This window comes from Chiloscyllium plagiosum, unplaced genomic scaffold (assembly GCF_037043375.1).
Source record: "Chiloscyllium plagiosum isolate Xiang-an unplaced genomic scaffold, Cpla_swu_hap1 HiC_scaffold_3, whole genome shotgun sequence".
In the NCBI taxonomy this organism is placed as follows: domain Eukaryota; kingdom Metazoa; phylum Chordata; class Chondrichthyes; order Orectolobiformes; family Hemiscylliidae; genus Chiloscyllium; species Chiloscyllium plagiosum.
The window spans coordinates 105,540,226-105,662,121 of record NW_028270141.1 but is presented as its reverse complement, the minus strand read 5'-3'; the positions used below and the strand labels follow the sequence as shown (position 1 = coordinate 105,662,121).

Below are 121,896 nucleotides of genomic sequence, written 5' to 3'. Positions count from 1 at the left end.
TACTGAACATTACATTCTGAAAGGGAAAGGTGAACAGCCAGCAGATGTGGTACATGTCGGTTACCAATGCCATGGGTAAAAAAAGAAAGGAAGTAATGCAGCAGCAGTTTAACGAGGTGGTAAATTAAAGAGGAGGACTATTAAGGTTATAATCTCCGGATTACTTCCAGGTCACGTGCTACTGAGTATAGGAATAGGGAGATTGGTCAGATGAACGCATGGCTAAAGGAACGATGGGAAGAAGTGCTTTAGATTTTTGGATCATTGGGGCAGTTTCTGGGGTAAGTGGGAACTATGCAAGCTGGATGGGCGCACCTGACCAGGAATGGCGGGACGTTTGTCCATGCTGTTGGGGAGATTTTAAACTGATTTGATAAGGGTATGTGGCAATCAGCAGATGATAAGTTAGGAGGAAGACCCAATCAGAAGGAATGCCAGGAACAGACATGGGCATGATAAGACACATGGGAGGACTGGAAAGCTAAATTGCATCTATTTTAAGGCAAGGACTATAAAGTGGGTGAACTTAGAGTATTGATCAACACATGGGAATATGACATTGTTGCAATTGCTGAGATATGGTTGAAGGAAGGACAGGACTGGCAGCTCAACATACCAGGGTATAGAGATTTCAGGTGGGATGGAGGCATGGAAGTAAGAGGTGGGGCATTGCTTTATTAATAAAGCAAACCATCACTGCAGTTACAGAATGGTATTTAAATGAGGCTATCTGAGTAGAGTTTAGGAATAAAATAAGGCGTGATTACCTTGCTGGGATTAAACTAGATTCCAACAGACGGAGGGAGATAGAGGAGCAGATATGCAGGCAAATCACAAAAAGATGTGAGAAACAAGGTTATAGTTGTAGGAATCAACTTTCCTAACATTAACTGGGATTGCTTTTGTGTGAAGGGATCAGATGGGATGGAATTTTTAAAGTGCATCCAGAAGAGCTTTTTGTGTCATTGCATTTACAGTCTGACTGAAGATGGGCAGTGCTAGACATAATCCTAGGGAACCGGAAGCTGGTCAAGTTGTTGAAGTTTCAATGGGCAAGCTTTTTGTGGATAGTACCATAACTTAAGTTTCAAAGTCATTATTGCAAAGGATAAGGATATTGCAAAGTTGTGTCTAAACTGGAGCAAAGCTGATTTCAATATCATTAGACAGGATCTGGCAAATATAGACTGAGTGCAACGACTTGCAGGTAAGTCTACATTTGTCCAGTTGGAATCTTTTAAAAGCAATACAGTGAGAATTCAGGGCCAGCATATCGCTGTAAGAGTGAAGGGCAAGGGCAGCAGGTCTGATGAACCCTGGATGTCAAGGGATATTGAACTTTTGGTAAAGTAAAGGAAGGAAGCATATGTAGGTAACTTGCATTAAAAACAGTGAAAGACCTTCAAAAGTGTAGGAAGTGTAGGTGATTACGTCAAAAGGAAATCAGAAGGGTAAAGAGGGGCTATGAAACATCTTTGGCATCTTTTGGATTACTGAGGAAAGGGTGGGACCTATAAGATATCAAAGGGGCAACTTGTGCATAGAGCCAGGGCATGGTCTCAGGCTACAATCTGATATTGATCAACTGGTAAAATGAACAGAGCATTGGCAGATGGAATTTAATCTCAATAAATGTGAAGATGTATTTTGGGATGGGCAATAAGAAGGATAATAAAAATGAATGGTAGATCCCTAAGGAGTACTGAGGAACAAAGGGACCTTGGTGTACAAGTCCATTGAACCCGGAAGATGTCAGATAGGATGCTTGCCTTCATTAGCCAGGATGCAGAATGTATGAGCAAGGAAATTTTACTACAACTTTATAAAACATTTGTTGGGCCACTGGTGGAATACTGTGTGCAGTACTTGTCACCACACAATCTGAAGGACTCAATTACACTGAAGAGGGTGCAAAGGAGATTTACCTGGATGTTGACTGGGATGAAAGGCCTCAATTTAAGGAGAGACTGGTTGGGTTGGTATTATGTTCCTTGGAGTGAGGGAGCTGAGGGAATATCTGTATGAGATGTATAAAATTATGAGAGGCATAAACAGAGTAGATCATGTGAATCTCTTCCCCATGACAGATTTGTCTAAAACCAGAGGGCATATATTTAAGGTGAGAACCAAATGGTTTAGAGGAGATCTGAGAAAGAATTTTTTTCGCCCAGGGGATCATAGAAATATGGAACATGATGCCTGAGAGGGTGGTGGAGGCAGATACTCTCACATCATTTAAGAAGCATTTGGATGAGTACTTAAAATACCAGGCCATCTTAGTCAATGAACCAAATGGGATTGGAGTAGTTTGGTGTTTGTTGGTCAGAAGAGACATAGTAGGCCGAAGGGCCTGTTTTGATGCAATATTTCTCTATGGTATTAGAAGCAGGTTCACTAGGTTAATGCTGGTTAGTGAGGGACTCGTTTATGAGGAGAATTGAGTAGATTTGGTCTATAGCTGTCTAGAGAACCTGATAAGGTAGATGTGGAATGATGGTTTCCTCCTGAAGGAGAGTCTAGGGCCAGAGGACATAATCTCAGAAGAAGGGCTTGCACATTTGAGGCAGAGGTTTGGAGGAATTTCCTCACTCAGGGTGTAATGAATCTGTGGAATTCATTATTTAAGGGGGCTGTTGAGCTAATTCATTAAGTATATTCAAGGCTGAGAAAGACAGATTTTTAATTAATAAGGAAATCAAGGGTTAAAGGGAAAAAGGCGGGTAAATGGAGTTGGGGCTCATTGGGTCAGCTGTGATCTCATTCAATGTCAGATCAGATTTGATGTCCAGAAAGGCTGAACTCTGCTTCTATGTCTTATGTCTGATGGTCTTACCATTTTATTTATGAATAAGAATTTTACTTGGGACCATGACCAGGTAACTTATGTAATTTGTAACTATGAATGATATTACATTGAATTTTTGTTATATTTTCTGAAAAGGGAGTCATCTAGTGAAATACAATTGTTCCTTTAGTATACAGGCTGGCTTGCTGTTGTCATGTGGTTTTGGTATCTCTGTTTTAAGTGCTTCTCTGTGAAATCTGTGGGAACCATTAAACACACATTAGTTGAAACAATTTCCAGACCATTATGCCATTAATTCTATCAATTGAAGTTGGAACTGACTGGTTCTGTGTATTACTTTTGAAGCTAAAGGACATTAATGGGACAAAGAAAGATGGAAAACTTGATGGAAGCAATGAAAAAGTGATGTGTTACTATGTTAGAATTACATTTCACAACTCCTCATTCACCATTAATTCAGGAAATGGTTAATTGCAGCATCAATGCGATGATACCATTTCTTCCTTGTTTTCTTCCCTATGTTAGGATATACAACACAGTGCCCACTACGTTCATGCCAACCATGATGCCATTCTGAATTAATCCCATCTGCCTGTGCAGGTCTGCATTCCTCTATTCCCTGGCTGTTCACGTTTCTATCTAAATGACTTTTAAAAGCTGCTCTATTATCTGCTTCTGCCATCGTCTCTGGCAGCCCTCTCCAGAGTCTGTCTCCGAGTATGTAAAAGACTTGCCTTGCACATTTCCTTTAAATCTTTTCCTTCTCGCGCTAAACCTGTGAACCCCTAGCATTTGCAATTTCCATCCTGGGAAAAAAACTCTGACATATGCTGTAATGAAAACAATCCAAGTTTGTCCAAAACAAAAACAGAAATTGTTGGAAAAGCTCAGCAGCATCTGCGGAGAAAAATCAGAGTTAAAGATTTGGGTCTAGTGACCCTTCTTCTGAACTGACCTTCAAGTTCTCCTTGTAGTTGATGCTCTAAAGCATAAAGTTTCCTCTATAATTCTGAGGTCTAAGAGAAGCCTGTTGAATTTTGGTTATAATGAATAAATTGAACTACAAAAAACAATTGGTATGTACATAGATTGGTACCCAGCCAATATCAATGCCACAAAATTCAGAGTCATCTTTGCAACAAATTTATAACTCTGACCCGTAACTCTGTACTCCAACCTCACCTTTCCATTTAGCCCAATAAGCAGGAAGTATGGGGTGGTGATAACATGGGAGGGAAGGTGGTTTGTTCCATGGCTGATACCTTGCAATTTACATTCTTAAGAACCCATTCTCTTATCAAGTATACACAAACAGCTCTCTTTATCATTACATCACGACAAAAAACTTTTTTACAGCCAACAATCCTTATAATCTAATTGTATACGAGCACCAAAGAACCTTTACCTCCACTATTGTCCAAAAACACATTTTACAAATAGCAATCCAACTTATCCAAATTATCTGTAGTATGTATTATTCGTTTGCATAAGGGGAGAGTTAAGGACAGTTGCACTGAATGAAAGAAAAAGATATGTCCACTTCAATTATACAAGGTACTTTTAACCCGTACCTGGTGGGTGTGGGTTACATTCTCCATTACGGTTGTTAACGTTTAAAATCCAAACCCAGGTCTCCTCAAATTCACTCAGAGTTTTTAATGCAAATAGGAAGATTCATGAGTGACCAATCAGCTCTCAGGATAGATCAACCATGACAACTTTTCCAAGATGGCTGTATGCCTCAATTTTAATACATCAACAACTTACGTTGGAATGAAATCATGTATCGAATTGCACCACTGTTCTGTGAAATGTAACATTCAGAGCTCACTGGGTTCCAAGAGTTGTTGGGTGGCAACATTCAATTCTGCCCTGCAATAGGGGCAGGAGATTTTGCCATATTTTCAATGGGTGCATGAAGTGGAGTTCAAATGAAACAGAGACCTAAGGGCAGTTAGTTGAAGACAAAGATGGGGCAGACTGTATTTTAGGATTCCTCAGAGTTAGGTGTACTGATGGGAACCACACAGATTGTATTTCTTTGGGGAGTCAAAGAGCACTTGATTAGCTCTGTGTAATCAGGGCTCAGGTCTTTGGCTCTGTGCTATGGGTAGCTGTGAAGATCTCTGAAATAATCCCACAGAGGCCAGTGTCCTATCACCAAGTCGCCCTTTATTTACATGAGGAGAATCCTTGACAGTGATCCAACTCTCTCAGAGCCAGCTCTCAGAGTGAACAGGAAGTCTGACACTCTTATCCTTATCTGTCAGCCAGGGCTCCCTGTTTGGACCAAATTAACAGTCCCAATCAGGGAGCTCATACTCTATGAGGTCCTCCTGGCTGACCTTGTTACAATCATTACAGGCTCAATAGGAAGCCTGTGAGCCATTAGTGGCTTTTGGTTGAAACTTTATTGCTGGAACAGCACAGCAGGTCAGGCAGCATCCAGGGAACAGGAGATTCGACGTTTCGGGCACAGGCCCTTCTTCTTAGTGGCTTTTGGTGCAGCTTAGAGATGAGGCCATAAATAATATTGTTTCATACAATGCAGAAAGTTCAGAGGTCAAGGAAATCCCAGGGCATATGTGGCTCAGTGAAGCTAGTTTTGGTGGAGAGCTGCTTATGAACATGTACTAGATTGCAGTTTTGGAGTCCAAATTTACATAGACCCAGGAAAGGATCAGAAAGGAGTAGTCACTGAGCTAGCCTATAACAGGGTTTGGGGGAATGAGAGGTGAGGGGTGTTTGGGCAGGAATGACGGAGGGGCGGGGTGGGGGGGAGGGTAAATATTCTCAAGACCACATCAGAAAAAGATGTAGTATTATTATCCCTTGTGAAGTGTAATGAGATTTTATGACCTACCATGTCATTAGTGTCAGGGAGGAGTTGCTAAGAAATCCATGTAACCTCGATTACATTTGCTATTTGATATGTGGTGTGGAGATTTCAATCGCCCAATATTCCCCATGTTTCCCATATATTAATTCTGGAGCTAGAAATAGGTTGTACATTCATTGTAGACTGTAGCTTGTTTGGTACTGAAGTTTGTTCACAATCATGTAATCTTATTAGATTTAGATTAGATTACATTACAGTGTGGAAGCAGGCCCTTCGGCCCAACAAGTTCACACCGACCCACAGAAGCGCAACCCACAACCGTGTTGCAGGTTGTTGTTTTTAATTATTGACTGGGTTTTTGTTAGTTGAGAGTGTGTTGCTGGAAAAGCACAGCAGGTCAGGCAGCATCCAAGGAGCAGGAAAATCAACGTTTTGGGCCAGAGCCCTTCATCAGGAATGATCAGGTTTTCTTTACACCAAGAAGATGGAGTGGAAATTAAAAATGAGAAATGCTGAATATCCATAAATTAAGTGTCTTTATAACACTGGCTGGGGACCAGAAAGAGCAGGAGTCCATCTTCGAGGGCTAGCAGCTTTCGCTTTAAACAAACACTCCCCAATTTGAAATTCCTGAGCTCCTCCTATAAAGTTTTCCCACAATCAGTCATTTATTTTGTTCTTTTGTGGGATATGGGCAGTAGGGCAGGCCAATATTTATTGTCCATCCCTAACTGCTCTTGATCTGCTGCAGTCCATCTGGTGTGGGAACAACATAGATGGCAGAAAGGGTGTCCTTCCTATCCTCGAACCCTGACATTACACATTAATAACATCCACCCTGCTCCTGTGGAATTCCCTTGTGGAATTCACAAGGGGAGCATACAGGACACTGTCAATAAACTTCACTTCATTGTTAATCATGCCCTCTAACACTGTTCATGTTTCCCTCACCATCTTTCTTGCCACCTTCACAAATGTTTCTGTTATCCCCCACCCCTTGATTCCTCAGCCTTGATTCCTCCATTTTGGCAGTGATCTCACTCTCACTGTTGTTACACGCCCCCACCTTGCACCTTAACAATCAACAGATGGATAACCAGGCCAGGATTCACTTCAGACCTCTGATCAACTTCAATAAGCTGCCCCTAGATGTGACTGACTAGAAGTCCATGAGTGTTGTTTCAGTCCCTTGATTCCTTGTGCTGGACCATATATGACACTCCGCTGCCCACTCCCCAGAGTGCTATTGGAGAGACCCCCTGATGGTGAGCCTTCCAAATGGACAACTGACCGTGTTGAAGCTCTCAGACTGTTTGCTGACTGTTCGCCTACGCTTGTTCTCGGTAATCAAGGGGGTGTGTTGCTGCCAGCCTAGCCCCACCAGTTTCTGACATGATGGTTCACTTGAGTACACTTGCAGTGCGTTTGTCATGCAGGCAGTTGGCACAGATTTTATGTTTTCGTTTTGGTGTGCCTGACAGCAAGATGTCCCTACGACCTGACACATTGCTACTGGCAAGCAGCATGTCTATGTGTGTGCACAAAGGAGCATGTCAATACAGCAGTACAGATATATTAGATTAGATTACTTACAGTGTGGAAACAGGCCCTTCGGCCCAACAAGTCCACACTGACCCTCTGAAGAGCAACCTACCCAGACACATTTCTCCACATTTGTCTCTGCACCTAACACTATGGGCAATTTAGCATGGCCAATTTTTGAACTGTGGGAGGAAACCGGAGCACCCTGAGGAAACCCATGCAGACACGCGGAGAATGTGCAAACTCCACACAGACAGTTGCCTGAGGTGGGGACTGAACCCGGGTCTCTGGCACTGTGAGGCAGCAGTGCTAACCACTGTGCCACCGTGCTAGCCTTTGGATCTGGCTGAAGTGCCAACATGATAACTGTCATGGCAAGGCAAGTAGATGCTAAACGAGCCAGCGGGCAACCTGTTCCAATCTGTGAATTGGGTGTTTGACCCTGAGTGCAAAGTGTCCCTTTCAATGCTAGAGCATGGTATTCCTGAAATTCCTGTAAGTCTGTGTTTGCGCAATGGCCTGCTAGTGCATCTGAGAGGAGCCATGATGGTTGTGAGGGGTTGACAAGCTTCAGATGCCAATGTCTGTGGATGAAGGGTGCATGCGCCCATTACCTGTGGATCATGCTCCTGAGATGCTGTTTCATGGTGAGAAACCGAAGGCTTTCTGCAACCTGTAGCAACCTGATGGTGCCAGGTACTCTTGTTTCTACGTCAAGGCTTATCAATGGCTAGCCTCTTTAGCACATTTTGTAAAATTGCTGTTAAACAAGGTATAATCTCCCTTAATTGATAACTCGCCATGCCAAGTGATAAACTCACCTCCCCATTCCGCAAAATCATTAAAGATGGAACAAGAAGATGCTCCTGACGTTGAGATCAGCCTTGCTAGACATCTCAGCTGATTCTGCCACAAATCTCACCATTGCTTGTGTCATTCAGACCTCTATAAGACTCCACCTTCGGCTTTTTTCCTCTCTTAGTTTATAAATTATCAGACTTATTGAACTCACCCATCACAAGTTAACATACTGGGATTGGATTCCACAAATGTCTGGGTTTTAAAGTCTAGCAATAAACCACTGAGCTAGAATGTTTGCAGCACAAAACAAAATGAGCTTTCCAAATAGATGCCAAGCCAAAAATGAAAAAAAAAGGGAAAAATTTATAATTAGAACTGTTTGAAGCACAATTCAAAATAGCTATTCTTGATTCATTTAATAACAAATATAATGAATCATATGGCAAATGTTATGAAAAGGTGAGGGGTCATCAAGACCCAGAAAGCACCTTTGGCTCCCCACATGCTCTGCAATTCTCAGCCACGTAGGTCATAAAACCTCCTAGATCCTTCACTATAGTCTTATGAATGTGGTCTCTATAGTAACTCAGATCCTGACATCAGGTTATATTGTGATGTGGCTCTGTCTCCGTGGCAATTTAAGAATCTATTTTCATGGTCTCCGTGGTAATCTTGGTTTTTTTTTATCATTTCATTTGGTAACTTTTCCTACCACATACTGCAGAAATGGCAATATACAGAGTGTGACCACCTCATTGCCACACCTCCAGTACATTCATGGTTCACCCTTTCAGGCAATGTCACTAAATTATAAAATTATTTTGAGTGGTCTTTTATTATTTTTGCTCTCCCATGGTCTGACTGGTCATGCAAAGGAACTGGAGTTTGATCATAATTTTAACAGAGGAAAGAAGTCACGTTTAAGTAAGTACATTTTCTTCGATGCTACAAATGTTTCTTCTTTGAACCAAAAAGTTTCATTTGTTTAGTGCCTTTCATATTCTCATAACATTCTATCACAATTGGCCACCAATTAACTGCTTGTGAAGTACAGTCAATATTGTAGTATGGGCAAACGTGAGAACCAATTCATACAAAGTATGAATGCACTACTGACTGTGATACTAAATAATATGTTATTATTGAGGGATGTTCGCTGAGGGATAATTGTTGGCTACGCCCTGGAAACCTTGATTTAGCGTCCATCCAAAAGATGATAAAGTGTAATCTCAACCTGCATTGTATGACCATGTCAGGACTGAAACTTGAGCCACTGGCTGAGAGTTGTCAATATTTTTGTAAGTCCTAAGTGATATGTTGCCTCAAAAGTGAGTGACTGCAAGCCACCAAAGAATATATATGTCTCTCAGATGGTACATTTGATAGGGGTCTTGATGGGGGAGTTCATGTTCATACTGGAGCATGTGGAAGAATTGTATTCAGATCCTGATAAAATGTTGCAGGAATTATTGTCTAGTTTGAGAAAAAAAGATCTCTAGAGGGCATTGTGGCCATTTCTGGAAGATTAGTGGAGTGTATCAGTGTACCAGATGATTTCTGGAGCCAATATCATCTAGGGCAGAGGAACTGGTGCGAAGTGAAGTGGTAAAGTTTTTTGCTGTTTATGAAAGAAGGGGTTAGAAGGATTGAAAGAGATTAAAGTTGGAATCATAGAACTGTCTCAGGACAGTAGGAGACCATTCAGCCCATCATGCCCATGCCATCCCTCTGAGAGGGAGTTACTCAGCTAGTCCTACCTCCCTGCTTTTCCATGTAATCTTGCAATATTTTCACTATAAGAGACCGTCAAATTCCCCTTTGAACACCAGGATTAAACCAATGTCAGCCACACTTTCCACATCGCAAATGATAACTGTATAAAAGTTTATTCATCATGTCATTATTTCTTCTTTTAAGTTTTGAATGAATGAATCAAGTAACGATAATTATTAAGTGTCTACATGTAATGGCCAACATAGATTTCCGAAATGGAGGTTATGTTTGAAGATCTAGAATAGAATAGAAGTTTATTGTCATGTATACTTTTAAGTGAAAAATACAGCTACAAGTTTTATAAGTCGCCCTACCACAGCACCTATATTAATGACAGAAGTCAAACATAATTAAAAAAAGTAAAATTAAGACAAAGTTCATCACAGTTAATAGCTCCTGGGCTCAGGGAAAGCCAATTAAGGAACAATGGAATTGAATATTTAAAGATAATGGCCAGGATCTCGTGAGGTGAGACTGAACGCAGAGACATCCAAAGGGGTGAGCAGCTGAAATACACAATTAAAGGCCCCTATCGGAATCATTTTATATTATCGTTCATATTTTGGCAACAATGGGACAACCTCAACCGACCACCTCACTCTGCATGAGGAGGTTGCCAGCTAAACAGGAATAATCTCTCAGGAGCTGCTCAAGGATGATGTGACAAAGGCCAGGGATCACAGGCAGGGAAATCCCAACCACTTCCATTGAGGGCTTTACCTTCTAACACTCAGTTCTGTAAATTTTTAAAATTCACGGCTAACTTACCCAGCCTAGTTGGTGAGGTCTCCTATATATCTCTGCAGTGAGCACCTTTCCCCATGGTAGTGCTCAGGCTTCAGAGCTGTTGGGTTGAGGGTGGTCTGGCAGCATTAGGAGCATGCCAATGTCCTTCATTGGCATCTTCCAGGGCATGAATGATAACCACTACCACACCCCAGCTCTATGTAGAGGAATTTTGTTTGCTGGATTATATAATCCAGTTGCTATTGCAATTCTGCACCTTCAGGTGCTGTTCCTGTGTTTAAGGTCTTTTCCACATTTGTTGAATTTCATTTTTCCTCAGGGAGCAGCCTGGCTGATGTGAAGTAGCTGCTTCAATTACTTGTGACATTGAGCATGACTGAGGGAATTAGGCAGACATTACGCCGAGGAGGATAAGTTGCTAGAAGAAAATGGAGGAGAAGACTCTTCACTGAAGGTCTTCAGGGAGAATATTGCTTTGAGAGCATTTGCTGGAACGCAGGCATTCAGAGCCGAGAATTCTGAACTTTCTTGCCTGCCACCTGGTATTGCATGATTACAATCTGAGTTTCCAACGCAGCATTCAGACTTTGAATTGAAGTTGTTGGTGCTGCAATGGAAGCTGTAACAGCAATGATCAAATGTTGCATCTTGGTTGGGTCCACATGTATGCTGCTAGCAGTAACTCCCCCATTCCACGCTGCCAAGGGTGGTTTCCAAGCTCAGTGTATATTCCTATGCCAAGACAGTGCTGATTCATCCACGTTCCTTGCCATTTACTTCATGCTTTCTAGTAGGCTTCCCACTGAAACAAGTATTTGGATGTGTACACCCATCAGCCTTCTTCTGTCAACAGGCCCAGCAATGCCATCATTTAAGACCTCCAGCAAAAACTATATGCAACATCATGGCAATGTGTGTGCCTATACACACCTTTACTTGCTGTGCTGGCTGCAGTGCTCACGCCTAAATCCTATCCTCTCATTTATATGCAATGTCAGTATCTGACTGCAAATGAGAAACTGGATGATGATGTTTCTGCATTGCCTTCTTGCTCCTCATCCACCACCCAGTCTGTTTTCAGTTCTTGTGTATTGGAAATGAGAAAGGGGGGAGGTTTGTAGCAAGGGGAGAGGAGAGTATAGAAAGCCTGACTTTACACCATCCAGAGGTTTTCAGTCAGAAAAGATTGCGAGATGTGAGAAGGCGGATGCTGTCACCTTCAAAGGTTTTAGTCTGCCTTGGGTCACAGTATTAGATTAGATTACATTACATTACAGTGTGGAAACAGGCCCTTCGACCCAACAAGTCCACACCGACCCGCCGAAGTGCAACCCACCCATACCCCTTACCTAACATTACGGGCAATTTAGCATGGCCAATTCACCTGACCTGCACATCTTTGGACGGTGGGAGGAAACCCACGCAGACACGGGGAGAACGTGCAAACTCCATACAGTCAGTTGCCTGAGGCGGGAATTGAACCTGGGTCTCAGGTGCTGTGAGGCAGCAGTGCTAACCACCGTGCCGCCCACTATTAGCAACAACTCTTTCTGTAAAGACAAACAGTGTCTCTTCCGTAGAGATTAAAACAAGCAGTCAAGCCCCTTCCTGGTTAACACCTGCTGCCTCAGAACCTGAACCTTTTCAAGGAGAGAGGGGCTTTTGTCAGTAAACACCATACAGTCTGTTCAGATGATGTGGCTGTTGTGGTTGAATAACAACCATAGTGCACAAACTATGTGGTGCAAATGTGAAGCTTGCAGGAGTGCTATCTCTATCAGTATGGGATTAAGTATCAGAATGTTAGCTATGACTTCTTAAACTTTTGGAGTAGATGAGTTAGTTCCACTCTATCCCAATAACTTCCTATGTTTATTTCCTTCGAGCACTCATCTAATTTCTAAATGATAAGCACCAAACCACAGCTAACACATCTGGTAGCATAAATATTGGACAATCTTTTAGCTTCCTAATTTTCTCTCACAGGCATGGTCATTTCAGGATCAAGAATTATGCTGCCTACTTTATATGGTCGCTGTATAGTATATATTTATATCATCCACTGGATGCTCTGTTAGATTTTTCTGTGTGGAGAAAGGTAAAGTTGCCATCGCCTTACCAGACCACAGAGAGAAGACTAGTGGTGGTTTAACTTGAGGGTCATCATGTCTCAGGCAAGTTTGAGAAGGCAGAATGTTTGTGATAACCGCAGCTGGTGGAGGAATTGAATCCATGCCGCTTGGCATCACAGGGCCATTGCCAATCCATCCAGCCAACTGAGCCCTCGGGTGTTGCATTGTTGGGAAGAACACAACATCATGGATAACATGCAGGGTTTGCAAATATGTTATTGCAATGAGCTCGTCTAACTCATTTTAGACAACTGCATGGCAAATTTTCAAATATCATTTTGATAACACTGGAGAATGTTATTCTTCTTAAATGGTTCATTTATGGTTATGTTGCTTGAATGAAATTGACAGCTTGAAATTTGTTTGACCCTCTCAGCTTTGCCCCCAGCACAAACAGTCAGGGTCTTATGAGAGTTTAGCAGCTGCCATAAAATGGAACATCTGGACTGTGATGGCAGTGTACACTGATGCTCCATTTTTAATTACTATGAGATCTCCCATAGTACTGGTCACATTGTTAAAGGATCTTTGTTCTAAAAGGGAAGAACATTATACAAGTATAAAAACAAGCTACAAAAGTAGGCTGCTCAGTCCTTCAAGTCTGCTCCACCATTCAATAAGATCATGGCTGATTTAATTTTAACTTCAAATCCACATTCCTCCATGTCCCGGATAATTTTTCATCCCCATTGTAATCACAGTTTATCTATCTCTGCTGTAAAAATGTTTAAAGCTTCTGCATTGATTGCCATTCCAAATGGAGTTCCAAAGAATGGAGTTTCAAAGATTAACAACACTCAGCAATTTCTTTGCCTTATTTCTGTGTTAAATGGGCGTCCCCTTATTTTGAAACTATGACCCTTAGTTCGAGGTTTTCCCACAAGTGGAAACATCCTTCACCAATTCATTCAGTCAAGTCTCCTTTGGATCTTATCACAGAGTTGTTCTGATGGAGAAGGAGGCCAATTCAATCCATCATCTGTGTACCAGTTATATAACCCAGTGCCAATCACCAGCTGTTTCCTCATATCCCTGCATTATATTTCTATTTATATAATTATCAAATGCTCTCTTGAACGTTTCAATTCAACCTGCTTCCATCACATTTCCAGGCAGTATATGTCATTTCCTAGCTTTTTCCCACATCACCCTTGCTCCACTTGATAAGTAGGAATGGCTTCTCCCTATCTACTAGTGGATTTTGTAAACCTCCAACAAATCTCCTGTCAGCCTTCTACTCTCCAAGAAGAAAAATCCCAACTTCTTCAATCTATCCTCATAACTGAAATGTCTCCTTCCTGGAACCATTCTTGTAAATCACTTTCACATACTCTCTCTCCAATGCATTCACAGCTTTCCTATTATGTAGTACCCACAACTTTACACGATACTCTCGTTGAGGTCTAGCCAGTGCCTTATACAAATTCAACACACTTCCTTGTTCTTGTACTCCATGCTCTTATGAATAAAGCTGAGAACACTGTATGTTTTATTCACTAGTCCTGCCACCTTCAATAATTTATGCATATATACAGCCATGTCCTTCTGCTCCTATCCCCGTTTTAGAATTATATCCCCTCATTTTGTACTATCTTTCTATGATCTTCCAACTAAAGTGTATCGGCTCACATCTCGCTGCATTGAACCTCATCTGCCACCTATCCTGCCACTTCTCAAAATGTCCTTTTGGAGTTCCACACCGCCATCCTCACAGTTTGTATTCCTTCCAATTACAAGTCCCATTATTTCTTCTTTGATATCCTCTCCAACCATGTGATTACTATTATAGGGCCTGAACACAAATCCCACAAGTGAGCTCTTACCTTTATCATTCTCTATCTCTAGCTGGCCTGTGTCTATATCCTTGTTTCTTGGATTTGGAACATCCCTCTCTATTGTGCTAATATCATCTTTAAATAGCAGAGCTACTCCTCCACATTTTCCTAGCTCCTAGTCCTTCAAAATGTCAGATAGCCTTCAATATTCAATTCTCAATCTAGGTCATCATGCAGCCATGTCTCAGTAACGGTCACCAGGTAGTACTTATTTAACTCTTTGTACTACAAGTTCAGCTGTTTGTTTGAAATCCAATATGCATTCAGTACAAGGCTTTTTTATAACCTCTGGTCTTACTCACTGATTTACTCCTCGATCTGCATTCTCTGTCCTTTCCAGACATTATCTGTTTATCATTTCCCACATTAATTCCTTCCTTTGTTGCCTTTCCCCCATTCTTTGGTTCACCACATCTTCCCAAATTTGAGCTCTTCCATACACTATTTGGTTTAAAATCTGCTTTACTTCCGTCGTTATGTGGTTCCTAAGAAAACATCAGTCTCAGTATAGTTCAGGTGTAGACAATCCCAATGGTATAGATCCCATTTTCCCCAGTATTGGTGACAGTGCCCCACAACTGGAACCCACTTCTCCCTTACCCTTAAGTCACGCATTCATCTGTCTAACCTTCTGCCAATTTCTATGTGGCTCAAGTAATAATCCAATGATTCTTACCTTTGACGTTCTTCTTAATTTGGTGCCTGGCTTTTTATACCGACTATGCTAGTTCTCTCTGTATTACTTGTACCTACCCCGGACCACAACAATGGGACCTGTCCCTTCCAACTTCAAATTCTTCTCTAGCCCCGAGCAGATATTCTGAACCCTGGTACCAGGGGTCTGGACTCAGGGGCTTTGCTACGGAGACCCGCATCAATTCCCCTGACTATGCTGTCCCCTACTATCACTACATTCCTTTGTCTCCCAACACTTGATTGTCCTCCTGTACCATGGTGCCATGACCATTTAACCCATCCATCCCACAGCCCCCGGTCTCAACCTGACAAGCTGAGGGCACATCAATCCTGTTGGACATTTGCAGAGGCTGACACTCCACTCCTTTCCTCTGACTGCCCTTAGCTACTTCATTTGCAGTCACACCCTCCTGTCTCTGACCACTGGCAGCATCAGAACACTCTTTTCTTAAGAGGTGCGACAGTCTCCTGGTACAAAGTATTCAGGTAACTTTCCTCCCTCCCAGATGCATCGCATTATCTGTAGTTCAACCTCCAGCCAATAAGATAAACTTGCCATAGTCCCAGAGGGCTGCTGTCTCATCAGAGAGAGAGACAAAGGTGGTTTTGCTTGAGGGCCACCACGTCTCAAAAGTAAGGAGAGAGGTTGAGAAGAAGAGTTCTTCATGGTAACATCAGCTGGTCAGGAATCAAACTCATGCTGTTGGCATCACTGTACATTGCAAACCAACCATCTGTCCAATTGAGCTAACCGACTTTGAAACTCTGTGCTGCAATTGTTTCAATATCAAACACTGTAGATAAATTTGCCCTAGGGCTCTCATATACTACAGCTTTGAGACAGAACCTTTCCTACCATTCTTCATGAGTTTTTAATTATTTAGTTATTCTATTAACTAATGTTGCCTTTTATGTATGATATTGATAAATACATTGGTGATAAAGTTATGTTAAAACTTCAGAATTAAACAAGTTTAAACCAATTAATAGATTGGTGTCGGTCAGATTGTGGTCTGATATTTGGTTTGCCTGCAAGTTCTGTCTTTCCAATACCAGCCAATGAACTCATAGACTTTTTAATCTTTCACACGTCTTGTTTCTTTCAACAAGATCTGACTGCAGGGTACTCTTCTCAGATTATTTTAAAACAACATATAGATGCTAAAATGTAGGTGTGTGTTTTTTTTGATGGATATCAAATCTAATTGAAATGAAATAAACATCAGGTGAATTCATATAGAAGTCATCTTAGTTTGGATTTTGTTCTTATTCTCTAGACTAGCTCTCAATATACTTCTCTCTGGTACATTTTTGATGCACAGTGTTTGTAGTTGTAAAATTATGCATTATAATCAAATGTAAGGAATATTGTTTCACCAGAATAAGGATAAGGATGTTATGTCATGTAGTTCACATATTTTAAAAATCAGGGCTACTGATTTTGGTTATTAAGTAAATCAAATTAGGAATAATGTAATTTTTTTATCACCACAAACTCTGTTTTTGCCTCTGAAACTCAGAAGCGAATGCAAAATTGATTTTCAAACTTTCTTGGTCTCGTCGTCACCAGTTCTACCTGTTGCAGATGCACTTGGCCATGACAGTATTAGTAGGAATGAGCAACTATTGAAGTTCTGTGGATACCCTCAGACATGTTTTGTGGAACTACCACCACACTTAATAGAATAAATTCAGCACAGATCTAGCTGCTCAAAGCTGGGTAATAATGAGGAGTTGCGTGCTACCAGCAACAGCCAAATTATCTTCCACCACAGTTTGCCATTACAATCAAGTCAAATGACAGCAGGAAATATTGAGACCAGGTGTAACTAAAACCAAGATATCACAATGTTGAAGCTACAATGCAGGACTATATGCATGCTAAAAAATGGAATCAGAAACAGAGCTTAGCAATCCAACAACCAATGCATCGAATTAATGCGCTGCAGGGCTACCATGCCAGTTGTGAATGGTAGTGGGAAATTGAGTAATATTTGTGCCACACAGTTACAGGAAATGACTGTGTAAGTTCACCTTGCTCCATTACCATTGCAGTGGTGTGTATCATTTATAAAGGAAAATACAAAAACTCCATAAAACAAATTCCGCAGTACATGGATAAGGAATTACATCTACAGAGCTGAACTGGAGGAACTGGAGTTTCTTCCTTGAGAGAAGATTAAAATGAAATTTGTTAGTAGTGGTCAAAATTATGTCTGGTTTTAAAAGAATAACTACATTGAAGTTGTTTCCAATAGCTGAAGGCTTGATAACCAAAGGGCACAGATGTCAGATGGTTGACCAAAAATAATAAGAGGCAACATAATCAAAGTGGTGGGCGGCACAGTGGCACAGTGGTTAGCACTGCTGCCTCGCAGTGCCAGAGACCCAGGTTCAGTTCCCACCTCAGGCAACTCTCTGTGTGGAGTTTGCACATTCTCCCCGTGTCTGCGTGGGTTTCCTCCCACAGTCCAAAAATGTGCAGGTTAGGTGAATTGGCCATGCTAAATTGCCCGTAGTGTTAGGTGTAGGGGTAAATGTTGGAGAATGGGTCTGGGTGGGTTACGCTTTGGCGGGTCGGTGTGAACTTGTTGGGCCGAAGGGCCTGTTTTCACACTGTAAGTAATCTAATCTACTCATCTATCTAGACATTTTTTTAATGTAATAAGTGGTTAAAGTTTTGAAATGCACTGCCTATTGGGTAGTGAATGCTTCTTCAACTGCCTTAGGACGTGAATTGGGTAAGTGCTTGAAAGAAAAGTAATGTAATCATATCAGGAAAAGGTGCGTATGAGCATGTACGCAATGTGTGTCTGATGTTTTACTTATTGAATGGCCTTTTTCTGGGCGAAATACTCAACTGATTTTTATACTTCTAATTCCTTTTCCTTGTTTTCCCTTACTGAGACACTTGCATCATTAGAATTCTTTGGACCTAAAGGAATGTAAACAGAGCACATTTTGACTTTTGGTGTAAGGTTTAAAACTTTAAAAACTGAAACTTTTCAGATCATCCAAGGACAACTGCCTTAATGAGCCAATATTTTTCAAACATTTCTCTGTACCAGACGTCCCATTCATATTGATTACACTCCAGAACTTCCTCTGGAAGCAATCTTGAGAACTGCAGTTCCAATCCTCAAAAGACAAAGAAAAATTGAACCATCTTAGTTAAAAAGAAATTATTTAATAAACAACAGGAAAAAGAATTGCACCCTGTAAGTAAACAGATACAGATACACTGCCAGAAGATTTTTAAAGCAATTGATATTTGCTTATAATCCCATTATAATAATGGTCAGTGAACTCCAATCTGAATAACATTTCTACAAATTGAACACCAGTTGTCTAAGAGGAGAAAGTGAGGTCTGCAGATGCTGGAGATCAGAGATGGAAATGTGTTGCTGGAAAAGCTCAGCAGGTCAGGCAGCATCTAGGGAACAGGAGAATCGACGTTTCGGGCATTAGCCCTGAAGAAGGGCTAATGCCCGAAATGTCGATTCTCCTGTTCCCTAGATGCTGCCTGACCTGCTGCGCTTTTCCAGCAACACATTTCCACCAGTTGTCTAAGCTTTGCGAATGGATTCATTGTACTTAGAGCAGTGTAACAATAATAACTGGAAACTGCAATGACCTCAAAAGTTAATCTGTGAAGGAAGATGAAGGGTAAGCAAGACATGTGGTCTACATCTGTTTGTTTGCATGACACTTTATATTGAACTTTTTTTTTTCATTTCAGATGCTACAGATATCTTCAGTGCTGAAGAATATGAGGAGACTGGACCCTGTTCAGTAACATGTGGTAAATATTACTTTGCACGCCTTCATTTTTGATGATTATGATGGTAATTAGGATTTGTTTGGATTCTACATTCAGATATAATCTTACAATCCAATAGCCTCCTTTGCCTTATCTTGAATCACAATGCACCATTTATCTTAGGAGAAAAAGCTAATAATGCTACCATGAAACAATTACACCCATCACTAGAGATATCGTCATTGTGTATCCCTTGTGCTCATGTGACAGATCTTTCACTACGTTTGACAGCAGTGTTTCCATATTTCCTGCAAAGCCTCAATGCAAGTTTCAACTGGTCTCTTCTCATGTTCTCTTAGCTATTACCAGTGAGCATCCTGGCAGGCAAACCATTACACAACATGTTTCTTTGCATGTTTATCGACTTTCTTCAGAACTCTGGGCTCTCAATATCAACATCCGACCCTTTGACAGATGTCCAATGATAATATGGCAACCATGTAACCATTATCAACTGATGCAAAAACCCATCTGGTTCAGTAATGTCTTTTAGGGAAGGAAATCTTCCATCTTTACTTGGTCTGGCCTACACATCACTCCAGATCCACTACAATGTGGCTACTCTTAACTGCCCTCTGAAGCAGTCTGAACAAGCCACTTAGATCAAGAGGCTATTAGGCATGTGCAATAAGTTCTGGCCCAGCTAGCAACGCCCACATCCCATGAGAGAATACTAAAAAAAGTTCTACCTCCACTTGCTGTTTTCCTTAGGGAAACCTGTACCTAACTCACCCTCGGGTTAAACAGCCCTGCTCCACCTCCCCTGCACATTGGTGCTTGGTGATTTATCATGAAGATACCCCCTCTAGTCTGGGGTCTACACTAGATATGTGTATGTGTTTGTGTTGTAAATCTGTGTGTGAGTCTACGTGTATTTAACCTGGGAGCATAGATTTCAGTGAGATTTTACAGTTTAGAGGCAATTCAAGGTGAGACATTTTTGCTCAGCCGATTGTGAGATGATATTTGTGTGGGTAGATTGATGCTCTCTCTTTGAATGGGTCTGAGAGGTTATTTAGTTTATAGTGGGACAGGAACAACTGCTTATGAGTCTTAATAAGGAAGAGTTCTTGTCTCAATAAAGTTTGATTTATTGCCTATAGTAATTAGATACATTAGCTAGTTAGACATTGTTACTGAGACTAGTGGGAGGTATGGATGACATGTTGGTCCCTTTTGAGCTATTGTCCCCATTTCCCCACTCAAGACTGTGTGGCATCTTCAGTTCGGGGGTCTTCAATAGTCTCTAGCGTTATCCTTTTCAGAACTATTACTGCTTATATACTCTTCCATGTTTTTTAACCCAAAGTTAGTATCTATAGATTTATATATGTAATCATCACATTTTCCACTATTCTATTTCTCCTCCCCAAGTCTCTGACTTCACAAACTCTGACAGTTTGGAGGTTTCACGATTCTTGAAAAACATATTCTCTTTGGACTGGGAAGATTCATAGAGCTTTGAGCTGAAGTCTCTTGATCTTGCATGGTCTGCAATGGAGGGCTTTATCATCATCTCTTAGATGCTCTCCCTGGAGGACACTGTTCTTACTAATCCAAATGGTTGGGTCCAGTAACGTACCTGGAGGACCTTCATCTCGGAATCTCTTTTGCAGAGGAACTCTTCCCTGCTGACCGAAGTAGTTGCTCCTAAACAATCAGCTTTAAATCTCATGAATTTCAATCATGGAAACTGGCTGCTTGGTGTCAGCACAGAATGGCTCAAACAGCAGCATCTTTGATTTCTGAGCCAGGTAATTTCTGCTTTTTTGTACCGTGTCCTAGATCTGTGGAAGTTGGTGTGGGTCAATGGATTCATGTGCAACTCATCTTCATCTTGTCTAAGCCTGGCTTTGTTCTCAATCTACTAATATATCCGTGTTGAAGTGTGAAAACTCTGTACTTCAACTAGTTAATGAGGTGTGATGCCTTCATTCACCCTTCTAAGTTGTTGTTCAGGTGAACCAGATATTTCCCAACCTCAGTCATGATATTGGAGGATTAATGCTTCCTGAAGCATTGCATTCATCACTGGTACTGATAATTCTGCTTTGGAAGAAGGGATTGAAATGTTTCTTTTGAATTTGTGTTGCCTCATCCTTTAACATTAAATTCAGATTTATAATAACTATTTGTCATGTAGAGCATTTTGTAGTCTGAATGATTTCTGAGGTGGAATTATAAAGGAGTTCAAATAACATGGACTAAGACATGATCTGTGAAAGAATAACATGAGAAGCTTCAAGCCCCATCTCGAAGTTTGGAACAATTTGCAACATCAAGTATGTATATGCTGAGCTGTGTTACAAATTCCTCACTTAGCAGTGGCAAATTGCCAATTAAAGGATTTAAAGAATTGTGGTATTGGGGAGAAGATGGTGGCATTGAGACTGGCATTATACTGGTTCCTGATCTTCTTGTCACATCAAAGTATATTCTACTCAACAGCCAAGACTACAGTGACCCAGGTGGCAACCACAGACCAGGCTGGTATTGTCTGGTGTCACAGACTCTGCTGGCCTTGGGAGAGACAGAAAGTCTGGCCTCTGCATCACCTCATCCAGCACGCCCTCCAGGCCCCTGCCTGCAAAGTGGGATGTTAATATTCCCTCTGTCTACAATGTCCGGGGCAAGTGTCAGCAACTGTACGGGGAAGCTCTAGATTAGCAGGTGCATAATAGCTTTTCAAAAATGGTGCCAGTGCTGGGGTACCTGTCAGTTCCCTGGTATCCCAGCAGTGGCGAGTTGCTGCAGGAATAGTGTGTGGTGTGATGGGAATGGAATCCGATAAGAGGGATGCAATGGCAAGAACACTCATGAAGTCTCATGAGAAATATCCTCTAAAAAACTGGATGCAACAGGCACTCAGCCAAAAAACACAAGATTTAGCCTGTTTAAAATTCCTCATTGTTGAACAGGTTGTACTGCTCATTCTTGTTGCTACTTTTCACATACTCACTGATATCTGTCATCTGAAGCTTCATCAGTGACAATAGGAGTGGATAATATTTCCACCACTTATGTTTAGTTGTAGGCTTCCTTCCTGTTGAGCATATGAAACAATTTTCTTATGCCAACCTAAGTCACACGAATGGATTCAAACATATCAACGGTGAAAGTTGAGCAAAGGTTAGAGTGAGGCCCATAGTGAACAAACAGGGTAAACTGCTCACTGAAGCAAAGGGGTATGACTAAATGAACACTTTGCTTCTGTCTTTACCAAATTAGAAGATGGTGACAATGGCCCAGTTGAAAACGTGGATGATGAGCAACTGAACAGTAGAGTGATAGATAAAGAAGAGGTGCTAAAAAAGCTGGCAGCCCTCCAGGTACAGAATTTGCCAGGCCTGGATGGTAACCATCCTAGATTGCTGAGAGAGGTGAAGGAGTAAATTGTGGAGCCGTTGAGTGACATTTTCCAGGATTAGTCCTGGGGTTCTGGAGGATTGCAAATGTGATGCTGTTGTTTAAGAAACGGGCAAAGGATAATCCAGGAAACTACAGACCTGTCAGCTTGACAGCAATAGTGGGAAAACTGGTGCTGGGCATGGTATGGGATAAGACTATTATACTCATAGAGAAAAAGAAGTTAATATTAGACTGTCAACATAGCTTTGTCAAGGGCACTTCATGTCTGACAAATTTAATTGAGTTCTTTGACCCTTTGATGAGGTAGTTCTGCGGTTGTTGTATATTTGGACTTTAAGAGAGCATTTTATCTGGTGTCACATAGCGGATTGGTTAGCAGATTAGAAATGATTGCTGAACGCCGTCCTTCTGCACTGTAATTGACTGATGGCTCCTTTGCAGCATGGATTAGAAGTTAGCTAAAAGATAGCAAACAGAGGATAAGAACACTGCAGACAATTTTAAAGTGGTGCTCCCCAGGGATCAGTGTTGGGACGCTTGGTTTTTCTGATTTATATAAATTAATTTGGAAATAGGTATTGAGATTTACTAGAATGATACCAGGAATGATGGATATGTGATACAAAGAATTGAGCCTATTCTCCTCACATTAAGGATTAAGAAGGGACCTTAGTAAGGCATTCAAAATTATGAACAATTTTGACAGGTTAAAGAAGGATATTCCTTTTCCACTGATTGGAATGTCAGTAACAAGGGGGTCACAATTTCAAGATTGCCAGCAAGAGAGCTGGGACTGAGATGAGACACTTTCCATTAGGATTTGGAATGTGCTGCCTTGAAGAGTGATGGAGGTGAATTCCATAGAAGGTTTCAAAAAAGGAGCTGGATATTTACTGGGAAGTGGTTAAATTAGAGGGCTGCAGAGATAGCTGAAAAATGTGTTGCTGGAAAAGCACAGCAGGTCAGGCAGCATCCAAGGAGCAGGAGAATCGACGTTTTGGGCATAAGCCCTTCTTCAGGAATGAGGGAGGTGTGCCAAGCAGGCTAAGATAAAAGGTAGGGAGGAGGGACTTGGGGGAGGAGCGTTGGGTATGCGATAGGTGGAAGGAGGTTAAGGTGAGGGTAATAGGCTGGAGAGGGGGTGGGAGCGGAGCGGTCGGGAAGAAGATTGCAGGTCAAGAAGGCAGTGCTGAGTCCGAGGGTTGGGACTGAGATAAGGTGGGGGGAGGGGAAATGAGAAAGCTGGAGAAATCTGCATTCATCCCTTGTGGTTGGAGGGTTCTGAGGTGGAAGATGAGGCGCTCTTCCTCCAGGTGTCGTGTTGCCATGGTCTGGCGATGGAGGAGGCCAAGGACCTGCATGTCTTTGGCGGAGTGGGACGGGGAGTTAAAGTGTTCAGCCACGGGGTGATTAGGTTGTATATTTGGACTGTAAGAGAGCATTTTATCTGGTGTCACATAGCGGGTTGGTTAGCAGATTAGAAATGATTGCTGAACGCCGTCCTTCTGCACTGTAATTGACTGATGGCTCCTTTGCAGCATGGATTAGAAGTTAGCTAAAAGATAGCAAACAGAGGACACACATCTCCTCTCTCTTCTCTCCCCCTCCCCTCTCTCTTCTCTCCCCCCCGCCCTCTCTTCTCTCCCCCCCCCCCTCTCTTCTCTCCCCCCCCCCCCCTCTCTTCTCTCCATGGACCAGTTGTTTTTTCATTGGCTTTTCTATTTTCACAGTCTTGACAGAACTTGGCTTCTCTTGACGATAATTATCTCTTGGAAATATTTGAACACTATCGGCTACCTCAAGCATTTTGAGGCCAAGCTAAACTGATAGATTTTGATTATAACTTGTGTGTGTTCTCAAATCTCTTACACTCTTATGTTGGAAGTTTGCTTGTAGGATATCTTTAATCTTAACAGTTCTGGCCCTGGAACATGTAGTGTAATCTCTGTAGGATTTTGTTTGTTGAGCCATAGTATTTCATTGAATAAGACAGTGACATTTACTCATGTATCAATTTTAAAATTAATGAGATGTCCATTGACAAACACTTTTGTCAAACTGGAGTCATTTGTATCACCAGTTTCCCCTAGGCATGCATTGACTATCTTTCTTTGTGCTGATGATTCTATGTTTTTATGATAGACATTTCACTTTTTGCCTGCACTTTATTTCTGCACATCCTCTGGAAGTGGCCTATAGCTTGATTGATGTAACATTATTTTGCTATATTTAGGTATTGCCTGTTCTTGTGAAGCTATTTGTTTCACAGCTCTGGAGGCTATGGTGACACAAGTGAATATCTAAGTACTGCTGAAATCTTCTGGAGTTTCTGACTAAAAATCCCTTTCAGGCAGTATTCCAAACTCCTATCCCCCTCTTGGGATTGTTCTCCTCAACTTCCCTATTAGCTTTCTACCTCTTATCTCTCATCTATGCTTCAAGTTATTGACTGCTCTACTAATTGAAAAAGGACTCCATCTATACTCCTAATAATCTTGTACACCTTTATCAGGTCTTCTCTCAACCTTTACTGCTCTGAAGGAAATAACCTCAGCCTATCCAATCTTTCCTCACATCTCAGATGTCTAGCCCATGCAGCATCTGACAAATTTTATCTGCACTATCTCGAGTGCATCATTCTAATAATGTGCTGACTAGAATTGTACCTGGTATTCCACTTTTGGACTATCGAACATTTTATGTAGTACCAACATGACCTCATATCTCTTGTGTTATATGCTTTGGCAAATAAAGGCAAGTATCACATACTTTCTCAGGTCTACCCTTCATAGTGTTAGCCCTCTTGAGTTGTTAGCCCTCTTGAGTTGTTAGCCCTCCCAAAGTGAACCTCACACTTTTGCAAGTTGAATTCCATTTGCCATCACTCTGCCCACCTACTCTATCCATTGGTATCCTCCTGTAGTTCACAACTATCCTTCTCACTAATTATAACCCTACAAATGTTTTTGTGTGTTCTGTGAATGTCTTGATCACGTATGATCATATTTAAGTGCAAATCATGAATATACAACACAAACAACACAGCACTGACCCAATGGGAAATAAACATCCAGTCACAGAAAGATTTCTCAACCCTATGGTCCTGTCTCTCAAACCACTTTGCCTTGCTCCCACTTTACCCTCTTCACCATTAGAGACCTTGTCAAAAGATTTGCTAAAATACATGTAGACCATATCAAACTGGAGACCATACCAACTTTCTGAGGACTCTTTGAAACTTACAAAATACTGAGAGGCCTGGATAGAATGGATGTGGAAAAGATGTTTCCACTAGTAATAGAGACTAGTACATGAGGGCACAGGCTCAGAGTGATGGGCTAACCCTTTAGCACAGAGATGAGGAGGAATTTCTTCAGCCAAATGGTGGTGAATCTGTGGAACCCATGGCCTCCACAGTTTTCTGGGGCAAAGTTATTGAGTGTATTTAAGACAGAGACAGATAGGTTCTTGATTAATAAGAATATCAAAAGTTATGGGGAGAAGTCAGAAGAATGTGATACAGAAACAGATGAGCCATGATCAAATCACATCCCTCAGTAGATTTGATGGACTGAATGACTTAAGTCTGCTTCTATACCTTCTGGCTTTCCTACATTTTTGTGGTGAAATGAAGGTTTCAAATCTGCTGTAGGCAAAATGAAAGTTTCCCATTTTCTTCAAGTCAAAGCGGACAATTTTCTGCCTTGCGTGACATAATGCACAATGCATATTCTTTTCCAATATTGATCTATTAAGTCTTGTGCCTGTGACCACAGTAAAGTCTTCTCTCCAAAACCACGTTTAGTTATGGATCCCCTGCTTTCAATGCAGCCTCAAATATCTTGTAACTATTCTCTTCTGTTAGAGTCTGTCTGCTCTTGCTTTTAAATTGCCCTTTTTATTTCTTTAATTCTGCCCCACATAGTTCCCAGTGCCATGACTTTGCTATAAAGTATTTTTATGACTCGATTTCCCTATTGTACAATGTTCCTTGTAGCACATTGTGAATATGAGGTACTCCTTTTGTTAATTCTATCCTTCCCAGCTTTTTTTCCGCACCATCAGTTTAAAGTTTTCATACTTGTCAACAGGGATTTATAAACTTTATTCAAGGAGCTCCAACACATTTGCATTCGAGCTGAACAACTAATTAGGAAAGGTCCTAAAGATCCTCACTTCCTGGTGGAATCTATGATCATCAGATGTGGCCAGTCTTTAAACTCTTTCTGTTCCACGCTGCTTTGAATGCTCTCCTTACCAGGTGTGAAGTAAAAGCTTTAGCCCTGGAGTGCTCATTCTCCCTTGTTGGTCTTTCCATAATTCCTGCTGACTGCTTGCATGCTCAAAAACTTGCAACTGCTAACTGTCTGTGTGGGTAAAATGGCGACTTCTTTGTAACTTATTCATTTGGAACTCTCTTCACCTGGGTCCAGTGCATTTTGTTTACTGTTGTATATTGCAGTATTTAGCAATCATGGCCACCATTGATCACCATGTGGCATTTTGCCACCCGTCCTCAGGTTGAAGGGCCAATTGGGTTTAATGTGGGAGAGGAACAATCACTAATGAATATTAACAAGAAGAGGTTGTTGTCTTAACAACATGTCGTGACATCATGATTGTAATCAGATACTAGTTACATTAGCTAGTTAAATATTCTTAGCAAAGCTATTGGGTGATATAAATGATACACCTGTCCCCTTCAAGTTGTGACAATGCTGCTCCGTTAGCAAGGTTCTGTTGTCCTTGGTCCTTTTTTCAGAGAGGTTGTAAAAGACATAGACTCTGAGAAGTCTAAGTTGAAGGGTTTTAGAGCCAGTTTGATTATAGCTAACAGATACTGCCTCAGTCAACAGGTTTTCAAGTTTTTGGAAAAAAAACTTGTACAGTGAAAGGGGAGTGGCCAGTTCTCCCCGCTCAGCTTTTCTCTGGTTTGGTTTGGGTTTTAGCAGTAGTGTTTAGAAGCTGCTGGACCCAAAGAAGCTGGTCCAGGTGGGTACTCTCTCTCCCTGACTTCTCTCCTGTAAGAAGCTGTGCCAAGGGGTGTTTATGGGAATTGTTGCAAGTATTGGAACAGCAACATTAAGTTGGTAATCATAGATTCCCTACAGTGTGGAAACAGGCCGTTTGGCCCAACAAGTCCACACTGACCCTCCGAAGAGTATCACACCCAGACTCATTCCCCTATCCTATGACTCTACATTTCCCCGATGCACCTCACCTACACATCCCTGAGCACTATGGGCAATTTTGCATGGAAAATTCACCTAATCTGTACATCATTGGATTGTGGGAGGAAACTGGAGCACCCAGAGGAAACCCACACTGACACGGGGAGAATGTGCAAACTCCACACAGACAGTCACCTGAGGCTGGAATTGAACCCAGGCCCTTGGCGCTGTGAGGCAGCAGTGCTAACCACTAAGCCACCCATATTTGAAGGGCAAAAATCTGCAGGACTGGAGAAAAGAACAGGGTGGTAGGATATGTTGAAGAGTTCTATCAACGAGCTACCACACACATGATGGGTAAAGCGATCATATCCTATTCTTGTAAATAAATTCTGTTTTGTTTGAAACTAGATGGTTTGACCAGTAGCATCCCTCCTGGAATGCCCACATTACACCTGCTTAAAACAACGAGAAAAGTTAAGGTCTGGGCTACCTTCTTGAAATGTTTTGAGGGGTCTGGCCTGGTCCATAACAGAGTTCCGGAATGGTTCTCCCTATTTTCTTACCCAAGACTGTGGACATCATCAGATTTGCTCGAACTTAATGCAGTCTCAAACATTAACCCCTTCAGAACTATTCCCTCTTAGAGCAGTAGGGATCTGGAGCTCACTGCCTGAAAGGGTGGTAGAGTTTGAAACACTCTCAATAATTTTTAAAACCTGCATATACACATAAAGTGCTGTGATGTATTATGCTCCTCATAAAGAGCTGGAATGTGGAATTCAATCTTTTGGCACCTTGTTTGTTTTACAGACACAATGGGATGAAGGATTTACCTCAGGGCTGCAACTTTCTATGGCTCATCTCAAATTCAGGGCCAGTAATATATTACTCAAATAATTTCTGCTCATATCCCCTCAGGATATTTTTTTTCATATTTTCCTTAAACCGTGTCCTTTTGAATACTAAATGTGTTGTCTTTAATCCTTTCTGCTTTAAGCAGAATGTACTCAGCTTCCAACATCTCTGCCACAGTTTCTCACCCCTGGTTCAAATTTCTCAAATCCCTTTTGCATTGTCTCTCCTTCTGAAGCTGTGTGCCCAGAATTGAACATAATATTCCAGTTAATGCCCAACACTAATCAGTGAGTTATAAAGGTTTAGCTTAACTTCCTTGCTTTCGTACTTCTCTGTTTACAAGGCCCAAGATTTGAAATGTTTGTTTCAGCATGCTTATCAACTTGCCCTGGAACCTTCAAATTTTTTTAAAATATTCTAATATTCTGTTTCACACCTGTTTAAATGTCTACAGTCTCTTTTATATTGTCTCTCCTTATTCCCCCTACCAAAAGGCATTCTATCACCTGCCCCTTGTCTTACTATGCTATCAGTTGATGTTCATTCTTATGTCCACCCTAACAGTTCAGGGCCTATGACAAGAAAATTGGCAGGAGAAAGCAAACAGTGGAAGCCATTTTCTTTGATTTCTGGCAACAGTGGCATTTATAAAACTGTTTTTGCGCTGTCTGAAGTCTCTGTGCAGCTTCCAACACCATCCACCTTTAATGGTGTCCAAACATTGACTTGCATTGTCAAAGAGCATTCACTGACTAAACTTGAAGATGGTGGACTTAAAGAATTCCATCTGGCCATTGATAAGACAATTGCTTCACTCTGCGACTATGCACACACAAAATAATGAGTCATTAATGCAGACGTCAGTAAAGCAGTTCCTTATATCAGTTGCTGGGGAACACCATTATACATTTCCTTCCAGTCTAAAAGCTAACTGGTCACCACTATATTCTGTTATCATCTACTTCCTGCCACTCTCTGCTTTTTGCCTCAGAGTTAGTTTCATATTAACTCCTCCACTGTTCCATTAATCCCACAGATTGTAATTGTGCTCAGAGCCCTGGTGTGGCCACAGATCAAGAAGGCATGGTGGCTCAGTGGTTAGCACTTCTGCCTCACAGTACAAAGACCTGGGTTCAATTCCAGCCTCCAGTGACTGTGTGGAGTTTGCACATTCTCCCAGTGCCTGCGCGGGTTTCCTCCCACAGTCCAATGATGTGCAGGTTAGGTAAATTGGCCATGCTAAATTGCCCATAGTGTTCAGGATGTGTAGGTTAGGTGCATTGGTCAGGAGAAATGTAGAGTAATACGATAGGGGAATAGGTCTGGGTAGGAAAGCCTTTGGAGGGTCAGTATGGACTTGTTTGGCCAAATGGCTAGTTTCCACACTGTAGGTGTTCTGTGTAACCTTTTTCAGAATTCTGAACAATGTGAAAGAACCAACTGTATTCAAAGCTGGTTGAAATTATACTGTAACAGAAATAATCTTTATCTCAAGGGGTTAATTTTGACCCTGTTTCTGTGTAGGTATTGGATCGAGAGAGGTCTTACTGACTAAAGGATGTCCAGGCGAAGAAAAAAAATGTGTGATACGAGTTGAAGAATGCAGAGGACCTGTAAGATGTGGCTGTGAGTACCTCCTGTGGTGAACACATGGGATTTTTGCATCTTAATGTTTTCATAATCTCTGCTGAAAGAGATTATATGCCATTCCTGAAGAACTCTTAATTTAGTTTTCAAAAGAACCTTCGCAATCGAGGTGGATAGAATTAATTTCTAAACCTGACAATTTAACCCTTCTGCTACTACTGATGAAAGCATCTTTTAGTTTAAACAGAAAGCACTATTTTGTTTCAAAAAACACATTTGTTTCTGTTTTGAATTGTGTAACATAGCAAACAAATAGTTGGATAGGGGAATTCTATTTGTGGACATTATGGGATTGCAGCATTGACTATCGGCCTGGCTAAACACCACCCATTTTCCTGTTTAGCAGCCAATTCCAAATCATGACAAGTTCCCAGTGGGACATTCCGGTAGGTGGCCTGTCATGGCTAGAGAGAAGAATCAATGCAGATCCGCTGGTGTGAAAGAAGTTTCTAAAAGATAAAGGGGTAGAAGAGGGAAGAATAGACAGAAATTCACTTCTGTGGCACAACGCAAATGGTAGTACAGAGGCCTTGCATCTTTTTCTGGCGACACTTGGTTGGTGTGATGCTGGGATCTGAAATTTGGGCAGTACCTTGTTGTGGAAATAAAGGTACATGCCAGTCTGCAAAGATTTGCCATGAGGCTGCAAGAGACACTGTTCATTAGTGCTGCTAAAAGACCAGGGACGCACATCACAACTAAGGTTTCTTTTGACATCACGAGGTACCCTTCAATATTTCCTGAGGTCACGTATGTTGCGTCCTGGGCTTTGCAATGAAATGTTGCTTCATCCTCACCACAAGGAAGGCAGAGGAGGAGGTCACCTGTCCACACAAAGACTGCATCAGGCAGAGAGGCAACAGTGATATGGCAGGGAGACGGAGCAAAGACTGAGGAGACAGTAAGCTCCATGCTGCACCTTATACCAACTTAGAGCCAGATAAACCACCCAGCCTGAATGTGTATGTGCCCACTAATGCTCTCTTGTTCCCATACCTTGACTTTCTCATCTTTGAGTTTTTTGCAGCAGAATTAGTCCATAATCCCGCTCTCCAGGTGCTAGCAAACAAACCATCCTTAAACCCTCACCTGGATGCAGTGCACTCCTGTCCGTTGATTTGCCTCGGATTGATCCCCCTCTACCAATCTCCAAGGTGCTTAAAGCTGCCCATACATGTCTGTGAGTGTCAGCAGAAGGGAAAGTGACTGCCTAGTGGTATTCTGGCTGGAATATCAATCCAGAAACCAGGGTAAAGTTCAGGGGACTCAACTTTGAAATAAGGCAAATTATGGGAATTGAATTCAATAAAACTCCAGAATTGCAAGTCTAATGATGACCATGAATTCTTTGTTGATTGTTGGAAAAACCCATTTGGTTCAGTAATGCTCTTTATGGAAGGAAATCTGCCATTCTTACCTGGTCTGGGCTACATGTGATTCCACACACACAGCAATGTGGTTGACTCTTAACTGCCCTCTGAACAATTAGAGATGGGCAACAAATGCTGGCCTAGCCAGAGATGCCCTCATCCTGTGAATGAATTTTAAAAAAGAAATAATGGGACCCCTCCACCAGTTGCTGAGTTGCTGTTTTCTCTCTCTCTGCTTGTACTGTGGCTGGGCAGGTAGCTGTTCATGGGTCTGATCCATATCCAAGGAAAAGTTGTTGTGAAGGGAGGATTGGTGGGGTTGCAAAGCCATGATTCATGCTCACTCTATTGGCTCAATCACGATGTCAGAAAAGTAAATTGATGGTCTGCTGGGGACTGAGAATGAGAACAAAGTAGGAACGCCTTCTGTGTTCAGCCATGCCAGTGTTATGGCTGCTGTCACCTTTGGTGCCAGGAGGTAGAGTTCCATCTTCTCTGAAGGCTCAAGAGATTCATCCCTGCTTCCTTCTAATATGTGTTATATGACACAGAACAACAGAGAGCAGAAGGTCAATGATTGTCTTTGGTTGATTATCTGAAGATGGTGAGAGTTATGCAGAAGTCATGCTGCATTGATGTGTTATTTTAGTAGTCTGCTTCTTGTGATGACAATGCTGTTACAGTGCTCAGATTGTTGCTCGGTTGACAAAGAAATCAAACATAGAACATTACAGTACATTACATGCCCTTTGGCCCTTGATGTTGCGCTGCCCTGTGAAACCAATCCGAAGCCTATCTAGCCTACACTATTCCATTCTCATCCATATGTCTATCTAATGACCTTTAAATGCCCTTAAAGTTGGAGAGTTTACTGTTGTTGCAGGCAGTGCATTCCACGCCCCTATTACTCTCTGAGTAAAGAAACTACCTCTGACATTTGTCCTCTATCTATCACCCCTCAATTTAAAGCTAAGCCCCCTCGTACTAGCCAATACCATCCAAGGAAAAAGGCTCTCACTGTCCACTCAATCTAACCCTCTAATTATCTTATATGTGTCAAATAAGTCACCTATCAACCTCCTTCTCTCTAAAGAAAATAACTTCAAGAAGTCCCTCAACCTTTCCTGATAAGACCGTCCCTCCATACCAGACAACATCCTAGTAAATCTCCTCTGAACCTTTTCCAAAGCTTCCACATACCTCCTATAATGCGTTGACCAGAACTGCACACAATACTCCTAGTGCGAGTGATTTGTGCGCCAGAGTTTTGTACAGCTGCAGCATGACCTCATGGTTCCGAAAATCAATCCCTCGGTATAAAAGCTAATACTCCGTATGCCTTCTTAACAACCCAATCAATCTAGGTGGGCAACTTTGAGGGATCTATGTACATGGACACTGAGATCTCTCTGCTCATCTATATTACCAAGAAAGTTACCATTTGCCCAGAACTCTGCATTCCTGTTACTCCTTCCAAAGTGAATCACCTCACACTTTTCCACATTAAACTCCATTTGCCACCTCTCAGTTCAGCTCTGCAGCTTATCTATGTCCCTCTCTAACCTACAATATACTTCCGCACTATCCACAACTCCACCGACCTTAATGTCGTTCGCAAATTTATTAACCCATCCTTCAATGCCCTCATCCAGGTTGTTTATAAAAATGACAAACAACAGTGGACCCAAAACAGCAATATCTGTATACCAGGATGAACATTTCCCATCAACCACCACCCTCTGTCTGCTTTCAGCTAACCAATTTCTGATCCAAACCGCTAAATCGCCCTCAATCCCATCCCTCCTTCACAAAATCGTGCTGACTATCCTTAATCGATTTATTTCTGTCGAGATGATTATAAATCCTATCTCTTATTACCTTTTCCAATACTTTACCCACAACTGAAGTAAGGTTCACGAGTCTATAATTACCAGGGTTGTCTAACCCCCTTCCTTGAACAAGGGGACATCCTCCGATCTTCTGTTAGTCTTCCTGTAGACAATGATGACATAAAGATCAAAGTCAAAGGCTCAGCAATCTCCTCCCTGGCTTCTCATCTGGCCCAGGAGATATATCTATTTTCACACTTTGCAGAATTTCTAACACCTCCTCCTTGTGAACCTCAATCCCATCTAGTCTAGTAGCAGGTTTCTCAGTATTCTCCTCAACAATATTGTCTTTTTCCAGTGTGAATACTGACGAAAAATATTCATTTAGCACTTCCCCTATCTCCTCTGACTCCATGCACATTTTCCCACTATTGTCCTTGACTGGCCCTAATCTTACTCTAGTCATTCTTTTATCCCTTATATACCTATAGAAAGCTTTAGGTTTTTCCCTGATCCCATCTGCCAACAACTTCTCATATCCCCTTTTTGCTCATCTTAGTTCTCTCTTTAGGTCTTTCCTGACTACCTTGTAACTCTCAATCACCCTAACTGAGCCTTTACATCTCACTCTAACATAAGTATTCTTCTTCTTCTTGACAAGAAACTCAACTTCTTGAGTAAACCATGGCTCCTGTGCTCGACAACTTCCTCCTGTCTGACAGGTACATACTTATCAAGGACGCACTGTAGCTGTTCCTCGAATAAGCTCCACCTTTGAATTGTGCCCATCCCCTGCAGTTTCCTTCCCCAACCTATGCATCCTAAATCTTTCTAATCGCATTGTAATTGCCTTTCCCCCAGCTGTAGCTCTTGCTGTCCAGTGTATACTATCCCTTTCCATCGCTAAAGTAAACATAACCGAATTGTGGTCACTATAACCAAAATGCTCACCTACCTCCAAATCTAACACCTGGCCAGATTCATTACTCAGTACCAAATCCAATGTGACCTTGCCCCTTGTTGGCCTGTCTACATACTGTATCAGAAAACCCTCCTGCACACATTGGACAAAAACTGACCCATCTAAACTACTTGAACTATAGTATTCCCAGTCAATATTTGGAAAGTTAAAGCCCACCATAACAACTACCCTGTCACTCTCACTCCTATCAAGAATCATCTTTGCTATCCTTTCTTCTAAATCTCTGGAACTATTTGGAGGCCTATCGAAAACTCCCAACACGGTGACTACTTATTTTCTGTTTCTAACCTCAGCCCATACTACCTCAGTAGATGAGTCCTCAAATGCCCTTTCTGCCTCCGTAATACTGTCCTTGACTAATAATGCCACACCCCCACCTTTTTTACCATTTTCTCTGTTCTTACTGAAACATCTAAATCCCGGAACCTGCAGCAACCATTCCTGTCCCTGCTCTACGCGTGTCTCCGAAATGGCCACAACATCGAAATCCCAGGTACCAACCCATGCTGCAAGTTCACCCACCTTATTCCGGATGCTCCTGGCTTTGAAATAGACACACTTCAAACCAACTTCTTGCTTACCGGTGCCATCTTGCGACCCTGAAACTTTACTTCGGACCTCCTTACCCTCAACCTCCTCTATACTCGATCTACAATTTGGGTTCCCTCACCCCCTGCTGAATTAATTTAAACCCACCCGAAGGCCATTAGCAAATCTCCCCCACGGGATATTGGTACCGCTTTGGTTCAGGTGAAGACCATCCTGTTTGTAGAGGTCCCACCTACCCCAGAAACAGCCCCACTTATCCAGGAATCCAAAACCCTCCCTCCTGCACCATCCCTGTAGCCAGGTGTTCAACTCCTCTCTCTCCCTATTCCTCGCCACGCTAGCACATGGCATGGGCCACAAACCAGAGGTAACAACTCTGTTTGTCCTAGCTCTAAGCCTCCACCCTAGCTCCCTGAATTTCTGTCTTAAATCCCCATCTGATATTCCCACCAATGTCATTGGTGCCTAGTGGACCACAACTTGGGGCTGCTCCCCCTCTGCGTCAAGGATCCTGAAAACATGATCAGAGACATCACGAACCCTGGCACCTGGGAGGCAGCACACCAACTGCGAGTCTCTGTCATTCCCACATGGTTTTGTAGTTAATAGTGGGGAAAAAAGGTGTAGACTGCAACAAGATATCACTGATTAGAGATAATTTGGAGATTTTTAACTGATTAGAGAAACCTCCATGGATCTGGCAGGTTCCCACACTAGTGCTAATATCTCTGCCTACCAGCTCCGACTTCCAGGCCCTCTTTGCTCCTTTCCCATCCTTTATGGCTGAAATTTCATCTTCCAAAGAAAAGCATGCTGGCCAAAAAGAAACTGTCCTCATTAGATGATGATAGAAAGACCAGGGCAAACAGATTATGGGGAAAAAGCTACAGGAGGGATGTGAAGAAGACTCTTCTCATTAGAGCAAGTGGCAATGATCTGGCAGTCACTGACCACAAGGACGTTGGAAATGGAAACAATCAATGATTTCAAATTGAAAATGTATGGGTACTTGAAGGAAATAACCCTGCAGGGGATAGTGAGGGCAAATGAGATCACTAGATTGGTTTACAGAGGAATAGCCAGGGCATTATGGACTGAATAGCTTCCATCTTTGCTGTAGTGACTCTATGTGACTCATTATAGGGAGCCAAACTGCTTCTCTGACATGAAACCCTCCTTTGACCCCTCCACCATGGAACCAAGAAATGTCCTTTTTTGTGGATGGTAAAGCTAATATGACTGGAATACCAGGCCTCAGTGCTGGATACCATTGTGGTTAGGGAAGTGGGAACAGTCCAATTGGAGTTCCAACCCCAGTCTGCCTTCATTGTGCTGTGTCCTCTGTCTCTGTAGGCTTTAACCTTTTCCAGGCTGAGTGGGAAACTCAGCAGGGGCTGCAGCACGGCTTGTTTCCATTATGCTCCCTCAGAACTTCTGCATTAGTCTTCTGGAACCATGCAGCAAGTAAACCTCCAAAGAATCTACGTTCCCTTCATTTGCAAATTTTTCAGCTCTATTTCTATCTCCTAACTAAGATAAGGAAGACATGTTTTCCTCTTTAGGTGGTTTAGCTTTGTTTTTCAGAAATTCAATCTAAAGTTAAGTCTTGGCAAGAAAAGAAATTCTCTTGCTGTGGAACTAAGTGCATTCCGAAGTCATTGAGGCCCGTGAACTGGTTGGTGGTGGTCAATATCTGAACTTTGCTGCAGTCCCTTCCTACAGTATCGCCAGAACTCCACCATCAAATGTGGCTTTGCTTTAAGCCAAACAGCTGTGTTCACTGTTGGAAACATTGGAGCGATGTAGCTACATGTCAGTACTTCCAAATAGGGTAAATTAATTAACAGGAGCAGTTAACCAACATTTGCTGAGTTACCTTTGCTGGTGAAGGAGCTTGTGCATTTGGGTTCTTGATGCAGATTTCTCAGATCTCTCTGTACATCAGCTTTGCATGTACTGATTTTTAATCATGTTTGTTTTCAGCTGTTTGGTCACCCAACATGTAAATACAATTATGAAGTATAATCTTTAGCCAGGTTCTTTATTTGGAATTCTGAAAAGAAAAGGTTTAGTCCTATATTAACAACATTAACTTACCCTTCTTTAGCAGATTCTAAACTTTTCTTTATTCTATACGATTGATGATGAAGATGGCCAAGCAAATTGAAGCAATTGTCAAGGAAGAAGGATTATGGGATCCGTGGGTTTATAAATAGAGGCATAGAGTATAGAAGCAAGGAAGTGATGCTACCTCTCTGTAAATCATTGATTTGACCACATTTGGAGTATTGTTTTCTGTTCAGGGAACCTTATTTAAGAAAAGATGTTAAAGCTCTGGAGACAATGCAAAGGAAATTTACTAGGAAGATACTGGGAATGGGGGATTTTAGATACAAGGAAAGGCTGGCAAGATTGGGTGTATTCTCCTTGGAGCAGGGAAGATTAAGAGTGACCTTATGAGGTGTTCAAAATTATGAACAATTTTGAAAAGGTAGAGAAAAATATTCTGTTTCCATTAGTGGATATGTTAATAACTAAGGTCTACAATTTCAAGATTGAGATTAGATTAGATTCCCTACAGTGTGGAAACAGGCCCTTCAGCCCAACAAGTCCACACCGATCCTCCGAAGACTAACCCACCCAGACCCATTCCCCTCTGACTAATGCACCGAATAACTATGGACAATTTAGCATGGCCAATTCACCTGAATTGCACATCATTGGAATGTGGGAGGAAAATGGAGTACCCGGAGGAAACCCATGCAGACACGGGGAGAATGTGCAAACTCCACACAGGCAGTCGCCCGAGGCTGGGATTGAACCTGGGACCCTAGCGCTGTGAGGCAGCAGTGCTAACCACTGACCCACTGTGCCAGCAAGAGACCGAGGAATGAGATGACGATAAACTTTCTAGAGAGAGAGTTGTTAGGATTTGGAATGTGCTGTCTGGGAGAGTGGTGGAGGTGGATTCCATAAGAGGTTTCAAAAAAGAGCTGGATGTATATTTGAAAGTGATGAATTTAGAGCTGGAGAGGATCAGAGGGACCTTGGTATGCTTGTTGAAGGCAGATAAATAAGGTGAGTAGGAAGGCATATGGAATACTTACCTTTATTAGTCAAGGTATTGATTATAAGAGCAAGGACTGTATGATGGAGCAACAGCTGGAGTACTATAGGAAGGATGATATTACACTGGAGAGGGTGCAGAAGAGATTCACCAGGATGTTGCTTGGACTGGAATGATTCATCTATGTAGAGAGACGGGATTGGCCGGAGTTGTTTTCCTTGGAGCAAAGAAGATTGAGGAGAGTCTCGTTGAAGTGTATAAAGTTCTGAGCGGCATGGACAGGGCAGATAGGGATGATCTTTCCCCTTAGCAGTGGAATTAATAACCAAAGAGCATAGGTTTTAAGGCAAGGAGAAAGCAGTTTAGAGGGGATTTGAGGAAAATAGTTTTCCTCCAGTGTGTTGTGCGTATGTGGAACTTATAGCAGGAGCCCTCAAAACATTTGACAACTATTTAAATGAGCACAGGACATGCCATTCCACGCAAGGTCATGGGCCAACTGCTGGGAAATGGGATTTGAATAGATGGATGTTTGATGGGCAGTGTAGGCGAAAGAGCCTCTTCTGTGCTGTAAAAACTCTATGACTGTCCATGACTAGATAAGGAGTGTCCCAGATTTCATCCCAAGTGATATTTCTATCAGTTTTCAGCCAGGTTGGCATTAAGGATTCTTTTATTCACCTCAATACCTTAGATTCAGGAAAGGTTCCCTGCTTCTAAGCACTGTCTGCTTCAGGTAATGTGTTAAATGGTTGGTGCAAAATAAAGTGAAAGGAAGTTACAGTACAGGCAACAATCATATGGCTACTGTTAGCTAGCTAGCATATAATATGCTGAAAATAAGCCCTTCTTCAGGCTTATGCCTGAAACATCGATTCTCCTGTTCCCTGGATGCTGCCTGACCTGCTGCGCTTTTCCAGCAACACATTTTCAGCTCTGATCTCCAGCATCTGCAGACCTCACTTTCTCCCCTAGCATATAATATGCACCTACATTTCTCCAAACATCCCATTTTCATTAAAAAAAACAAAAAATAGATTCTTGCATTACTATTTGCAGATGCAAGTCACCCAAGTTACCTAATGTCCGATATTTATTATTAAAATTTTATGTTAATTCTGGTCAATGCTGGTTTCATCGGTCTCTGAACATTGCATACATAATCTTTAAATAATGTAGATCTTGTAATGGTGCATGCATGCATTATCTTTGGCTGAACTTCTCGTATCTGGCTATTCCTGGGATGATGCTCTATCTCTGTGGAAAGTTGGTCCATGGTGAGTGCTTGATTAGAGCAAGATCCTAGTCTTTCAGATTCAATGTCTCTGGTGGGTTAACAACTTAAAGAGCTGAAAATGTGTTGCTGGAAAAGCACAGCAGGTCAGGCAGCATCCAGGGAACAGGAGAATCGACGTTTCGGGCATAAGCCCTTCTTCAGGAATGAGGAAAGTTTGTCCAGCAGGCTAAGATAAAAGGTAGGGAGGAGGGACTTGGGGGAGGGGCGTCGGAAATGTGATAGGTGGAAAGAGGTCAAGGTGAGGATGATAGGTCAGACTGGGGTGGGGGCAGAGAGGTCAGGAAGAAGATTGCAGGTTAGGAAGGCGGTGCTGAATTCGATGGATTTGACTGAGACAAGGTGGGGGGAGGGAGAATGAGGAAACTGGTGAAATCCGAGTTCATCCCTTGTGGTTGGAGGGTTCCTAGGCGGAAGATGAGGCGCTCTTCCTCCAGCCGTTGTTTTGTTGTGGTCTGGCGATGGAGGAGTCCAAAGACCTGCATATCCTTGGTGGAGTGGGAGGGGGAGTTGAAGTGTTGAGCCACAGGGTGGTTGGGTTGGTTGGTCCGGGTGTCCCAGAGGTGTTCTCTGAAACGCTCCGCAAGTAGCCGGCCTGTCTCCCCAATATAGAGGAGGCCACATCGGGTGCAGAGGATGCAATAGATGATGTGTGTGGAGGTGCAGGTAAATCTGTGGTGGATATGGAAGTTTCCTTTGGGGCCTTGGAGGGAGGTGAGGGGGGAGGTGTGGGCGCAAGTCTTGCACCTCCTGCGGTTGCAGGGGAAGGTGCCGGGAGTGGAGGTTGGATTGGTGGGGGGTGTGGATCTGATGAGGGAGTCACGGAGGGAGTGGTCTTTACGGAATGCTGATAGGAGAGGGGAGGGAAATATATTCTTGGTGGTGGGGTCCGTTTGGAGGTGGCGGAAATGACGGCGGATGATGCACTGTACATGGAGATTGGTGGGGTGGTAGGTGAGGACCAGTGGGGTTCTGTCCTGGTGGCGGTTGTAGGGGCGGGGCTCAAGGACGGAGGAGCAGGAAGTGGAAGAGATGTGGTGGAGGGCATCGTCGACCACGTCGGGGGGAAATTGCGGTCCTTGAAGAAGGAGGCCATCTGGGTTGTATGTTTTTGGAACTGGTTCTCCTGGGAGCAGACGCGGCAGAGTCGAAGGAATTGGGAGAATGGGATGGCGTTTTTACAGGGGGCAGGGTGGGAGGAGGTGTAGTCCAGGTAGCTGTGGGAGTCGGTCGGTTTGTAGTAGATGTCCGTGTTGATTTGGTCGCCTGAGATAGAAATAGAAAGGTCGAGGAAGGGGAGGGAGGAATCTGAGACTGTCCAGGTGAATTTGAGGTCGGGGTGGAAGGTGTTGGTGAAGTGGATGAACTGTTCAACCTCCTCATAGGAGCACGAGGTGGCGCCGATACAGTCATCGATGTAGCGGAGGAAACGGTGGGGGGTGGGGCTAGTGTAGTTTCGGAAGATGGACTGTTCAGCCTCTCCCTATACCTCAAATCCTCTAACCCTGGCAACATCTTTGTAATTCGTTTCTGAACTCTTTCAAGTTTCACAACATCTTTCCGATGGAAAGGAGACCAGAATTGCATGCAATATTGCAACAGTGGCCTAACCAATGTCCTGTACAGCCGCAACATGACCTCCCAACTCTGACCGATGAAGGAGAGCATACCAAATGCCTTCTTCACTATCCTATCTACTTGTGACTCCACTTTCAAGGAGCTATGAACCTGCACTCCAAGGTCTCTTTGTTCAGCAACGTTCCCTAGAACCTTACCATTAAGTGTATAAGATTTGCTTTCCCAAAACGTAGCACCTCACATTTATCTGAATTAAATTCCATCTGCCAGTTCTCAACCCATTGGCCCATCCGATCAAGATCCTGTTGTAATCGGAGGTAACCCTCTTCGCTGTCCACTACACCTCCAATTTTGATGTAATCTGCAAACTTACTAACTGTACCTCTTATGCTCACATCCAAAACATTTATATAAATGATGCAAAAGTAGTGGACCCAGCAACGATTCTTGTGGCACACCACTGGTCACAGGCCTCCAGTCTGAAAAACAACCCTCCACCACCACCCTCTGTCTTCTACCTTTGAGCCAGTTCTGTATCCAAATGGCTAGTTCTCCCTGTATCCTGTGAGATCTAACTTTGGTCACCAGTCTCCCATGGGGAACCTTGTTGAAAGTCTTACTGAAATTCATATAGATCACATCTACCACTCTGCCCTCATCAATCCTCTTGGTTACTTCTTCAAAAAACTCAATCAAGTTTGTGAGACATGATTTCCCATACACAAAGCCATATTGACTATCCTTAATCAGTCCTTGCCTTTCCAAATACATGTACATCCTGTCCTTCAGAAATCCCTCCAACAACTTGCCCACCACCGACGTCAGGCTCACTGATCTATAGTTCCCTGGCTTGTCCTTACCACCTTTCTTAAGCAGTGGCACCATGTTAGCCGACCTCCAATCTTCCAGCACCTCACCTGTGAGTATCGATGATACATATATCTTAGCAAAAGGCCCAGAAATCACTTCTCTAGCTTCCCACAGAGTTCAAGGTACACCTGATCAGGTCCTGGGGATTTATCCACCTTCATGTGTTTCAAGACATCCAGCACTTCTGTATTACACATCTGTAATATGGACATTTTTCAAGATGTTACTATTTATTTCCCTACTGTCTATATCTTCCATGTCCTTTCCCACAGTAAATACTGATGTAAAATACTCGTTTAGTATCTCCCCCATTTTCTACGGCTCCACACAGAGGCTGCCTTGCTGATCTTTGAGGGGCCCTATTCTCTCCCTAGTTGCCCTTTTGTCCTTAATGTATTTGTAAAAACCCTTTGGATTCTCCTTAATTCTATTTGCCAAAGCTATCTCATGTCCCCTTTTTGCCCTCCTGATTTCCCTCTTAAGTATACTCCTACTGCCTTTATACTCTTCTAAGGATTCACTTGATCTATCCTATCTATACCTGACATATGCTTCCTTCTTTTTCTTAACCGAACAGTCAATTTCTTTAGTCATCACTTGAGTTGTTTCTTGTTCTGTACCTTAATACTACCGCACACTGTTAGCCATGAGCATGCATAGAGGTTCAAACTCTAATGACAAATTAGAAAATAACTTTTTTAGGTAGATTACAAATTCAACAAACCATTGACTGCTTTCACATCTGTTGGTCCCTGCCATGTACTTGACTTTAGGCATCTTAATTACATTTTTTTTCATTTTCTTACCACTCTTTTTCTTCTGCGTTCTCTGATGACTGCTTCTTGGCTTTCTGTTGTTTACCATTTGCCATTAACTCCTCAACAAAGGATTTCTTGGTCTGGAATTCTCCATGGTGGATGCTGTGTTTGTTCACATTTTCATCTAATAGGAGATGATGTTCACCAAGAAGAGATTCAAGACCTGGAAAATAATTTTTATAATCTTTCAGGATCTGTACAGCAGTGAAGGGTTTCATGAAACATGTGACATGCTGCGATCTCTTCTGGCATGAGTTCTTGGTACAAGCTATAGATGTGGTCTAGCTGAGATGAGTGGATTTTGCGTATCTCCATATCTTCATTCTTCCCATTCCATGGGTTCTCCACTTCATTTGTCCTCATAGGATGCACACCTCACCTTGAAGGGCCATCATCTTCAGCCACTTCGGAAAACTCATGATGTCGCATGAAACATCAGTGTCTATCCGCCGCTTCACATTCACTTAATGTTCTCCTTCTGTATTCCAATATTCACAAATCAGTTATCACCTTTAGACCTCATAATTCCAACCCACTGGTTAATGCAGAGTGATTTGTCAGATGTTTTAGCTGACACCTTTTCACCTTTCTGGGCTCGATGTGCTTCTTTAGGAATGTAGGGACAAGAATAGGCCAATCAGCCCAACAAACTTTCCCCTTCATTCAGTATGAATATGTCTGATCATATTGGATAAACTAAAAGAAATCTAAATCCCAGAGTGTTGAAAGGGACACTTACAGAAATAATGGATGTGCACGTCCGTAGTCACCTTTCAAATTCTGTGCATTCTAGAATGTTGCCTGGTGGTCCCAAGGTTGAAAATATCACCTCAATATTTAAGAGGGAGGGAGGGAGAAAACAAGGAACTGCAGACCTAACAGCATGACATCAGAAGTAGCAAAAATACTGTTATCAATTCCAAAGGAAGTAGCAACTAGAGAGTTAGAAAACAATGATCTGCTTGGGTCGAGTCAACATAGATCTATGCAAGGGAAATCATATTTGACAAACTTGCTACAGCATTTCTGAGGATGTTACAAGCAGAGCAAAAAAAAGGGGAACCAGTGAATGTAGTGTGTTTGGATTTTCAGAAAATCTTTGAACAAGTTCCGCACAGGAGGTTATTAAACACAATTACAGCACATGGGATGGGGTGGGGGGAGGCGGTAAAATACTGGCCTGGATTTAGGATTGACTAATGGAAAGAAAACAGGGAGTAGCAGTAAGTAGGTCATTCTGAGGTTGGGAGGCTGTGACTAGTGGTGTACTGCAAAGGATCAATGCTTAGAACTAACCATTCACAATGTATATCAATGATTTGGATGTGAAAACAAAAGTAATACTCCAAGCTTCAGGTGAAAAAAACTAGGTGGGAATTTATGTTGTGAGAGTGATGCAAAGAGACTTCGGTTGGATCCAGACAAACTAAATAAATGGGCAATGACATGGCATGTGCAATATAAAGTGGATAACTGTGGTAGGAGGAACTGAGGTGTGGAATGTATCTGAAATAGTGAGTAATTGGGAAGTGTTATGTCCAAAAGGACCAAGGTGACTTTGTTCATCTATCACTGAAAGTTACCCTGAAGGTGCAGCAAATAATTAAAGAGGCAAACAGAAGATTTAAATACATAAAAATCAGAAGCAGAAGTTGGCCATTTGGCCCTTCGAGACTGCTCTGTCATTCAGTAAGATAATTATTAATCTGTTCGTGTTTCGAATTCTGTCCTTTCATCAATAATTCCCTTCCCTAACAAAAATCAATGTACCTCCATCTTTAGAATATTCAATGACCCTGTCTCCAATGCCTTCAGAAGGAGAGAGTTCCAAAGTTGCACAACTCTCTGAGAGAAAGGAATTCTCCTCATCTTTAAAAGGTGACCCCTAATTGTGTAAGTGTCCTCTAGATAGGCTGAGCTCAGACATCAGACAAAACATCCTTTCCATGCTATCCTTGATAAGACCTTTCGGCATCGTATGTGCCAAGTCATATATCAAGTTACCCCTCACTCTCCTAAACTCCAGTGAAACGAAGCTCAGCCTGTCCAACTGTTCTCCATTAAACAATCTGCTACTTCATGTATCAATCTAGTGAATCTTCTCTGCAGTGCGTCCAAAGGATTTAAATCTTTCCTTAAGTAAGCACAAAATCACACCCAGTATTTTACAAGAGGAGTAAAGAAATCTTTGTAATAAACACTGTTGAGAGTGCACCTGGAGTAAAGAGTGCAGTTTTGATCCCTTTAACTAAGAAAGGAGATACGTGCCATAGGGAGAGTGCACTGGATGTTTACAAGACTAATTTCTGGAACAGTGGGATTGATCTTTGAGGAGAGATTGAGGAAACCGGGCCTGTGTGCTTCAGAAGAATGAAAGGTAACCTTATAAAGACTCACAACATTCTTAAAGGATGAGAGAGGTTAGATATAAAAAACCATGCTTCCCCTATCTGGGACTATAGAACCATCAGGGACAGTCAGAATAAAAGGCAAGCCATATAGGTCTGAGAATTCCTAGAGGAGAGTGAATCTTTGGAATTCTCTATCCCTGAGGGCTGTGGAAGCTCAGACATTGATTATGTTCAACACTGAGATATGTGGATAATGTGGGAAATGGCTTTGAATTAGATGATCAGCCATGCTCTATAACAGTGAAGCAGGCTCAATGTGGTGAACCTCCTGTCCCACCTCTGTGTTCCTATGTTTCCTCCAGCAGAGATGGGTAGTTCAATGGTCCTCAGTAGGTTTGTGGACTTGAATATCTTCTATAGATAGACATGGTTCATGACATCTCAGTGGAGTTGTAAATTACAGGGAGACACCAGTACTAGCTATTTTTGAGATGATTTGTAGCTCAGGTTGATGATATGTATGTAAGTTAGCTCACTGAGCTTGAAAGTTTGTTTTCAGATGTTTTGTCACCATACTAGATAACATCATCAGTGAGAGTCTCTGGTGAAGCACTGGTGGTATGTCCCACCTCTCTATTTATAGGTCCTGGTTTCTTAAAGTGGGTGATGTCATTTCCAGTTCTTTTTTTTCAAGGGAAGGTAGATAGGGTCTAAACCAATGTGTTTATTGATGGAGTTCTGATTAGAATGCCATGCCTCGAAGAATTCTCGTTCATGTCTTTGTTTCGCCTGTCTGAGGATGTGTGTGTTGTCCCAGTCAAAGTGATGTCCTTCTTTGTCTGTATGTATAGAAACTAGTGATAGTGGGTCGTGTCTTTTGGTGGCCAGTTGGTGTTCATATATCCTGGTGGCAAGTTTCCTGCTAGTTTGTCCGATGTAGTGTTTTTTACAATTCTTGCATGGTATCTTGTAAATGACGTTAGTTTTGCTGGTGGTATCTAATAGATCCTTTAGGTTCATTGTGTTAGTCATTGTGTTTACGTGTGTTAGTAGGTTTGTGGACTACCATGACACCAAAGGGTCTGAGTAGTCTGGAAGTACTGCAAGACACCAGTACTAATTGAGGGGCTAAAAAAAAATCTGTTTCTAGAATTGTTTACTTGACAGGCCACTTGCTTTGAGTTACATAAAAAAAAATGTTATTTCAGTTTCAAAAGCCTTCATTGGCACTATGGTATATTTAGTTCCCAATTCTGACCATCTTGCAACCATGTTTCAGCAATGGCTAATATATAACAATCTTCAATTCAAATTTGTGCCTGCAGCTCAATTAATTTATTCCTTACACACTGTGCATTCATTCATAGAATCGTTATTTGGGCCAGTGCAGAACAATAGACTTGTGAGAAAAGTTATTGTTCATGGCATAAAAAGATCAGTAGAAATGTGGACACAAGAATTGGCTGAGTGATAGCAAACAGAGAGTACTGGTCAATGAATATTTTTCAGGCTGGAAGAAGGTTTGGAGTGGAGTTCCCCAGGAGTCAGTATTGGGACCCATGCTTTCCCTGCTATAAATTAATGATCTTCATATCTTTATAGTACACTTGAAAGTGTGGTGGAGGCAGGTTCGATTGAAGCATTCATAAGGATATTACTTGAATAGAAGTAAATCTAGAAGGGATAGATGGAAATGCAGGAGAATGGCACTAAATCATAATGCTCATTTGGGGAACTACTGCAGACAGGATGGGCCAGATGACACCTTTCTACTGCATAATAATTTTATGATTCTGTGATAAGTTTTATTTGTTTATTATTTAAAATTTATAAGTAGATTCTTCATTTTGACCCAGCTTCAGTTTCAGTTAAGAGCTTCATTCCTTCCTCTAAATTTTGTAAATCGGTGAGTTCAGTTGAATCTATCAAGATTAGATCAAGGATTATAGATGGTCCATTGCCACGATGAAGCAAAGAATTAGGCGGACAAATAGATCTGAGGCATCCCTTGAGTAAATCCCAATGTTGTTTGATAAATTGTTCTGGCCAACTGGGCCCTTCGCAATTTTGTTGTTCACAAAGGCCTGAAATTGAAATTGCCAAGAAAACCGTGTCAGATGATAAATGCCTTAGAGTGAAAAACTGAAACATAAGTGGGGTCATAGGTAGCTGCTAGAAGAAATTTGTGGAGAGAATGTCAGAGGGACAAGCAGTAGTGTCTATTTGTCAATGTACACATGTATGATAACCAAGCGATGCTGGTTCATTTCCATTTTATACCTTTTCCAAACACCTCTTTCATCAGTAAATGCAGAATTTGCATGAGGGTTCTGTGCTCATCAACATTTTAATAAAATCTGGAGCAATTTTATATTTCCAATACAAAAACTATGAACATCGTACATAACAACATGAATTAAGAGTAGGAATAAGCCATTTAGTCCCTCAAGCTTGCTCAATCATTCAATAGTCTATACTCGATGGAGTTTAGAAGGATGAGGGAGGCTCTAGTTGAAACTTATAGAATACTGAATGGCCTAGACAGAGTGGATGTTGGGAAGATGTTTCCATTGGTAGGAGAGACTAAGACCCAAGGCCTTAGAGTAAAGGGAAGGCCTTTTAGAATGGAGATAAGGAGAAACTTCTTCAGCCAACGAGTAGTGAATCTGTGGAATTCACTGTCACAGAAGTCTGTGGAAGTTAGGTCATTGAGTATATTTAAGACAGAGATAGATAGGTTCTTGTGTATCAAGGGAATCAAGGGTTATGGGGAGAAAGCAGGAGAATGGGGTTGAGAAACTTCTCAGCCATGACTGAATGGCAGGCCAGACTCAATGGGCTGAATGGCCTAATTTCTGCTCCTGTGTCTTATGGTCTAATACAATCTGGGTTGATCTGATGGTGGTCTTAACTTTACATTTTTGGCTACCCCTGACAATGTTTGACTCCCTTGTTAATCAAGGACCTATCTTCTTTAGAAGTATGAAATGGTTCCACTTCCACCTGTTTCTGAGTAACAAAGACTTTTGAGAGAGAAAGAAAAATAATTTCCATCTTAAATAGCAATTCTATTATTTTTAAACTGGTTCCCTTCATTCCAGCATCTCTCAAGAGAGGAAATATCCTTTCAGCATTCAAATTATCAAATTCCTTTGGGATCTTAGAGAAACAGAAAAGATCATGTCTTATTATTCTAAACTCATCCTTATAAATTGGCCCAGCCAGTCTAGCCTTTCTTCATATGGTAACTATGCTACAGCCCATCCCGGGTGTCAGCCTTGCTGAAGTGATGCCAGCACATGTACATTGTTTTTAAATAAGGAGATGAAAACTGTGGATCGTACTCCTGGTGCGGTTTCCCCAACAACTAACAAAACATCCGATATTCCACAACAAAAACAGAAGTTGCTGGCAAAACTAATCTGTGGGGAGAAAGCAACAAACCTGCTGAGTTTTTCCAGTAATTTTTGTTTTTGTTCCAGATCTCCAGCATCCAGAGTACTCTGTTTCATGTTTCTGTTTATATTCCATTTTCCTTGCAGTAAATGACAGTATTTCTGTCAAAAATATCACACGAAGGTTCTGATGCTTTATATCTGAGAGGTTATTAAGAATCATCACAGTCTAATCTCTTTGTGAATCATTTTTCTTTCTCATTTCTATTCTACCATTTTTCGCCAAAATGTCACTTGAGACTTGAGATGTGGACGGATGCTGTTTTATGTTAGCCCCGAAGGAGAAAGGAGACTTTTCCCTCAGTGATGGAAGGTGTCATCAACAGGGCTATTAAGCAGCACCTGCTCAGCAGTTACCTGCTCAGTGATGCCCAGTTTGGGTTCTGCCAGAGCTACTCAGCTCCTGACCTCATTTCAGCCTTGGTTCAAACATGGATAAAAGAGGTAAATCCTGGAAGTGAGATGAGAGTGACAGCCCTTTAACCGAGTGTGGCATCACGGATCCCTACCAAAACTGGAATCAGTGGGTATAGGTGGAAAACTCTCAAATGGTTGGAGACATACCTGACACATAGGAAGATGATTGTGATTATTGGAGGTCAGTTGTCTCAGCTCGAGGATATCTCTGCAGGAGTTCCTCAAGGTCATGTCCTAGGCCCAACCATCTTCAGCTGCTTCATCAATGACCTTCCTTCCATCATTAGGTCAGAAGTAGGAATGTTCACCAATGATTGCACAATGTTCAGCACCATGCACAACTCCTCAAACACTGAAGCAGTCTATGCCCAAATGCAACAAGATCTGGATAATATCCAGGCCTGGGCTGACAAGTAGCAAGTAACATTTGTACCATGCAAATGCCAGGCTCTGACCATCACCAATAAGAGACAATCTAACCACTGCCCCTTGACATTCAATAGAGTTACCATCATTGTAATCCCTCACTAACAATACCCTTGGGTTATCATTGACCAGAAAGTCAACTGGACTCACCACATAAACACAGTGGCTACAAGAGCAGGTCAGAAGCTAGAAATACTGTGGCGAGTAACTTCCTCCTGACTCCCCAAAGCCTGTCCACCATCTACAAGGCACAAGTCAGGAGTGTGATGGAATACTCCCCACTTGCCAGGATGAGTGCAACTCCAACAACACTCAAAAAGCTTGACACAATTCAGGACAGGGAGCCCATTTGATTGGCACCAAATCCACAAGCATTCAATCCCTTTAGATTAGATTAGATTACTAGATTACTTTACAGTGTGGAAACAGGCCCTTCGGCCCAACAAGTCCACACCGACCCGCCGAAGCGTAACCCACCCATACCCCTACATTTACCCCTTACCCAACACTATGGGCAATTTAGCATGGCCAATTCACCTGACCTGCACATCTTTGGACTGTGGGAGGAAACCGGAGCACCCGGAGGAAACCCACGCAGACACGGGGAGAACGTGCAAACTCCACACATTCAGTCGCCTGAGGTGGGAATTGAACCCGGATCTCTGGCGCTGCGAGGCAGCAGTGCTAACCACTGTGCCACCGTGCCGCTTACCACTACTTTACCACTACTCAGTAGCAGCAGTGTGTACTATCTACAAGATATGCTGCAGAAAATCACCAAAGATCCTCAGATGGCACCTTCCAAACCCACGACCACTTCCATCTAGAAGGACAAGGGTAGCAGAAACATGGGAACATCACTACCTTCATTTACTCCTCCAAGCCACTCACCATCCTGACTTGGAAATATATCGCCATTTCTTCACTGTCGCTGGGTCAAAATCCTGGAATTCCCTCCATAATGGCATTGTGGGTCAACCCACATCAGGTGGACTGCAGCAGTTATAGAAAGTAGCTCAGCACCACCTTCACAAGACCAACTGAGGATGGGCAATAAATGCTGGCCAGCCAGCGACACTCACATTCCACAAAATTAACTTTAACAAAAGGACAGTGGGATGTGAGAAAGGATCAACAATGGACTTCTTCTCTGGGCTTGAAATTTCCACAGTCTTGACTTGTGACTTTCTTTCAACTGAGAAAATACCTGAAGGGACTGCAGGGATGGGTCTTTGTAGCACTGACTGGAGTCAAGGCAGAAACCACACTACCATCTCTTTCTCCAGGCAAGGGATGGAGCATCGTTTGGCAATTTCAATATCCCATCAGAAATATCTTGCGAAATCTCTGAAAAACTGACCTGAACATTTCACGCCTGGTCAAGGTATTGCTGCCTTCTTTCTCACTGCCTCAAGGCCACCAGTCAAAGTCTCCACCTTTGAAATGACGATTTTGATCCAGGCTTCTGTGCTGTGTGGAATGTAAACAGAGGCTCATACAGCTCACATCAGGCTGCTCCACATTCTGTTCTAACATTTCCTCAGTGATTTTCTATGCCTTCATACAAGCTGGGTTCTTTGGTTATCTTCCTTCTTTTAGTCCTTTATGTACTATTTACCAGGTATGTTTTCAATAGCCTATGAAAACTAAAGCTGGGAAAGTTGGAGCAGGTACAAAGAACAATTGGTTGAACTATAAAGCCTGCATTGATCTCATCAGACTAAAGGAGTATGATATGAATATCCAAATTAAGAAGGCTCAGGTGTTATTTGTGTTGTTGCAAGTAAAATATGCTTGTTTCATCTGCTCACCCAAATTGTGCAATTTATTTGGATTGTTCAGATCTTTTTAAAGACAACATTGGAAATAGAGAGAAGTATCTTGCTTATCCTATCTTGTGATTGTCCTATGTTGCAACTGAGTTTGTCCATGGTGTCCAGAGGTGTGCAGGCTAGGTGGGTTAGCCATGGGAAATGCGGGGTTACAGAGATAGGGTAGGGAGTGGGTTTAGTCAGGATGCTCTTCAGAAGGTTTGTGTAAACTCAGTGGGCTCAATGTCCTGCTTCCACATAGCAGGGAGTCTACGAATCGAGATAGAAATTGCTAATTGTCATTTATAGTTTGGTGGTTAGTACTGCTGCCTCACAGCGCCAGGGACCCAGGTTCAATTCCACCCTCAGGTGACTGTGTGGGGCTTGCATGTTCTCCCCATGTCTGCGTGTGTTTCTGCTGGGTGCTCCGGTTTCCTCCTACAGTCTAAGGATGTGCAAGTTATGTGAATTAGCCATGCTAAATTGCCCATAGTATTCAGGGATATATAGGTTAGCAGGAAATACAGGGTTACAGGGATAGGGTAGAGGAATGTTGTCTGGGTGGGGTGATCTTCAGAAGGTCGGAGTGGACTTGTTGGGTCGAATCGCCTGATTCCACACTGTAGGGATTCTATTCTATTCTGAATGGGAAGTGTGTAAAAGCACAGATTGACTATTGGAAGGATTAGATTAGATTACAATACAGCGTGGAAACAGGCCCTTCAGCCCAACAAGTCCACACCGACCCGCCGAAGCGCAACCCACCCATGCCCCTACATTTACCCCTTACCTAACACTACGGGCAATTTAGCATGGCCAATTCACCTGACCTGCACATCTTTGGACTGTGGGAGGAAACCGGAGCACCCAGAGGAAACCCACGCAGACACGGGGAGAACGTGCAAACTCCACACAGTCAGTCGCCTGAGGCGGGAATTGAGCCCGGGTCTCAGGCGCTGTGAGGCAGCAGTGCTAACCACTGTGCCACCGTGCCGCCCACAAAGGATGTTGTGAAATTTGAAAGGGTTCAGAAAAGATTTACAAGAATGTTGCCAGGGTTGGAGGGTTTGAGCAAAGGGAGAGGCTGAATAGGCTGGGGCTGTTTTCCCTGGAGCATCAGAGGCTGAGGGGTGACCTAATAGAGATTTATAAAATCATGGGGTGCATGGATAGGATAAATAGACAAGGTCTTTTCCTTGGGGTGGGGGAGTCCAGAACTAGAGGGCACAGGTTTAGAATGAGAGGGGAAAAATTTAAAAGGGACCTAAAGGGCAACTTTTTCACGCAGAGGGTGGTGCGTCTATGGAATGAGCGGCCAGAGGAAGTGGTGAAGGCAGTTACATCATTCAAAATGCATCTGGATAGGTATATGAATAGGAAGGGTTTGGAGGGATATGGGCCAAATACTGGCAAATGGGACTAGGTTAATTTAGGATATTTGGTCGGCATGGATGAGTTGAACTGAAGGGTCTGTTTCCGTGCTGTATGTCTCTATGACTCTATGACTTAAGGCAGCTTCTCATCTGCCAATTTGTCTGACTGAAATAAATACTAGGCTCCCCAGTAGAAATCCTCCACCAGTCATACAAATTCAATGTGAAATTCAAATACAAGTGGGATAAGCCCATGGCACACACGGTGTGCTGAGTTCCAACAGGCAGACATCAAGCAGACAGATTAATGTTCCAGTGTGGGAAAGTGTGAGAAATTATGCAATTTGGTAGGATGAATAGAGGACTTCGATTATTTTTGAAATGGGGCAAGTCTTCGGAAATCTGAAGCCCAAAAGAACTTAGGAGTTCTAGTTCAAGGTGAACATGCAGGTTCAGTTGGCAGTTAGGAAAGAAAATGCAATGTTATCATTCATTTCAAGAGGGCTTGAATACAACAGCAGGGATGTACTACAGTATATAAAGTCTAGTCAGAACACATGTAGAATATTGTGCAGTTTTGGGCCCCATATCAAAGGAAGGATATGTGCTGCTGGAGTAGTTCAGAGAAGGTTCACAAAAGTGATCCCAGGAATGTCAAATGTTGAGCAGTTGAGGACTCGGTCTGTACTCAATGGAGCTTAGAAGGAAATTGGGTGGGGGGAGGGGTAGGTGTGGGGGGAGTGGTCTCATTGAAACTTACAAAATACTGAGAGACCTGGATAGGGTGGACATGGAGAAGATGTTTCCACTAGTAGCAGAGACAAGGGCCCAAGGGCACAGTCTCAGAGTGAAGGGATAACCCTTTAGGACTGAGATGAGGAGCAATTTCTTCAGCCAGAGGGTGGTTAATCTGTGGAACTTATTGGCATAGAATGCTGTTGAGGCTAAGTCATCGAGTATTTTTAAGTCAGTATAGTGTATCTCAGATGTACTGTAACGAACTATTAAGCATTGTATAATAGATGTATTCAGTTTCTCAAACCGGACCCTTTTTTCTGTTGTGTGGGCATATTTCTGCATTTGGCATCATAAACATATAGTGATACCAATAAGAAGGATTGGTAGCAATGAAGCTAGACATCAATAAATGTGACTCGTGTTAAGGGAATAAAATTGCTGTTTTCAGAATACAGCCTAAGGATAGTGAGTTAGTTACACTGCTATTTCATATTGACTGTTGTTATGTGCAGCTTGTGTAAAAGACTGCCTGTGCTGAAAATGTGTTGCTGGAAAAGCACAGCAGGTCAGGCAGCATCCAAGGAGCAGGAGAATCGACGTTTCGGGCATAAGCCCTTCTTCAGGAATTCCTGAACAAGGGCTGATCCCCGAAACGTCGATTCTCCTGTTCCTTGGATCCTGCCTGACCTGCTGCGCTTTTCCAGCAACACATTTTCAGCGCTGATCTCCAGCATCTGCAGTCCTCACTTGCTCCTAAAAGACTGCCTGTGACATCCTGACGAGAGCATGAACCGTGGATAGTGATGACATGCTGTTGTCTCATTATATCATCACCAAAGTTTGTCGTAGCAACAAAGTTACTGATCCTGGGGATGGGAGAGAAATGACAGAGCAAAGGGGGAAAAATTGGGCTCCCTGATTTTTTTGTACAATCTTGAGTGAAACTCTAGCTTATTTTGCAGTTTTATTGTGTTATTAGAGGAATACTAGAAATATATAAGACCCCCTAAGAAAACGCCAAGGCTGCTAAAAGGTCATTGATCTCGCTGAATCTTATTCTGTTAGTAACTCTGAATCAAGGAGCTGAAATGTTTATCAGCTCTTCGCGAAAAGTCTTTTTTTCAACAATCTATTTAAAATTCATTTTTCACTAATTTAGAACTTTCATGTTCTCTTATCATACTCACTTATTCAACTTCAATTAAGATTTTATCATGAAACCACAATTGTTTAAACATTGACTTGTAACAACAAAGGAAAAGTTTGTGAATATCTTTAATTTCTCAATGATTATTTGTTTCTCCACTTTTTACCATATGTTTGTCTTGTTGTCACAAATTCATTTTCCATCTCACTGCTCAACCGCTCAAAAATTGCTGCAAAAATATAGTTTGTTCTTATATTTCACAGTCTGGCTCCATTGTCATTCCAATTCAAACTGCCACAGGCAACGTGTATACTTATCACATAATAGTGAATTAAAAGAGAAGATGCAAGTTTCTTGGCTGTGACTCAAATGCCTTGGTTTAATATCTTTAGACAAAATGGTTATTTCAGTGCAGATAGTTTCATTTATTCCACTTGGATCTCCTGGACTGAACTCAATCTCTGTACAGGCAATTTAAATCAGTATTTGTACATTTTTAAAACCACTCCAGTCTGGTAAAAGTTCTCAGGTCTAAAAATCAGATGATGAAAGTTAAATTTTAAATATTCCATATTTATCTTTGCTGTAACATTGTAACTATAGGGCCCAAAATTGGATCTTAGCTACTTCTTCGGTGGAACTGCATCATAGGGGTTGAAAAATAGTCCTCAGCTTGTTACCATTAAATTCTGTCTCATAGAGAGAAAATCAGAAAACCCCAGTGTTGGGAAAGTGAGCGAATACTCTACGTTCCAAATATCAAAATATCTGGTGGAGTTTTCTAGTCAATAATTTGTTCCTTCATTGAAATGTCTATTTGGCTCAGCTGATAGCACTGTCACCTCTTTCCAAGATTTGGGCAGATTATCAAGCCCAGAATTTCAGTGAAGAGTTGTTGAAAGTGGTGTCCTTAGGGCATATTTGGTGATCTAATCATCTATCAAGTTTCTTTCATCTCATTGCTGTTAGTGGCATCTTCTTGTGCTATTGTCTTTCTTTCCCACATAGCAACAACGTTTCTATACTGAAGAAATTAATTCAATGTGTTTAGAAAGCTTTGAAAGTCCTCTGATAGAGATGTGGGAAGGTGTTAGATAAATGTAAGTTATTGACTTTGTATTTTCAGGCCAGTGTTAACTGTTGAGGGCATCAAACCTAATCCAGAAATGTTGAACTTCTCATGATTATAAGAAATTCTGAAATTTAAACTGTATGAAAACCTGTTATTTCTTTACTGATTTGGCTTCAAACACTGAAATACACAGAAACTGTAACTTCCAGAGGCTGACTGACTTAGGGGCGGTGGAAGAGGCAGCTCAGTTGAACAAAGAGGACTCAGAGAAAACAGAGACCAGAGAATTGTGCACCTTCTCAACCCAAAATCTTTCTTCAGTCCAGATGTGGCAGAGGCTGCCATCACCAAAGTTGGCTACACTTGGCAATGCCAAACAGAGTGGGCAACCAAGGTGCAAATGCTCATCTCCTGAAACAGAAGGCTCCCAACAATAATGGCCCTGTGAGTGTTTTCATACCTACAAAGAGCTGCAAAGTGCTTCACAGTCAATTAATTATCTGTAAAGTGTGGCCATTTGTTGTTCTACATGGAATTCCATGGAATACACAGCAAGAAACAAGCCCACTTACTCTCTGACATTCTTTACACTGAACCTAAGCAAATTACAAGCAAATTATGTGTGCAGAGAGATTGAGGTGAATGTATGTTGTCGATTGAATGATGAGGCTAGATTGTAGATTGAAATGTAGATTGGAAATGATCACTGTTGTAACTTGGTAACATTTCACCTTTTGAGTTAAAAGCTTGTGTTGTCATGAGTCTTCATTACTCAAGTACAAATGGGTAATGGAAATGCTAAATGTGTGGAAGTCTGAGTAATGCATCCCTGGTCATCCTTTCAATTAGTTGCATTCATTATTGCAAAACTAATTGGTAGATTTACAAATGTCTCCAAGGGAGAATGAGAAAACTGCAAAGACATTGGAATTGAACGTTATGGACCAGGTTGAACTGAAATGAGAGACTGAGGATAAGACTTAGGTGACTCCAGAGCTAACAGAGTGGGACTAAGAATAGTGATCACTTTGCTAGTGATCTTCTGGCTATGATAGAATAGATATGAATTGCACTGAGCAAGTGCAGTCCCATCCAACCAGATGACAGAGACAAGGTAATGGAGGAGGATGGTGTGGCAAATCATCTTAAATGCTACAGTCAGATTAAAAAGGACAAAAATTGATTTTTTTTAGTCATAGTCACTAAAGATGCCAATTTGATTATGGAGAAATATATGTAACCGATGGTTGATGTATTTGAATCTGATTTATTGTTGCCCCATTTACCAAGATGCCATGTAAAGTGTTGTTTTGCATATTATACAAGTAGATCGTACCATGCATCAGGGTAGCAGAACAGAGGGCAGAATACAGTGTTACAGCCAGGTTCAGAGTGAGAGGTCAGAATTAACATTTGAGAGGTCTGTTCAAAAGTCTAATAACAGTGGGGAAGAAGCTGTTCTTGAATCTGTTCATATGTGCATTCAAACTTATGTATCTTCTGCCCAATGGAAGAGGATGGCAGAGAGTATAGCTGGGGTGGGTGGGATCTTTGATTATGTTGGTTGGTGTCCTGAGGCAGCAGCAAGTATGGAAAGATGTTTTGAATTGGAGCCACAAGAAAATAAATACATGTAGAAATGCTGGAAATGCTCAGCAGGTCAAGTAGCATCTGAGGAACGAGAGAGAACAGAAGTTAGCATTTTAGCATTGTGACATTTCATCAAAATTGGGGAGGTTAAAAATGTTTTGAGCAAGTGAAAGGGGAAAGGTGGGGTAGAAGAACAAAGTGGAAGGTCTCTAGAGGACAAGAGAGATTAAATGACAATTTTTTATTGCTAAAAGAAACAAAGTGAATGGTAATGGATAAAGTAAGGACTCAGAAGGTATCAGGTTAGAGAGCTGATTATATAGCTCTAGGATTGATGTGGGAGAAGTGAGTTCTGGTTGTGGGGCACTGGGAAAATGGGTTCCATATGGATATGACAGTCTCCACCTAAGCTTTGCAGGACCCGACATAAATGCCAACCACATAACTAGAGAAGTAGAGAGGATTTGAAATTGAATAGTGGGGACTAGGAATTAAATTTGGAAAGATGAAGTAAATTAATGAGTAAGGTCAAGGCTGAAGCGAAAGTGATTAATACAGGAAATGATAAAGAGACTCTGAGAGGAAGGGATAGAAAGTACAAATCTAAGAATGAATGACCCAATAAAATAAGGATTTACCAAAAGAAGCATAAAACTCCAGACTGCTTCTGAATGCACATTGCATTTGAAACAGAACAGATGAGCTGAGATCATCAAAATAAATAAATAAGTATGATCTAGCAGTTTTTACAGAGACATGGTTGCAGGATGATATGAATTAGGACTTGAATCTTGAGGTGTACAAAATATTTGGGAAGGATAGAAAGCAAGGGAAAAAGGTAGAGGGGTGGCTCTCTTAGCTAACTATGGTATTAGCACAATATAAAGAGATGACCTGAGTTCGGGATACCAGGATATGGTAACAGTTGCGAGAAGGATGAGAAATGATAAAGGTAAAAAGTCACTTGTGGGAGTGGTGTACAGGTTTCATAAGAGTAGCCACATAATAGAGTTGATTATAAAGGAATTATAAATGAGACCTTGTCAGAAAGGCACAGCGATAACCATGGGAGATTTTAGTCTTTTTATGAATTGGAAATCAGATGGGCAAAGGTAGCCTAGACAAGTTCATAGAATGTTTTCATGATAGTTGCTGAGAAAAGCATGTTTGGAGTTGACAAGAGAGCAAACTATACAAACCTAGCATTATTCAACAGGACAGGATTGCTTAATCATCTTATAGTGAAGGTACCTCTAGGTACCAGTGAATGTAATGTAATTGAGTTTTACAATTTGTTTGAGGGAGAGAGGAGTGAGTATGAGACTATTTCATTAAATTTAAATAAGAGCAATTATAATCGAATGAAAGCAGAGCTAGAAAAAGTGAAATAGGAAATTAGGATGAGAGAGAAGTCAATAGAGATATGACAGACATTTAAGGGAATATTCCGCTCATAATATATAGAATAGTTACGTTCTAAAGAGTGAGAAAAATTCTAAGGGAAGGACAGGCCTTGGTTAACTAGAAATGTTAAAGATGTTAAAAAAACAATATAGTTGTGAAAAGACAGGTGGCAGGTTAGAATCATAGAATCCCTACAGTGCAGAAAGAGGCTATTTAGCCCATCGAGTCTGCATGACCCTGCGAAGAGCAATTTACCCAGATTACCTTCCTTCCCTACTAACCCCTTAACCCCTCATTTCCTATGGCTAATTCACCTCGCCCACACATCCGTGGTCACTAACAGACATTTTAGCATGGCCAATCCACCTGATCTGCACATCTTTGGACTGGATAGCTGACAGAAGATTCGGTACTTGCTCCTGCCATCTGATTGGATAGATTATATAAAAAAGTAAAGAATAGCCAAAAAAATCATGAGGGAAAAAATTGGCATACAAGACTTTTAGTTATTTTATTTCTCCTGTTCTTCACAGGCCTCTCCTTTTGTTCTGCTATCACCACCCCACACCACTTTCTCAAAAACTATTGCATTTCTAACTTTCCTCACTTGGTATTGTAGATAACAAAACCTGAGACACTGGAGGTGGATTTAATGCTTCTAGTCCATAGGTTTCAAATGAGGGGTGGGCATTAAATTTAAGAGGTGGGTGGGCCACCACAATTATACCAGCGATGGGGGTGGTATTGTGTGAACCAAGTATTAGTGGACCAATATTGCCTTCTTAATTGCCTCATCCAAGGGCTACTGGCTTATAACTGCTGGCTAGGGAGGTTCACTCTAAGTAACTAGCCTGGCAGATTTCTCTTTGGTTTGTGTTTTTAGAATTACAGCCTTTAATGATCCCAAATCATCGACTGAAGCTGGACTCCAAGACACTAGACCATGGATGAAATCTCCAACTGATTGTACCAGTGCAGTTTACTCTCACTTACTGAATTTACGCTGAATTGTTTCCACCACTATGCCAATTGAGAGTGAGCAAACTGCCATCTGAAGTCACAGTGCAAGAGACACAGACTTCTGGGCACAAACAGGTGAAGGGTTCAGTGATGTTTCTTGTTGGACACATTGGACACTTACTCAGTCCCCAACACTTGCTGTGAAACTGGTATTTATTATTCGTTAATTCAAAATTGGTCTATGTTTGTTACATTCATCTCAAGGACTGCAGAACTGCGCAGAAACCAATACGATGACATTGATTGTGAACCGTGATATTGTTGAATGCCAAGGTTATCTCTAAGTTTTCTTACATGTAAGAAAATAGAGCCAGTTAAGTCTTTATGAGCCAGCTAATCTCTTAATCTATCATAATAGGTGAAGTGCTGCTGCTACAGTGTGCTACAGTGCATTTTATATGCTTTCTCTGACAGAGAACATTAGCGTTGTATTGATTATGAAATTTCTGTTGTTATCCAACAATACAGAAACAATGGATAGAGAGGGATGTGTTTGAGTCAATCTGTATAAGGGTGAGACAGCATCCCAAAGAGTTCAGCACTGTTTTTTCTGTTCTCCAATGGAGCTTCAAAGCAGTCAGGGCAAGAGGTTCCAGGGTCAAGTACCTTTGGAAGGGAAATTTAATATTTTTGAAAAAGTGTTCTCCCAACATCAAAGTTAGCGAGGCTGTGATCATTAGTTATCTGCTTAAATTTGCATTTGTTACCATGCAGTGTGTATTCTGGATTGAATATGTGATTATCTCAGACTATGAATTCCTGCTGCGTGCTTTTTTGTTAGGTGAGACAGTGTAACTGCTGTGTAGAGATAGAAAGCTGTTAAAGGATACCAGCGTTACGTTCATACTGAGTATCAAAATCAGAGGGCTGGACAGTGCTGATTGCTTCTGTTTATCTCCTAGTGATGTATAGTGTTGTTGAAGTATGGGTTCAGCCCTCAGTTTGTCCCCTTACTGAAAGTATGAAGTACAATGGAATTACAAACTGAGTTTAGGAGTTCAAACGACTCAGGCCTTGCTGCATGGGGTTGAATCCCCTGGTCACATGGTTATGCAAACGCAGCTGACCCGAACTAAAAAGAAATAACCATTTTAAATGTGCAATTGAGGAAAGAGCAGATTTGAGCTTCTGGGTACCAATTGATTAACTCACACCAGCACGGGAAAATTCCAGCAAATATTTCAATTCATCGTTCTTCTCACTAAAATATTTTTCTTGCTTGGAGGTTGTTATAAGTGAGTGGTGGAGAAGGATCAATGGACTGAATGGCTGTCTCGCATTCTTGTGCCAATAAACAGCATGTGAGAGCAGTAATTTTCCTAAGCTCCCTCGACAGCGTAGTGTTCTTTTTCTTCAATCTGATGCCTCCTGTAGATTGTCTGGAAAGCAGCAGGAACTCACCATGTGGGAAGTTTAGCTTCTAGGCTGGCAGTCTGCTCTCTCTGGCAAGCAAGGCCAAAAAAATATTAAAATGATTTTAGGACAGATTACCTTGACCTATTTTTTTTACTCTGGTCTTTCATTTTATTTTACTTTCGTCCAACATTAAAGCTGTTCAATCCACAAGTATGTCTATATGAAGCACCAGAAATATAAGAAAATAATATTTTAATATGACCATAGCTTTTGATAATAGGATAATATTGTCATATCAATTGTTGGCCTGAGGTAACTGCATTAAATGTCACTTCAACTGTGCTGGACTCATTACCCCAGTTCCACACCATTTACTCTCAGTGAAACTTGAAGGATTATTATAGTTCAGATACATATGTACACTATCATGCATCAGAACGCGGAGCAACTTATAGTTATAGAGCATTTTTAACATACCATAAATTGCAGCATTTGATGTCTCAGTTTTTCTAGCCCGAGAAATCATACATTTGCATTTGCTTGACAAATAAGTTGAGTCCCCTCTCCCTCCATACCAGCAACAACATACTATTCTCTGACTGGTACAGTCTATTTTAACTTAACTCCACAATAACAGATCCAAGTCAGCTCCTAGTTGCTCCTGTATCTGATGAGTAATCAGTCGCAATTTTTCTCCCACTAGTGCAAGTTTGATTTACGGGTATCTTAAAACTGGGCACACAGGATCATGCAAGTGATTCTGACTGTGTTGTGAAGATGGACAAGGACTTTAGGCCTTGCCCACTCTCTGCATCAGAAACTGTTTTAACATGGCAACCACCCACACCCATGCTGGGTGTTCGAGGAATAATCAACTCAAGGCACGGATCAACCCATTTTTCTGTGTGTGGGGGGGGTGCTTTTTAGGGCTTCAGGGTTAAACCCATATGCTGACATTCACTGTAATAAAATGAAGGAGCATTATAAAATAGCACAACACCAGAGTATAGTCCAAAAGGTTTATTTGGAAGCACTAGCTTTCGGAGCGCTACTCCTTCATCAAATGGTTGTGGAGAATAAGACCATGATCACAGAATTTATAGCCAAAGGAATCCAGTGTCACAGAGATGTGATACATTAAACAATTTCAGATTAAATCTTCATCTTTTATAATGGTATATGCTGGTTTCTGTTCTTTATGTTTCTAGATTAGATTACTTAGATTACTTACAATGTGGAAACAGGCCCTTCGGCCCAACAAGTCCACACCAACCTTCTGAAGAGAAACCCACCCCCCCCTATATTTACCCCTGACTAATCCGCCTAACACTACGGGCAATTTAACTTGGCCAACTCACCTAACCTGCACATCTTTGGATTGTGGGAGGAAACCAGAGCACCCGGAGGAAACCCACACAGACACGGGGAGAATGTGCAAACTCCACACAGGCAGTTGCCCGAGGTGGGAATTGAACCCGGGTCCCTGGCGCTGTGAGGCAGCAGTGCTAACCACTGAGCCACCAGATGAAAAATTTAATCTAAGGTTGTTTACTGTATTACATCTCCATGACACTGGACCCCTTTGGCTATAAATTCTGTGCCTTATGATCTTATTCTCCACAACCACCTGATGAAGGGATGGCGCTCCGAAAGCTAGTGCTTCCAAATAAATCGAGTTAAAAATCATGCAACACCAGGTTACAGTACAACAGGTTTATTGTTAAAGTTCACTTGAGAATCTAACTTTGAAAAAAGGTTTTGCGATTTACATATGAAAGAACTGAAACCAACATAGTCATTCTAAAAGATGAGAGACTTAACAAACAATCCAGGTCTTTTTCAATATATAATTTCAGTTACATCACACTGTAAACTTTTGCAATAAATTCTGCATCTTACAATCTTATTCTCTACAACCATCCGACGAAGGAGCAGTGCTCCGAAAGCTAGTGCTTCCAAATAAACTTGTTGGACTATAATCTGGTGCTGTGGGATTTTTAACTTTGTCCACCCCAGTCCAACACTGGCACCTCTAAGTTACTATAAAGTAAATTTAGACACTGTAGCACTTGAGGAGGGATTGAGTGGATTTTCAGCTTGGGTTGGGAAGCTGGCTCCCAGATGGATTCCAGGGCCCAATCCCTGAGCTAGATTACTCTTATACTTCTATTTCTAAAAGGAAATGGGCTGATTGGGCAGGAGGCACACTTGGCAACCAATTGGAGGTTTTCTTCAAATTCACTTGTGGAACGTGGTTGCCACTGGCTGGGTCAGCACCTATTGCCTGTCCCTAGCTGTACTTGAGAAGGTGGTGGTAAGCTGCGTTCTTGAACTGCAGCAGGACATGTGCAGTAGATTGACCCACAATGCCCTTTGGGAGGGAATTCCAAGATTTTGACCCACTGACCAGGAAAGAAAGGCGATATATTTCCAAGTCAGGATAGTGAGTGGCTTGGAGGGGAACTTGCAAGTGGTGGTGTTGCCATTTATCTGCTGCCCTTGTCCTTCTAGATGAAAATGGTTGTGGATTTGGAAGGTGCTGTCTAAACATCTTTGGCGAATTTCTGCAGTGCATGGTACACACTACGTGTAAGTGGTAGGGGGAGTGGATGTTTGCAGATCTGGTGCCAATTGAGTGGCCTGGATGGTGTCAAGCTGCTTGAGTGTTGTTGGGGCTGCACCCATCCAGGCAAGTGGGGAGTATTCCATCTTACACCTGACTTGTGCCTTGAAGAAGATTGGCAGGCTTTGGGGAATCGGGAGGTGAGATGCTACGAATCTCCAGGAGGTCAGAGCTGTCTGTCCGGTGCCAGCTGCAGAGGCAGGCAGCAGCCATGTTGGGGGCTTTTGAAGGACACCAAGGAGCTTGTGAAAGGGCCTGGAGAATAAAATTGTAGTGAAGAAGATCTTGGATGCCAAGTTAAGGTATAATGCTCAACCCCAGCATGAGCTTCACCCTCAAGTAAACACAGATGGAAACAAACTCCCTATTGAACAGTGGCAACCCCACCAATTGTGCACTGAGGTGCACCAGGCTGGCTTCATTTGGAAAAAAAAGATTGACAATCCCATTCTGTTCTGGATAGATCCTCATAAAATCTCCTTAAAGAAGTTAATGGTCTGGTAATTGGCCAGAATACATTTCCTGAGCCATTTCCTGGCAGGTCCTTTGACAATTGACAACTGTCCCAGGAATAGTGGCAATTAGTGCTGCCATACACGAATCGAAGTTTCAAATTCTAGCACATTCACTCAGGTGACCAAAAGATTGGTCAAAGAGGTAGTTTTAAAGGAGTGCGTTAAAGGAGGAAAACATCTTAGAGAAGTGGAGAGACCAATAAAAGAGATTCCAGAGCTTGTGGTCAAGGCAGCCGAAGACACGGCCGCTGAAAGTGGAGTGATTAAATCGAGGAAGCCACTATTGGATGAGGGGCAGATATATCAGAAGTTTGTGGGCCTGAAGGAGTTTGTAGAGATAGGAAGCAGTCAAAGGCTGCAGATAGGTCATGAAGGGTGAGGAAGGAAAGATTCCTTTGTCGTCAATACCTGGGATGTCATTTGTGAACTCCTGCTCCATCTCTAACCTCCCTTTCCTCTCCAATGCATGTTGTGTCATCTCCCAAATCCTCTCTCATCTTTCCTGGAACTCTATCTTGAAACCCTCTGCCCTAAACTGGATGTTCTTAAAGTCACAAACGACATAAAACCAGAGAGTATCGAAGAGCACTTCAGGCAATCGAATCTGTACTGCCAAAAATGCCCTACTAACAACGCAGCTCTCATGTTTCCACGTTGGACCGATAGCCTTAAAACTAATGGTGCTTCAAGCACTCATCCAATTCTTTTTAAATGTTGTGATGTTTCCTGCCTCATCTGTCTTCTGAGACAGTGCATTCCAGACCCACCACCCTCTGAATGAACAATTTTTCCCTCAAATCCCCTCCTGCATTTCACTTTAAAATTATGTCCCCTTGTATTGACCCTTCATCTAAGGGGAACAGCTGCTTTCTATTTACCCTGTCCATGTCCCTCATAATCTTATACCCCTCTATCAGGCCCTCTTTGAACCTCCTCTGCTCCAAGTATCCTTATAACTCTTCTATTATCATGTAATCTGCCTTCTTGGGATGTCAATTCATCGTTACATGACCAAATGCTGTTGTGATAACAGGAGTGTTCTTGATGCTTTCAGGCCGTACTTGGACAGTGGCATAAAATGGATTGTTTGCTTGATTTGATCAAGGAGCCTGTTTGTTAGACTGAATACCTCTGTTGTGTTGTTCACTCCTGGAGCACATTGAGGCTGCTACTTCACATTGAATCTGGAAGATTTCACACTCTGTCATAGCATCCTCTGCTTCCTTTACAAAGCTACTGCTCTTGATAGCATGCAGCGATCTGCATTTACATCCCTCGCCTGAAAGTTACATCCAGATGGTATCTCTGTAACCGGAGTAACATGTTTTGCAGGCACTTTGGAGCTGATGCAACTGGCATGAGGAAAATGCTTTGGAGTGGCTTGTGATTGGAGTTGACTGTCACTTTGTCTCTTCCAACTGGGTACTGATTAATCTGTTAGACAAGGATCAGCTACGTCTGTGCGATTTGAACACAGCACCATGCCATGTGTTTGGTTGTCATTACTGCATTATGATTGTTCCAAGTCCTGTCTTGATGCAGGGTGACTTCATCATTTACATCATAGCATTTCAGAACTGGCATTGCCATCGCTTGTTGCTTAATTTTAGAGAAAGCTTCTTCTTGTTCCCTGCGTTATTACCGCTGCAGGTCTCTGGCAGTGAGTTAGTGTAATCAGAGAATCTGCACAGTATGGAATCAGGCCATTTAGCCCATTGCGTCCACAGCGACTGTCCAAACTGCATCCCACCCTATTCATGTAACCCTGTATTTCCTATAACTTATACACCCAGGGTGGAATCGAACCCGGGTCCCTGGCACTGAGAGGCAGCAGATCTAACCGCTGAGCCACTGTGCCAGTTGATTGGTTGCGTGGTTAAAATATGTTTTGAAATTGAGTACGAGAGCAGGGATGCCTTGCTGTAATTGTACAGAGCCTTGGTGAGACCACACCTAGAGTATTCTGTGCAGTTTTGGTCTCTTTACCTGAGGAAGGACAATATGGCTATGAAGGGAGTGCAATGAAGATTCACCAGACTGATTCCTGAGATAGCAGGACTACCATATGAAGAGAGACTAGATGGGTTAGGACTATATTTACTGGAATACAGAAAAATAAGGCGTGATCTCCTAGAAACCAACAAAATTCTAACATTACTAGATAGCGTAAACACACGAAGGGTGTTTACACTCAGACAAAGAATGATGGACCTGTGGAATTCTCTACTAAAGAGAGTGGTTGGCATCAAAACAATGAATGTTTCAAGAAGGAGGTAGATGCAGTTCTTCAGGCTAAAGGAATCAAAACGTATGGGCCGAGTGGGAACATAGTACTGAGCTGAATGATCAGCTATGATCATACTGAATGGTAGAGTAGGCTTGAGGGGCCAAATGGCCTCTTCCTGCTCCTGTTTTTGTATGTTTCAACATTTCTATCCATCTCCAGCAATGATAAGTGTGTAACTATTTGCAGCTGCTCTGTCAGCTGAATCCGTCAGAATTTTAAAATTTTGTCATTGTGCGTAGAAAAGTGACCAGTTCCTTTTCATATTGGCTTTCACTTCAACTGGTGCAGAAGAGGAAATGTTGCAGTTACTGTTTCAGCTGTAGCGTGCTTCTTATTTCCTGTACAGTGGCTTTTCCAGCGATCAGCAGCTCTGAACATTCCTGTGTCCCTTTTCTCATAATTGTGCTTTTTTACAGCTCCACAACACTCAGTTTCAGCTCCACTTTGACACGTGTGACAAGCTCACTGTGCAAACAAGCTTGGCTTCGACTCTGTCTTCATTGAATTGGCTGTAAGATCAATGTTCCAGGAAGTGCTTCACAATAGAAACCACATGATATCGCAGGACAGGAGTCACACAAGTACTGTATTGTATTTCTATTCCAAACAGAGTGTGAGGGTTAGATTTTCCAGATCATCATCCCCAGCTGTCTTCTGGACCACAACAGTGAAACTGAAGTGACCACTGTTTCCTCTCCACGCCATGCCCTAATCTATTGTACAGGAGGTGAGAGGTCAGCAATGCTCCCTGTCACCTTATTTCCGTCAACGTGTTATGTTTCTGTCGCATGTCTATCCTGCAGGAAAGCTCTGAAATTGTCAATGGAATCTGCTTTCACCCTGTTAATAGTGACCTGGAAATGTTGTGGGGCTAATGTGAACTCCAGGTGGGATGATGTGGGGGATGGATTACATAGAAAAATACAGCGCAGTACAGGCCCTTTGGCCCTCGATGTTGCGCGATGATTCTATCTGCCAACACCAAGAGAAGGCTGCAGACACTTCAATCCCGAGACAGTTATTGTCAGAGGCTCAGGTCTGTAGTGCATTCCTGCAAAGGAAGGATCTGAAACTTACATTGGAAGACCACACTAATCTCCTTTGTCCTTTCATACCACATAGACATCAATGACAAGGCCTTTATGAACTGGCCTTGAATGGTGTGGTTTGCTTGGCCATTTCTGAGGCAATTAAGAGTAAGCCACATTGCAATGTGTCAGGAGTCAAATGTAGAACAGACCAGGTAAAGAAGACAAATTTCCTTCCCTAAAGGGGAAGGTTGTGAATCTAATAGGACTTTTTTGCAGCATCCAATAATAGTTTCGTGGTCAACATTACCGAATCCAGCTTTCAATTCTAGATTTATTAATTTCAAATAATCAACTACTGTGGTGGATACAAGCTTACATCCGTAGCAAATTAACCTGGGCTTCTCGCTCACTAACCACTGACATTACCACTATTCCACTGATATCTTTATCAGGCAGGATAGACCTGGCTCTTTAGGTACAAGCTGACCGAAGTGACTTAAGACAACTTTGCATTTAGTAATGAGGCTCATAGAACATAGAACATTACAGCGTAGTACAGGCTCTTCGGCCTTCGATGCTGCGCCAACCTGTGGAACCAATCTGAAGCCTGTCTATCCTACACTATTCCATTTTTATCCATATGTTTATCCAATGACCATTTAAATGCCGTTAGAGTTGGCAAGTCTATTATTGTTGCAGGCATTGTGTTCCATGCCCCTAATACTCTCTGAGTAAAGAAACTACCTCTGACATCTGTCCTATAGTTATCACAAATCGCTCCTGGTAGGGACTTCCAACAAAACCAGAGACATTATAATGGGAAACTAATGGAGAGGGAACAGGAACTTGAGGCTCATTTCTCATCAGTCGTGGAGGGCTAAGATTCCCTCTTCGTATAGATGTGGGGAGACATTTCCCACTGGTCTGCAGTGCTGCATTCAACCACCAGGTGTCACAAAAGACCACTGCACAAATTTGATGAAGACAGTGCAATGTCAAAATCTGAAAGGAATCTTAAATTGCCTGGCTGGTGCTTGTTGTTAAAATTGTGTCTGCTAAATGAGTCGTGTTTCATATCTTACACAGCCCATATAGAAAAAGACAGATTCGATTCAATGCGCAGATTAGCTGATGTCAGCTGGGGATGGAAGTAAGATTGAGTTAGTTCATTTTTCTGGATTCATAATCAATTCCCAATATTTCTGTGCTTAAAGAGATGCACGTGGATGTTGGTTCCAGATGGCATGGAATTCTGATAAGACCACATGTTGTCTTTTACTGTTTGGACTTACATATGGAGAATAGCCATTTGACAAACAAAAATGAAAGAACTTGCATTTATATAGCATCGTTTTTGTCCTCAGGCCACCTGAACATGTTTAACAACTAATCAAGTACTATTGCATTGTTGTCACTGATGTAATATATTAAATGTTACAGTCAGTTTGGACACAGGAAACTCCCACAAACTGCAGTGCAATAATGAACAGATACAGTCCCTGATTTCTGAACCGCTGACTTACAAACGTTCACACTTAACCATGAGATGCCATATTATTATTAATTTTAAGCATGCGAACATTCAGTCATGCTTATGAACAGCCATTTTATATTGTACTGTGTTGTGTTACCGACCTGTTTACAAACTGACTTGCAAATGTACTCAGGCCATAACCTGTCCTAAACCTGGGGACTGCCTGTAATCTGTTTTAGTAACGCTAATTGCCCTTCTCAGGAGAAGAATGTATAAGGGACTTGAAGAAAGGGGGAACATCAATAAAGCTGCCATAAACCCCAAGCAGTGGAGATTGTGGTAATAGGTGTCCCTGCAAGTTAATGGTCTCAGCAAGTTAATGGCCAACTTGCTATTGGGAGTGAGGGAGGAATAACTAATTGAGGTGGAGGAGATGAGCTCCTCACCTCTCTGACACACACTCTCCAGCTTACAAAGGAGCACTAGCAGATCCCAATTTTATCCCCATCATCCAGGAACCAGGATTGACACAGTATCCAAGACTTGCAGACAGAAGAGGAAAAGAAATAATAGTTTGTAAACAAAGAGAAAAACACGTCAAAAAAAAACTGTTAAATGAAAGCATACAACAAACCTTCTTTGACATTAATTGATGCTCCAGTCTGTCACATTAATTACATTTTTCTTTCATTATATAGCCTACTATTTAGACTAGCCTCTTCTGTCTAATATTAATGCTTTGACTTTGGTTGGATAAATTTCAGTCATAATCTGCATTTTATGATATGGAATCCGTTTCTTTATTGATTTTCACACATTCAAAAGTCCTTTTCTCAAATAAAAATAGGTCCAAACAAGATAAATAATTATACTAATGAAAAAGAGAGAAAGGCGTGTCATTTTAAGGATAACTGGAATGATCATCTTAAGGAACTATCCAACTCATATGTAGTAACATCTCCAGTAGAAAGTTGTCCACTCGGCATGAATTGGTATGCAAGCACTTGCAGATGGATGTAAGATCACTATAATAACTAGGAGAAACTGCTTATAAGGCTCATTCTGATCAACCACAGCAAGTGTGAATGCCCAGCAGTATACACAAATGGATCATCAATTTTAGAAGTTTTTTTTTATCCTTAAACACCAACTGCCAATGTTCATCTTTCAAGGTTGGCTGATGCTTGGCTTCGGATCTCTGCAGTTGGAGCCTTAGGCCATGTTAAAGTCATGACATTCAAATGGTTATTGATTTTTACAAGCAGACAGTGAACAGGGATGAAGTCTAATCAGAACATTTTACACAGCCTGTCTTTTAGAGGGAATAATAAACAGGGAGCTGTGTGCACTAAGGTTTTATCATTACTGGAGAAACCTAGGTACTAAAATATTGACTGGGGTGGTAAAACCCCTGATATATGTGCTTGATTATTAGCAGCAGATCAGTAGAAAAAAGGCAAAGCTCATACTGATCACACTCTCTGTGCAAAACCATTAGTGATGTACACATCTGGTTACTGACTGATAGGAAGACTCTAACAGGTGAATACAATTCTCTGAGGTTATCATTACTCTTACAACAGAGGCCAAATAAACAGTCAGAAAGACAGCAACGGTCCAGATTATTGACCTATTAATTTTCCACAATTAAAATCATTTTATTTTCTGGTGCAAATTTTGCAAGGTTACAGGTGGAAAGTCCCATCTCTCGCCTATTACCTATCCTGCTTGTTGCCTCCTCAAAGAATTCTAATAGAACTTGTTCAGCATGATTTCAGCACGGTGAAGCCACGCTGACTTTTTTTGGTTGTATCATGTATTTCTAAATGCTCTATAACTATATCCTTTATTATGGACCCTTGACATTTTTCAAATTGCAGATGTCTTATAGTTACCTGTTTTCTGTCTCCCTCCCTTTTGAATAAGGCTGTCACAGGTTTCCAGTGCTCTGGGACTTGTCCAGCATTTAAGGATTCTTGCAATTTTACCACCACTGTATCCACTATCTCTGTAATTACTTCCTTTGAAATCCTATAATGCAACCCACTTCACTTTTATTTTGGAGCTGGGGAACATGTACGATGTGTATGCCTCTGCCAGGTCATCTTGTGTGCAGGGACACATATGCATCTGCACAGGATGCATCTTGTGGCCCTTCGCCTGTTTTCTGAGCAGCCAATCACTCACTCAGCAGGGATTAATGGCTGGCAGCCTCTCATGTGGCTCACACTGCTTTCTCAGAGCACAGGGTTTCTAGAGCTCAAACCAACCTCTACAGGCTGCCTTGTCTGTTAGCGCAGATGGAGAGGCAGACTGCTTGTGATGGCGGGAAGCATTGAACAGTAAACCTTTCAGTCCAATAGAGGGTGGACATGTCCATTTGTGGCACTGTGCGTATTAGACCCTCAACACATTCCAGGAGCTTACTTGGTGAATATACTGCCTGGGCTTCAAGCCAGATGGCCATGTGTGAAAGCCCTCGGTGGTGTCTAAGTCAGTCAGAGGGTGCTGTTACACTCCGCCTACTTGCGGAGCGTTTCAGAGAACACCTCTGGGACACCCGGACCAACCAACCCAACCACCCTGTAGCTCAACATTTCAATTCCCCCTCCCACTCCACCAAGGATATGCAGGTCTTTGGACTCCTCCATCGTCAGACCACAGCGAAACGACGGTTGGAGGAAGAACGCCTCATCTTCCGGCTAGGAACCCTCCAACCACAAGGGATGAACTCGGATTTCACCAGTTTCCTCATTTCCCCTCCCCCCAGCCTGTCTCAGTCAAATCCATCAAATTCAGCACCGCCTTCCTAACCTGCAATCTTCTTCCCGACCTCTCCGCCCCCACCCCAGTCTGACCTATCACCCTCACCTTGACCTCTTTCCACCTATCACATTTCCGACGCCCCTCCCCCAAGTCCCTCCTCCCTATCTTTTATCTTAGCCTGCTGGACCAACTTTCCTCATTCCTGAAGAAGGGCTAATGCCCGAAACGTCGATTCTCCTGTTCCCTAGATGCTGCCTGACCTGCTGCGCTTTTCCAGCAACACATTTCCATCTACTGTTACACTCAGTCAAGGGGCTTATCCAATTCCAGTCAGGGGGCTGGACCATGATCAGTCCGGTATTTGTTCCTACCAGACTTATTGTTTTTATTCTCTCATGGGATGTGGGTCTCGCTGGCTGCCTGTTCCTAGTTGCTCTTGAGAAGGTGGTGCTGAGCTGCCTTCTTGAGCTGCTGCAGTCCTCGTGCTGTAGGTTGACCCACAATGCCATTAGGGAAGGATTTTGGCCCAAGGAATGGCAATATATTTCCCAAGTCAGGATTAGATTCCCCACAGTGTGAAAACAGGCCCTTCAGGCCAACTAGTCCACACTGACCCTCCCAAGAGTAACCCACCCAGACCCATTCCCCATATTTACTCCTGACTAATGCACCTAACTCTATGGGCAATTTAGCATGACCAATTCACCTGACCTGCACATCTTTGGACTGTGGGAGGAAACCAGAGTGCCCAGAGGAAACCCACGCAGACATGGGGAGAATGTGCCAACTCCACACAGACAGTTGCCCGAGGCTGGAATGGAAGCTGGGTCCCTGGTGCTGTGAGGCAACAGTGCTAACCCATGGAGACTAGCTTGGGAAGTCTGAGGACCCATAACCTTGCAGCCCTGCAAGTCAAGTGCAGTCAGTCCAGGGAGTACAACCAGGTCAGTCGGGATGTTTCATGACCAATTTTGGATTGCTCTCCTCCCCCAGGTCTGGGGGTGGGGCCAAGGTAACTCCTGAGGATTTGCTCAATAACAGTAATGAGATGAATCATGGGTTATTCCATGGAATGCTGGGGCAAATGGGCAAGTTAAGTCTGGGTATGGACTTCATTGTTAAGGGTTACTGAGGGAGTAATGACAGTGCTTGGCGATGGAACCTTATTTTCAAGAGGAGAGGGCTGGGAGCCATGGAAAAACGTGTTCAAACAGGTTATAGTGATTAAGGCCTTTCACTGGGCAATTTGTAGAGTGGACGAGGGAATGGGAATTTCCAAAGTCATGGTCTCTGAGTGTAAAGTGAGGACATTTGCAGTCATGGAGGACATTTAGAGTTATGCAAAGGGGTCAATGGAAATAGGGTGAGGCTGAAAGGTCATAAGGACCACAACACAAAACGAGAGCATGATCAGTTTGGGAGACTTGTGCCTCACAAGTGGAGCTTGTAACATAGATAGAACCTCTCCATGTCAGATCAAAAACAGTAACCACACAAAATGACTGACTGCGTAATGCGCAGTGGGTAGAGTAAGTTACTGATTTTGTTTCCTTCCGGGCAGTGTAAATCTCTGCGAGGGGCAATTGCAGTAATTGTGCCTCTATGGATTTAGTCATGCCACCCACATGTTTTCAATTTACACTTCACCGGCAGCTCATCCATGCTCCAAGAATACATATTTAAAATGCTGACCTCGAGCAATCATGGAGATTATGTTGTGTTCACTAATTGCTTCCTTGTCATTTCAGCTAAACAAAAGTAATCAGTCAAAGATACTTAAAAAAAACTGAAACTAAAGTTTCTCGAGCAAGCTCTGGAATGCAATGTCTCACCGCAGCCAGATCCCACACACTGAACTGTAAGTTTGCAAGGAAGCAATGTGTGGCCTGGAAGGAAGACCTTTTTGTAGGGAGGTCGCTTATGGCAGAATTCTACTCCCAATGTGGTGTGAAAACATTGGTTGTGGACAATATGGCAGGTTTCAGAGCTCATTGTGAGGGCACAAGATGAGGCTTTATTGTGGTGGGTGTGAGGCGTCAAGGGTTCCTTCAATAACACTACATTTTCATCCTAAATATCTGCTGCAGATTATCTGCTCACCTATGTATAATGCCATCATTGGAGTCATTGTAGCCTTGATGCTATTCTGAAGACACATTAGAAGGAGACAGCAACTGCATCTTCATTAACAAGCCCAGCAAAAGCAGCAAACTCATGGTGGGGGGGGTGAAACAGAGGAAGTGGAACAAAGTGATGAAAAACAACAAACCTCACTCTCATTTCCTTCCTCTGCCTGAGAGACCAGGTCGGTGTTGATGAGGAATGTCCTAGTCTACTGTCACTGAGCCTACATCACCTGCAGGAGTAGGATTTGTACTAACAGGTGTCCATTCCGTTCTGGTGGCCACCGGAATTGTTATGTCAGCAGCTCATTCCACGGAGCAACTGGGGACCAATGTAACACCCCTCAGTAACATGGGGTCCCACAGCCCAAGCACTGGAACTCTTCACTGTTGCTGGCTACTCCCTGGTGCAGGCCACTCTCAGCTGCACCCATGAGAGCACCCCATCACCAAGCTGCAGAGTTTGTCACTCTCACTCCATCAATGTTCAAATTGCATGTGACCGTCAATGTTAAATTCTGGAAGTCTTCCCCATGCATCCTGGGATATGCCATGCTTCTGACATACTGAAGAGCTCCTTCCAAGGTCCTCAGGCCATTGAGAAATGGTTAGTGGGTGACATTGCTGATGACACCTTCACAAACCCCTCAGACTGATGCAGAATGAAGATAAAACACTGCTCGTTTTTCAACCAGGGGGTCAGAGGAGAACAGAGCATTAGCCTCCTGAAGGTGAGGTTTAGAAACCGGGTCTGCTCTTCTTTCTGAAGTCCAGAAAATGTGTCCCACATCATGTGCTCAACATAACGTGACAGAGTAATGCATCATCAAGTGTGAGAAGCCAGACAATTCCTCATTGAATGAGATGGGTTTGGACTTTGTTTTAATTGCTCAATGTTCAGTTGGCAGTATGACAAGCAGCGTTGAGAGTTCTGGAAAAGCACAGCAGGTCAGGCAACATTCAAGGAACAGGAGAGTCAACATTTTGGACTGTCAACATTTTGAAATGTCAATTCTCCTGCTCCTCAGATGCTGTCTGACCTGCTGTGCTTTGCCAGCACCACACTTTCAACTCTGATCTCCAGGATCTGCAGTCCTCACTTTCTCCAATATGACAAGCAGCTCCCACTTAGCGCAAAAGTGACGTGGACCTTGTTACTTTTGCAGTGCTTGATCTTTTGTTTTGCTGAATAAATGTTTCTTTTCCATATGATTGTTCACTTGACATTTTTGGGTGATTCACTTGAAAAGTACAATCCATCACATGTCTTACTGACCTCAAGGGGAAAAGCAGTGGTCAGTGTAACTGGGCACTGACTTTGCATTGTAATTAGGTTAGGTAACCCATAAAGCTTCAGTCAGGATGTAATATCTGAGAGTTGTACAGTGAAGTCTGTCTTGATAAGCAGCAGATTGAGATGAATCCTGAGGAACTTCCTTTTGATCATTTCATCATCCGTAACTCTTCAATGTTAGAGTGTGTGTAGAAATGCTCTCGGTCAGTTTGGAACCTGCAAGAGGCAGCACTTCGTGCACTCACTCAGCTTTGAGGGAGAGTGAATGTGGGAGCTGCCCATTGCACATTCCTCAGGTTCAAATGGCAATACACTCCCTTACAAACCTGATATGGAGAATGAAGCTCACCCTTCAGGCACAAGTCGGGTTGTCACTGATTCCATATTCTCGATCCTAAACTAGATATGCTAGGACTGGCCCTACCATGTGTCCCTCCACATTGTGTTTAGCTGCAGTGTATTCCTCAGGGTTCGAGGATCCCTGATGTCTGATGCTACCTACAGCCATTCAGCCCCTCGTGCTTGCTCCATCATCTGATAAGATCATGGCTGATTTGATTTTAACCTCAAATCCTTGTTCCCATCTTCCAGACAACCATTTGTTCCTTGCTTAACAAGAAACTATCCAACTTGGCCTTAAACGTATCTATCATCACCCACCGAAGAGCTCCATATCCATCATCCCCCACTGAGGAGCCTCATATCCAACATCCGCACCGAAGATCACCATATCCATCATCCCCCATTGAGGAGCCCCATATCTGCACCGAAGATCACCATATCCATCATCCCCACCAAGGAGCCCCATTTCTATCAACCCCCACTAAGGATCCCCATATCCATCATCCCTCACCGAGGAGCCCCAAATCCATCATCTCTCACCAAGGAGCCCTATATCCATCATCCCCCACCAAGGAGCCCCATATCCATCATCGCCACTGAGGAACCCCATATCCATCATCCCCCACCAAGGAGCCCCATATTCATCACCCCCACAGAGGAGCCCCATATCCATCATCACTCACCGAGGAGCCCAATATCCATCATCCCCCATAAAGGAGCCCCATATCCACCATCCCCCACCAAGGAGCCCCAAATCCATCATCTCTCACCAAGGAGCCCTATATCCATCATCCCCCACCAAGGAGCCCCATATCCATCATCGCCACTGAGGAACCCCATATCCATCATCCCCCACCAAGGAGCCCCATATCCATCATCCCCCACCAAGGAGCCCCATATTCATCACCCCCACAGAGGAGCCCCATATCCATCATCCCTCACCAAGGAGCTCCAAATCCATCAACCCCCACCAAGGAGCCCCATAACCATCATCCCTCACCGAGGAGCCCCATATCTATCATCCCCCACCAAGGAGCCCCATACCCATCATCCCCCACCGAGGAGCCCCATATACATTATCCCCCACCAAGGGGGATTATCCCCCACCAAGGAGCCCCATATTCATCACACCCACTAAGGAGCCCCATATACAGCACCTGCACCGAGGAGACCCATATACAACACCCACACTGAGGAGACCCATACCCGCCATTCTCCACCGAGGAGCCCCATATTCATCATCCTTCACCAAGGAGCCCCAAATCCATCATCACTCACCAAGGAGCTCCATATCCATCATCCCCCACCAAGGAATCCCATATCCATCATCCCCCACAGAGGAGCCCCATATCCATCATCCCTCACCAAAGAGCCCCATATCCATCATCCCTCACCAAGGAGCCTCATATCCATCATCCCCCACCAAGGAGCCCCATATTGATCACCCGCACCGAGGAGCCCCATATCCATCATCCCTCACCAAAGAGTCCCATATCCATCATCCCTCACCAAGGAGCCTCATATCCATCATCCCCCACCAAGGAGCCCCATATTGATCATCCCCACCAAGGAGCCCCATAATCATCATCCCTCACCGAGGAGCCCCATATCCATCATCCCCCACCAAGGAGCCCCATATCCATCATCCTCCACCGAGGAGCCCCATATACATTATCCCCCACCAAGGGGGATTATCCCCCACCAAGGCGCCCCATATTCATCACCCCCACTAAGGAGCCCCATATACAGCACCTGCACCGAGGAGACCCATATACAACTTCCACACTGAGGAGCCCCATACCCGTCATTCTCCACCAAGGAACCACATATCCATCATCCCCCACTAAGGAGCCCCATATCCATCGTCCCCACCGAGGAGCCCCATATCCATCATCCCCCACTGAGGAGCCCCATTTCTATCATCCCCCACTAAGGAGCCCTATATCCATCATCCCTACTGAGGAACCCCATATCTATCATCTCCCACCGAGGAGCCCCATATCCATCATCTCCCACCAAGGAGCCCCATATCCATTATCCTCCACCAAGGAGCCCGATATCCATCATCCTCCACCGAGGAGCCTCATATCCATCATCCCCCATCAAGGAGCCCCATATTGATCACCCGCACCGAGGAGCCCCATATCCATCATCCCTCACCAAGGAGCCCCATATCCATCATCCCCCACCGAGGAGCCCCATATCCATCACCTCCCCCACCGAGGAGCCCCATATCTATCATCCCCCACCAAGGAGCCCCATATCCATCATCCCCCACCAAGGAGCCCCATATCCATTATCCTCCACCAAGGAGCCCCATATCCATCATCCCTCACCAAGGAGCCCCATATCAATTATCCCCCACAAAGGAGCCCCATATCCATCATCCCTCACTGAGGAGCCCCATATTCATCACCCCCACTAAGGAGCCCCATATACAGCACCTGCACCGAGGAGCCCCAAATACAACACCCGCACTGAGGAGCCCCATACCCGTCATTCTCCACCAAGGAACCACATATCCATCATCCCCCACTAAGGAGCCCCATATCCATCATCCCCACCGAGGAGCCCCATATCCATCATCCCCCACGGAGGAGACCCATATCCATTATCCCCCACCAAGGAGCCCCATATCCATCATCTCCCACTAAGGAGCCCCATATCCATTATGCCCCACCAAGGAGCCCCATATCCATCACCCCCACCAAGGAGCCCCATATCCTCTGCTGCCTGTAAGCAGGTGTTTTTTAAAAAAAATCTTTCTACCCCTTTCAAAATAGGCTATGGTGTATTGTGCAAAACCACATTGATTTGAAGTCTAATTTTTAAATGATGTACAACAAACTGTCTTTAGGGTTTAGCACAGAAGTATCGTTTATTCACACATTCACACCTGGGGCATGATTGACATATACACACGCGCACACATGCTCGCACATACATACATACATACACACATGCATACCCATACATACATACGCACACGCATACACATGCGCACCCATACACACACATACACAATACACATACAAGCAGATACATACACATAAATACGTACATACACACATACACAAACATAAATAAACACATACACACCCACTTATACACACATACATGTATATATACACACATATGCACACACACATGCAAGTAAGAAAAAAAGATAACAAAGAGGTTGCAATTAAAATGAATTTAAATTAATATTTAATAAATTAAATATATGAATATGTTATTTTTGTCTGAGTCCAGAAATGTAGAGTCCAGGGAAGAGGTTCAGATTCAGGTGAGGGCAGTGGGGTGGTGTTACAAATTTCCTTGTGAAGCTGAAAAAGATGATGTTGATGCATAGACTTGGTCTATTCTGCCGAAGAATTTATGACTCTTTTCCAGAGACTAGGTTTTGAAGACATTTAGACTGGAGGAATCTGGTTTTCGAGAGAGCGACCTGTAAGTAGATTAGATGTTAACAAGTAAGACTGGATGTTGCAGGAAGCTAGACTCTTACCAGACAGATGCAGTGTTTTCTCGGGACTACAATTAACCTCTCCAGACGTAAAATGGTTTTTGGTCAAGTAATATTCCCAGGTGAGTCACTTTCCAATTTAGCAATGAATTTCTGTGCCTCTGGTCAAAGACCATTATTTGTTCCATAAGGTAAATATTGAGCCATTAGCACACTTTAAGCATAATCAAATTCAACTGCTCCCCTTTATTCTCAGTCCCTCCTGGGGACACATACTATTTACTTGTCTGTTGTACTGGTTGATTGCAAGACACGAATAATACAATTATGTTGAGTTCCAGAAGTTGGTCTAAACTCTGTCTAGGTTGATACTTACTAAAATTATCATCGATTTGCCTCGTGATCAGCAGATGTTCTTCTTTTAAGCCCAGAAGAGTCTATTTTATAAACTAAACATACAACTTTTATAACAAAAATTTATTTCTCTGTATGTCTTGTAGACATAGTATTGTTCAATCATTGAGTGTACCAAGACCACTATTGTACAATGTACACCTTGCTAACACATTTCCACTGAACTCTTTTCTGGCAGATGAACATGCAATGTTTATTGTTCAGTGACCCTGCTCTCGGGAAGTCTGGTCCCTGCTTGTGCAATTTTGTCTATGGTCAGCCTACCAGATTGGCTGTCAGTCAGAGCTATCTCCCATGCACTGTTAACCAGCTGTAGGTTGTCTGTTGATCCTGCGCACATGGAGATCTCAGGCTGCCCAATGTCAGAGTCTGCCCCAGTCCAAAGGAATGCAAATCACTTTGAACAGCATGTCACCTGCACACTATAGATGCATCAAAATAACCCATTGAACACACTTGGACGTGTAGTCCCTATTGTAACATAGAAAACGTGATGATTAATTTGTGTTTCCTTTTTTATGTCTGTTTAGGGATAAAATAGTGGAACACACTAGATATAACTCCCCAACTAGTTTTCATTTTTGTGTTGTAGAATCTCTTAGATGCACCAGAACTGGCAGATAATGCTTTGATTTCATGTCTGAAAGACAGCACCTCTGAAGTGCAGTGCTCACTTAGTACTGAAATGGGGGTAAATTTTCCTTTCTTCTGTGTAAGGGAACTGTGCAAAATGACATCGAACACAAGATACAGTGAAGAATGGACCAGCTCTGTGCTGTCTAGTATTTCCAGCATTAGGTGTTTATCTGGAAACAATGAAACAGCTTGATTTAATTGGAAAGGTAAACCTAAATTTTCCTGAAGTGGACATTCCTTATAGGACCAAGGCTGAGTTTTCCCAATGAGTTGTGCAGAAAATGTGAAGCTGAAGATTGTAGAGGTAGAAGTAGTATGAAGCCATTTGAAGTTGAAACTGAAGGATTGAGTTCAATACATTGCACAAAGAGTGTGCACAAAAAAGAGAGATAGAGTTAACCCAGACAAGAAAGGACTCATGTATATCGCCTACTGAATGACAAGATATATATATATAGGCTTTGGACATGCCACTCAAGATGGAAGGCTAGAATGGGAGTGCAGAGACACTCAAAGCATAGGGAAATTTTGCTCCGTTGTCACATTAATAAGCCTGAGTCACAAACATCAACAATGATGGGCCTCATGCCAGAATTCACTTTCCACAACACAGGGGATGTATGCTGTACTCTGGACTGACGCCAAGAGGCTGCCAGCCTCCACTCTTGTGTCAAGAACTCCGGGACAGCTGCAGCTGCCTCATTCCAAAAAGGCCAGTGTGGAATATCAGTGGGAGAGCAAGGGCTTCAACAATGCATCTCCTGTCGGCACTCAGATACAGCCAATACTGTTACCTGCAACTTTGTCTCTTGTATGCAGCCATTCAAAGACTACATTGTTAATTGGGGAATGGGGCTGCTAGAAGATAAATTGAGTTGTGGGTAACCTATGGCTTGCTCATTAGCACCCCATGGCAATTACTCATAGTCTTCCTGTGCTTTCAACACCACAGCAGGGGGTCGTATTCAAAAGACATTTGCTGTCATTACCGTCGCTGTTGGCTGGACTCTGTTATGCCACCTGCTACATAGGAAAAGCTGCAAACTATTTCATTAATCAGTAATAACAAATATATTCCAGTGTTAAGGAAGATCTCATAACGAATGGGAGGTGTTTAGAAATGAGTTATTAATGTCCTTCTTGTACACTGAATTAATTCTGTGTTCCACGTTGCCCATTGAAAATTCCATTCATGCATAATACATTAAACAAAAGTTCTTGATTTTTGCATTAATAAGGATTGCTACAAATGCGGAGGGGATTTTAACACTACTCAGTATGTCATGAGAATCATATCTGTCTTGATCTTCTCTGCTTTTGTGCCTCTTGGAAATTGTCTTCCAGAGAATACATTCGCATCTCTGTTTTGTTGTAAATTAGAATGTATTAAGGTACTGAGATGTTCTTTCCAGTTGCTATGGCTGATCGACTGTCAGTTGACGACAGAAACAAGGGCTGGGAATTGACAGAAAAACTTGGCTGAGGTTCATTTGGCATGTCATTTTACCACTGTGTACGATCTTCAGCCTTGCCTTTTATATCGGAGGCTTCACTGAAAATGAGCCATAGCTAATTTAAATATTACAATACAATTACATTGAAGTCAGGATTTGTTTTCCTGTCTGGTCAATGTTTGAGTTCTCTCTTAGTTCATCTGGGGTGAGCTTAAGGCAAGCTTAATTTTCCACATTATGCCATTACTAATTCCTCTCATAAAAGTTATTTTTTGTACGTTAAAAACTTGGTTTCCTCCTAAGAACAAAATGTTTAAGTGGAGTCAGACACTGGCCAAATATTGTGTTCCAATCCACCACAAAGCTGACTACCATACAAAAACCACAAATTGTCAAAGGCAGCATCCCCTTCAATGTGTCTTAATTTCAGTTTACCCTCCCGCACACCCCCACTCACCATCAGCATCATTTCAATCCAGGCGAACGTGGGAATCATTTACTGTGTCAGAACTCTGATCACACAGAAATCAAACAGGAGAGTGGCACAGCAGTCCATGGTTACAGCACTGCCACATTTTCTAACAGTAAATAATCATTGATGGCTGCAACGTGTGTCCGGGACGGAGATTGCGTTGCCAAGAGGTTGTGTGTCTAATCTTCTGAAAATATGCATGTGCCAAGTTGCCTCTCCTCCACAACGAACAAACAAGTTAACCAATAGATAGGCTTTAAGGTTCGCTTGGGACTTTCCATTGAAAGTAAATATTTAGCAGTTTGATGGGCAATAACTTGTGTGCTGTGTACTTGGGTCAGCTACCTGGTAGAGGGTGGTTTGGATAATATCTTTTAAGTCTTTCGGTATTGTATACAATTTTGAGCCTGGCTTCCATCCCCTATCAGGCATTCTTCACTGTGTTCCTGTGGTGCGAAGGGTCGACTGTAGTAAAATCATTCATACAGTACTTTGACAGCCATCAAATATAAGCTTCCGTGTGTGTCATTGCATTATAGTTTGCTCATAAACTTTGTTCCATGCCTTCATATCTCATAGGCTTTCCTTCGAGCTGTGCCAGGCGCCTTTTATATCCTAGCATTTGGAAAGAATGAAAAGCACATTTCAATATGACCAATGAGCAAGTGGTCAATCAATGGAACAGGCTCCCTTTGGGAGCAGTCTAAGCAGATAATATTGATTCAATCAAGTGCAAGATAGAGATATTTCTGTCAGGAAATAACATTTTGGTATCGGGTATCTTGGTAATTTGAGACATGTCACTGGTAAGTGAAGCGTGCTGAGAGGAGCAGGTGACTTTGGATCTACACTTCCCAAACCTTGCTATCCTTTGGGACTTCCTCACTCAGTGCCTGTGTCTGCTGCAGTCTAATTGATTGGGATTGATCGCTATGGTCAGTCAACATTATTATCATGTGACTAGTGGGATGTAGAAGCTGAATGAGGTGAACTTTGGTCCCTTCTTGTCTGTCAATTCTATATGCTTCCGTATTCCAGTGTTTTTAAAAGTGGAAAAGCATTTCAGAACAATCTCAGAATAAGGGGTTGCATATTTAAGGCAGAGATGAGGAGGAATTCCTTGTCTCAGCTGGTTACGAATTAGTGGAATTCTTTACCGTAGAGGACTGCCAAAGCTAGGTCCTTAAGTATATTCAAGGCTGAGAGAGGCAGATATTTAATCAATAAGAGAATCAAAGGTTATGGGGGAAAGGCAGGAAAGTGGAGTTAAGGATTATCAGGTCAGCTATGATCTCATTGAGTGGCAGCGCAGACTCAATGGGCTGAATGGCCTTCCTCTGCCCCTAAGCATTTTGATCTTATTCTGTTTGCCTCGCCATTTCCTTTGAGGGGTCCTTTTCCTTTAAATAAGGGTAACTAAAGTGTACAGTTTCCTGCCACACCCCTTTGGCAAGGTGCTGGTATCACCAAACTCAATACCATATGGAAGTTCATCATCAATAAATCAGAGAATCTCGTTAAACTCACTGGCCATTCATGTTGCTGCTTCAACATCAGAAATACAATTAGAGAACAGGAAACAATGGTAATTTGTTCACAAAAAACGGGGAGCGGAGACTGAATAGTGTGGGCAAAGATGGGAGTTGTGACAGAATTGTGTGAAAAGCCCAATGAGGCCTATCTCGACATCAGCAGTAACCAGTTAATAATTTAAGGGCATTATAGCTTATTAAATATCTTATCAATGGAACAGGCCACTTCATTAATATTCAGCTTCCTATTTTAGCAAATGTGCCAAACAAACCAGATACTGAGAATTCTCAACATGGAAGTCAGAGTGGGTAGCTGTGGACTCCTGCTCACCACTGGGCGTGAGGAACAACCAATGGACACTATCCAAGAGTGCCAACCACACTTACCCCTTGTCCATGGATCTTGTCACAGTAAATCAAGGAGAACCTCTGAGACCAGTCCGGCGGTTTGGCCATGATCAAGCGTCCGGATATGGTATTCTTGCTCAGGGCTCCATGCCCCTGATATTCACATGGTGATCACGTCGTTCCATGGCGGTCCCTCCAGGGAGCTGGAGGAGGAGGGGTTAAATCTATAGCATCAAGTAAGTAGTCTGAGAACTTCTTATCTGACGCCTGATTGGTTCGGCCACTCAAGGAGGTGGGTTTCATCTGCAGAAACTAAAAACCTTGAAGAGGGAATGGGGTTGGGGGCAAGGGATCTGCTGCTCTGGGCAGGAGACTCAGGAACCTATCCATTGAGGATGCAGGTTGTGGAGGAAATGGGGGATGATGATTGGGAACGTGTTGGCGGCAACTGTATTTATGACCATACCTGCATGGTCATCTCATAGGCCAGGGGCTGAGGGGGCAAGGTGGGCAAGTGAAGCCTTATGTAGATGGGTTGGGTGGACCTCTGGGGAGGTGTAACATCAATAGTTAGACTATCAGGGAGGGCATCTAGATGTTTGGGTGCTCACTGACAATGTGGAGGCAGAGTCTGGAAGCCACTGGCTGAAGGGCATTCCCAGTCACATGCCATAGTGCTGGAATTTGAAGTAAATGTTGAAATAAATGGCTGGAATGGACAAGTTCATTGTCTTGATTTCTGAGGGAGTGGGCTACAAAGCCCATCAATGTGAGGCCCCTTAAGGGAAACAGTGTTACGCATGAAGCCATGAGCTGTACAGGACACAGGGCTGGGGGCTCCCTAATCCCTGATAAATTGTAGTGCATCATCTCCCTGCACCAGACATTGATGACCACCTCCTGCAGCCCCTGGGTCATACAGCCCATTGCCTCTCACATACGGGTCAGCCTCTTCCTGTTCCTCCCTGTGTGTGTGGATGAAGCCCCTGGTTACTGACACCATTGGGTCCTCTTGTAGCTGAGGGGGGAATGGGGTGGCTGAGCCAGTGCCTGGTCTCTGGGAGTCCTCCAAGTGTCAGTGACCTTGCCTGTTTCTTCCTCAGCCAGCTGTAGAGCTGTCACAGCAATGTTCACACCAGATTGTGAAGTCAAGCTTTCTAAGGCTACCATTTCCATGATATGGGATGGTGGGGTGTGCGAGATACAGCCTTGCCATTACCCATCATGCTCATCCTTGATGGTTGAGGTAGCAGCTTCTGAAGGAAAGGCCATTTCTTCACTGAATGCATGGACGTGCAACTGGTACCAGCAAGACATGAGAAAGAAGATAGCCTCACCAATGGTTCGGAGGGTTGTGCAATGAATTAGACTGATAGTGGGATTGCAGCAAAATGAAGAGTGGTGACTTCCTCATTTGACAGGACTAGGGATCTCAGTATCCTTACAGGAATGCTGCTGGTCTTCCCCTTTGAGAGATAGAATTCTCTTCCCATGGTAGGTGAGAGGTTTGATGTAGGTCACCTCTGCTCCCATCTTTTGGTCCTATTGTGGGCTGACTTCTTCTGGAATCGGAGAAAGGGAATACAGAGTGAGGTGAAAATGGGCGGTGATAGAAAGACGGTGAGGTGTTCTGAAGGACTGAGTAAGCGGTATAGGTTTCCAAGGCTAATGGTGGTGATTGCTCGTGAGTGTTTGAAGGTGTTGCAGACCAAAGTGAGAATGGCAGAGCATGAGCCTTGTTGGGAGGTCTGTGTGCAGTCGCAGAAATAGAGTGAGTGTGAGGCAGCAGAGACACCAATGTGTCACTTCCCTAACAGAACACTGCTACCCATTCCTCAGCATTGTGGAAATGGTACTGATCCAGGTTCTCACCTCAGGCATGGTGCTGGGAAGAGATGTCTCTCTTCTGGACTCTCCATCCACCAGGACCCTGTTCAGGTCCCTGTTGGAGAAATGTAGCATCAGTCTCCTCTGACGTGACACAGTTTACATCGGGCACTGAGCAGGGCAGCTTCACTATACCAGGGATCGTCTGGATAGACTGCAGCCTCTTACAAATTGCATGGGCACCAGTGATGTCGATGTTCTAGCTGATATCCGCTTAGTGCCGAGTTGTTCCAGGAACACCATGTCCTAAGAGCTGGATTGAATTGGACAAGTGGGCTGCCACAGGGCAGAAAGGTAGTGAATGAGGTGAGTTTGGTAAGATGTGGCTGAGAAATCTCATTACTTCTTGCAATGAGAAACCCTCCAAATACCTTGACGCAACTGATATTTCGCCAAAAAATGTCAGATATAGCCTGTGGTTACTGTGTGAAAGTGAAATTTATTGCATCCACAGTTGTATATGTGTCTTACCTCCAGATATAAAAGCTATTTTCTACTTTTATTGATTTACACCAAGTTGCAGAGCTAAAAGCTATTCCCAGTCCATGACTCATTGAGGCACTGTATCGTGTTTCAGGGAGAAGTCTAGTTAAAAAAAAATGCTCTTCACAATTATTAAGGAGATTTCACGTTTGGGGCAGTCAAAGATACTTGTACTAAAATTTTAACTTAGAATGCAAATTGGCCAGGCAGATTGGGATAATGTTGTTTGATTAAAATAAAAGCTCAATATTTGATAAGTTCCACAAGTGACTCATCTCCAAATGTAAAACCTTTCTTAATGTTGTGTCGCCTTATTTCAATGGCAGCATTTTAATCTTCTGTCAGGTGGGTTGTGAGATCAAACACAAATTCAGGGATTCAGCACATCATCCAGCCTTACACTTCAGTGCAGGAGAGTTCTCACTCTATCTTGGATGACATTTATCCTTCAATTAATACAACCAAAAAACGCATTCGCTAATTGTTTATTTCATTGATGTTTTGCTATTTTGTGGCATCTTGTCAAGCACAAGTTGGCTGTCATGTTTGCCTTCACAACAACGGTGAGTATGCTTCAAAAGTAATGCATTGTCTGTGAGGCATTTTGGGATCTCCACAGGATGCAGGCAACACTTTATGAAGGCAAATTCTTTCTTTCTTCGTTTCAAATTAGACTCCAAGTGGCTTGCAAATCAAGTTTGTCTTCTGTGTTTTTAAAGTTCACATATTAAACCTCAAAGTGGATTCCTAGTTTTAAGAGGAATTCGTTCAGGGTGACCTTTCCCCTTCCCTGTAACACTCCATCATGTCAGCAGGTACTTCTCTAAAGGGTTCCACTAGTGTCATCTGTGAAACTAGTAATCAAGAAATTTCTTTTTCTTCTTTCATGAGATACAAACATCAATAGCATTCATCCTTGGTCGATCTTCACGTGAGACAGTGAGTCACCTTCTTAACAATCGCATTCAATCTCCTGCAGGTCCACCCACTGGTCTGTGGGAAGTGAATTCCATGAATTCAGTGCCATGACAGTGAAAGAATTGTCATATAGTTTCAGACTAGGATGGTGTGAGGTTTGGGGGCGAATGGACGTGGTGGTGTTCTTGAGTTTCTGTTGCCAATGTCCTTCTCTGTGGTACATGTCATGAGTTTGGAAGTTGCTGTTGAAGAGGCCTTGCTCCAGTGCATGTTGTAGATAGCACATACAGCTGCCACGATGCCACTTTGGTGGAGGGAATGTTTACAATGGTGGATACAGTGCCAGTCACTGGGGCTGCTTTGTCCTGGATGGGGCTGAATTTCTTGAGTGCATTTGCAGCACCCATGTATTACCCTCCTGATTTATGCCTTTGGATGGTTGTCAGGGTGTGGGAAGTCAGGAGGTGAGTTACTCATCCAGAATTTCCAGATTCTGATCTGCTCTTGTAGCCACAGTATTTACACAATTGATTCACTTCACTTTCTGATTAATGGTGATCTTCAGCATGTTAATTTTTTGCAGCAACTAGTCAACAGGAGACTTCTTTGCAGGAACATCTTATCTTTACTAACAGCTCTTGCTACTAGTCTAAAATTTATAAAGTTGTTATTTTTGGAACAATGTTTTTAATTTAGTGTAAAATGGAAGAATGAAAGGGGCCACCTGACCTGTTCTGGATTCTACCCACCAACATTCTTGGGTGACTTGGTTGTTAAAAGTTAAAGGAGGCCTGTGTTGTTTATTGAGAAGAAAGTGCAGACTGTTCATATCTGTGGATAATGGTAGTGCATTATTCATGACTGTGGGCAAACTGTTTGTCACTAAGGTGTTAGGAATGTCAGATTTTATAAATGCTTACACTTTAGACTACCTTTTTAATTTCAATATAGAATTGAAGTTGAAATTTAGAGATAGCTAATTAGCATTTCTACCTGGATACAAGGCCTATGTGATTCACATTGCATGGAGATAGATTTTGATGGGTGAATCCATTGAAGACATTCTGATATTGGCTTATATAAGGATATAAGGTTTTTCGAGATATCATTGAACCTGTTGGAAACAGAATCATTCTGCAAGGGTTGAAGAGAGAGAGAGAGGGCAGTGAGTTAGTAGTAGGCAGTCTCCAATATACATCACATAACTTGTTGATGGGGTTTCATTCTCTGGTTGAAGAGATTTAAAGAGGGAGAAATCTTTATGGTAATACGCACTGTTAAACTTAATTTGGGGATTCAAAATTATCTATTCAGAAAAGGAAAATGGAAGGACTTGAGGATAGATTGAAGCATCCAATTAAAGGACACATAAGGAATAAAGGATGGATGCTGAGGGGGAATATATGGTCATTGGGAATCTTTTCTGGACTTTGGGTTACTGATAATGTTTTCACAATTTTGCTTTTGGTTTGATTAATACAATAAAAGTCTTAAAAAATATGAAATTTTGACATATGATTCACTGACAATTCAAATGTCTATTTAAAAGATATCACTTTCTAAAGGAATTGTAAAATTCTGAACTTGAGTGTGATTCAGTCATTGCATAAGCCTATGTGTTTCTTCACTGCGCCTCAGGGTCCATATACACTGCTCAACAGTGTTGATTTTAATATTCAGGGTAAATACTTGCAATTCATATTGCTTACACATATTGCTACTCTGGCAATGCTTGCCTGTGGGTTCACCATGTAGACAGCCCAATGGCAATGACTTTAAATACCCTTAATCTGATGTAACCTCCATACGTATGCAAGAAAATGCAAACATGCAATTGGTAATGCAAAAAGATACTTAATTCTTAAATTGATTTAAGGGGAAATTAGATAAGTACAGGAGGCAGGAAGAGAAGTAATACCAACAGCAAGGTGGGAAGAGGTTCAAACGGTGAACAAACACTGGCAAAAAGCAATGTGGCTCAATGGCCTATTTCTATACTGTGTGTTCTGTATAGTCACTTGTAATTCTGTGTAAAAATAGTTGACAAAATGATAAGATAGGTAACACCAAAGTAAATGACTTTGAGGAAGTTGAGAGGTCTTGAAACATCAATGCTATTTCAGTGTCTGTGCCATCTGTTGACTCAGAAACAAGCTGTTTGTGCTTTAGCTGCAGGGTAGTCTTGTACAATATCTGAGTTGTGGAACGAAACTTGCAGTTCATCAGAGCTGAATTGCACCTTCTTCTTCCATCTCAGCCAGAACTCAGTCAACTCTGTCACTATGTCTCAACTCAAACAATCAACACTTTACTCCTTGCAAATTACTCTACCATCTTCAAATTCCCTTTCATCTTCAAAGCTCTTGAACGTGTTGTTACATCTCAAATCTGTCCAAATTATTTGCAGAACGCCATTTTTAAATCCTTCCAATCAGGTTTTTGCCCGACACAGTACAAAACAGTCACGTCCAAGTCATAAATAACATCCTTTGTAACTGAGGCAGCAGTAAACTTTAGCTCCTTATGCTCATTGACCTGTCTGCAACTTCTGACACGGTTGATCACACTTCCTCCATAACATCTGCACTGTTATTTAGCAGGTTTGGGCCGAACTCTCCTGCTTCCATTTTGGCTCAGTAGTCAGCACTACTGCCTCACAGTGCCAGGGACCCACGTTCGATTCCAGCCTCGGGCGACTGACTGTATGGAGTTTGCCCATTCTCCTTGTGTCTGCATGGGTTTCCTCTAGTTTCCTCCCACAATCCAAAGATGTGCAGGTTAGGTGAATTGGTTGTGCTAAATTGCCTGTAGTGTAGGTTTTTAGTCAGGGGTGAATATAGGGTATGGGAATGGGTCTGGGTGGGTTACTCTTCGGAGGGTCGCTGTGGATGTTTGGGCCGAAAGGCCTGTTTCCACGCTGAAGGGATTCTAGTTCTAGTTCTAATTCTAATATCTATCTAATTGTGGCCAGAAAATGACTTGCATTGGGTTCTCTTCCTTCCTCATTATTCTACTTCTGGTATCCCAACAAGGATCTATTCTTCACCAACTCATCTCCGTACGGCATCTTAGCAACCTCTTCTGAAAACAGGTCACACGCAGGCTGACAAATCCTAAATCACACTGCCAGCTTTCACAATCTCTTCACTGGCTTTGAAATATCAGGCTGCTTTATTTATCTTTTGATACTGGATTAGCAGAAATTTTCTCCAACTAAACATTGAGAAAATAAAGCAGTTGTCGTCTGTCCCTATTCTAAACCCTGTTCCCTAGCGACTGACTCCACCCCGTCGCCTAGAAACCCTCCGATTTAGCTGTGCTCTTCCAATTATGGTGCCTGCCTGATTTTATTACTGCATTGGTCACCCTGCCTTCAGGAATTCCCTCCCTAAACCTCTTTCCTTCTTTAAGATACTTTCCATAATCTACCTTGTTTACCAAGCTGTCAACAATTATCTCCTTATGTGACTTGTTGTAAGATTCTGTGTGATAATGGTCCTGCATAATTGGAAGGTGTTGTTTTATTAAATGTCGGAGGGGAGTGGGCGAGGCGAGAAGGTGAATGCTAATGTCAGAGTCCATTGAATATTCCGATTTCTAGGGAATTCAAATTCTCAATCATCTCTTTTTCTTCTCTCAAGTTTGATTCGGTACAAGTTTGCTTCATTTTCACCCAATACTAAAGGAACCACACTGCTGTCACCTTCCTGTATTGGGTGTTTTCAGCTGCCAGTGTTAGATGTGCTCTGGGCTTTAAATGGAATGATTTTTAAATCTACCTCAACATATGTCTCCCATATTCTTTGACTTGCCCTTGAGAAGGTGCTGGTGAGCTGCCTTTTAAAATAATGCAGTCGAAGTGGTGTAGGTATATGCACAGTGTGGTTAGGGAGGGTGTTCTAAGTGGTGTAGGTATATGCACAGTGTGGTTAGATTAGATTAGATTACTTACAGTGTGGAAACAGGCCCTTCAGCCCAACAAGTCCACAGCGCTCCGCCGAAGCGCAACCCACCCATACCCCTACATTTACCCCTTACCTAACACTACGGGCAATTTAGCATGGTCAATTCACCTAACCTGCACATCTTTGGACTGTGGGAGGAAACCGGATCACCCGGAGGAAACCCACGCAGACACGGGGAGAACGTGCAAAATCCACACAGTCAGTCGCCTGAGGTGGGAATTGAACCCAGGTCTCTGGCGCTGTGAGGCAGCAGTGCTAACCACTGTGCCACCGTGCCGCCCTAGGTTAGAGAGGGTGTTCTAAGTGGTGTAGGTATATGCACAGTGTGGTTAGGGAGGGTGTTCTAAGTGGTGTAGGTATATGCACAGTGTGGTTAGGGAGGGTGTTCTAAGTGGTGTAGGTATATGCACAGTGTGGTTAGGGAGGGTGTTCTAAGTGGTGTAGGTATATGCACAGTGTGGTTAGGGAGGGTGTTCTAAGAGTTTCACCCACTGCAATGGTTCAAGAAGGCAGCTTGTCATCACCTTCTCCAGGGTGGTTAAAAGTCACACAACACCAGGTTACAGTCCAAAAGGTTTATTTGGAAGCACTAGTTGTGGAGTAAGGCACAGAATTTGTAGCAAAAGTTTACAATGTGATGCAACTGAAGTGATATATTGAAAAAGACCTGGATTGTTTGTTAAATCTCTCATCTTTTAGAATGTTGGTTTCAGTTCTTTCATATGTAAATCCCAGAACATTTTGAAGTTACATTCTCAAGTAAACTTTAACAATAGGTGTCATGTCGGCCCAGATAAAGCATTGAAGGTGTGAGGTGCCCTGTGTGAGGCCCTCTGTGCCCCAATGTTGAGACTGATTCCAATCTAGAAAAACGATTTACATAATCTTACATGGATTCATGCAGTTTTTGAGCAAAATAAAATGTGTATTCTGCAAGTACAAATTCACCCCATAAACTTATAATGTGTGTGTGTGCAGGTGGGGTGGGGGGGAAGGTTATGAGTGTCTATAAGAGTGTGTGTATATGTGTGTGAGCGTGAGTGTAAAGGGGTATCAGTCTGTGAGAGAGTGCGTGTGTGTGTGTGTGAGAGAGAGAGAGAGAGAGAAAGAGAAAGCATAGTGTAGTGGGGTCACCTATCGTGTGACATGAACCAAGGTCCCAGCTGAGGCCATCCCCATGGCAACCGAACTTGACTGTCGGCCTCTGCTCAGCCAGATAGTTCTCTAAGAAAGTTAGAAATATGTGTGAAATGTTGGCCATATCAGTGAAGTCAACATCCCTCAGGGTGCAAGGACACCCACAGTGCTGTTACGAAGGAAATCATAAGATTTTGATTCAATGGCAGTGAAGGACTGCAGAGATATTTCCAAGTCAGGATGGTGTATGAGTTGAATAGGAACTGAAAGAAGGTGGTGCTGCCATGGACCTGATCTGCTTGTCCTACTGGATGGTAGAGGTGGCCTGTTTGTAAGATGCAGCCAGAGGAACCTCAATGAGTTATTGCAGTGTATCTTGTAGATAAAGTCATAGAGTCATAGAGATGTACAGCAAGGAAACAGACCCTTCGGTCCAACTCATCCATGCCAACCAGGTATCCTAAATATATCTAGTCCCATTTGCCAGCATTTGGCCCATATCCATCTAAACCCTTCCTATTCATGTATCCATCCAGATGCCTTTTAAATGGTGCAATTGTACCAGCCTCCACCACTTCCTCTGGTAGCTCATTCCACACACACACCACCCTCTGCATGAAACAGTTGCCCCTCAGGTCCCTTTTAAATTAAACCTTAAACCAATGCCCTCTAATTTTGGACTCTGCTAACCTGGGGAAAAGATCTTGGCTATTCACCCTATCCATGCCCCTCATGATTTTATAAACTTGTATAAGGTCACCCCTCAGCCTCCAACTCTCCAGGGTAAAATACCCCCAGCTTGTTCAGCCTCTCCCCATTGTCCAAACCCTCCAACCCTGGCAACATCCTTGTAAATCTTTCATAACATCCTTTGTAGGCAGGGAGACCAGAATTGCATGCAGTATTCCAAAGTGGCCTAACCAATGTCCTGTACAGCCACAACATGATCTCCCAACTCCTATATTCAATGCACTGACCAATAAAGGCAAGCATACCAAACACCTTCTTCACTATCCTATCTACCTATGACTCTGCTTTCAAGGAACTATGAACGTGCACTCCAAGGTCTCTTTGTTCAGCAACATTCCCCAGGACCTTACCATTAAGTATATAAGTCCTACCCTAATTTGCCTTTCCAAAATACAGCGCCTCACATCTATTTAAATTAAACGCCATCTGCCATTCTTTAGCCCAATCTGATTGAGGTTCCGTTACACTCAGAGGTAGCCTTCTTTACCATTCACTAAACCTCCAATTTTGGTCTCATCTGCAAGCTTACTAACCATACCTACTATGTTCACATCCAATTCATTTATATAAATGACAAAAAGCAGTGAACCCAGCACAATCCTTATAGCACACCACTGGTCACAGGTCTCCAGTCTGAAAAGCAACCCTCCACCACCACCTTCTGACTCCTACCTTCAAGCCAGTTCTGTATCTAAATGGCTAGTTCTCCCTGTATTCCATGTGATGTAACCTTGCTAACCAGTCTCCAATGTGGAATCTTGTTGAATGCCCTACTGAAGTCCATATAGATCACGTCCACCACTTTGCCTTCATCAATCCTCTTTCTTACATCTTTAAAAAACTCAATTAAGTTAGTGTGACATGATTTTACACGCACAAAGCCATGATACACAATGTTGCTAATTTCCAGTGGTGGTAAAGTTAGTCAGTGTTGAAGGTGGGGAATGTTGTACCAAACCTTTGGGCTGCTTTGTGTTTGATAGTGACAAGTTTCTTGATTGCTGTTGGGCCTCAACTCATCCAGGCAAGTGGGTAGTATTCCATTACCCTTCTGACCAAAGTTCCGTCTAAGCTGCATAGCTGTCCATGCATGAACCTTGAATGTCTGCGCATTGGAAAAAATAATTAGACAGAATTTTGGTTCAGACCTGCGCTTTGTAACAGTGACAAGCATTGGGAGCTACTCACCGCAGAATTTCTTGTTTCGTGTTCATGAAATTCCACCATCTTGTATCCAGCATAATACTATCTAGCATAACAACCCTGCTTTTGTAGTCAATACTTTACCCAATGAAGAAAAGCATCTCATAGATCACCTTATCTACCTGTCTTGCCCACTTTTAGGGATTTGGGGATATACATATCAAGGTATCTCACTTCCTTTACCTCCCTTTCTTGTGTACTTCCATGCTATGTTTGCTCTCCCAAAATGCATATCCTTCTCCTCCTCTGGAATGAATTCTGTTTCTGCCCACTCAGCCAAAACATTTATATCATCCTACAGTCAACAGTCGTCCTCCGCACTCTCAACTACTCAGCCAAGTTTTCTGAAATTTGCTAATTTCCCAATCATTCCACTCACATTTATATCCCAATCATTAAAGTATACCACAAACAGAAAGGGACCTAATACTGAGCCCTGTGGAACACCACTGGAAATCACATGCCATTCTCAAAAATGTCCATCAACCTATATCCTTAGCTTCCTGTCATTCAGCCAATTTTGGATCCAATTTGTCACATTCCTCTGTAAATGACTTTTCTGACCAGTCTGCCATGTGGAACCTTATCAAATGCCTTCTTACTAAAACCATGCGGGACAACATCCACTCCACGATCTTCATCGATTCTCCTTGTTGCTTCCTCAAAATTCAGTTGTTAGTAAGATATAAATTTCCCTTAATAAAGCCATACTGACTATTCTTGATTAAATTGGGCCACTCATTGTGATCAACATTGAAGCCCCCCAGCCAGAGTACATTCTGTGCCCTTATCACCCTCAGTACTTCCTCCAAGCGGTGTTCAATATGGAATAGAACTGATTCGTCTGTTAAGGAGTGTTGGTGGGGAGGGTGTGGAGGTGGAGATCTGTAGGAAGATTCTTTGCCAATGTTTGACCTGATGCTATGAGATTTCATGGGTCTAGAGTCAATATTGAGGACTGCCAAGGTAACTCCTTCTTGACTGTGCTGCCAAATCAGGTTGCTCTGTTCTGCCAGTGGGACTGAATGTACCAGGGGATAGTGATGGTAGTGTCTGGGACAATGTCTGTGAAGTATGATTCCATGAATCTGATGTTCAGGCCAAATCTTGACTAATCTGTGTGACAGCTCTTCCAATTTTGGCGTAAACTCCCAGAAGTTAAGAAGGAGGACTTTTCATTGTCGGCAGGGTGGCAATGACTGATGTTATTTCTGGTGCCTGAGTGTCTTTCAATCTTTTGTTTAATTTTTGTAGCAGTATATTTGAGTATCATGCTAGTCTATTTCAGAGGGTAGTTAAGAGACAATTACATTGCTGTGGATCTGGAGTCACATGTATGCCAGACTAGGTAAAGATGGCTGATTGCTTTCTGTAAAAGGCATTATGAACCAGATGGGTTTTCATGACAGTCAAAAATGAAAAATTTCTAAAACAATTTTCATGGTTGCAATTAGGCCAGCTTTTAATTTCAGATTTTACTGAATTCAAATTTCTCTCAAATATCATGGGATTCAAACCTACATCACCAGAATATTAACCTGGCATTGTGGAATACTGGTCTGGTGACATTAAAGCTGCCCCATCACCTCCATCTTACGTTACTCATGTCGGGCAGTTCTTCTCCCAGTGCAAGGCCAACTCTTGAATTGAACTTGTGCATAAAACAGTAGCAGTGAAACCCCCATAGACAGTTACTCTGGTAGGTTTTTTTTATCCCCATAGGGGTGAGATTTTAATTTAAAAATACTATTGTGTGCCACAATGGATCTGAAATAAGATTTATTAGGAACCACAATGATATCAGCAGTCTGGGATCATACTGTTGTATCATTTGTAATGTAACTTGTTTTGGAAACTTTTCATTTTTAGTTGGAAAGCACATTAGATTAATGTGACCATATGGCAGTAGTAAATTTTACAATATGCCTTCTGCTCAAGTAGGGGACAGAAAACTAATTAAAGAGTAAAATGCTGACAAATACTTTAATCATTGTACCATCCCCTTTCCAACATAAAACAGACTAGCATATTCATCAATTACTATTTAGATCAGTTTACTTAGAAAAGCAAGCTTTTTAAACAATATTAATGCTTACCACATTGGCCAATCAAATAATTATTTTTTCCTAATCTGTCTACTGATTGAATTTACATCCAGCTCCATTTTGTAATTAAGCTGCAAATTGCAATCTTACAGACACAAGGTAGAAATGTTTATCTGAGTGCTATCCTGGTTGAGCAGATTGTTTTATTATTGCAAGGTCTGCCTGATACTCTCCTCATTGATAAAGGTGGGATCTGCAAGGGCTGGGAAATCATTCGCCTGTACCTGTGTTTTTGTTTTTGCTGCTGTTTACCTATTATTTACTTATCTATGCTCCTTAACTCTGTGATCTGCCTGTATAGCTCACAAGACAAAGTTTTTCACTGTGCCTCAGTACACGTGACAATAAGTTCAATTCAATTCAAATCCATACTGCAAGAACACTGACCAGCTGGTGACGTTAGAAATGACCGTACAATGGTGACCTGAAGTCAAAGCTTCAATATTTGCTCCTGAAGTTGAGGAATAATCTTTGACCAGTCTGGTATGTTTGGTTGACCTGAAAGGAGAAAGTGAGGTCTGCAGATGCTGGAGATCAGAGCTGGAAATGTGTTGCTGGAAAAGCGCAGCAGGTCAGTCCGCATCCAGGGAACAGGAGAATCGACGTTTCGGGCATAAGCCCTTCTTCACTTGACCTGAAAACCCATCCTACCAACTCAAAAACTTAGTTAGAGAACAAAACTGAGCACCGCGCATCAGAAGGGTAACTTGGCACCTGTGGATCACAATAATACTGGAGCAAATGCAATTACATTTCCTCTGACTGGTCCCTTGGTGAGGGCCCATGATTCTTCACGGTTCATTATGACGAGACAAACTGCTATCCTGCTGGGTCAGGAGGGAAGTACTGGTTCTCCATCTTCTTTCAAATCTCCTTGCCTCTGTTGCTCGCAACTTATTTAATATCACACAGGGATTCCTTCCCTCCTGGATGTCTTTCCAGGTCCAGTGTATCTATGTCTTAAAAGGAGTCAATTTAACCAGGCTTCCTTGGGTTAAGGAAAGAGAGAGGTAATTAATTACTAAAACGTGAGGAAGAACAATAAAGTGCAAGAGACATACAGGCAGGTTGGAAAACGATAAACAACTCAGTCTTTGGCCTGCCAGTGAGAAGTCAATGGTGAAGCATTAAATTGTGGGGTTCCGAGAGCACTGATCTCGGCAGTTGAATAATTGGTCTGGAAGTTCATGGTTCTGCACATCAGATGAAAGGTATATCCCATTTCCTTTTTGATAGGGGCCTTGCTGACTTGGGACTTACTTTCAGCAGTCAGCAAGAGAGAGAGAGAGACACTTTTGTTTTCATCTGTACGTACAGAGTACCCAGCGGATGGTTTTCATTTCCCATCGCAGACACCAGCCCTGTAGAACTCAAACACCAGATTAGCTGACAGACGCTGTTTTAAGTCGAAGAGTGTGGTACTGGAAAAGCACAGTTGGTCAGGCAGCATCCGAGGAGCAAGAGAATCAATGTTTCTAGCATCAGTCCTTCATCAGGAATGAGGCTTGTGGGCCAAGGGGGTTAAGAGATAACTGGGACAGTGTTGGGCTGGGGGGAAGGTAGCTTGGAATGCAATAGGTAAATGAAGGTGGGATGTGATGGTGATAGGTCGAAGAGGTGGGTGGAACGGATAGGTGGAAAGGAAGATGGACAGGGAGGACTGGTCAAGAGGGCGGTGCCGAGTTGGAAGGTTGGATCTGGGATAAGGTGGGGGGGAGGGGCAATCAGGAAACTGATGAAATTCACATTGATCCTGTGTGGTTGAAGGGTCCCAAGGCGTCGGGTGGTTATGGTTTGGAGATGGAGGAGGCCCAAGACTTGCATGTCATTGGTGGAGTGGGAGGGGGTGTTAAAGTGTTTGGCCACAGGGTGGTGGGGTTGTTTAGTGCATGTGTCCCAGAGATGTTCTCTGACACCTGTTTAACCCCTTCTTTGTGATACTCCTGGAAGAGGAAAACATATCTTTTTCCTGGATCTCTTTTTTAACCTCACATTATGTCCATTATCTAGGATTAAGCCACAGGAGATTGTTTCTGCTCTTGTGGTAATCAACCTCCATTATCTCTGCAACCACAGGAAATCACTGTTCTGATTTTGCATTGCATCACTTTTATGAAGTCTCTCTTTCTTTAATTTCTTGATACCTTTCAGGTATGACATTTTGTGCTCTCTCTCAGAACTGTGTTTAAAACACACAGAAATCTTTTAGACAGTCACTGAATTCCATTGTCAGAATTTACATTCCCAGTTACCTTTGACTTCAATGTCTTCTGTCTTTTGTTTAATTCCATTTTAACAAAATAAAACTGTCTTACTTAAAAGTTCAATGTTTCCGTAGTAATTTGGAGCCATTATCCATTGTCATTTCAGTTTTCCCTCATGACAAATGAAATTAATTAATTCTCATTCTCTTTTCAAAAAAAGGGAAAAAAAGGAACTCATTATCAACAAACACACACTCTTAAGAGCCTTGGATCATATTATTCTTTCAGTTCTAACTGGTTTCTGTACATTTTGAGCAGGTGTCCTCAATGATATTCACTATCCCAGCAATGTGGGTGAATTGTAGGTGATATATTTGGAAGTAGAATGGAATAACATGGTATTCTTTGTCATAAACCTTCCATAGAATTTTGCAGGTTGTGGTCTCCCTGTTCCCATTTAGGAAATAGGTCACAATGGGTTTGAGAGCCAGTAATAAGCCAACAGTTTCCAACTTGACTGTGCAGTGTCATTTCCGATGCTTGCTGTTTTTTGCTAAAGTCTCCGATTGGTCTCTCTGTCTCAGATTCATATTTCTCAAGGACAGCAGCTCCTACTCCAATGTCACTTCTATTGAAAGCCAATTTAAATGCTTGTTAAAGTTTGGAGCTGAAAGCACAGGCTTGATAATTAAAATGACCTTCAGCTTTTCAAAGGCTGTTTAGCATTTTTCAGTCTAGACTGCTTTTGTTTTCTTGTCTGTCACTGTGGTAGCTACTGTTTTGAGGTTTTCGACAAACTTATTGTAGAACACACTTATTCCCACGAAAGTAATGATTTCCTGTTTGTTGTGTGGACAGGGCTCTGCACATGTGTTTATGCCATTGCTTGACCCTTATGCCACTACATGCTAGTTCAGCTGACTGTACTTTCTGGAAGATGACTTTTAGTTACTCCAGGTGCATTTCCCAAAGATAAACGCTAGAAGATCATTAGGTCCACTCTCCAATTAGGCGGAGGTGGGTACTGCAGATGCTGGAGATTAAAGTCATGATTAGAATGGTGCTTGAAAAGCACAGCAGGTCCCGCCTCAGGACCCTTCAACCCCATGGCATCAATGTGGATTTCACCTCCCCCCACCTTATCCCAGTTCCAACCTTCCAGCTCAGCACCGCCCTCGTCCCACCTGTCCATCTTCCTCCCCACCGATCTGTCCTAACCTCCTCTCTGACCTATCACCTTTACCGTCACCTCCATCCATCTATTGCACTCTCAGCTACCTTCTCCCCAGCCCCACCCCCCCTCCCATTAATCGCTCCACCCCCAAGGGTCCCAGCCTCATTCCTGATGAAGGGCTTTTGCCCAAAACGTCGATTTTGCTGCTCCTCGGGTGCTGCCTGACCTGCTGTGCTTTTCTAGCACCACTCTAATCTTGGCCCCACTCTCCAATTAGGTACGCCAACTGTTACCTGATTCGTCAGCTTTTGAAAGGAGGTTGGGGCAATTTGGAGTCCAAATGACATGATGCGACACTGACAAAACCTGATTAGCGTTAGGGCGAATGACGTTTCCTTCACGTGAGCCAGGACGAGAATGATGAAGGCCGCTTTACCTAATCTATCAATATAATCTTCCAGCCAGGGTATTGGTTAGGATTCAACTCTGCTCACTACATTAACATTTCACTACTCAAAGCAAATCCTTGTGGAACAGTCTACCTTGGGAAAAACACACAACTGACAAGCTCCAGCTAATATTGACTGACTGTATTAATTGGTGTAACAGCAAGGAGCCAACTTTTCTGGGCATAGCCAATAGGAATAGTGTTTTATGGCAGGGGCCTCTCCCACATCCTAATCATGTAGAGTTGGGCTGCTGCAGCCTGACTTGTCTCTGCATAAGCTTCAGAATGCAGTAAGTAGCCTCTTCAGGTCCACTTGCTGTTCTGCACCTCGGTGTGTGAATAAGGTGGATGTTTGTGAGTATCTCTGTAGTAATTAGTTGGGAAGTTGTGGGAAGCTTCAATGAAGGCTACACCAACATCTCCCTCCAATTAATTCCTGCTGCTACCCTCATTCCCATAGTCAGTGGCAATTGGAAAGATGTTTATACCTGCTTATACCTCGCTCAGCAGTGATATTACTTTATCATAGAGCCATAGAGTAATAGAATCATACAGCAGGGAAACAGACCCTTCGGTCCAACCAGTCCATAATCCCAAACTAAACTAGTCCCACCTACCTGTGCTTGACCTATGTCCCTCCAAACATTTCTTATTCATACACTTATCTAAACATCTGTTAAACATTGTAACTGAACTCCCATCCACCACTTCCTCTGGAAGTTCATTCCACACATGAACCACTCTCTGTCTAAAACAAAGTTGCCTCTCATTCATTTTTAAATCTTTCTCCTATCACCTTAAAAATATGCCCCTTCGTCTTGAACTCCCCCAACCTAGGGAAAAAACACCTTATCTATACCCCTCATGATTTTATATATCACTAGAAGGTCACTCCTCAACTTCTATGCTCCAGTAAAACAAGTGCCAGCCTATCCAGCCTCTCCTCATAACTCAAACCCTCCAGTCACTGCAACGTCTTGGTAAGTCTTTTCTGAATCCTCTCCAGCTTCATAGTATCATTCCTATCTAAGGACAACCAGAACTGGACGCAGTACTCCAGAAGAGGATATGACACAGCCTTTGCTTTGTCCTCTTAGTCTGAGGTCTCAGTTAGGTAGTTTACCTCCATAAGACCTAGGAGCAGACATTATCCATTCAGCTCATCAAACCTGCTTCAGTTCGTTGAGCTCGTGGATGGTCTGATAATCCTCAATTCCACTTTCCTGCCTTTTCCCCATGACTCTTGATTTCCGTACTGATTAAAAATCTGTCTGTCTCAGTCTTGAATATACTTAACAACCTAGCCTTACCAGTTCTTTGCACAAATCCACAAGCCTCTGAAAGAGAAATTCCTCCTCATTCCGATCTTAAAAGGATGACTCCTGACTCTGAGATTATACCCGCTGGTCATCCACAAGGAGGAGCAAGCTCTCAGCATCTATCCTGTCAAGCCCCCTCAGAATATTGTATGTCTCAATAAAATTGCCCCTCATTCTGCTAAGCTCCAGTGAGCACAGGTCTGACTAACTCAAGCTCTCCTCATAAGAAAATCCCTCCATACTTGCGAAGAACGGTCTCTGGACTGCCTCCAATGTCATTTTATCTTCCCTTACATAAAGAGATCAAAACTGTTTCACGGTATTTTAGGTTTGATCTTACTAGTGCCTTGTATAGTTTTAGTACGACCTCCCTATTTTGGTATACTCATTCCCTTTGTAAAAAAGGCCAAAACTCCAATTCGGAGAAAGTGAGGTCTGCAGATGCTGGAGATCAGAGCTGAAAATGTGTTGCTGGAAAAGCGCAGCAGATCAGGCAGCATCCAAGGAGCAGGAGAATCGATGTTTCGGGCATTTCCTGAAGAAGGGCTTATGCCCGAAATGTCGATTCGCCTGTTCCTTGGATGCTGCCTGACCTGCTGCGCTTTTCCAGCAACACATTTTTCAGCAAAAATCCATTTACTTTCCCTATTTGTTGAAACTGCAAGATAGTTTTTTTTGTGAATTATGTGCAAGGATCCCTAAATCTTTCTGAGTGGCAGCTTTGCACAGTTTTCTTCATTTAAATAACGTTTAGCTGCTTAATTCTTCTTGCCAAATAGCATAACCTTACATTTTCCCACATTATATTTGATCTGACAGGTATCTGCCCAATCACTTAACATGTTCTGCATCACTCTGCAGACTCTTTGTGTCAACTTTACTACTTGCCTTCCCACTATGTTTTATCTTGTCCACAGGCTTGCCAATAGCACATTCACTTCCCTCACTAGAATGGAGCTAAGCTATAGAATGAGCAGGAACTTTCGTTCAAACTTTGGTGCCTCCAGGCCAGAGCCAAGACCAACTCAACTTCTGTCATCGAGGTGCAGTACACAGTTTGACACCTGTGTGTGCACACACTCAGACGCCAAGCAACAAAACAACATCAACACATTCACCAAGGCATATGAGAGAACATCCGGAAAGCAAAGGTTCTGTACCAACCTGCTCCTACTACACAACACTGACCCCCTCCCAATCATCTAAATCCACAATGAGCCCCTGGACGACAAGGATAATTTCCCACACTTCAGGAACCTCCTCTTGAGACACATTGATGATGAATTCCAACATCGACTCCAATGCACCAGTGCAGTTTTGGACAGTTGAGGAATGGCATGTTCAAAGTCTGAGACCTCAAACCCAGCACCAAGCTCATGGTCTACAGAGCAGTCATGGTCCCTACCCTCCATGCATCCATCAGAAACATAGATCATTTACAGAAGACATCTCAGATCCCTGAGTTACCACCAGCGTTGCCTTCACAAAATCCTGTAAATCCATTGGCAGGATATGCATCCATTGTGATTCAACTCCTCTTCCATTTTGTGCTTCCCTATTATTATATCCCCAGCTTCCTCCTCTGAGGGGCATATGGTCACTTTAACCCCTCTCTTTATTTTCATATATTTAAGGAAGCGCTGATTGTCTGGTTTGATATCACTTGCTTGTTTACCCTCATTGTTTATTTTCTGTTCTTTATTTTGGTCTCATTTTGTTAGTTTTTAAAAGCTTTCCTAATTCTTTGGTTTACTACTAATCTTTGCCACATTGTATATCTTTTATTTTCATTTGATACTATCCTTAACTTCCTTGATTATGTCTCTTTTCGACACTGTATGGGCCATTAAACTGGACTTCCAAGGGTTCACCTGGTATTGATAGGAGCCCTAATATATATCCCCTCGCTGAAAGGTTGAGGCATTTGCATATTTGTCAACAGCTCTATTGCTGTGAGGGTTATTTGCGAGTGCTTTCAGGGTGTATCACTGGCTCACATGAGCTGCCCCCAGAACATTGCTATATCGTCTAACAGAGTGACGAATTTCTTCTAGCCTAGATATTCTCCGCTGAACCTGTTCAGAGACGTCATGGCACACCTCTGGAATAGGTGGGATTTGAACCTGGGATTCCTGCCTCAGAGGCACAGTGTGAAATATTGCTGAAAAGAGGTAAACCAAGCAGAGAGCAGCTTTAAGGGTTTTTAACTGTAATTTCCTTTAGAGTGGTAGGGTCACTACCACTGTGCCACAAGAGCCCCCTTCTTCAATTTGAAAAATTTTTCCTTGATTAGTTTCAGAGATGCCCACACTTGGTGCCCATGAATGAATGCAATTGGAGTGAAACTAGCAGACTCATTGAGCAAGTCCCTAATGGCAAACCAAAAGAAATCTAGTCTTTATCTGTCATGGAGCCCATGTGACAGAATGCCCTGATCATTGCTTTCAGTTTCTGGTGGGTACCATTTTACTCGGAGAAAGTGAGGACTGCAGATGCTGGAGATCAGAGTTGAGAGTGTGGTGCTGGAAAAACACAGTAGGTCAGGCAACATCCGAGGAGCAGGAGAGTCAACGTTTTAGGCATAAGCCCTTCATCAGGAATGAGGCTTGTGGGCGGTGGGAGCTGAATGATAAATGGGAGGGGACGGGGCTGAGGGAGGGTTCCCCCGCCTTCATCCACCTATGGCATTCTCAGCTACCTTCCACCCAGCCCCACCCCCTCCCATTTATTTCTCAGCCCTCCCTGGTGCACAAGCTTCATTCCTAATGAAGGGCTTATGCCCGAAACGTTGATTCTCCAGATCCTGGGATGCTGCCTGATCTGCTGTACTTTTCCAGCACCACTCTCTCGGTACCATTTTACTGCCTGCTTCAACCGTGAGTGATATACTGAAAATTTCTGTGGGTCATGCAAGGTTATCCATGACTATCTGGAAAATGTTAGGCACAAAATTTGCACCATGGATATCAGTGGGCTGACCATACCTGTCTGAAGAATTGAGTCAATTCCCTCACCATTGTTTGGTGAATACGCTTCTCGGGTACCAGCCTCTGGGAAATAGGTAGCGACATCCGTGATGGTGACAATATACTGGCAGAGGCTCCACATAGTCCATTTACACCCTGCTAAAAGGCTCCCCAAAACCTGTTGCAGGAATCATAGGTGCAGGGTTCACTGCAGGTTGGGTTTTCCTACAGTTTGCAAGGTCAGGCACATTTTGCAAAGCCTCACTCCACTGCTGAGGAGGTGTGGCCAATAAAAATGTTGGCAGATGTTATAGATTTACTGACATGCTTAAACTTTGGAATTTAATGAGCTGGCCTCAATATTTCTGCTTGGTGCTTTAGTAATGTAGAATTTTATTTTATTCACGAGAGGGGATAAAGCTGCATTTCTTAATTTTCCCCTGATTCCCTGATGAAATGACAGTGAAGGTGACCTATCAATATTTCTTCAATGGCACAGTCACCTAATTATTGTACGGCTGAAACTGTGGAGGCTAAACACGGTTGGGATGATAGGTTCCCTTTCCTGAAGAAAATTAATGGATCAGTTGTTTCATAACAGCCTGTCAGTTGTCACAATGTTATTTTTTTTGCCAATCCTCAAATGGCCACATTTATTGAATTCAATTCACAACTTGCTCTGGTGAGATTGGAACTATAACCTCTGGTTTCTAGTCCAGGACCACAATCATTACACTGTTGCACCGAAGAATATAAGAGTACCCACTTGTAGTATTGCAGTCCTTGTCCTATGGGGTTAAGGGCTGAGGTCAGATCTGCACAGAGCCTCTTTTGCTCCGAGTCTGTGCACATCTTGTGCAATGGGCTCGTTACGGCTCACAAAATTCAAATTAGAATTGGAGCTTATAAAGTGCCCGGAATTATTGAATAAGATTCCAGAAACCCAATGTCATTATAACTAGATAAATGGTTTATTCATGCATTTGCTATGAGCTGGACTTTGCTGCATGAAAATCTGCTGCCACTTTTGCCTACATGACAAAATGATTTAGTCAAATTAATTCAGAAACACAATGTAGCATCCCACTGATCAAGTACTAAATACTCTTCTTGAGATTAATATTTGCTATTTATTTTCCAACGACTTAGTTTTATGGCTCTTGATATTTTGCTGTTTAACTGGTTTGCTCTAAAGGAAATTACAGTTAAAAACCCTTAAAGCTGCTCTCTGCTTGGTTTACCTCTTTTCAGCAATATTTCACACTGTGCCTCATTAGTCTCTATTCCACTGGGCATTTTCTGTACTTGCAGGCTTTGGCAGAGGTAGATAAGGAGAATGATCAAGGGAAGCATATCAATTGTGCACACTTTGTCATTCAAGTATGGTCCTCATGCTATCAACTTGCATGCACAAGACAGGGTAATTAGAGTGAGACATGTCCAAATATCCCCACTTAAGCCATGATTTCCCAAGGAGGCCATCAAAGATTTGTGCTCATTCCAGCAGCCAGGCCTATAGTGAGATGTTCCGGTGCAAGGATAGCAATCAGCAGTTGTCAAGGTGACTGCGGCTTTGAACGTTTATACCACTGGGCCATTCTAATCGACAACAGGGTATATATGCCATATTTCCTGGCCTACGGAGTACAGCTGCCTAATGTAGATCACAGATACCTATGCTATTCAGTTGATTTATTATCCCATGATTAAAAATAGTACCAATGGAGCCCAACATGTTTACAGTCTGGTCGGAATCACTGAAGTGTATTATTGATCACCTATATGTGACCTGACCCCGACCCCTCTTGCCATTATGATTCATGACTAAATCCATACCATGACTGTACAGCTGGTGAGCTTAGGTAGCAAATCATGCAAACACTCAAGAAACTCAATACCATCCAGGACGAAGCAGCCTGTTTGATGAGTAGCTCATCCACCGCATTCAACATTTACTCTATGTGTGGTGGGGGTGGATCACTCACAGAGAGACTGTGAAATGTGGGTTTTGGAGAAGCCTCAGACACTGAAGAATTGGAGTTTGTGGAGAAGAAATCAAACAAGAGAATGAAGCTAGAATTTAGGTGGGGTATCGTGGGTTTTGGGGGTTTGCATTTTCTTCATAACAAGAACAGCAACAACAAGGTGGTAAGGACTATTAGTCGAGGACAGTTCTTAGATTATGGCTAATTAACTGGGATACTTCACCACATTTGACTGTTCAGATAGGAATTTTAATCTAACTTGAAAAGGAAGGGATTAGATATTTAAAATGGTTTGTTGGGAATGAGGTTCGAAGAGATGACCTCTGAATGACCTCCTTCTGTGCGGTAACATTTATAATACTAAGAAAACCCACTTTTGTTGTGCCCAAGCTCAGAAGTCATTTAGAAAACTTCACTTGGAGCTGAGTTTAAGGTAACAAGTGCTAAGGGATTGGTCCTAAACATAATCCACTGCTCTATGTACAATCTTATAATTTAGTTTGGGTTAATATCTATTGATTGGTTTTGATATGTGTGGTCGAAGTTTGGAGAACTTCTGACTGAAGACCTCAATTCAATGTTTATACATTGATCTGAAACTAGAGCCAAAACTGGCTCCAAGGAGTGAGTATGAGAGATGAGACCTAAAAAGCAGGGGGCTCCTGATTTTGCTGGTGCAAAATTGCACGCAAAGGAACAACTACACAGGAATTAGAATCTCTACAGTTTGGAAACAGGTCCTTCGGCCCAACAAGTCTACACCAACCCTCCGAAGAGTAACCCACCCAGACCCATTCGCCTACCCTATTGCCCTATATTTTCCCCTGATTAATGCAAGAAACCTACACATCCCTGAGCACTATGGATAATTTAGCTTGGACAATTCACCTAACCTGCACATCTTTGGATTGTGGGAGGAAACTGGAGCACCTGGAGGAAACTCACACAGACACGGGGGGAATGTGCAAACTCCACACAGTCAGTCGCCCGAGGTGGGAATTGAGCCGGGTCCCTGGCGCTGTGAGGACTTGACTTTTGTATAGTAAATGCAATTGCATTTATATAAGTCACGTGATCATACATCACATAATTAAATATCACAAGTTTAAATGACATGGGGTCATAGAGTTATAGAAATGTACAGCACGGAAACAGACCCTTCGGTCCAACTTGTCCATGCCGACCAGATATCCCAATGTAATCTAGTCCCAACTGCTCACATTCAGCCCATATCCCTCCAAACCCTTCCTATTCATATACCCAACCAGATGCCTTTTAAATGTTGCAAGCCAGACTTCATATGATCTAACCTTCAGGGTTACTAATCACAGTTGGGAACTTTCATAGGAATTAATTATCCTCCATTTGCATTGAATTTGTTGCTGGTGGAAATTTGAGGCTCGAATTTTCCTGTTAAATTCTCAGCACAAAATCACTGCTGTCATCTCAGCATTATTGAAAACATAAAATACTCAGTATCAGTCAACAATGAAATTGTGCTTGCCTATGGCTCACATTGAATAATGTTGAAAGTTGCAGACTGATGGTCCTCTACATGAGTGTTTCACAGATGTGAAGGCACTGTGGTGAAGTGTGCATCATGTTTCATGATAGCTATACAAAAATCACAAAAGATTACCGATTGTGAATGGATCACATCAAGTTGCACATTACTGAAAGCCTTTGGCAGATTTGGAAAGTAGTTACACATGCAAAATTCATGTGGAGGGTAAAATTCCAATTGGTGCCTCACGTTAATTTTTCTTTGGCTGAATACTTTGATCTCAGATATTCCAGGATACTTATGATTGGTTGTGATTCGGACAATCACCTGATGAAGGAGCGTCGCTCCGAAAGCTAGTGTGCTTCCAATTCAACCTGTTGGACTATAACCTGGTGTTGTGTGATTTTTAACTATGATTGGTTGAGCTGTTAAGTAAAGAGCATAGTTTCTTTTTTAATTTGCTTGGTTTAAAGAACACAGCCTTGTAACATATTCTCAAGTGTCAATATGGGTTGGCATGTTAGACTTAAGGAACATCTTAAAAAGAAAAGAGAAAACTCTTTAGTCCTCTTCATCAAACTTAACCTTTGATGCTCTATCCAATCCGGACTGAAGGAGATAGGAAATGTGGCTTCTGCTTCTGCCTCCAATCTGCCCACTTCACCAATTTGTCTATGTTCTTTTGGAGCTCTATACTGTTTCTCTTACAGTTTATATGCTTCCAAATTTTGTAGCACCTCCATATCTTGAAGTTGCCCCCTGTGTGCACCAAGATGTAGACCATTAATATAAAATTAACAAAAGCAACGGTCCCAACAGTCCCCTCTGGAGAACCTAGCTACAAATCTTTATATTCTGGCTCATACCACTCACCCAATTTTGTATCCACATAACTAGTATCCTTTTTATTCCATGAGCTATAACCTTTTTCAGAAGGCTATTTACCGAATGTCTTTTGAATGCCCATGAATATCACATCAACAGCATTTCCCTCATTGACCCTTTCTGTTGACTCCAGCAAGTTAGTTAAATATGTTTTCCCCTTTTGATATCCCCCATGCAGGCTCTTCCTAATTAACCCATCTTTTGCCAAGCACTTGGTAATTTTTTCCTGAGTAATTGTTTTTCGAAGTTTCAGATTAAAATGCTGAAGTATAATTGGTGGACTTAACATTTCAGTCTTTTCTGAACAAGACCATGTTTGCAATTCTCCATTCCTCTGGCATCTCCTGTAAGTCTAGAGAAGATTGACCAGTGGCCTTGTAACTTCCACTCTCATTTACTTCAATATCACATAGCCAGCAATGTGTACTAACTACAACCTACACTGTAGTAACTCACCAAGGCTCCCTGGACAGTACCTTAAAACTTGCAATCTCTACTACCCAAGAAAGACAACAGCAAGGGGACACCACCAGCTAAGCTCCCCTCCACCATCACTCAACATCTGGGTTTAGATGGTATTACAACTCCTTCCACACTACAGAATCAAAACCCTGGACCCCCCTTCTGACCAGCACTGTGGGTGTTCCTCGATCCCAAGACTTCAGTAGTTTAAGATGACGGTTCCACACCCCCTTCTAATAGATGATTAGAGATGGGCAATCTGTAAATGAATTTAAAAACAATGCCACTGCCCTTGGAGTTGCCATGATACATTCTTTCTGCCACTTTACAGGGCCACTATGGTCGAGTTGAATGTCTCAAGTTTTAGTGGACCCAGGCCTACAGTTTGTGGGCAGTGGTGAAGCAACGGCACCATCACAGAACATGAAGTCAGCTGTCCACATAATGATCTTTTTGGTACAAACTTTCCATTTCCTGACTTACCCAGTGTCTGTTTAACGCTAACTCAATAGGATCTCCAGCAGCAGTGATGTTAACAAGCAAGGTCCATCAGCCAATCTTATTAAGCCAGATGTACTTGGTTGCACAGGCACATGTTGTCAATTTAATAATCATACAAATAGGTAAAACAGTGTTTTCAAGATGAAGGCTTCAAATTTCAGTGTGACACTTTGATAGTTTAACAACCCACCTTGATTTGGTGATCATCACCAACGGTCTTCTCGCTGCCTTTGTGCATGATTGGTTTGAGCTAGCTTGTGTTCCTTTGCAATGTAATGTTATGATTAATGTTAACTTTGTATGATGTAGGTTGCTTGCATATTTTAAAAACCTTTATTTTTATCCAAATATTTGTATTTGTATTTGTATTCTCACATTCTCTGCCTGGTATGTAGGTTTAATAGTTCTCTATCTGTTCACTCATTGTGTACCTTTTTCATTCTCTCTGTTTTTGAAAAGTGTCGTGTGTCTTGAAATGATTATGCAGTTGGTTTTGTTAGATTGGTGACTTTAGTAATAGTACATTTGTAGCCTAATGGTTTTGCAAGCCTGCAACAATGGCTTCATACCTATATCCATCCTCAAGCAATGTGCTACAAGTATGGCCCTGTTTCTTGCCCAGAAGATCCTTTCAAAAGTGTTTAATTGGGGTGGGTGAATAACTCGCTCAATCATCAGCCTCTGACAGTTCCTCTTTGGAAAGGTCACACTCATGTCCTCTGCTGCAACACCTTTGAACAAACTGGTCAACACACTCTTTGGGGTTGCACTCTGTGGAGTTGGACTCTTCATCCTGAAGTTAATTTGATCTTGAACTGGTCTTCAATAACTTTTCAGATTTTTTCAGGATTTTTCCAGGGGCATTCTATGAAGTTCTCCCTTGTTTGCAGCAAGCAAGATTTTTAGACACTTTTCTCAGGTTTCTTTATTGCTCAATGGCTTGTAACTCAATGAAGCTGCCTCTGGAAACCCATTCATTCTGTGATCCAAGATTCAGCCTTAACCACTTTTGACTGTACCATTAAGCCTCATGCCCCTGACAGGGTAAGTTAAACATTTTCCTTCCTCACTAGCAAAAAACTGTGCAGCTTTAGTTCTGAGAGAAGTTGTTACTTTTGTATCATTGCTAGGTTTCCAGCTCTCCTTGTCTCAGTTCAAAAGGGACTGCAGATTTTTTTAAAAATTGAGCCTATTTAGAAAAAGTCTCTTTCTCTTGAAAGAGCTCAAATTCCAGTCAGATAAAACTAACTTTGTCAATGCCGAATCTAATAGCTGCACACTTCCATGCTCACAGAAACTGATGCTGCTGCTTTGATTATCAATGCTGATAACTATTAAGGTGATTTTGCCTCCAGCATTTTATCTAATGTGACAATGTTTATGTTATTTCTTATGACATATGGGAGTGGTTATTAATATTAAAAAACAGAAAATAAGAGCAGGAGTAGGCCATTCAGCCCTCACATCCTGTTCCACCATTCAACATAGCATCATGGCTGACCATCGAATTCAGTACCCTGTTCTGGCTTTCTCCCAAAATCCTTTGATTCCTTTAGCCTTAAGAACTTTATCTAACACCTTCTTGAAAATATTCTATGTTTTGGCTTCAACTGCATTCTGTGGCAGTGAATACCACAGACTCACCACTCTCTGGATGAAGAAATTCCTCCTTCTCTCAGTCTTAATTGGCCTACCTTGTATCCTGAGATTGTGATCTTTGTTTCTGGATATTCTGATCATCAGGAACATCCTTCCTGCATTTACTCTCCCTGATCCTTTTAGAGATTTCAGTGAGATCCCCTTTTATTCTTGCTAACTCCAGCAAATATATTATGGTATTGAAGAATTCAGCAGCCATTTATTGCAGTAGTGTTATACGCAAACAATATATTCCTCAGGCACACAACGTCAGGCTAGTTTTAAGTTAGTGGGTTACATAGAGAAGTATGCCTTTTGTAGCATGTCATGCTTCAAGTGATCCTCGGGTAATATGGAGTGTGAGATCTTTATACTTCAGGTCATATCCCATGATATAGCAATGCTACAATAAGCATCTCTTTTAAAGATATTCTGACATATTGAATGTGAGACATAATTTATCAACCAGCTACGAAAGCCTGTCGTCTGCGCTTAACTGGACATGAAACCCATCTCCATGAGGGAGCCTTCCAGATAAAATATTAAAGGAACAGCAAACCAGTCACTATTCAAACTGGAAAACTGGATGGGTATATGAATAGGAAGGGTTTGGAGGGATATGGGCCAGGTGCTGGCAGGTGGGACTAGATTGGGATATCTGGTCAGCATGGACAGGTTGGACTGAAGGATCTGTTTCCATGCTCTACATCTCTATGACTCTATGACTCTAAATAGTTCTTTACAAAACATCCAAAAATGCTTAAATCCTGGAACAATTTAAGAAGTGATGAAATGCTGTGACATGAGCAAATAGATTTTGCTACCCAATCCTGTTTGATGTCTCTGCAGCAGCGTTAGGTTTTATTCGTGCTTTGTATTGGCAGCCTCCATATTATGGAAGAAGCTGACCAGCCGTGCTTGTCAAATGGCAGATGAACCAGTGAAATGGGTTGATGTCAGGCCAGATTACCAGATTTTGAGAAGCGAGTAGAAATTGTAAGCCACCAGAGCTATTCTGTGAAGGACAGAATTCAGTTCCCTTGCAAATGGATGGTCCTCATGGACCAAATAGTTTGCCTCATCTGCATCTTTCATGATGGTGGAATATTTCTGTGTGCACTGTGCAACAAAATGGAACTCACATATAGACAATTGTTCTCCCATGAAGGGGAATGGTCAAATACCTGTTGTGTTTTATAAGCATTTGTCAAATAGACCCAAGTCTTTGCCTCTTAAAAATAATTGAGGGCAAGGCCATTTCCAGATCACACTCCACAACTGTGTGCCTTTCAGGGTGTGACCTACTTTAATTCATTTATGGGATGTGGGTGTCACTGGCTGGACTAGCATTTATTGTCGATCCCTAATTACCCCGTGGGCATTTAGGAAATTCAGCTTGTCAACAAGAACGCTTCCCAATTTTTAGAGATGCATGAAAGCATCCTATCTGGATGCATTACAGCATGATATGGCAACTACTCTTTCAAAGACTACAAGAAACTGCAGAGAGTCATGAACATAGACCAGTCCATCATGCAAACCAGCCTTTCATCATTGATTCCAATTATACTTCCTGCTGTCTTGGGCAAAGTAACCAACATGGTCAGAGACCCCTTCCACCCTGGTTATATTCTCTTCCATCCTCTTTTGTTGGGCAGAAGGTATAAAAGTTTAAATACATTTACAAACAGCTTCAAGAACAGCTTCTTCCCCTCTGTTGTCACAGTTTTGACTAGACCTTTCAAATCTTAATTCTGATCTCTCTCTCTCTCTCTGCAACTTCTCTGCTGTTATAATACAGAATTCTGCATTCTGTTCTGTCACCCACATACATTTTATATGATGCAATCCAGCTGTATAGCATGCAAAGCTACACTTTTCACTGTGTCATAGTAAATGTCACACCAATAAATCAAGAGTCAATCACATTGGTGTGTGATGTAGGTTACACTGGATTAGGACAGCAGATTTCCTTCCTGAAAGGGCATTAGTGAATCAAGTGGGTTTTTCACCTGACAATCACAGTGATTTTATGGTCATCATTAGACTTTTATTTCCAGGTTATTGATGAATTTAAATTCTACCACCTGCCATGTTGGGATTTGAACCCAGAGCATTAGCTGGGTCTTTGGATTAATAGTCTGGCGATAATACCACTAGACTATTACCTACAAAGATGTCTAATGACCTTTCCAGTAGACATATTCCTATTGGGATGCCATTGCCTTCCACCATCCAATTAAGGATGGAGGTGGATTCCTGAGGCTGATGGCCCAATTTATTTGTTGAATTGTCTCCGTTCTGGAAGGACCGCAGTACCCCCTGGAAGAAATATTTATTTTTCAAAACTATAATTGGTCTTGACTTTCAACTAAAGTACCCCAGGATTGTTGATGGCTGAGCTGTGACGCATTGATCCTTGTAACTCTGGCAGGGAGTATGTCGTAGTTGTCCCAGGCCTCCCATCATACCACCCCCTCCAGGCACCTGTCAGGCCTTGGCTTTAACAGGGGATCTATCCACCAATGAGATGAACCTGGATGCAGCTACATTCTGCCCACGATTAATTAATTTAAATTGACCACCCACCACTGTTGGACAGTTAGCTGCCACTTTTGATGACCCAACTCCTGAAGGATGGTTGTTGGAGGCTAGAGTTCATTGTGATGCTCACCCAATGGTCTCATATAAAAATTTCCATGTCCCACCTTCAAACCTATTTCTGTGGGACTGGGAGGATTTCCCCCATGAAATCTAAAAGGAAGAATATTTTGGGGAGGAGAAAACACAGTCTGTGGCATCTAGACCCTTATAGAATTTTTCTTAATTCCACTTCTATACATTCCAACACTAGGACATTATGGCAAAATTCTGCATGTTTTTCATCATGTAACAATAAGGGATTTAATGTTATAGAGATAGAAGATAACAGATCAGTCAATATCTTAATGATTAGCAGAGCAGGCGCAAGCTAAGTTCCTTCAATTTCTCATGCTCTCCGGATAATGATTTTCAATTATTGAAGAGAGGAGCTGATATTGTCTTTAAAATAGAGTAGTTCAGTTAATGTTTTATTCGCCTGAAGCATGCTTAAATGATTGATTGCGATCCGTGGAAAAAAAAGGAAAGCCAAAATTCATTACATCAGATGAAACTATTGAAAGAAACCTATTTATGTTTCAATTAGGAATAACTTTGACATTTTTAGACATCATTCATTCACTCAATGCATATTTTATTCCCATAAACCTTGTAGTCAATCGGAGATATTTTAAAGATACTTTCCTTAGAGTAGTCATAAATAAAATATACAGAAACTTTAAGCTTTTTTAACACGTTGGTTTTACTAGTATTAAAAAACAATATAAACAGATGAAGCTAGAATAACTTTTGAGCTGGTATTGCAACTCAAAACTAAGGATGACCACTCCTTCTACTTTGGGAAAGAGGTTAATGTTCCATCAAATTTCTACTCTCTGTTTGGTCTGTTAATGTCTAATGGCTATAGAGTCATTGAGTCATAGAGTCTTACAGCACTGAAACAGACCCTTCAGTCCAACTTATCCATGCCAACTACATTTTCTAAACTGAAGTGGTCCCATTTGCCTGTAACAGAAACAGAAATTGCTGGAAAATCTCAGCAGGCCTGGCAGCATCTGTGGAGAGAAATCTGAGTTGATGTTTCGGGTGAGGTCGGAACAGTTCTGATGAAAGGTTACTAGACCCGAAACGTCAACTCTGATTTTGCTCCATAGTTGCTGCTAGATCTGCTGTGATTTTCCAGCAATTTCTGCTTTTCTTTCAGATTTCCAACATCTGAAGTTGTTTCAGCCATTTGGCTGCTCTCCCTCTAAATCTTTCCTCTCCATTATCTGTCCAAATATCTTTTAAATGTTGTACTTCACCTCTAACACTACCTCTGACAATCCGTTCCAAATATGCACCACCCTTTGTGTGGAAATGTTGCCCTCAGGTCCCTGTCAAATCTTTTCCCTCTCACTTTAAACCAATGCCCTCTAGTTTTGGAATCCCTTACCCTGGGAAAAAGACATTGGCTATTAACCTTATCTATGTCTCTCATGATTTTATAAACCTCCGTAAGTCACCCCTCAGCCTCCTCTGCTCCAGGGAAAAAAGTCCCAGCGTCTTCTTGTAATTGAACCCTCCAGTTGTGGTAACATCATTGTCAATTTTTTCTGTACACTTTCCAGTTTAATTTTCCGACAGCTGGGTGACCAGAATTGTATGCAATACTGCAATACTCACCTCATCAGTTTCTGATCTGTCCTGTTTCTGGACTGTCTTTGAACTATCTATGGAAAGATTGTTCTGTCTCTGGTGTCTCTGTCTCTATCTCTGTTTTGGCTCTGTCTCTGGACTTTACTTCTGTCTCTGGACCTTCTCTCTGTCACTATTTTAAAATAGTTATGGAGAGAGACAAAGCTGGTCCACAGGTTCAAACTCTAAATTGGGTCAAGGTGAATTTTGATGGAATTAGATGGGAGCTTGCTGGGGGTGGTTGGATTAGTTTGTTTGTGGGAGGGCTTTAGAAATGAGATAACTAGAGTTCAAGGTCTATTTGTTCCTGTGAGGGTGAAAGGCAAGGTTGACAGGATTAGGGAACTGTGGATGACAAGAGATAATGAGGACTTGACCAGAACAAAGAAAGAGGAATGGCTCAGATACAGGCAGTTTGGATCAATGGAATCCTTGGAGGTAAATAGGAGATGCAGGAGTTTACTGAAGAAAGACATCAGAAAGGTGAAAAGGAGGCACAAGATAGTCTTGGCTGAGAAGATTAAGGAGATTCCAAAGAGGTCCTTTAAGTATATTAAAGGAAAAAGAATAACGAGAGAGAGAAAAGGATCCCTCAAGGACCAAAGTGGACATATATGTGAGAACTGCAGGAGATGGATGAGGTCCTCAATGAACCTCACCCTCTCCTCAGTGTTTACCCTGGAGAAAGACATGAGTTCTTTGATGAAGTGACCAGGCAGGTTGATGAGGGCAGGGTGATAGACATGGTCTATATGGATTGCAGTAAGGCCTTTGATAAGGTTCCACATGGTAGGCTGCTCTAGAATGTTAGGGGAAAGTGAGGACTGCAGATGCTAGAGATCAGAGTTGGGAGTGTGGTACTGGAAAAGCAAGCAGGTCAGGCAGCATCTGAGGTACAGGAGAATCGATGTTTCGGGCACAAGGCCTTCATCAGGAAACCTGTGCAGCTCTGGAAAGTTAGATTGCATGGAATCCAGGAGGAGCTGACAAATTGGATGCACAATTGGCTTGATGGTAGGAAGCAGAGGGCAACAGTGGAAGGATGCTTGTCAGACTGGAGGCCTGTGACTAGTGGAGTGCCTCAGGGGTCGGTGCTGGGCCCATTGCTGTTTGTTATCTATACTAATGATTTGGATGAGAATATACAAGGCATGATTAGTAAGTTTAGGCAGTATCATGGACAGTGAGGAAGGTTATCAGAAATTGCAGCAGGATCTTGATCAGCTGGGAAGTGGGCTGAGAAATAGCAAATGGAGTTCAATATAGATAAATGTGAGGTCTTGCATTTTGGAAAATCAAATCAACATAGGAGTTTCATGGAGAATGGTAGGGCCTTAAGGAGTATAGTGGAACAGAGGGAGCTAGGAGTTCAGGTGCACCATTCTCTGAAAGTGACGTCACAGGTACACAGGGCAGTGAAGAAGGCTTTTGGCACACTGGCCTTCATCAGTCAGGGCATTGAGTATAGAAGTTGGGATGTTATGTTGCAGTTGTACAGGACATTGATGAGGCCATGCTTGGAGTATTGTGTTCAGTTTAAGTCACCTTGCTATAGGAAGGATATTATTAAACTGAAGACAGTGCAGAAGAAATTTACAAGGATGTTGCCAGCACTGAAAGGTCTGAGTTATAGGAAGAGATTGGACAAGCTAGGACTTTTTTCTTTAGAGTGTAGGAGACTGAGGGAGGATCTTATAGAAGTATGTAAGATCATAAGAGGCATGGATAGGATGATTGCACTCAGCCTTTTCCCCAAGTTTGGGGAATCGAGGACTAGAGGGCATCAGTTTAAGGTTAGAGGGGAAAGAATAACAGGGAACCTGAGGGGCAACTTTTTTACACGAAGGGTGGTCCACATATGAAATGAACTGCCAGCGGAGGTGGTTAAAGTGGATACATTAACAATATTTAAAAGATATTTGGACAAATACACAAATAGGAAACTTTTAGAATGTTATGGGTCAAGTGCAGGGAAATGGGGTTAAACTCTGACTCTGAGTCTGGATTGACTCTGTTTCTGGCTGTTTCTGCACTGTATCAGTTTTGTCTTTGTTGTCTCTCTCTCTCTCGCTCTTTCTCTCTGTCCCTGTCTCTCTTTCTCTCTCTCTCTCTTTCTCTTTTTCTCTCACTATGTCTCTGCTGTATCTCCAGACAGTCTGTGAGCTATCTGGTCAGCTTAGCTGTTCCTAAAGCATGCTGTAGTGATTGTAATGAGATCAGCTAGGTGAATATGAGTTCCCTGATTGGGGCTGTTAATCTGGTCCCATCAGGAAGCCCTGGCTGACAAAAAAAGAACTGAAGTGTCAGCAATTCTGTTCACCCTGAGAGCAGGTTCTGAGGAAGGTGGATCAGCATCATGGGCTCTCCATGTGTAAATATTGGGTGACTTGGTGATGCCAGCGTCTGTGGAGTTATTTCACATTCTTACTAATGCAGACAAACCTTTTAGTATATGTTTTGTCCCACCCATGATTAAGTTGATGAATGATTATGATGGGTTCTCAGTCTCTCATGACCTCCCTGTTTGTAGCATCACGGCCAGTCCAGAAAGCCCTTTTCCTATTTGGTCACCTTTCCCAGTATGCTTCTTTTGTCTGTTGGATTTTAGCAGTTCTTTTAACTTAATTCAGCTTCTTTTAACAAGAAATGAATCCAAGGTAATGGTTGAACAGTTACTTTTCTTAAAACTTGAAATTGAAAAATCCAACTGTCCTTGGTCACCAACAATGTAGTAACAAATGTTAAGTAAATCATTTAAAAAATGCCTGGGGGGTGGTTAATAACTTAATAGAAATATATTGCATTTAGGAAGAAAGGTTGTTGTATTTTAATTTTCTATCAAAAACAGTAGATGAAAATTGTGTCAGAAATAATAACCTTGATATAAATGGGTCTGACTCCTAGGCAAATTAACTGTTTGAGTTGGTGGGTGGGAGTAGGGTTTTAGATACAACAGGGAGACCCAAAGAGATTGTCCCTCCGAGTTAAAGGGGTGTGCGAGTGATGAGGATGGGCGGTTCCAGTGAGATTGATGTGGGGAGAAGCTGAGGCTAGGGAAACCAAAGAGACTCCTGATTCAGTTTGTCAGGAATAGTCCACCTGCTATGATTCGCCCACAAGGAGTTTCAAAAGGAGCAGATTGTTAGATCTTGGGCCTGTCATCGCCTCTTGCCTTGTTCTGTTGCTGGGCAACAAAGAGATTGCAACTACTGCCAATCTTCAGTTAATTCCACACCATGGTGTCAATGATGCCACTGGGCCACAACTTTTGAATGCTGAGTAGGCCCTTGCCAGCCTTTTGCAGGGTAATTATCATTGGCCGCCAGATAAGAACCTAAGAAGTAGGAGTTGATTGTTCAGCGTTATTGAGCTTGTTCCATTATTCAATAAGATCATTGCTTTCTGATTATGACTTTAGCAACGCTTTCCTGCCTGCTCCGCATTACCCTTGATTCCCTTAAAAGTAGATTAAAAATCTGACAAACTCAGCTGTGAACATATTCAATGACCCAGCCTACCCCACCCACTGAATTCCAAAGGCCAACAACTCTGAGAGAACAAATTCCTCCTTGATTCTGTCTTAAATGCAAGACCCCATACTTTAAATCTGTGAGCTCCCCACCCCACTTGCAACTCCCCACCTCGACCCTCCCCCCCTACCCCGCCCAATGGAAACTCCCCAAAGGAGGAAACATTCTCTCAGCGTCTACCCTGTTAAGCCCATTCTGAATCTTGTAGTTTTCATTAATGGCCTCTCTTTCTTCTAACTTCCAATAGGTGTAGGTAACTCTGGGTTTACAAAATTTTAAATGGGAGGGGAGGTGGTAGGCCGGAGAAGGGAACTTTGACATTTGTACTGATTACATTCACCATTAAAGGATGATTGGGCGATAGGAGTTCCACTAATATCATTTATTGTATCCGTTGCTCCCGATGCGGTCTCCTCTACATTGGGGAGACTGTGCGCCTCCTAGCAGAGTGCTTTAGGGAACATCTCCGGGACACCCGCACCAATCAACCACACCACCCTATGGCCCATTTCAACTCCCCCTCCCACTCTGCCGAGGACATGGAGGTCCTGGGCCTCCTTCACCGCCGCTCCCTCAACACCAGACACCTGGAGGAAGAACGCCTCATCTTCCGCCTCGGAACACTTCAACCCCAGGGCATCAATGTGGACTTCAACAGTTTCCTCATTTCCCCTTCCCCCACCTCATCCTAGTTCTAAACTTCCAGCTCAGCACTGTCCCCATGACTTGTCTGGACTTGTCTTACCTGCCTATCTCCTTTTCCACCTATCCACTCCACCCTCTCTTCCCTGACCTATCACCTTCATCCCCTCCCCCACTCACCCATTGTACTCTAAGCTCCTTTCTCCCCACCCCCACCCTCCTCTAGCTTATCTCTCCACACTCCAGGCTTACTGCCTTTATTCCTGATGAAGGGCTTTTGCCCGAAACGTCGATTTCGAAGCTCCTTGGGTGCTGCCTGAACTGCTGTGCTCTTCCAGCACCACTAATCCAGAATCTGGTTTCCAGCATCTGCAGTCATTGTTTTTACCTCGATAGGAGTTCCAACTGGGGCCTGAGCAATCATTACAGAATGTGTATGAAATGTATCATCAGACCTGGAAATTTTGGGTTCTTAGGACAGACGTCAATAAAACATTAAATGGAGGCAGAATAAAAGAGCTCATAGAAGGGACACTGACCACCATTAACTGTTAGATTGAGTGCCATTTAGCAGGAGGGTGAAGCAAGGAGGGGAAGGGATACTGTGAGGCCTTTGAATGTTCCAAGATGATTGGCGGGAACACCAATATTAAGTATATTGTAGTGTGTTCCGAGGAATAATGACTAAAATGAAATGTCTGACTCTTTCTTTACTTAGGGGGCAAACCTGTTTACATTTCTGATGATGTGGTAGAGCTTCAGTGCATTTACACTAATCCGTCAAAAAAGTATGACTTTGTCTGGAAGTTGGTAGCTACAGACCAGGTGAGTTCATAAGGTTAACACAGCTCTTTAACAAATGCTAACTTCTGACTAGCTTTTGCACAGTTTTTGTACAAACAAAAGGATTGGTTGGAGCCTGCTGTCTCTTGTGAGGTATTGTGTTCATCTTATCTGATAACAGGAAAGCCCAGTTGAATCTTAAGCCCTCTTTTGATTGCTTTCTGAGTTGCTATGCAGCGTTGCCCTGCCAACCACTGCTGTTCAAATTTGTGAGACTTCTCTCTAGAAAATAAACCTTTAAAGATCCCTAGGGTGGGAAATATAGCTGAACTGCATATAGAGTACAAAAGAAAATTGAAAGAGAAAATAATGCACAATTAGAAGTTAAATATTGAACTTATGCTCAAATGCTGCAGATTGAATCCATAACTTTTTTTTAATCAAGAGCTTCTCTGATTTTTAATTAAGCAGGCTTAGGCTGGTTCAATGCACACAGCCTACTGTATGAATACTGTATTGAAAACCTTTACACTGAAGCAAATTACAGATTCAGAATGAGTATCAATGAAAATCCACCTTTTCTCATGATGACTAGTGACTTATTTTGGAAAATATTTTTTCAATCACGTTTGCATTTTTTATTTGTGAGTAAAGTTCTAGTGTGTTTGTGTGGATTCGACAAAGTTGCTATAACTGATTCCGACAGCCACATTTACTGACCTGTTGACTGTGGGAAGACCCCATGACTAATTTTCATTTTCTGCGGGCTGTAAATTGGTGGAGCTTGTTCTTGTAGCGACTCCTGCCAGGAGACCTATTGTCATGATTTGCCATGCTTCGACCATCCTCACATTCACAGCAGCTTGTTGCAAGCACTCTGTTACATCCATCATGCAACTGCACCGAAGCTGTCTCTGCTTTCTGCTGCCCTCCACTTTGCCCTCTGGAAGAGGAAGGTGCTTTTCAGCTCTCAGCAAAAGTCTAAAATACTGACATTTTCTGTTCTGGAATTCATTGTTTTAGATTTATTTTGCTTTTGTAATTGCAAGCATGTCTTCATTTATCTTCTGATCCATAGTTAGAATTTTTAGCATTCGCCTTAGCATCTACGTTAGTAAAGACCTCTATTTTCTTTCATAAATCTTTACCCATTGTATGGGTTTCCAAAGCATACAGGAAAGTGAGCGGCATATTGTATGAACTTTTTCATTGTTGCATCCTTGAATCTTCCTGACATCATCCAAAATTACTTCTGGCTATCTCTTCAACTTCTGTGGATTGCTCCCCAATTGTAAAATACATTCAAATTGAAAAGCCGTTCAGTAATTCCCACTGCATTCTACACTTCGCATTCCCAGCTTGCAGTTTGCAAAATTTCTTCATTTAACACTGCATGCATTTATCACAGACTAACTCTCTTTTCAATATAACTGCCTGACATATGTACGTGTTATGACAACTACAATGGTTTCATGCTGAAATTTGGGTATGACTTTATAGCATTATGACATCCAGAGCCTGTCATCGTTATTCTCTGGTTTCAGGAAAAGACAGCCAATGGTAAAAGAGTGAGAACAAGAATTGGACGAGAAGACTCTATAACAGGGAGAATGTTGAACTTCAACAATGTGTTTGTATTGGGGAGATTAAAAGACATCACGTGCTGTTGAGGTTGTTCAGAACCTTCTCCTGGTCTACGTTCTCACCCCCTTTACTTATATGAACTAAAGCTTACACTGAACCACATTATGAAGTCTCTCCACTGCTGCAGTACAAAGCTGCTTTCAAGAATGACTTAG

At 42.4% G+C, this 121,896-nt stretch overlaps 1 protein-coding gene across 1 annotated transcript; it reads left to right on the top strand.

Annotated features, from left to right (window-relative positions):
- Positions 1-8,753: 8,753 nt before the first annotated feature.
- On the top strand, positions 8,754-66,596 carry LOC122548665 (uncharacterized). The gene is made up of 4 exons (XM_087976231.1): positions 8,754-8,912; positions 18,911-18,973; positions 29,914-30,015; positions 66,395-66,596. The coding sequence occupies exons 1-4, from the start codon at positions 8,786-8,788 to the stop codon at positions 66,424-66,426; spliced, it is 324 nt and encodes a 107-aa protein (XP_087832357.1). The 5' UTR covers positions 8,754-8,785; the 3' UTR covers positions 66,427-66,596.
- Positions 66,597-121,896: the final 55,300 nt, after the last annotated feature.

Excerpts from the sequence above, each read along its gene's own strand:
- LOC122548665 (XM_087976231.1), top strand. The coding sequence starts at position 8,786 with ATGTCACTAAATTATAAAATTATTTTGAGTGGTCTTTTATTATTTTTG. Across the intron at positions 8,913-18,910 it reads AGGAAAGAAGTCACGTTTAA|ATGCTACAGATATCTTCAGT; the intron begins GTAAGTACATTT and ends TTTTCATTTCAG. Across the intron at positions 18,974-29,913 it reads ACCCTGTTCAGTAACATGTG|GTATTGGATCGAGAGAGGTC; the intron begins GTAAATATTACT and ends GTTTCTGTGTAG.